The 144179-nt window shown below is 40.5% G+C and overlaps 1 protein-coding gene, 1 non-coding gene and 1 pseudogene across 4 annotated transcripts; 2 read left to right on the top strand and 1 right to left on the bottom strand.

The window, feature by feature from the left end:
* The first annotated feature begins 44881 nt into the window (after positions 1-44881).
* Positions 44882-108807, top strand: Pcmtd1 (protein-L-isoaspartate (D-aspartate) O-methyltransferase domain containing 1). 3 transcript variants are annotated; one of them, XM_052175986.1, is made up of 6 exons: positions 45031-45119; positions 71928-72351; positions 88614-88716; positions 101722-101893; positions 104241-104364; positions 108150-108807. In XM_052175986.1, the coding sequence occupies exons 2-6, from the start codon at positions 72045-72047 to the stop codon at positions 108515-108517; spliced, it is 1074 nt and encodes a 357-aa protein (XP_052031946.1). In that variant the 5' UTR covers positions 45031-45119; positions 71928-72044; the 3' UTR covers positions 108518-108807. The 3 variants fall into 3 exon arrangements, with proteins under 3 accessions (XP_052031948.1, XP_052031946.1, XP_052031947.1); XM_052175988.1 differs by lacking the exon at positions 71928-72351 and having other exon boundaries at positions 44882-45119; XM_052175987.1 differs by lacking the exons at positions 45031-45119; positions 71928-72351 and adding an exon at positions 96217-96401 and having other exon boundaries at positions 88632-88716.
* LOC127680499 (60S ribosomal protein L39-like) lies at positions 77660-77898 on the bottom strand (annotated as a pseudogene).
* LOC127682033 (U6 spliceosomal RNA) lies at positions 101286-101392 on the top strand. Its single transcript, XR_007977335.1, has one exon. It is a non-coding gene; the product is annotated as a U6 spliceosomal RNA (small nuclear RNA).
* Positions 108808-144179: the final 35372 nt, after the last annotated feature.

Raw genomic sequence — 144179 nt, 5'->3', positions numbered from 1 at the left:
TATACTTTTTTCTAATACCATTGATTGATCCTGGTGTTCTAGAAGCCAGCGGTTAATTCGTACACTAATTCAGCAAGCATTGATGGTTTTCATGCAATGTTCTAGAACCTGAATCAGCACCATGAGCTGTGCCTGCTCTTTGTGTAGCTTATGTTCATGTGGGGGAGACAGTCAGCTGACAGATAATTTATCCCTACACACACACAGACACACATACACACATGCACACATACATATACACATGCATGCACACCTAGTGCACACACACACACACACACACACACACACAGAATGCCTAAGCCTAAGTCAATACCTTCTGTTCATTCTCTTTTGCCAGGATCTTTCCTGAGGTGCCTTCTCCAGCACAGAGAGGATTGCCCGGAAGGTCTTTTCAGACAGGGCAGCCAGCAGAGGAGATTAGGCAAAGGGACAGGGTAACCCAGGCACAATGGTCAGGGGAATCACGCAGCTGACTTACGAGCAATCTGACCACTTCCGTGGCTCGGACTAGAAATCAGGCCATTTCTGTTGCTCTGACTGACTGGAGAGCAGGTGCTTCTTTATTTATACAGGTTTCACAGAACAAAGACAGACTAATGATTGTAATGATTATCCAAGTGGTACATAATATATGTTTGACTTTTCATTATATGGCCAGGGTTACAAGTTCAGTCACAATTAGAAAATACAAACAGAACAGATTCTTCTTCTTAGCCCAATAACTCCAATTTAAATAATCTAAAAAATTGTCATTTCCAAAGCAAACACATTTAATACATATGGCAGCCTGCTTTTAAGCTGGCAATGTTTGCTGTTTGAAAGCATTTCAGACAAACAAAAAATATCTGAATTGTTTTTTTTAATTATTACTTTTATTCACTTTATATCCCAGTTGGTGTCCCTACTCCAAGTCCTTTCTTTGCCCAGTCTCTCCCCACTCCCCTTCTCCTCTGAGTTAATGGAGGGCCTCCTGGATATACCCCACACCCTCGCACATCAAGTTTCTTCAGGCCCACTCCTTTCTTCTTCTACTACTGCCAGACAAGTCAGTCCGGTTAGGGGATGGATTCCACAGACAGGCAGCAGCTTTTGGGATAAAAAAGGCTGCTCCTGTTATTCAGGACCCCCAAGAAGACGGGGCTGCATACCTCCCACATAGGTGCAGGGAGGCCTAGGTCCTGCCCGTGTAAGCTCTTTAACTGTTGGTGCAGTCTCTGAGAGCCCCTAGGGATCCAGGTTAGTTGACTCTATTGGTTCCTGATGAGTTCCTACTTTCCAACACTTCCTTAAGAGCCCCCAAGCTCTTAAGTTTTCCTGTGGGTCTCTGCATCTAGCAGCTGCTGGGTGGATCCTCTCAGAGGACACACGTGCTAGGCTCCTGTCTGCAAGAATAACAGAGAATAATTAGTAGTTTCAAGGATCAGTGCTTGTCCATGGGATGGGTCTCAAGTTGGGCCAGTTATTGGTTGGCCATTCCGCAAGTCTCTTCCTTATCCCCCGTCCTTACATTTCTTGTAAGCAGGATAAATTTGGGGTTTAAAGTTTTGTGGGTGTGTGGGTGTCCCTATTTCTCCACTCAGGTTCCTGCCTGGCTGTAGAGGTGGCCTCTTCAGGTTCCATATCCCCACTGCTGTGAGTCTCAGCCAAGGTCGCTCGCTTTGATTCTGGGAAGCCTCCCTTGTCCCAGGTCTGAGGCTCGTCCTTGAGATGCCCCACCTCCACCCCCAGGCAGCAGGAGATTTCCATTCACTTTCAAGGCCAGTCATCCGATTTCTCCCTGGTCTCCCACCAAACCTGATCAAAAAATCTTCCCGTTCCCCTCCCCATTCCTCTCCCACACAGTTCCCTCCCTCCATCTGCCTCCTAGGACTATTTTATTCACACACACACACACACACACACACACACACACACACACACTATTTTTTTTTTTTTGTTTTTTTTTTTGAGACACGGTTTCTCTATGTAGCCCCAGCTGTCCTGGAACTCACGTTGTAGACAAAGACCGGTTTGGCCACGAACTGAGAAATCTGCCTGCCTCTGCCTCTCAAGGGCTGGAATTAAAGGTGTGCACCACCACCGCCTGGCTTCCCCATTCTTTTTTTTTCTTTTAATTATTTATTTTATGTATATTTGAGCACACTGTCACTGTCTTCAGACACACCAGAAGAGTGCATCAGATTCCATTGCAGATGGTTGTAAGCCATCATGTAGTTGCTGGAAATTGAACTCTGGACCTCTGGAAAAGCAGTCAGTGCTCTTAAACATTCAGTCATCTCTCCAGCCCTCATTCCCCCATCTAAGTGAGATTCAAACATCCTCCCTTGACCAAGCTCCCGCTCAGTCAGTCAACAGGTTCTCCAGCGCAGGAGTAAAGACTGAAAAGACAAAAGACGATTAGACAACATTGCAGCATGACCCCAGTCAATTCTGAGACTGAAGGTGGGTTTAATAATTTCCAATGCACTTTTATACCATTTTAATTACATGCAGGTATTAAGATCCATAGTAGTACAAAGAGGAACAAGCAAGACAGTAAACACAAAATAGTCAAGGCAATAAGCAGTCTCTCAGTCTCTTGACAGTGGCAGTTGTTTCCAAGGGTGAGTAAGAATGACCAAAGTACCAGAACTCACCTCCTCAACCAAGCCCAAAACATCACCTGAAGCCTGCTTCTCTCATTCCACCCTAAGATTAAAATTCCTGCCTTAACCTACTTCCCTATTATAGCCAGGCACGCCTTAATTTATCTTCCCTATCTTTGCCTAATGTCAGATTCCTGCCTAAAGCCCATTCCTTGTCCTTGGTCAGTGTCAGGCTCCTGCCAGGCTGCAAGGCACCCCAATAAGGGTTTCTACATTCTCTTTGACTCTCTTGTTTAGCTTCTTTGAGCCTGTGGAGTGGAGTGTGTGTACCCTGTATTTTGTGGCTAATATCCACTTAAAAGTGAGTATGTACCATGAATGTCCTTTGGGGTCTGTGTTATCTCACTTAGGATGATTTTCTCATGTTCCATCAATTTGCCTGCAAAGTTCATGGAGTCTTTGTTTTTTGTTTATTTGTTTGTTTGTTTTGGGTTTTGTTTTTTGAGACAGGGTTTCTCTGTGTAGTCGTGGCTGTCCTGGAACTCACTCTGTAGACCAGGCTGGCCTCGAACTCAGAAATCCACCTGCCTCTGCCTCCCAAGAGCTGGGATTACAGGTGTGCAACACCACACCCGGCTTGAAGTCTTTGTTTTTAATAGCTGAATAGTATTCCACTGTGTACCACATTTCTTTATCCATTCTTCAGTTGAGAGATATCTAGGTTGTTTCCAGTTTCTGGCTATTATGAATAAAGTGGCTATGAACATATTGAGCAAATCTGGTATACCTGTAGTATATTGGGGCATCTTTTGAGTATATATGCCCAGCAGTGGTAATAGCTGGGTGTTGAGGTACAACTATTCTCAGTTTTCTGAGAAACAGACAAATTGATTTGCAAAGTGGTTGTACAAGTTTGCACTCCTACCAACAATTGAGGAGTGTTCACACTACTCCACATCCTCGCCAGCACGTCTTCCTATCACTTGAGTTTTTGATCTTAGCCACTCTGATGGGAGGAAGGTGGAAGAGGAATCTCAGAGTTGTTTTGATGTGCATTACTCTAATGGTTAAGGACTTTGAACATTATTAAGTGCTTCTTGACCATTCAAGATTCCTCTTCTGAGAATTCTGTTTAGCTTTGTACCCCATTTTTAAATTAAGTTATTTGTATTGTTGTTTCTTTATAAATTTTGGATATTAGCTCTCTGTCAGATGTAGGATTGGTGAAAATCCTTTCCCAATATGTAGATTGCTGTTTTATCCTATTGACAGTGTTCTTTGCCTTAGAGAAGATTTCTAGTTATGTGAGGTCCCATTTATTAATTGCTGATCTTAGATCGTGAGCCACTGGTGTTCTGTTCAGGAAGTTGTGTCCTGTCCCAATGAGTTCAAGGCTCTTCCCCACTGTCTGTTCTATTAGATTTAGTATATCTAATATTATATTGAGGTCTTCGATCCACTTGGACTTCAAGTTTTGTGTAGGTTGCTAGATATGGATCTATTTTCATTCTTCTACATGCGGGCATTGAGTTAGACCAGCACCATTTGTTGAAGATGCTTTCTTTTTCCTTTGTATTTTGGCTTTGTTAAAAAAAAAAATCAAATGTTTGTAGGTGTGTGCATTTATTTTTGGGTCTTCAATTCAATTCCATTGATGTGTTCTTATCTTCCTATACCAATACCATGCAGTTTTTTATTACTAATACTCTTTAAAACAGCTTAAGATCAGAGATGATGCTACCTCCTGAAATGCTTTCTTTGTTCAGGATTGTTTTAGCTAACCAGGGCTTTTTGTTTTTCCATATGATCTTGTTCAACCTTGCTGTAGCGGGGTAGCTATGCTCTGAAGGAGTCATATTGCCCTGGCTTTTGTTGACTGTGCTCTTTACAGGGAGGACCTTTAGCCAGCTGAATGTTCCTGGATGTTCCTGTTATATTTGGCATTGGGAAGGGGCCTAACCTTGATGATCCTGATAAGGCAGGCCTCTGATGTTCTGTATGGTTCATGATCAACATGTCTGATAAAAGTAGGCTGATAGGTGGTAGGAGACTGGAGGTCTACTAGGAATAGCAGGTGGCTCAGGGCATTTGAGGGTGCCCACCCTAAACTGTTTATTTTACTTTTTTTAGTGAACAGCAAATACTATTACCTAATATCTATTACTATATGTTTTATCATCTATGCTATAAAGTAGGAAATGTTTATTTTAATCAATCTACTTTATGGACTGAGTTTTCTTCCTTCAGGAATGTACCCTGTATGACCGCCTCTTGAAAGAATAGAGAATACAGCCTAACTCCAGCCTTCTAAGGAGCCCCAAACACTTCACATTCCAGAGCCAGCTCTTTGTGCTCTTTGTTAGAAACTAGGTAAAAGGTCACAGTCTAGAGCCCGTCCTTCAAGAGCTAGGCAGAAAGGCCTTGAATAGGTGATCCTGGCCCCTTAAAGTAACTGGAAATGAGCTAAGCTTATCTTGCTTCTGTAAACTGCTTACACCATTACCCGTACGCAGGAGTTCACACAGCTATAGACATCCAAGAAAATAGGAAACTAATTAGTCCACTGAGTGTGGGCTCCAATAATTTAAACTGATTGGCCTAAAAACTATGGAGTGGTACAAATCGATTGGCTCGCACTTCGAGGGCTCTCCATGCTAAGAACTGATTGGTTTGTGATTCACATGTTTTGTTGTAAACTTATAAAAGCTGTTCTAATTTGGCACTCAGGGTCCACAGTCCTCTACCCCTGCATGGTATACGGCTGTAGAACCCAGAATTCTGGAATAAAGAAATCCTCATGTTACTGCATCAAGACCATTTCTTGCAAGTGATTTGGGTGTTGCCTTCTGAGGCGTGGGGTACTGGGGCACCCTTGGTTTTTTTTGGGGGGGGCGGGGGTCTTACATTTTCTTGGTGCATTGGCCGGGATGTGCAACTTTCCTTCACACGCGAGAACCAACTTGGAGGTAAAAGGGGATTACCCTCTGGAATATGTGCATGCCAGCGGTGTCTTTATTCTAAATGTCCTGAGTGTCTGTCCTGAACTGTTTTCTGAATCTGAGGAGACGCGTGTTTTTGTTGAGCAGCTGTTCTCTCGTTTCATAAGAGCCAGAGAACTATGGTGAGTAGGCGTGCTCTGTAGACCAGAGGCTGCGACCCTATCTGGTTTTCTGATCTGGTTCTGTCCATCTCAGTGGAGGCGAATACTTGTCAGGGTGTCGTGGTTTGTCTTCTGTCTGTCTCATAGTTTGTCAAAGTCTGAGTCTATAAGCCTTTCTGAAAAATTTCGGTTTTGCATGCAAGCTTCTGGGGCTCAGAGAGCCTGTCTTGTGTGGTGTGTTCGACTGGCAGCTGCTAGAGTCAAGACCTCAGGGGTCTGGAGGAAGCTTTAGACCCTGAAGAAAGCTGAATAAGGCTCTCCTCCATCTGTGAACAGCAAGACAGTAACAGCCGGAGCCATTTTGTTTTGCTGAATCTGTTCTATCTGGTCCCTGAAATGTGTGCAGGGACACCTGGTGTCTGAAACTGGGCCCCTCTAGGGGCAAATTGTGTGATTTTCATTGCTCAGTGTTCTTGAATCTAGAGGCCTGACAGTGACAGGGTCAGGCTGTCTATGTGGTGGTGTTTTGTATTGTGTTTTGTGTTCTTAGACTTAGACAGACAATATTATTTGGACTTTAGACTCCCTGAAAAGCAACTCTGTCTGTGGTGCCAAAATCAGGTCATGTGACTCAAGCTCGCCAACTTAGAACAAAAGGAGAGACAAAATACTTGGACTCTGACACCTCCAGGTGGGGAAAATAAGTCTTGACAAGACGCTCAATGTGGCAGGTGCGAGTATTCTGGTACATTAAGTTGGTACAGATGGTTTATTTCTTTTATTTTAAATTGTTTAAATTATTATGATCGATGTGATGTTAAACTTTGTGGTTATATTGTTCCTCTGGGAGAGAGGTCAAAGAGAGAGAGAGAGAGAGAGAGAGAGAGAGAGAGAGAGAGACCTCCAGAAGACTAGATTCTAAAATATTAAATAAAAAATCTGTCTTTGTGATACTAAAATCTTGTTTTGAGATTTACATTACAGAAAATACCACTCCCCTTCATATCTCAACATCCATGTTCAGATTGAAGAAACGGTCTTTCTAGAGAATATAGAAATGGTCAGATTTAAAATGGGGAGAAAATAAAATTAATTTCATTTGATAAAAATCTTTATAATTGTTATTAAGTTCAAGGCATAAGTTCTTATTTGATACAGGGCTTATTTTGATACAAAATCAAGGTTTCATTGGTATAAATACTAAAAATTTGAAAGTACAGGATTTACACCCAGTTCTTTGTTGTTATTATTACTGATCTGAGATGTTTAAGCCTGAAAGTTTAAGGCCAAATAGAAATATTAGGCTCTGAGTTTATTGTTAGGGTGTTTTCTAGGTTTTAATCAGAAATAGCTGAAGATAGTTTAACAGACAACAGTACACATTATTTTACATAGATGATTGGTTTTCAAAAAATGTCAAAAATCCATGGAATATGGTGTTTTAGTCTTAGAAGCTGCGTTAAGCTTTCTATATATTTTCAGTTAATATTGGTCACTCTTAGATTTCTGATGGTATTGAAGACTGTTAGTCTCATAGACAGCCCGAGCTGTTTAATCCTGAGAAAGCTGATGTAGATTTAAATAAATGATTTTCAGGTGACATAAAATTTAAAGCCAGGACATGAATCAATTCTTACAATGTTAATTCTTAAGTGTTAATTCTGACAGGCTTTTAAGATAATACAGATGAAAAGGTTCTGTTTAATTGACAGGGATGATAAGCTAGGTGGTATGTCTATCATATAGTTTATAATTTAAAAAATGGTAATAATTATTGTGATCAATTGATATTTAGAGAGGACCACAGAATGGAGCAGGAGAGGACCTGAGACCACCTATCCTGAAAACATGGTAACTCTCTCACTAAGGGTATATTTCCCAAGAGAACTAATTAATCTCTTTGAGACTGTTTTATTTGTAATACAGGAAGCCAAAAAGATTACCCCTCAGACAAAAGGTAAGAGGCACCTGAAAGACCAACACCAGACTCCATTGGCAGGTCTCGAGGGCATGGCAGCCCACAAACTTGACTAAGGTATGTAAGATTAAGCAGGGACCAGATGAGTCACCTGAAGCTTTTCTAGAGCAGCTCATAGAGGCATTCTGCCAATATACACGCTATGACTCCAGGGGCACGGAATATAAAGCTACTATGACAATGGTTCTTATAGACAGGGCTAGTAGAGATATCAGGAAAAAGCTTCAGAGGCTAAAGGGATTTGGTGCAGGTTGCTGAGAAGGTCTGTAGAGGGATTTAATGTAGGTTGTTGAGAAAGTCTATAGAGAGATTTCGTGCAGTTTGCTGAGACAGGGGGACAGAAGAAGAAAAGAAACAGAGAAAAAGAAAGAAAAATGACAGAGAAGGAAGCTACAGAGAATCCTGGTTATAATAGTTAGAAAAAGCAGAAAAGAGAGACAGAAAAGAACCAATGTGCATAATGTAAGGAGAGAGGCCACTGAGCCAGAGTGTGCCCTAACAAATAGAAGCCGGGAGCAGGAATTGCCAGGTCTTGGGAAAAGTGCCCCCAAATGGCAAACCCAGGTGTTAGCCCTGGGTGAAGACACTGACTAGGGGAGATGGGGTTTCTGACCACCTCCCCCAACCCAGGATAACTGTGGGAGTGAAAGAGAAACCCACTCAGTTCTTGGTGGACAAAGGGGCTCAACACTCGGTCTTCCAAGCAAATGGCACTGTTTCCAAGAAAAAATCTTGGGTCTAAGAAGCCACTGGCACCAAAATGTATTCATGGACTACCTGAAGAACAGTGGACCTAGGGATGGGATGGGTAGCCCATTCCTTTAGGGTCACCCCAGACTGTTCCTACTCTCTGTTAGAGTAAGACATACTCTAAAAAATGGGGAGGGGGCAGATATGCTTCCTGCCCAACGGGCTGCAGCTAACTGGCCCCAAAAGAGAGACTGACCCCTGCTGAAAGTCACTACAGACAGGAGCAGTTTTCTCCATGATGGACAGAGATAAGCAGGTGCTGCTATGGTAGATGACACAAATGTCATCTGGGTAGAGGAATCTTTACCCCCTGTCATGTCAACACAGAAAGTGGAGCTCGTTGCCTTCACCAAGACCTTGGAACTTGGAACCAGCAAGAAAATCAACATCCACACGGATAACAGGTATGCCTTTGCCATAGCCCATGTCCACAGAGATATATGCCAAGAGGACTGCTCACATCAAAGGAAACCAACAGGAAATCTTGGACTTCTTAGATGTCCTAATGAAGCCAGCCACTGTGAGTATTCACTGCCCAGGACATCCAAAGGGAAAAGACTCAATGGGCAACAACCAGGCAGAGCAAATGGTTCCTGGAATGGATATGCAGAAGTCTATACTGGTTATGGGTCTGTAAGAGACACCCATTGGGAAATGGGACAAAATTAAGGAACAGCCTCACTTAAAAAAGGACTGAGATTGCTGGCCACCCTACCAACTATTATCAAGAAAAGTTGCACACAAGAAGGGAGAACTATACTCCCCAGAAAGTAAACCAAAGACTCACTAGGTCAAATGCACAGATGAACTCATTTAGGGGATTAAAAACCTTGTCCTGGAAGTTAAGGGACCAAACGTATATATTTATGACTCAGGATTTAGGCTAGAGAGATAATAGAACACTATAAGATATGCCAGCAAGTAAATGCTTAATGCAGTAAAGAGTAAACAGGGCAAAAGACCTAAAAGATAACAGCCTAGAATATATTAAGAGATTTTATAAAAGCTAAGGCAGGAGAATATGGTTATAAAATACCTTCTAGCATTTATAGATACTTTTCTCTAGATGGGTTGAAGCAGGAAACAGCTGCCAAGGTTAGAAGAAATTTTCCCGAGTTTCAGAGTGCCCAAGGTAATTGGATCAGACAATGGTTCTGTTTTTGTTTCTAAGGTAAGTCAGAAATTGACAGAGATATTGGGGACTAATTGGAAACATTATTGGACATACTGTCCCCGGGGCTCAAGGCAGGTAGAGAGAATAAACAAAACCCTATGAGAGACCTTAACTAAATTGACCTTGGAGACTGGCTCAGGCTGGGTGGTGCCTCTCCCCTTGTTTCTGAAGAGCCCCTACCATTTTAACCTGACTCCCCTAGAGATTCTCTTTGATACCCCAACTCCTTTGGTGTCCACTGGGCCCTCCCAGGAGGTGTCCCACAATATGAGATTTGCCTTAAATGCTCCAGGAATGCCAGAGACTCCTCACTGCTTCCAGATAGGTGACTGGATCTGTATAAGAAGGCTTCAGGAACTGTTGCTGGAACCCTGATGAAAGAAACCCTCACAAAATTGACCACAGAGACTGGTGTTAATGGTTAGATAGCTCTATTACCCTTTGTGCTCTTCAGGCTTTTGTTCTCTAGGCTCAGGGTGCTTGAGTGGGTGAGGCAGCAAGCGTGGAAGCAGCTCCGGGAGGCCTACTCAGGAGAAGGAGACTTGCAACTCCTATATCGCTTCCAATTTGGAGATTCGGTCTACATTAGACGCCACTGCACAGAAAACCTTGAGACTTGGTGGAAAGGCCCTTTTCTTGTACTTTTAACCACGCTTTCTGTTTTGATGAGACCCTTAGTAATTTTGCTCCTGTTACCTATAGCTGGCCCTTGCATAATTAATAGGTTTATTGCTTTTGTTAGAAAACTAGTGAGTGCGGTCTAGATCATAACACTTAGATAACTGTAAGAGAGCCTTCTGAGCCAAGAGGAGGCTAACCTTTAATTCTCCTAGTTCTAAGATTAGAACTCCTAACAAGAAAAGAAGTGGGGAATGAAAGAATAGAGAATACAGCCTAACTCCAGCCTTCTAAGGAGCCCCAAACACTTCACATTCCAGAGCCCGTTCTTTGTGCTCTTTGTTAGAAACTAGGTAAAAGGTCACAGTCTAGAGCCCACCTTTTAAGAGCTAGGCAGAAAGGCCTTGAATAGGTGATCTTGGCCCCTTAAAGTAACTGGAAATGAGCTAAGCTTATCTTGCTTCTGTAAACTGCTTATACCATTACCCCCATCCAGGAGTTCATGCAGCTATAGACATCCAAGAAAATAGGAAACTAATTGGTGCACTGAGCGCGGGCTCCAATAATTTAAACTGATTGGCCTAAAAACTATGGAGTGGTACAAATCGATTGGCTCGCACTTCGCAGGCTCTCCATGCTAAGAAATGATTGGTTTGTGATTCTCGGGCTTTGTTGTAAACTTATAAAAGCTGTTGTAATTCGGCACTCAGGGTCCACAGTCCTCTAGCCCTGTGTGGTGTATGGCTGTGGAACCCAGAATTCTGGAATAAAGAAATCCTCATGTTACTGCATCAAGACCATTTCTTGCAAGTGATTTGGGTGTTGCCTTCTGAGGCGTGGGGTGCTGGGGCATCCTCAGTTCTTTCTTTGGGGGGGGGGTCTTACACTATCTTTAAACTACATTTTTAGAGACCTCTAAGCTTATAATAAAAAGAGTCCCTGAATCAGTAACCTGGTCTCCTGGCCAGTCAGAGTTTCTCAGTTGTCTGTCTCTACCCTGTACCAGTTAAGCTGTTAAGTTTGTTCAGGAGCTGATGCCCCAGGAGGATCCCTAGAGTAATAGCCTCATCTAGCTCTGTACTCTTCTGTGCTCAGGGATCTCCAGGGCATAAGGAAGACTTATAGGTAATGGACAGATAAAGTTAACATTAGGATTTTCCTAAAAAGACTCAGACATAATTTTTCTCAGGAAAAGGTATAAATTGAATCATAAAGCAGAAAGTCCCCAATAACACGGCACACAAAGGGCAACCCCCAAACGTTAGAGATGGGAGGACAGTAGATGCGGCATTCTGCTCAGCTTTGCTGGAACTGTGTCACACAACATTCTGGCTTCATGCCATTCACCATTTCCAGGGGATATGACTGTGGCACTATTTAATTTTGGGTAATCATCCTATATTCAATCTTCCTCTACAATTTGGAAAGGACCTATATTTTAAAAGTCTGTAGTTATAAAATGGCCACAGACTCCAATCTGTGGCTATCCCATTCCTCTGTCTCCATGCATGCATCCAGGTACTGTACTACATGAGAAATAGCCCATGCATCTCTGTTGGAGCCCAGCCCAGCATCTGGCTTTCTCCAATATTTATCCTTTCTATGCCAACTGTGGCGTCACTTTTCTGGGACTGGTTTTTGTGTCTGCTTTAGATTTTGGTGTGGGTTTGCTATTAATAACTCTGGAATCAGCTCTCACTTCTGAAGTGGTTAGACATGATAGTTCTGACCTAGAATAAAATCAACCAAGGTAAGAACAAAGAAAATTGCATCAATTTGGGACTAATTAAGATTGCAGTCTGAATAAACACAGATTCAGGCAATATTGAAAATGTGCCCTAAGGCTCAAGAACATGTTTTATAGCTTTAAACTCCAAGGAGATTGTTAGTGGCTTACCAGTGAGCCAGGAATTACAACCTGTCCTGTCAAAAGCTAATATGTTTTATAAGAAAGGAATTGGCTGTGGCACAGGTCACTAGCTAATTTCAAGGAAAATGTCTATTTTATTGAGTGTCAGCAAACTTTAATCATGTTTCAAAGGACAACTTTTTTTTTTTGGACAGAATATTACCTTGCAGGCCCTCCCCATCCTATAACTCACTATGTAGGCCAAGCAGTTTTAGAACTCACAGATATCTTCCTGCCTCTGCCTTGCATGTGCTGAGATTAAAGGCCTATGCCATCAGACTTCACTTCAAAGGACAACCTATAACAAGGAGTGTTGGCTGCCTGGTTCAAAGGTACTTTGGCCATTGCATCAAATCTGATTAGCAGTGGCCTTCTTGTTCTTTCTACAATTTTTAGATTTGCTTATCCTATTAATTTATGTATATGAGTGTTTTGACTGCTTATATGTATTACATTTTGTGTGGGCCTGATGCTTGCATAAATCAGAAAGAGCGAACTAGAATTACAGATGGTTGTGAGATGCCATGTGGGTGCTGGGAATTGAACCCTGGTCCTCTGGAGTAGCAAGTACTCTTAACTGTTCAATCAACTCCCAGTTCTGACTGTCTATTATTATTTTGTTGTTGTTGTTTTTTGAGACAGGGTTTCTCTGTGTATCCCTGACTGTCCTGGAGCTTACTCTGTATACCAGGCTGGCCTCAAACTCAGAAATCACCTCTGCCTTCCAAGTGCTGGGATTGAAGGCATGCGCCACCGCCGCCATATATATATATATAAACTCATGTATTTAGACCTCTTTCACATAGCTTCAAGGACTGTGCTGAAGATCTCAGCATTTACTCATGGACTCATTTGTCTCAGATTATCATGGAGTCATTAATGTTAGCAGAGGGATGTGGAAATATGTACATTATTACGAAAAAGCCTTACGCCCACAGCAGCCATTGACACTCATGGAGGCTCACACTGGGGCAGGAATTATGTCACTCTGTCCCCACCAGGGCCACACCGGACTGGGAACTTGTAGAAAATGATGTGTGTGTGTGTGTGTGTGTGTGTGTGTGTGTGTGTGTGTGTGTGTGAAAGAGAGAGAGAGAGAGACAGAGAGAAAGGGAGAGAGAGAGACTCATGCTATGCATGTATACATGTGGAGGTCAGAGGCCAGTTTTTGGAAGTTGGTTCTCATCTTCAACCATGTGGGTCTCTGCTGTGGAAGTGTTACCAGCTGTGGAAGGAAGTGCCTTTCCCTGCTAAGTCATCTTGATCAACCCAATTATATGTTTTATCTAGATAATTGCTTATAGTTTCTACTGAGTATCAGACTTCTAATTAGAACCTTAAAAAGAATAAAAGTTTATTGAAAAGTTTGTCTCTCTCTCAAGCTTTATTGAGCTGTTATGCAACCTCTAAAATTTAAACAGCTTGTTCTTCACACTTGATGTAATTGACCTTCAGAGCATTCAATAACCGTACATAGAAGCAAAGCCAATTAGTATGTGGGATTAAAAGAATAGCCAAGAAGCTGGAATAGTAGTTAGGAATATAGACTTTCCTTGTAGATGAGCCATGATTGATACTTCGCTTCTTTGTCAGAGAGATCACAAATGCCTGTAACCCCAGCCTACAAAGATCTGACTCCTCAAGCCTCTGAGGGCACCTACATACATGTTCACCCAAACAGACACAAACCCATGTACAAAACACATGATTAAGAATAAAATAAATCTGGCCTGTGGTCACATCCCCTACCTGTGGAGGGGCTTGGGGCATTGCCCTTATGTGACTGATGGCCACAAAATTATGGAGAGCTGTGGCCTCATGTCAGGAGCTTGGTGTCGAGGAGTGTGGCAAAAAGCCTACTGTCCCTTGCAGGGTTGCCCCTGCCTGGTCACTGGAGTCTCCAACCTAGCTCAACCAGAAACCAGGCTGCCTTTCACGGTCCTACAGGTGTGGTGGTACATGCCTTTGATCCCAGCATTCAGGAGGCAGAGGCAGGAGGATCTTTGTGAGTTTTAGGCCATTTTGGTCTACAAAGTGAGCTGTAGGACAACTAGGGCTGTTAGAGAAACCCTGTCTTGAAAAAACAAGATGGGGCTGGAGAGATAAATGGCTTAGTGGTTAAGAGCAATGACTGCTCTTCTAGAGATCCTGAGTTCAATACCCAGCAACCATCAGGAGTGAGATCCAATATCCAATTCTGATGTGTCTGAAGACAGCTACAATGTACTCACATATAATAAACATAATAAATAAATAAATATTTATTTCTTTAAAAAGGAAAAAGAAAAAACAAGATAGATAGATAGATGATAGATAGATAGATAGATAGATAGATAGATAGAATAAATGGAGAAAGCATTGGCTAGATCATCCCTCAAAAGCAGTATGTTAAACATAAGAATCCTTGAGAAATAGCAGTGCCACATTTTTTGAAACAAGTTTTAATTAAATACTGGCCAGGATGATGGACTTTTGCCAGGACCATACCAGAGTTCCCAGAAAATGATCACATTTTGCAGAGGCTTTTAATGGCAAACCCATGAGGCCATTTCATCTCATCATGACCAATAAGGGGCAAGCATACAGCCTGATGTGCTTTCTGCTTGTATTCCTTACATCTGCATCCAATCGTGTATCTCCTGCCTGCATGTGCCTACGTCCAACCAGGGGCAGGCATACATCTTCATGTTTTCCTGCTCATATTACCTTCTGCCTCCATGTGACCAAGCACATCTGGTGCCCTTGAGTCAAACAAACTTGTTTAGGGGAGTAAAAACTTGTGACTTATTATCTCCCATAGACAATTTCCTCCAGCATTTCAGGAAGTAACTGACCTTGGGCAAGGGGCTTATAGGAGAGGGGCATTTTTGTTTCATGGATCTCTTAGGCACAGTAATTAAAACTTAATAACATTGGCTCTCACAAGCACCTGCTTAAGCTCGTGCCCCTGTTACCTAAGGAACCAGGTCTTTTAGATTAAATGTTCATAACCCCAATATGTTGCCTTTTTTATTCTCAAAGGTAAGCAGAGGCTACACAATGCTCAGTGACGACAGTACCATGTTAGTAAACAGGACTGTGCAATTGAAGTTCTCAAAGATAGTCAGTGATTCTTGAACAATCAACTCCCTAGGTTAGACTTTCTATAACCCTGCGCATTCAATGTTATAAGGTTGTTCTATACATATAATTTATTATATATATATATATATATATACATACATACATACATTTGTTTGTTTTTCTTTTTTTGTTTTTTGTTTCTTTCAAGACAGGGTTTTTCTGTGTATTCCTGGCTGTCCTGTAACTCACTCTGTAGACCAAGCTGGCCTCGAACTCAGAAGTCTGCCTGCCTCTGCCTCCCAAGTGCTGGGATTAAAGGTGTGTGCCACCAACGCCTGGCTGATCATTAATTTTTAAAAGTTAAGGCTATGTTCCACTTACTTTTATACTATTTTGGTATTAAATGCTATTTAAGAATACCTCGTGCAAGAACTGACCAAAGAATTGGTGAGAAGTGAAAATATGGTTGCTGTCTTGCCATTTTACTTTAGAGATAATTTAATATTTTTATTTTAATAGCATATTTTTGACATGTACTAATTTAAATGGTGTTATACTGCCAGCTATACTGGGGTCATTTGAAACCGTTGTTCGGAGTGTTAGATTCTTGCTCTGAAAGCTATTGAATAGTTTAAATGCAAACATGTTTATTTTCCATTAAAAAACAATCAGAGGTTTCAAAGTAGAAGTTAAAAATCTGCAAAAGTATTTTTAAAAACTATTGCATTGTATTGGATGGAAAAATATTTAATAGCTAGAAAAATTAAGAAAAAGCACATAGTTGACATACCTGAGTGTTGGCCAGATAAAAAGAAATGCATACAGTAGTTCTTTTGAGCAGTTGTGACAATTTATAATAAAAAAATGTTTTCTGTAGATACAAATGTCATAACTTTCTGAATATATGAGCATTATATGAATGAAGTTCATAACTCATAGATGCATATCTTACTTAGTTTGTATTTATTTGTTATACCAACTAACCAAAGATAGACTTTATGTGAAAGCTTGGCAATAAACCTATGCCCTAAAATGGTAAAAATAGGTTTGAGGAGATGGCTCAGTGGTTAAGAATCTAGGTCCAATTCCAAGTACCCACATCCTAGCTAACAACTACCTTTTAGACTACCACCCACTTTTGGACTCCAAAGGCACTACATTCATTTTTTAAAAATATTTTTAATTATTTATTTATTATATGTAAGTGCATTGTAGCTGTCTTCAGACACTCCAGTAGAGGGAGTGTCAGATCTTGTTACAGGTGGTTGTGAGCCACCGTGTGGTTGCTGGGATTTGAACTCAAGACGTTTGGAAGAGCATTTGATGCTCTTAACCACTGAGCCATCTCTCCAGCCCGGCACTACATTCATATGCTGCACAGACATACATGCAGGTAAAATACATAAAATCATGCAAACACACGCATACTAGAGAGAGACCAGCCAGTATTTTAGAACTGCTCCCAGGCCAGCTAGGTCCATGGGAATAATCCCATACCCTTCAAAGCCTTCTGCAGATCCTAGAGATGTAGCTCAGTTAGTAGAATGCTGACTTGAAAGCCAGGGATCTGGTTTGGTCCCCAGCACTGAACCTGGAGTGGTAGCCAGTCTTATACTTCTAGCCACTCAAGAGGCAGAAACAGAAGTTTCAGAAATTCATGGTCATTTTCTGTCTCATCCAGTATCTAGTCCACCTGGGCTTCAGAAGATCTCTCAAAACTTCAAGAACAACAACCAAAAAAAGTGTTCTGCAACTCAGGTGAGTCATCTGTGCTCTTGATCAGAGTAGGTATAGAGGTCCAGTGTACATTCTGTTTGTTTGGGTTTTTTTTTTATTATTATTTGTTTTTTTCGAGACAGGGTTTCTCTGTATAGCCCTGGCTGTCCTGGAACTCACTCTGTAGACCAGGCTGGCCTCGAACTCAGAAATCTACCTGCCTCTGCCTCTGAAAGAGGAGAATGAACACAGTGGTGGGGGAAGGGATGGCAAATTATATATATATATATATATATATATAAAACTTCCAAGGAGCCACATGGTCAGCAAGACCTTGAGCCATTCCAGCAGATGGTTTACCTGGCAAAGGAAAACTACAGGGACTAGGGATTCCTCCTCTGTCCCTAAGCGTAGCTCATGAGGAGTCTTGGCCGATATGAACAATTAAAAAAGAAAAAAGTGAGTAAGAAAGAAAAAGTCTTTTTTAAAAGCATGGTCTTAAATACCCAGCAGAAAAGTATAGTCAAAATGTAGAACAACTGGGAGAATGCAGAACAAACACTGAAAGTGTACTAGATTTTTAAAAGAGACAAGTCCCTGAATGCAGACTAGGAATAGGCCAGGTAGGAAAAGCAGACACTGAGGCGATTTTCTTGGAAATGTCTCTTTCCTTATTCTGTGTCTGACTTGCCACTTACCACTGTCCAGTTCTTCACTTTGGACCACACAAGGAAGTGCGAGCCGGTATGAAGAGTCATGGGATGTTTGATCAGACAAGCAACTGGGAAGTATATGGTCATAAAGGACAAAGGGAGTCTGCGACAATCTGCCACATTTCTACTCTCCCAAATCAGGAATTCTAATCCTTCAGCCCCGAGAATTTTTAACAGAGGTGTGGCTAGCCCTCTAACGCCAACTTTAGTTCACACTCTTGGGCCACTTGAAAAAACAGGACTTGAGAATAAATCTTTGTGACGTGGAACTCAGATTACCCCAAGAAATAGATAAACCTGGAGGGCAGACTACACCCACGTGGAGACAGGAATCCTTAATTGGGAGGGCAAAACCTGCGGCAGAAACAACCAGTGTGAGAACCAGCTTATACCGCAACTGGGACTGCAACAACAGACCTTTTCAGGATGAACTTGCCAGACCAGAATTAAGGCAGTGATCAACAGTCCACACCTTATCAGGACTCCTTAATTACACATACCTCATGCCTCCCTGCCAGTAAAGCCTAAGTAGATCAACTTCCTGCCTCTGCTTTTTTTTTTTTTTGGTTTTTTGGATTTGCTTTTTGTTTTTTGTTTTTTTTTTGTTTTTCAAGACAGGGTTTCCCTGTATAGCCCTGGCCTGGCTGTCCTAGAACTCACTCTGTAGACCAGGCTGGCCTCAAACTCAGAAATCCACCTGCCTCTGCCTCCCAGAGTGCTGGGAATACAAGCGGGCGACACCTACCTCTGTAATAGAACCTGACACCCTTTTCTGGTGTGTCTGAAGACAGCTACAGTGTACTCATATAAATAAATAAATCTTAGAAGAAAGAAAGAAAGAAAGAAAAAAAAAGATGGTATTGGTAGGCACTGAAAAGTAATTTAAGTAGGAGAAATTACAGCTTAAATATGGGCATCATAATGTTGAGTAGTAAATGCTTATTAATTAAAATTGTCCTTTAAAATTATTAGCAATGAAATTTTAATAACTTGTAAAATATTAACATTGAGTACAATTAATTTGCTAATAAAGTTAGTATACCAAGTGACCTTACATCAGAATATTTAGTTATTCCTATTTATGGCATGACGTAGTATTTTAAGACTGTAGATCAGAGTAAGGAGTTGGAGAGAGAACAAGAAGGGAGTAAGTATCTAATTTCTGGGGATTAATCTCAGTCACAAAGTAAAATGTGAAGTCTGGCAATCATGGCAGTGTCCACAGCATTGATGCGGGATTCTCTCAGTGAAACTGGCTTGTAGGAAGAGCCCTCAGTATGAAACAGAAAAGCAGGAGTCTTCATTCTATAATCTATCAAAACAAAAAGTCAGAAAGTCAGAAGTCAATGAAACTTCTTTTTTTTACAGGTTGGAAAAAGAGTCCCTGAGAAGCCAGGCGGTGGTGGCTCACGCCTGTAATCCCAGCACTCTGGGAGGCAGAGACAGGAGGATTTCTGAGTTCGAGGCCAGCCTGGTCTACAGAGTGAGTTCCAGGATAGCCAGGGCTATACAGAGAAACCCTGTCTCGAAAAAACCAAATCCAAAAAACCAAAAGAAAAAAAGAAAAAAAGAAAAGAAAAAAGAAAAAGAAAAGAGTCCCAGAGAATCTAAGTGACTTTCATAATGTCATTCAGTTCACAAAGGGAACTGAAGAAGCTGGGACTTGAAAGGAAATTTTCAGACAGGTTCCATTAACCTTTGGTGGTGCCAGGCTGCGTACAAGAAATTAGTCAGTCTGCTTTCTTTCTGTTTAAAGGAGGCCTGCTTGACAAATGTGAGAAACCTACTAAGACCATTTCTGACTTTAATAGCCTCCTCTGCCTCCATTTACCCATCTACCGTCAACCTCTGCCAAGCCGCAAAGCACTTTGCGGGTCAGCTTCAGTACTGACCTGCAGTACAGGACTGTGACTTTGCATGTTCTTTTTGTTTCACATCGGAGATTCAGCCCCATGCATGCGACCTGAGCGTCACTCCCAGCTTTCTTTCTTTTCTTTCTTTCTTTCTTTCTTTCTTTCTTTCTTTCTTTCTTTCTTTCTTTCTTTCTTTCTTTCTTTCTTTCTTTCTTTCTTTCTCTCTTTTTCTTTCTTTCTTTCTCTTTCTTTCTCTCTTTCTTTCTCTCTCTCTTTCTTTCTCTCTTTCTTTTTTTTTTTTTAAGTTTATTATTCTATGGAGCATGGTGCATCACAACTGTAATCCCAATGCTGGGAGGCTCTGGCAAAGAGATCAAGAGTTCAAGGCTCATCTGGCTACACAGTGACTTCAAGACCTACAGCATCCTGGCTTGGTAATACATACATGTATTACAGCACTCAGGAGACTGAGATAGAAAGATTATAACAAAAAACTAACATAAAATAATATATTTTTTAAAGGTGGTGTGGTTCAGTTGTTAGAATGTTTACCAAATAAGCACAAATCTTAGGTGTGAGGCCCAGCATCACATAAACCTAGCCTAATTCTCTACCCAGAAATTCAAGGTCATTCTTAGCTACATACTACATTTGAGCCCAACCCAGGAACATGAGATCTTGCCTCAAAAAAAAAAAAAAAAAAAAAAAAAAAAAAAGAGGGATTGGAGAAATAGCTCAGTATCTAAACCATTTACTGCATGAGTGTGAGGACCATTGTTTGGATCCTCAGCATGCACATAAAAGCAGGGTGGATATGATGCTCTGCCTGCAATCACTGTGCTCTGGGGCACAGGCATGTAATCCTCACGCCTCGCTGGTAGTCATCATTAGGGTTCCTACTGCTGTGAAGAGACACCGTGACCACGACAACTCCTAAAAAAGAAAACATTAAATTGGGGGCTGGGCTTACAGTTTAGAGGTTCAGCCCATTGCCACCATTGTGGCAGGCATGGCAGCATGTAGGCAGACATAGTGCTGGAAACTTAGTTGAGAGTTCTACAACTGGATCTGAAGACAGTAGGAGGGAAGAGTGACCCAGACCTGGGCTGAGCATCTGAAAACTCAAGACCAACCCCCCCCAGTGACACATTCACTCCAACAAGGCCACATGTCCTAATAGTACCCCTCCCTATGAGCCTGTAGCAGCCGTTTTTATTCAAACCACCACACTGGCCTACTTGGTGAGTTCCCAGTTCAACAAGAGACTGCCACAGTAAATAAAATGGAGGACACTTGATAAAGACACTTGTTATCAACCTCTGGCCTCCAGATGCCCAGATGTTCATGTACACATAACCACATCACACAAATACATATACAAGTGAATAATAAATAAATTGATTTATTTGTAAAATATTTGTATTTTGAATAGAAAGGATACTTTCAGGGAAATAGGTACTTTCAAACAAATGAAATAACATTATTGTATTGAAGCTGGGAAGTTGTGGCGCATGCCTTTAATCCCAGCACTTGGGAGGCAGAGTTTGAGGCCAGCCTGGTCTACAGAGTGAGTTCCAGGACAGTCAAGGCTACACAGAGAAACCCTGTCTCAAAAAACCAAACCAAAAAAAAAAAAAAAAAAACCAACAAACAAACAAAACAAAAAAACAAAAGAAAATTATTGCGTTGATAGATAGATGATAGATAGATAGATAGATAGATAGATAGATAGATAGATAGGTAGATATAGTGTTTGTATGCACATATTCATTGACTTAATTAAGAGTTTATATTATCACATACCCCAGCCTGGCTTTGCAATTTGGACCTTCTGCCTCTATCTGTGGGAGTGCTGGGATTATAGTAGAACACACTGAACTCAGCTTTGATGACCTAAGACTCTAGATCCTACATTTATGATTTGGATTAGGATTTTCTGGGTTTGGCATTATACTGAGATTATTTCTTTTCTTATAGTAGCAGGTATCAACGGGCAAAGAATAACAATCGCATGTATTTTACATCAAACTACACGGCTCAGCACGAGCATGTGAAAGGAAAGACTCATTAGGTTTATACACGGGCAATTTATGAAAGAATGAAAACAGGGCTGGCCAGAAGGTTCAGCCAGGAGAGGCTCTTACTTACCACAGAGCTTGATGACCAGTGTTTGATCCCTAGGGTAGAGGGAAAGAAATAACTCTCACAAGTTGACCTCTGACCTCCATACTCACCGTGGCAAGGGTGCAACAATACCTACACACACATAATGAGTGGAAGCCATAGGGAAACATTCCAAATGAGTGAACGCAGTTTTCCCCTCACAACTTCTAGTTCATTGTAACCCTAAAGTGTCTGGGAGGATGCAGATGTCTCAGTGTAAGCATTTCAGGCATTAGTGTAGCCCAGCACTTGGGACCGTCCAATGTAACCTTTTCCTTACAATCTGCAGCAAGCTTGGCGAGAGGTTTTCCAGACCTGCACAAAGCAACATGGCTCCCATTCATCTTTGAACTATCTCAGGCCCCATTCAGCTCCAGCGTCTCCATGGATACAAAGACTAAACAATAGACTTCTTTAGAACATTGGTTATTTCTGCAACTCAAATAGAAAAGTCTGGACTCTCACGGTGTGGTCTGGGGTAGCAGTGAGATGCCCACAGCTTGCCTACCCACAGGTGACAATGTGCTTCGCTGTTCTTTCTTTGCCTGTGGCCTCTCAGGTGAACATCTGGTGCTGTCCTGGGAGTCCCAGGATGAACAGTCTTTTATCAGTATTAGTTTAAAATGGTGTTCAACAATGTAAAAATGTGAAAAGTAGAAAGGGTTTATTCTTCACTTATTTATGTTTGTAATTCTGGGAATCACATTCAGGGACTTCGACATGCTAGTCAAGCACTCTACCACTTCATATATCTCCTTTCCCTTCTAAAAATTACCTTTTTCATTTTTTTATTATATTTTTTGTTAGATATATTCTTTATTTACATTTTAAATGATTTCCCCTTTCCTGGATCCCCTCTCCCCAAAAGTCCCATAAACCCTCTTCCCTGCCCCCTGTTCCCCAATCAACCCCCTCCTGCTTCCCTGTCCTGGTATTCCCCTACACTGCTGCATCAAGACTTTCCAGGTCCAGGGGCCTCTCCTTCCTTCTTCTTGGGCATCATTTGATATGTTAATTGTTTCTTGGGTATTCTGAGCTTCTAGGCTAATATCTGCTTATCTGCTTATCAGTGAGTGCATACCATATGTGTTCTTTTGTGATTGGGTTACCTCACTTAGGATGATATTTTCCAGTTCCACCCATTTGCCTAAGAATTTCAGGAATTCATTGTTTTTAATAGCTGAGTAGTGTTCTATAGTGTAAATATACCACATTTTCTGCATCCATTCCTCCATTGAGGGACATCTGTGTTCTTTCCAGCTTCTGACTATTATAAGTAGGGCTGCTATGAACATAGTGGAGCATGTGTCCTTATTACATGCTGGGGATTCCTCTGGATATATGCCCAGGAGTGGTATAACGGGCATATATCCAGAGGAATATGTCATGCCCAGTTTTCTGAGGTGCCGCCAAACTGATTTCCAGAGTGGTTGTACCAGCTTGCAACCCCACCAACAGTGGAGGAATGTTCCACTTTCTCTACATCCTTGCTAGCACCTGATGTCTCCTGAGTTTTTGATCTTAACCATTCTGACTGGTGAGAGGTAAAATCTCAGGGTTGTTTTGATTTGCATTTTCCTGATGACTAAGGATATTGAACATTTCTTTAGGTGCTTCTCAGCCATTCAATATTACTCAAGTGAAAATTCTTTGTTTAGTTCTGTACCCCATTTTTTAATAGGGTTATTTGGCTCTCTAGAGTCTAACTTCTTGACTTCTTTGTATATCTTGGATATTAGCCCTCTGTCAGATGTAGGGTTGGTGAAGATCTTTTCCCAATTTGTTGGTTGCTGTTTTGTCCTATCGACAGTGTCTTTTGCCTTACAGAAACTTTGTAATTTTACGAAGTTCCATTTATCAATTCTTGGTCTTAGAGATTAATATAGTAAAAATAGCCATCTTGCCAAAAGCAATATACAGATTCAATGTACTCCCCATCAAAATCCCAACTCAATTCTTCATAGAGCTAGAAAGAGTAATTCTCAAATTCATCTGGAATAACAAAAAAACCAGGATAGCTAAAACTATTCTCAACAGTAAAAGAACATCTTGGGGAATCAGAATCCCTGACCTCAAGCAGTGCTACAGAGTAATAGTGGTTTAAAAATGCATGGTATTGGTACAGTGGCAGGCAGGTAGATCAATGGAATAGAATTGAAGACCCAGAAATGAACCCACACACCTATGGTCACTTGATCTTTGACAAAGGAACTAAAACCATCCAGTGGGGAAAAGATAGTCTTTTCAACAAATGGTGCTGGTTCAACTGGCAACTAGCATACAGAAGAATGCAAATCATCCATTCTTATCTCCTTGTACTAAGCTCAACTCCAAGTGGATCAAGGACTTCCACATAAAACCAGACACACTGAAACTAATAGAAAAGAAACTGGGGAAGACCCTTGAGGACATGGGCACAGGGAAAAACTTCTTGAACCTTTTTCATTTTTGATTTTGAGATAAGATCTCCCTAAGCTGCCAGTCCCAGCCTAGAGCTCATTCTACTGGCCCAGGAAGACCTTGAGGTTTTCACCTTTTCCGCTTACCCTTGAAAGTAGCTAAGATCAGAGACTTATGCTAGCAGTACCATCAAAATCAGAAGTTTGTTGCTTTGTGGCTGGTGTTGAACTCTCAGTCATTCCCCTGTCTCACTGGCTCCTGTGTGCTGAGGTTGTAGGAAGGATCTAACACAGGTAGCTGTAAGGAGAAGTTTTGAGATGATATACAAGAAACTTTACGAAGTGGATCATAGTCCCCACAGGTGGTCTTAGCTCCAGAATTACTTATAAATACTTAAACTGTTGCATATTTTATATGGATTAGAAATATTGTTTCATTTCAGCCTAGCCTAGTGGCTCAAGCCTATAATCCAATGTAAAACGAGAAAGTATTAAGCAGGACCATTAAGATGGTAAAGGTGTTTACTGTTAAGCCAGGCTACCTGAGTTTAACCCCTGGACCAATGTGGGTCAAAGAAAAGAACTCACTACCCCAGGTTGTTCTCTGGTCTCCACACATACACTGCAACACACACAGATACTCGAAAATGAAAAAGAGAGGGCTTAGATTCAGATGATAGTGTACTGAACTCTCATGTGTGCAGTCCTGGGTTTCATCCCTAGTCCCACATAACCCAAGCATACAAGAGGTAGAGGTGGGAGGATCAGGTGGGTCATCTGTGACTACACAGACCAGCCTCAGATACAGGAACCCATGGCTCAAAAAAAAAAGTTAAAAAGTAGATAGGTAAATAGGTAGTTAGATAGTACAGCTTAGTTTTAGACACCTATATCTAACTGTTGAAGGGGTAGAAAGACCTGGTGCAACCAGATAGGCACTGGAGAATTCTGGAAAATCAAGCACACAGCTTATCTCTTGGATGGAATGAGGTGTGTAGTTGCTCTTCCAGCAATGATGTAGATTTAGAACCTGGTGATCCTTTACTGTCTGATAAGACAGGCTCTGCCCTTATCTCCCACAATTTATGTTTTTACTTATCCCAAACCCTTTCCCCTAAATTTTGAACATTGCTCTAGATAATAAAACCCATTCTTATATCACTTGGGCTTCAAACAGCTTAAGTGACTTGTGTGTTGTTGTAGCGCCAGGACAATCCTAGTATTATGTTTACCTCAGTCAAGATCTCTAGACTGTAAATATTTGTCACTGTCTGTGAGTCAACAGTACTTGTTTTTGTAAAAGAAGCCAGATGTACTTTGTAAAGAATTTCAATGTAAATATGTCTTAAATTGTCATGTACTTGGGGCTGAGTTGTTATCAAAAATGTTTTATCACCCCCAAAATATAACTTATATAAAATGATCTGGGTCAGACACTCTAGAAGTCCTGGTCTAGGATTGGTTACAATAAAATAGGGCTCTCCAGTTGCATTCTTGTCTTCTTGAAGATCCTTTTCCCTGCCTGCTGTGAATCCTGCAAGGAGCCCTCACTTGTAACTTCATGATGCAGGAGTTACTGCCCACCAAGCCCATCATACCTGACTTTCCCTATAGAAAGTTATTATGCCCAAGCTTTCTCTTGTGATAATCCTAGCAAGTTTTGATATTTTTGAAATATGATTTTGCTCTGTATTGTCTCAGTCGATATAACTGACCATCACACAGATTGCAGCTTACTCACAAATACTATTTAGAAGATATAGAAACTTGAAAATGGAGGCAGATACAATACTTGAAGTAACAAATGAAAGACATCTCACAGACATCTTAGCCAACAACATCAGTCATATCTATGTTAGTTGTTAGCATTCTGTCTAAACTCCACCCAACAATTACCTGGCAATAGCCAGGTAGGCCTGACCCACTATAAAGGGGGCTGCTTGTCCTCTCTCCCTCTCTCTCTCACCTGTCTCTCTCTCCCTCTCCTCTCTCATACCTTTCTCTCACCTCTCTCTCTCTCTCTCTCTCTCTCTCTCTCTCTCTCTCTCTCTCTGTCTCTGTCTCTGTCTCTATCACCTCTTGCTCCCTCATGCTCCCCTTCCCTCCCCATTCCCTCCCCACCTCTCCTCGTGGTCATGCCAGCCTCTCTGCCTTTACAACCCTCTTAACTCCCCTCCCCATGCCCTGAAGAAACTATTCTATACTATACAGTATATGGGGGTGTGGCTGGCCCCTCAGGGGGAAGGGATGCCTTGGCATAGGCCCACTGAGACACCCCCTCCCTCCCCCCATACTTTACCACACCCCCATAGAACATATTCTTATAGCTCTTTATCTTTTTATAAACACATCATTCGAATCACACCTACCCTATAAAGGTCAAAGGACTGAAAATTCAGATGATAGATTGCCTTGTTTTCCTCTCTTTGTTGACTGGTCCCGAGGTAAGTGGTATTCCAGGCTAGTCAAGGACTCATAATGTATTCTAGGCTGGCCTCTACTTCACAGTTTTCTGTCTCAGCTTCTAGAGTGCTAGCTGGTGTTAGGCTTCAAACCCAGAACAAATACCTAGTGTATCCATTTAACTATCCAAGCTAACCAAGCTCTCCCTGCACCCCTCAGGCCTTACAGGGAGTCATATCCTTCCCCCACCCCAAGCTGCTGAACTGCCCTTACTACTCTTACTACTCTTCTCTGACCTTTATTTTCAAAGCTGGGAAAACCTGCTGAGGTGCCTATTTACCATATCAAGCTGACCTAGCTACCAGGTTGTCCCAGCATCCTTGAGTCACTCTCAACCTGTTACAAGGTGATGCTGGCATATCCCACCCTCTACCCTGAGCTCTCAAACCCAGGGGTTTGGCTGCCTTGCTGCCCTCTATAATCCAGACATCTTGGTTACCTCTTTTGTACCTTTGGCCTCTTGGCTGCTGTACTAGATTCCTTTCCTCTCCCTTTCCCCTCCCTTTTCTCCCCACATGGTTCAGGGTCATAAACACTCTTGGCTCTCCCAGCTGTGTCTGCCTCTAGCCACACTCTCCCAGCAATCTACAATAAGCCTTTTCCTCCACCATACCTAGGAGCAGTTGATGGGTTTGTTCAATGAAGAGGGCATAAAAAGAGAGAGAGAGGGGTTTAGAGAGTGTATGGCATGGTGGTGTGGGGGAAGGGGGTGCCTAGGCGGGCCCATGCCCGGGCACCTCTTCCCCCTGAGGGACCATAAGCACACAGACATGGTATAGACTAAAGTTTATTCAGGACAGAGGATGGGAGTTAGAGAGTCAGAGAGAGAGAGAGAGAGAGAGAGAGAGAGAGAGAGTAGAGAGGTGGAGGAGTGGAGGCCGTTCATGACCACATGGAGAGGGGAGGAGGGGAGGAGAGCCCAAGAAGGGTAGAGAGGTGAGAGTGCCAAGAGGCAAGATGAGAGAGAGCTTTGAGAGAGAGAGGAGGAGGGGCAAGAAGTCCCTTTTATAGTGGTCCAGGTCTATGGTGCGGGGCATACCTAGCTATTGCCAGGTAAGTGTGGGGTGGAGCTTAGACAGAATACTAACAGCGGTAATGTTTCCTCTTCCTTTTTCCATTCAGAAGTAACACTTAGCTAGTGCCTGTGTTCTTTACAACTATTTTGCTTAGTGCTGGTTTTTTTATTCTCATTGTCTAAATCCAGTGAAGTCTGACTTAGGATAACTTCTGTCTTAGGTCCTTTTCTGTTGCTATGATAAAATACAGTGACAAAGGTCCATATAGAAGTACCTTGTTTAGCTTCAGACGGTTAGTCATGGACCTTTATGGTGAGCAGCATGGCAGCATGTGTTGGGAGAATATGTTCTGTGTGGGGGAAGGGGTGCCTCAGTGGGCTCATGCCAAGGCAGCCCTTCCCCCTGAGGGACCACACACACAACGATATAATACAGAATAGAGTTTATTCAGGGCCTGGGGAGGGGAGAGGCAGAGAAAGGCAGAGAGAGGGAGAGAGTAGAGAAGTAGAGGCTGGCCCTGACCAAAGGGAGAAAGAGGGGAGGGGAGGAGAGCCCAAGAGGGGGCAAGAAAGAGGGTAGGAGAGTGTGAGAATAAGAGAGGCAAGAGATGTTAGAGAGAGAGGAGGGGCTGAGCAGCCCTTTTTGTAGTAGGCCAGGCCTACCTGGCTGTTGCCAGGTAACTGTGGGGTGGAGTTTAGACAGAATCCTAACAGCATGAATGCAGGCAAAGTGAAGGAGCAGGAGCTGAAAGCTCACATCTTGAGACACGGTCATAAATGGGGGTTCAGGTGGCATTGGGTATGGGGGAGACAGACAGACAGACAGACTGGGAGTAGCACAAGTCTTTACCTTGAACCCCCCCCCACCACCACCCCCAGTGACAAACTTCCAACAAAGCCACATCTCCTATTAGCAATTAGGCATCTCTACTGCCTGGGGGGGGGGGGGGGCAGCAACAACAGGATACTTCATCACTAGCGACCGAGATGGGACACATTCCCCCTGTCACAAGTCACATATCACGTGCTACATCCTCTTATAAGTCCCCTTATACATGCTCCTCTCTCTGCTTGTTCTTCCCTCTACCCTTGACCAGAGACAGCTCCTCTGTGACCTCTGACCTCTGCCAGTACACCTGCCACGTGAGATCTGTTGCATTGTGAGGCTTTCTGATGTCAGTCACTTAGATCATAACACCTAATCCTTTCCAAACAGTTCTATCAACTAGGAACCAAGCATTCAAATATATGAGACTAGGGAGGCCATTCTCATTCAGACAACCTCAGATAGTAGATGTAACTGGGCTAAATTGTGAAAAATCTGCCCTCCCCAGTAAACATGTATATTCGCCTTTGGCTTTCATATATGTGTGGCAAATTGTGCTGCTTGAGATCTGAATGAAGCTGTCCACATAATAAAGAGGCAGGAACACAGCGGGTGGACAGAAGTTGTCACTTCTAGCCTTGTCATCATGGATATCACCATTGTGCCATGTTTTACAACTTTAAAAAAAAAAGATGTATTCATTTTTATTTTAAATATGTAAGCATTTTCCCATGTATGCAGTACCCACAGAGGTCAGAGGAGGACTTTTGGGTCCCTTGAAGCTGGAGTGGTAGGCAGTTTTGGAAATCAAACTCAGGTCCTCTGTAAGAGTAGAATTTGCTCTCAGTCACTAAGCAGTACCTTCGACCCCCTAGTCTTACAACTTCTAGATAGGGTGTGGTATACACATCCATAAACCCAGCACCTGGAGGGCAAGGGCAGTGGAATTTTGAGGCCAGCCTGGTCTACATAGTAAGAAGAATTATGGCTATACCAGCAAGACCTTCTCTTAAACAAAATAAAGAGTACCACATTTATTTTTATAGTACTTAGGGAAATTATGGTTACTAATAGGAGAAGAGAAATTGTAAAATTAATAAAGAACTAATATATCTAGTTCTTGACAGATTCTCTATAAATAGCCCCAATTGGCCTAGAACTCATCTATCTGTCTAGCTCTGCCTCCCATGTCCTAGAATTAAAGGTATGTGCCACCTTACACAACCTGTTTCCTTTGTTTTTGAGATCAGTTTTCATATATGCCAGGCTGACCACAAACTTGCAATGTAGCTGAAGATTATCTTGAACTGATCTGTTTTGCCTACAGTTTACCAGTACAGGGGGTTACAGGCATGTACAATGCCCAGTTTATGCAGAGCTTGCATGAACCCAGGGCTTGGTGTATGCTAGGCAACTGCTCCAGCAACTGTGCAACATCCGACACCCTGCACTGGGACCCTTGTATTTCTGGTTCCTTGACTGAAATACTTATTGTCAGATGTTATCATTACTTAGTCAGCTTTCATAGTCTTTTGTCGGCTGTGTGCATTTGGGAACTTCTCATTCCTACATAGTACTTCCTTCAGTCTGCTTTATTTATCTTCAAAATGCTTAACCCTACTGGATACATTATAAATCAATTTGTCCAGTGATTTATTGTTTCTTTCTCATTGGGTATATAAACACCAACTGAGTTATAAACAAACTGAGGGCAATTTGTTTTGTCTCTGTTTTGTTCCCATCTTTAAAATTGCTTGGAATATGCAAATAGCCAACAAATATTTGTTTGTATGAATGAACAAGCAGATGAACACGTGATTGCAGTACAAAAGACAGACATGTTACAAGGGCATCGTATATAAATACAGATCCAAGTCCTGGAGAAGGCAAGGCTAGGAGCCTTTAATACGAGCAATTGTGAGCCAGAGGCAAGTGAATCTCTGTGAGTTCAAGTCCAGTCAGGGATACCTAGTGAGAACCTGCCTCAGAAACAAACAACTAGCCAGGATTAGTAAAGTCATTAGTCTAAGAGGAGAACCTACTCTCACTACTTTACTAGACTAGCATGATTCCAACTTGGAGTCTAAAATTTATTCTTATATGCACAGTTGAGGGTGGTCAAAGAAACTTCTCTTTGCAATAGATAAAGAACATTAAAGAAAACTACAACTGGTCAAATGCAGAGAAGAACTAGTCACCATAGCAGAGATAGATATATAACACCATTGTACAAATGTACCACATTTTCTGTATCCATTCCTCTCTGGATGGACATCTGGGTTGTTTCCAGCTCCTCTGGCTGTTACAAATAAGGATGCTATCTATGAACATAGTGGAGCATGTGTCCTTATTACATGTTGGATCATCTTCTGGGTACATGCCCAGGAGTGGTATAGCTGGGTTTTCAGGTAGAACTATTTCTAATTTTCTCAGGAACCACCAGACTGATTTCCACAGTGGTTACACTAGCTTGAAGTCCCACCAGCAATGGAGGAATGTTCTTCTTTCTCCAACATCTGCTTGCCAATATCTGCTGTTGCCTGCATTTTTGATCTTAGCCATTCTGATTGGTGTGAGGTAGAATCTCAGGGTTGTTTTGATTTGCATTTCCCTGATAACTAAGGATGTTGAACATTTCCTTAAGAGTTTCTCAGCCATCTGAAATTCTTCAATTGAGAATTCTCTATTTAGCTCTGTACTCCACTTTTTAATAGGGTTATTTGGGTCTCAGGAGTCTACCTCCTTGAGTTCTTTGTATATTTTAGATATTAGTCCTCTATCAGATATATGATTGGTAAGATCTTTTCCCAATATGTGGGTTTCTGTTTTGTCCTATTGATAGTGATCTTTGTTTTACAGAAGTTTTTCAAGTACTTCTAAAATATTTGTTTATGTATATGAGTACACTGTAGCTGTCTTCAGGCACACCAGAAGAGGGGATTGGACCCCATTACAGATGTGAGTCATCATGTGGTTGCTGGGAATTGAACTCAGGACCTCTGGAAGAGCAGTCAGTGCTCTTATCCACTGAGCCATCTCTCCAGTCCTTACAGAAGTTTTTCAATTTTATGAGGTTCCGTTTGTTGATTGCTGCTCTTAAAGCATTGGTGTTCTGTTCAGGAAGTGTTCCCTGTGCCAGTGTGTTCAAGGTTCTTTCCCACTTTCTCTTCTATTAGATTCACTGTATCTGATTTTATATGGAGGTCCTTGATCCACTTGGATTTGAACTTTGTGCAAGGACATAGGAATGGATCAATTTGTATTCTTCTACAGTTTACCTCCAGTTGAACCAGCACCATTTGTTGGAAATAATGTCTTTTTTTCCACTGGATGGTTTTAGCTCCTTTGTCAAAGATCAAGTGACCATAGGTGTGTGGGTGTGTTCTGGGTCTTCAATTCTATTCTATTGATCTACTTGTCTGTTTTTGTACCAATACCATGCAGGTTTTTTTTTTTTTTTTTTTTTTTAATTATTCTTGCTCTATAGTATACTTTGAGGTCCTGGATAGTGATTCCTCCAGAAGTTCTTTTTTTTTTTTTTTTGTTTTGTTTTTTGTTTTTTGTTTTCGAGACAGGGTTTCTCTGTGTAGCCCTGGCTGTCCTGGAACACACTCTGTAGACCAGCCTGCCTCTGCCACCCAAGTGCTGGAATTAAAGGCGTGCGTCACCACTGCCTGGCTTCCTTGTCGTTGAGAATAGTTTTCACTATCCTAGGTTTTTTGTTATTCCAAATGAATTTGAATATTGCTCTTTCTAACTCTCTGAAGAAATGAGTTGGAATTTTGATGGGGATTGCATTGGATCTGTAGACTGCTTTCAGCAAGATGGCTATTTTTACTATATTAATCCTGCCGGTCCAGGAGCATGGGAGATCTTTCCATCTTCTGAGATCTTCTTCATTGTCTTTCTTCAGGGATTTGAAGCTCTTGTCATACAGATCTTTCACTCACCTGGTTAGAGTCACACCAAGATATTATTAGATTATTTGTCACTATTGTAAATGGTGTTTTTCCCCTAATTTCTTTCTTGGCCCTTTTATCCTTTGAGTAGAGGAATGCTACTGATTTGTTTGAGTTAATTTTATATCCAGCCACTTTGCTGAAGTTGTTTATCAACTGTAGGAGCTCTCTGGTAGAATTTTTGGGGTCCCTTATGTATACTATCATATCATCTGCAAACAGTGATATTTTTACTTCCTCCCTTCCAATTTGTATCTCTTTGATCTCTTTTTGCTGTCTAATTGCTCTGGCTAGAACATCAAGCACTAGATTGAATAGGTAGGGAAAGAGTGGGCAGCCTTGTCTTGTCCCTGATTTTAATGGGATTGCTTTGAGTTTCTCTTTATTTAGTTTGATTTTGGTTGTTTTTTTTTTTTTTTTTTTTTTTTGGATTTTGGTGTTTTTGAGCCAGGGCTATACAGAGAAACCCTGTCTCGAAAAAACTAAATCCAAAAAACCAAACCAAACCAAAAAAAAAAAAAACAAAAAAACAAAAAAACAAACCAACAACAACAACAAAAAGAAAAGATATTGGAGAGAGCATATTCTAGCATATTCTTAACAGCTCATCTGAAAGCTCTACAACAAAAAGAAGCAAATACGCCAAAGAGAAGTAGACGACAAACTCGGGGCTGAAATCAACCCAGGAGAAACAAAAATAACTATGCAAAGAATCAACAAAACTCTGGACTGGTCCTTTGAGAAAATCAACAAGAGAGACAAATCCTTGTCTAGACTAACCAGAGGGCACAGGGACAGTATTCAAATTAACAAAATCAGGAATGAAGAGGGAGACATAACAACAGAAACCGAGGAAATTGAAGAAATAATCAGATCCTACTACAAAAGTCTATATTCAACAAAACTGGAAAACCTGGATGAAATGGATGATTTTCTAGACAGATACCTACCAGGTACCAAAGTTAAATCAGGATCATATAAACCATCTAAACAGCCCCATAACCCCCAAGGAAATAGAAGCAATCATTAAAAGTCTGCCAACAAAAAAAGCTCAGGGCCATCTAGATGGTTTTACTGCAGAATTCTATCAGACCTTCAAAGAAGATCTAATACTCCATAAACTTTTCCATAAAATAGAAACTGAAGGAACATTAACCCAATTCTTTCTACGAAGCCACAGTTACACTGATTCCTAAACTACAGAAAGACCCAAAGAAAGAGAACTACAGATCAATTTCCCTTATGAATATTGATGCAAAAATACTCTTCTTGCAAACCAAATCCAAGAACACATCAAAAATGATCATTCACAATGATGAAATAGGCTTCTTCCCTATTCTACCCCTATACAGGGGTTGTTCAATATACGGAAATACATCAATGTAATCCACTATATAAACAAACTCTAAAAAAAAACAACAACACATGATCATTTCATTAGAGGAAAAAGCCTTTGACAAAACACCCATTCATAAGCTCATAATTTTTAAAATACATTCTAGTTTCTTTTTAATTTCTTTCTCTTCCCCCCTCCCCCATCTGTGTACACATGTGTATATGTTTGTGAGTGAGGTGCATACATGTCTGCTGTGGGGACACATAGCGAGTCAGAGAGAGTTTTGGAGTTACTGCTCCCCTTTTATTCTGGATTTGTTTTTTTGTTTGTTTGTTTGTTTGTTTGTTTTTCTGAGACAGGGATTCTCTGTGTAGTCCTGGCTGTCCTGGAACATACTCTGTAGACCAGGCTGGCCTTGAACGCAGAAATCTGCCTGCCTTTGCCTCCCAGAGTGCAGGGATTACAGGCGTGCACCACCACCGCCCGGCTCACCTTTTATTCTGACTAAAACCAGGTCTCAAGCCAGGCGTGGTGACATACGCCTGTAATCCCAGCATTTGGGAGGCAGAGGCAGGCAGATTTCTGAGTTCGAGGCCAGCCTGGTCTACAGAGTGAGTTCCAGGACAGCCAGGGCTACAGAGAAACCCTGTCTCGAAAAAACAAAACAAAACAAAAAACCAAAACAAAAAACCCCTGGTCTCTTCCTGTTTGTGTGCATGAGCATTCAGCAGGCTGGCTGGCCTGAGTGAAGGGGGCTTAAGAAGAGAGAAAGGGGGGTCTAGAGAATGTGGCACAGCAGTGTGGGGGAAGGGGGTGCCCAAGCGGCCCGAGCCCAGGCACCTCTTCCCCATGAGGGACCACAGGCACACAGACAAATAGAGTTTATTCAGGGCAGAGGATGGGAGTCAGAGAAAAGCAGAGAGAGAGAGTAGAGAACAGATAAGTGGAGGAGTGGAGGCCGGCCATGACCACATGGAGAGAGGGGAAGGGGGAGGAGACCCCAAGAGGGGCAGAGAGGTGAGAGTACCAAGAGGCAAGAGCAATGGGGGAATGGGGGGGGGGGGCAAGTAGCCCCTTTTATAGTGGGCCGGGTCTATGGGGCGGAGCATATCTGGCTGTGGCCAGGTTAGGTGTGGGGTGGAGCTTAGAATACTAACAATGAGAGCTTCTGGGCATCCTCCTGCCTCCACCTCCTATCTTATAGTCTGTCTGTCTGTCTCATTGTCTGTGTGTGTCTCAGTTCTCCAAACAGTTCTTTCTGTCCTGAAAAGTTCTCTGGATAGCTCATCTCCCGCAGAACATAGAGTCAGACTTTGATTTTACATATCAATCCAGTCATTCCAATTTAATGAAGTTTTCTTTTAGATTATTTTATGAATCATCTTTCTGTGAACCCAGTCCTTTAATTCTTAAGAGATAGCAAACATACATTCTTTTCTTAACTTTGCAAAAGATTTCAGTGTTCTTTCTGCCTTTGTTAAGCACCGCTATTAAGATATTGGGTGGGACCCTTCCCCAAAATTACCATTTCTATCCCTTCTGGGTCTAACCCAAATGTGTCCTAAACTGACCTTGAATTCAGGAATATGCCTGCCTTTGTGTCTTTAAGACAGGTTGGTTCATCTTGTCATAAAGGCACAAAGTTGTTCCTTTAGATTCATGATGCCCCTCAAAGTTAACATCCTTATATTTTGCATAGTTGAAAAACTGTGTGTGTGTGTGTGTGTGTGTGTGTGTGTGTGTGTGTGTGTGTTGAAGGCATGTATTTAGAGATCTTTCCCTAGCCTCGAGGGCTGTCTTGAAGGTCCCAGCATTTACCCTTTTGCTGAGCCATACCTTCCCCTCCGGGACTCATTCTGTCTCAGATTATTACAGGAGTCATTAATGTTAGCCGAGGGATGTTACACAAACAAGCCTTCCACCCACAGCAGCCATTGACACTCATGGAGGCGCACACTGGGGCCCGTCCGAGGGGCAGGAAACCTCTCACTCTGTTCCCACCAGAGCCACACTGGGATTGGCAGAGAATAAGCTATATCAGAAAGTATCTGGAAAGATATATTTATGGCTTTCTATAATATCAAAATTTATTCAATAACAGTAAATTCCAAAGCTATTTTATTTTGTATCTTATTTTATTTTTATTTGAAGCAGTATCTCACTGTGTAGTTCTGTCTGGCCTATTAGACAAGCTGACTTAGTCAAGATATCTGCCTGCCTCCACTTCTCAAGTGCTGTGATTAATGTATGTACCACCAGCTATTTTCTTTTCTTTTAACTCACCACATAATCCTGTTTTCACTTTGTGTCCATAGCCACTGGCAAGCACAGATGTTTTTATTCCAAGTTCAATTACTAATATTAGCTGTATTTCCAACATTGTATAACACAATGGTAAATGTGTCACAGCATGGCTAAGAAATGATCAAAGAAGCCTTGAGTTTCAAAGGTGTCTTAGAAGGTAGGAGGCAAGGATTGATATAAATGTGGATCTGGTCTACATGTTTGCTTTGAGATAGGGTTGTATGATGTAACTCTGGCTGACCTGAAACTCACTATGTAGCACAGGTTGACATCTATCTCAGAGACTGGCCTGCCTCCTCCTACTGAGTGCTGGGACCGAAGGCATGTACCTCCATACCAGGCCTGTTTTTAAATCCTGTATCACATGTTTGGATTAGTACAGTTATAAAAGACGGATGTTTCCAATTCTTTTGTACAGTTCTGAACCTTTTTTTTTTAATTGGTGCATGTCTAGGTTTGGGGATTCATTTCTCTCATCTCTCATAATAAGAAGTTTCTTAGCCAGGCAGTGGTGGCGCATGCCTTTAATCCCAGCACTTCGGAGGCAGAGGCAGGCAGATTTCTGAGTTCGAGGCCAGCCTGGTCTACAGAGTGAGTTCCAGGACAGCCAGGGCTACACAGAGAAACCCTGTCTCAAAAAACAAAAAGAGCCAACGTTTCAGAGGTATATTTGTTATTCAGGCTTTTATTAGAAATCAAGGGAGGCCAAGAGCAAAAAAAAAGTCCTACCTAAGTGCCTTAGAGTTTCCATTGTTGTAACAAAACACCATGACCAAAAAGCAAGTTGGGGAGAAGAGTTTATTTGGCTTATTCTTCCATAGCTTTGTTCATCATAGAAGGAAGTCAGGACAGGAACTCCAACAGGGCAGGTTCCTGGAGGCAGGAGCTGCTGATACAGAAGCCATGGAGAAGTGCTGCTTACGCCTTGCTCAGCTTCCCTCCCTCCCTCCCTCCTTCCTTCCTTCCTTCCTTCCTTCCTTCCTTCCTTCCTTCCTTCCTTCCTTCCTTCCTTCCCTCCTTCCCTCCTTCCTTCTTTCTTCCTTCCCCCCCACCCCCACAGGGTTTCTCTGTGTAGGCCTGGCTGTACTGGAACTCACTCTGTAGACCAGGCTGGCCTTGAACTCAGAAATCTTCCTGCCTCTGCTTCCCAAGTGCTGGGACTAAAGGCGTGGGCCACCACTTTTTCCATCTTCAGCTTGTTATAGAACCCAGGACCACCAGCCAGGGATGGCACCACCCACAATGGGCTGACACATCCTTCATCAATCTCTAATTAAGAAAATTCCTTTCAATGGAGGCATTTTCTCAGCTGAGGTTTCTTCCTTTCAGATAACTAACTCCAGTTTGTCTGTTAAGTTGATGTAAGACTGGCCAGCACACTAGTGCAACCGTGATACCTTAACAGTCAGTCATGTTGCCCCTCAACAGTACATGATTTTTGAAGAACTTTAGATTTGGGATTTAGAAGAATTATAGATTATAAAACTAAAACCCAAAGCCCCCAAACTCCCAAATGTCTATATATTTATTTACAGTCACATGTGTGTGGGCACATGTGTATGAAGGTTATTGTCATTTAATAAACAGTGCTGAGATGTATTTTGTAAAAATAACTCTTGATTTCAGAGAGGAAACTTGCTAGACCTTGAGGCCAAGTTTATAAAGTGTTTTGTTATCATATAAGACTATGTACTTAACCTGTGGTTTTATTATGCTCTCAACACATTTAAGGTTGAATTTAAGGGAGCAATGTAACCAACCTTTCTATGTCTTGAATTTCCCATATAATCAGCTCTTACAACCTAAGCTAAGTACATACTTTTAAATTATGTACTCTTCCATGCCCTCAACCCAGAATAATGTATATGTATGAGGTGTGGTAACCACTTGATAAAAATCATTCAGCTGGGGGCTGGAGAGATGGCTCAGAGGTTAAGAGCACTGACTGCTCTTCTGAAGGTCCTGAGTTCAATTCCTGCAACCACATGGTGACTCATAACCATCTGTAATGAGATCTGACACTCCTCTTCTGGAGTGTCTGAGGACAGCTACAGTGTACTTTATATTTATCCCAAGTGCTGGGAGCCACCACTGCCTGGCTGAAAGTGATCTTCATAAGAAATATGTTATAAAAGTTGCAAGCAGCCTAGCGATGATGGCACACGCCTTTAATCCCAGCACTCTGGGAGGCAGAGGTAGTCAGATTTCTGAGTTCAAGGCCAGCCTGGTCTACAGTGTTGTGTTCCATAGCTGCCTGCAGCTATTACGAAGTGGGTAGCTGGAACAGAAGCTGAGGGATAAATAGGGAAGGGGCAAAAAGAAGAATGGCCAAGACAATATTCACTGATCAAAGCCGGAAACTTTAATGGCGCCAGACCTTTCAACAGTTTGGGCAAACCCTTCCCCCCCAGACTCCAGGCTGAGTTCCGGTGGAAGTTGTCTAGCTTCTTTTGGAGGTCCTCATCTTGACTGCTCCGGCAGCTGGGTGGGTCACCTGCTTAATTCAGGAATTCCTAGACCTGGAGGAACAATGAACTTAACCTTTACTTCCAGCACTCCACCCTAGGCAGAGCAAGATCCTGACTATCTGGGAGAAGTTAACCTTGACCATAGTCAAGTACACTCTTAGCACTCCACCTAAGGATAAAAATTCCTGCTTTAACCTACTTCCCTATTATATTCTAATGGCAGATTCCTGCCCGAAGCCAGGGATTGTCCTTGACCAAAGTCAAACTCTGACCATGTGCATGACTGCCCCAATATGGCTCTGTACATACAGAGTGAGTTCCAGGACAGCCAGGGCTACACAGAGAAACCCTATCTCGGGAAAAAAAAAAAAACCAAAAAACAAAACAAACAAACAAAGAAACAAAAAAGTTGCAAGCAACATGCAGATGTAGGATGCTTTCAGTTTTGAATGTTGTTCTGTGTCATGGAAATAAACTTCTTCCCTTGTAAAACTCTGCTGAAGGTTTTTCTTTCCTATACCATATTCTCTATGCTTTTCAGTAAATACAGAGCAAAGTCTTTTATCAGAGATAGGTACAGATTCAGATATACATAGCACAATAGCCAGGCAAAAGGAACAGACAAATCAGACACACACACCAGTTATATTACAAACAGAACAATAACTACAGACTACAGACATTCAGAAGACACAGGAAAAGAAATGAAGAGTTTAAGTTTATGCTTTCTCTTGGCCAAATTAATATAATAGAAAGCAGTGTTTTCATTCATTAATATCACATTGTGCCCTTTCCCCAGCCTTGAGTAGGCTAAACAGACCCACAGTGGGTTTGCAACCTAGCTGGAGTCTCTGGCCTCTTGGCATTTGCAATTTCCTACTGGAGTAGGCTGGTGGCTGAGCTTGCTTTGCAGCATAATCCACCTGAATCAAAGGATGGGTCTGTGGGCTTTCTCTACGTGAATGCAGTGATGAAAATTAAACTGAGCCGACCAGAAACTTTGTCCTGGCTTCATCCTTCTCTCCCACCCCGGTCCGTTTTCATTTCCAGCCTCCCTTTCAGGTAGACCCAGTTCATCCATGGCTGCTGGATGGCTACGTGACATCTATGAATTTTGGTGCCTTCTCCGGGGTTTCTTTAATGTGTTAAGAATGCATTAAACAGGGCAGAGATTTCTGATTAGTCATAGAATAGGATCAATTAACTTTGGCCAAACAAAAATATAGTTGTATTTTAAACTGTATATTCAGTCTCTAAATTTCACTGAATGCAAAAAGATGGAAACCAGGGGATGTGGTGGTGCATGAGTTTAATTGCAACACAGAGGAGGCAGAGGAAGGCAGATCTCTATGAATTTCAGGCCAGTCTGGAATACATAGCAAGTTCTAGGACAGCCAGGTCTACATAAAGACCCTGACACATAAAAACCAAAGCACAATTTTACAGCTTAAATTTGTTGTGATTGCTTTTGGTGACAGAAAGTTGTGGGTCTCAGAGAAGTCTGCATATTCATATCTGTGTTATATAGCCACTATCTCTCTCTCTCTTTTATTTATTTGTTTGTTTGTTCGTTTTTGGATTTGGTTTTTTTCGAGACAGAGTTTTTTTGTATAGCCCTGGCTGTCCTGGAACTCACTCTGTAGACCAGGCTGGCCTCAAACTCAGAAATCCACTTGCCTCTGCCTCCCAAGTGCTGGGATTATACAGTGTTAGAGTATGTGAAGTTTCCGTAGGGAGGGCTGTCAAGAAAGAGCTGCCTTGCCCCATGTAATGACACAGGAAGTAACTGCCCTGGATGAACCAAAAGATCAGCCCTCACCAAACTGAGTCTAGCTGTGTTATCATCTTGGCCTTTCGCCTTTGGCATAGTGAAGGGTATGTTTCTTGTTTATAGGGTATAGTTTATGGTACTTTATTATAGTAGCCCTCCTGGACTAAGGCAATTATTACCTTCCCATCAAACTAAACTTAGGCTTTTATAAATCAGTAAGAGAATGATATGTTTTTATCAAACATAGAAAAATAAATCAGCAAAGACAGTTCTTCAGAGGGGCAGTGTCTGATTGTCACTGGTTCTGAGTCAAGTTGAGAGGGAAGAATGGAAATAGTGCAAGGAAATAAAATTGCAGAACAAAGTTTGTTTAGTAAGATTCTAGTTTGGGGCTTTTCTCCAGGCACTGGATGTGAAATGATATATGTGAGCAAATTCTTAAGGTCTCAGACTACATTTGGCTCCATAATCCATTACCAAGGGCTATTGTGTGACAAAGGTGTTGGGATAAACTGGGCAACACAATTTTGTTGGAGGTTTCGAGGCTGGAGAAAATGCATGACAATGTATAGGCACAGATTTTTCACAACCAGTTTAATAAGGGTTCTTAAACTATTCAAACTCCCTTTTAGTCCCACCTACCAGAGGTAGGGGAAAAGAAAGGTTAATTGGAAATGGAGGATGTGGACCTGTTTAGAAGTAGTTTTTTTTGGGGGCAATCCCAGTATTGTCTGGATATCAGCAGTGCAGTCCAATAGCAAACACCAAACACTAATCAGTAGCTGCAGTTTGATCCAGCAGAAACAGCTAGGCTCTGTGGAATCAGTAGAAGCAGCCAGAATACCATGAACATTTCTTCAGTGTGTCAGTGTTTCTCTCTACAAAGTCACAACAAGCAGCTGGGCAGTGGGGGCGCACGCCTGTGATCCCAGCACTCGGGAGGCAGAGGCAGGCGGATTTCTGAGTTTGAGGCCATCCTGGTCTACAGAATGAGTTCCAGGACAGCCAGGTCTATACAGAGAAACCCTGTCTCGAAAAAAAAACCAAATCTAAAAAAAACAACAACAACAAAAAAAAAAAGGAAAAAAAAAGAGAAAAAAAAGAAAAAGAAAGAAAAAGAAAAAGAAAGGTCACAACAAGCAATGATCATCGAAGACCAGTGAAACATTGAAACATTGCAAGGCTAACCAATGCAGGAGCCTTGTTCACTGTCTGGTGGGTTATACTTATACACTTTTCAAATATCACATGTCCTCTCGAGTGTCCTCTTCAGCAAAACACCGCATACCCTTTCACAAGACAGTTTCCAGAAAAGCAGCAGGTCTGCTTCAGCAAAACATCACCTGACACAACTGAATTTCCAAAGAAACCAGATATTTCCAGTTCAACAATGTTAATGCGAGCCTAAGACAAATACCAGTCACCAGGAAGGTGAGAATAGTTTGGACTTTGAATAAGCTTTTGTTGAATGTCTTATGAATTAAAGGACAGAACAGTTCCTCTTCCTTTTTTGGGTGGGGTCCTTTAGGTTGAGTCTCTCACAGCTCTTACTGGCTTTAACTTCACCAGGTAGCCAGGAATGTCCTGGAACTTTTTTAAAGGATTTTTTTTTTTGAGATTATTTATTTTAATGTGTTTGAGTGATTGCCTGAATTTTTGTGTGTACATCAATGCATTCTGTGCTTGTGGAAGTCAGAGAGAGTTTCAGATCCCCGAGGACTGAAAGAATAGATGGTAGTAAGCAGCCATGTTTCTGCTGGATCAAACTGCAGCTACTGATTAGTGTTTGGTGTTTGCTATTGGACTGAACAGCTGATATCCAGACGGCAATACTGGAATCACCCCAAAGAACCACTTCTAAACAGGCCACTTCCTCCCTTTCCTATTAACCTTTCTTTTTCCCTACCTCCGGGGTGTGTGTGTGTGTGTGTGTGTGTGTGTGTGTGTGTCTGTGTGGTGTGTGGTGGGGCTAAATGTTACCTGGGAGAGCAGCCAGTGCTCTCCTCCCTCCTTCTCTCTCTCTTTCTCTCTCTTTCTTTCTCTTTCTTTTTTCTTTCCTTCTTCCTTCTTTCCTTTCTTTCTTTCTTTTTTGTTGTTTTTTTTTGGGGATTTGGTTTTTTTGAGACAGGGTTTCTCTATATAGCCCTGGCTGTCCTGGAACTCACTCTGTAGACCAGGCTGGCCTTGAACTCAGAAATCTGCCTGCCTCTGCCTCCCAGAGTGCTGGGATTACAGGCGTGCGCCACCACCGCCGGCCTTCCTTTCCTTTTTTTTTTTTTTTTAGACAGGTTCTTTCTCTATAATGCTAGCTGTCCTGGAACTTGTTATAGACCAGGCTGTTCTTGGACTCACAGAGATCCACCTGACTCTGTCTCCACTCTGATCCTGTTACTTTCAGCTCTCCAGTGCTGGAATAAAGACCTTCAGCACCACACCAGGCTGAACCTTTATGATATTCTTCCTGCTTGGTTTTGTGAACAGAGTTCCAGGAATACTGTGGTATTTTCTGCTTAGTAATAAAGTTGAAGCCACTAGGTATGAAGAATAAAAGTGTTAGTACTGTTCTCAGGACCAGGTTTACTCCAACAGTGGATAGAGAATGCCAAGAACAAATTGCCTTAGGCTATATAAAGTCTAAAATCTTTACAAAAATCTGGATGATGAAATAACTTAAAAATTGACCAATACAACAAAGACAAGTATCACAGTGTAGCACTATATTAAGATTTGGAAACAGTTTGGTATCCAGCTTTTACAGATTATGAAGTTGTGGGAGGATACATAAGAAATGACAGGTGCAAAGGCAGGACCGGGGTGAGGGGGGTGGGAGGTCAGGGGGTGGGGTGAGGGGGGAAGAGGGGGGCATAACTAGAACTACTGGTAGGCGGCAGGTACCAGGTGTATGCACAGGAAGTTATTACAGGATTCTTTGCAATTTAACTGCTGCAGAAGGACAACCCCTGGTCCTTTTTTATAAACAAAGTACTTATCAACCTTTTTATTAAACATGGCCATTGGTGCACACCTGTAATCTCAGCCCTTGAAGATGGAGAGAGAAGAAAAATCAAAAAAGCTGTATATAGCCCGGCGGTGGTGGTGCACGCCTGTAATCCCAGCACTTGGGAGGCAGAGGCAGGTGGATTTCTGAGTTTGAGGGCAGCCTGTTCTACAGAGTGAGTTCCAGGACAGCCAGGACTACACAGAGAAACCCTGTCTTGAATAAAAACAAAACAAAACAAAAAGAAACAAAACAAAAAAAGCTGTATATAACTCTAACTCAATAGAAAAAAAGGCCTACATAAAAAAAAAAATCCCATAGGGCTGAAATGAAAAACAAGAAAACCAAAATGTTTTCTAGTTTCATTGCTATTTTAAAACAGATGGAGTGGAACACATCTGTGATTTCTCAGAAGGCTGAGGCTTAAAGGATTTCACGTTTGAGGCCAGCCTGGAGGCTCTGTTAGAACTCCCAAACTTTCCTAATTTATATCATCATGTGATTTATTATGTTTATAGTAAGATTTTCTTTTTTTTTAAAGAGTCTCATATAACCCTGGCTGACCTCAAATGAAATATCTATTTGCAGATAACTTTGGACTTCTGATGCCTGCCTGTGTTCACCTGCGAAGCTTCTGGGATTACTACCACGAGCCGTTACACCCACTCGATAAAATATTTTCACCTGCTAAAATTTCTGCTTGGAGTATGAGAAACCATAATCCTGAAAGACTGTTATGTGATGCCATCGTGTCCATGAGTGCTTTGGTTCTAGGCGAGAGATAAAAAGATAGGACTAAGGAATCTGGCCCACGGCCTCAGCTAAGGGACGGTAACAGACTTTCCACAGTTCAGAGCTAAACTCCCACCAAACTATAATGTTGTACTTTAAACATAAAGACAAGTTGTTGAACTGAAAGTCAGACCATCGCAGAAGTTAACTTTGTTACAGTTTTCAAGTGATTCCATGATTGGAAGCTCCGATTTCACTATTCTGTTCTTACTTTACACAATGTTGCTTTAGGCGACAGCAATCTAGGACTCAAGATCTTTCATTTTTTGGATAGGGACTTGATGTTTGTATGTAGTCCAGACAGACCTTAAGCATCCAAGTGCTAGGGTTACAAGACGGTGCCACCACACCTGGCACGTGCATTTGGTTACAAATTACAGCATTTGTGAGGCAATGTCTTTTTATGTGCTGGAAACAAGAAAAATACAGCCCCAAAGTAGGAATAGACGTGTTTATTGCTCCCGCTGCTTCTGACCCAGGCAGCCTCTCAACAAGCACTCCTTCCAGGACCGAGGAGGCGAGGAGGCATCAGCAGCGCCTGCACAGGGGGCGAGGTACGCACCGCAGCCAGACTGCAGGCGTCCTCACATCACCCGCTATAGAGACCCACGGAGAGGCTGGAGTTGGTGACCCGAGGCGGAGCTGGTGACCAACTTAGTCACCAAACCTCGCAGTCCCGAGCTACGCAGCACACAAACAGAACAGCGGCAGAATGGGAGGAGCCGCAGCCCTCGCATCATCCACCGGAGCTGCCAGCCGCTTGGGCAAGCATCGCGTTGTTTGGGTAAGGGGCGGAGAGCGCTCAGCGAGAGGGCGGAGTCTAACAGCCGGGGCGTGGGGGCGGGGGGTGTTCCCAGGCCCTGTTGATTGGCATCTTTCTTCGGAGGGTGCCCCGCGCATGCGCAGCTCCCAGGAGGCGGTGGCGACTAGGGCAGTCCAGCTGCCCGGGTCGCGGGTTGCGGGTCGGGCCCCGCCCTCCCGCGCCGGCGCTGGCGGACGCTGTGCCGGGCCAGTCGGCTGTCTCTGCGGCGCTCCGCCCGCCGCCGGTCTGCCGTCGCTTTGGCCCGAAGGGCTCCCGCCTACGCAGGCTCGTGACGCGGGGGCTGGGACGGGGCTTCGGGGACTGAGCGGGCGCTGCTGCTGTGCGAGCGTCTTCTGCGTCTTTGGTAAGTGCGGTCCGCGTCCGCTGCTTTGGCATTTTCAGACACCAGCCGGGAGAACGGATGGGGAGAAGCAGGGCGAGCTGTTTTGCAGAGTCAAGGTGTTTTACAGCGTATTGCTTTTATGCGTGTCTTAAAATCGTGAAACCACAGCTATGGGTTTACAAATCTGAAGAATTTGGGCACGGGAGGAGGAGGAGGAGGAATGCTTTTAGAAATGGAGCTAAAGTACTGCGTGCTCTGTGAGGGGGGGAAAAAGAGCTGCCAAACAATGAAGACGCTAGACTCCTGCCCTCCCTCTGGGTCCTGGTCCCCAACCCCAATATTTACTCTCTCACTACGCAGAGTAACCCGATTCCAAGTGTATGCAGTCAGCCTTTCAGGATTTTGTCGGTGCATGTGAGGAGTATGTTTATAGACGAAAATTAAAGTCCTATATAGAATATAGATTTTTGGATCAGCAATACACGGAACTCTCCACTCTTTTTAAACATACTTTATTGTTAAATGTTACTATTTAGCATGGGCTTCACACTTTCAGTAGCAAGTCAATTAAAAGCTTATTGTGTATTTGTGATTTGCGACATTGTTCTATAGCTCAAGCTGAGATAGAACCTCCTGTGCAGGGGAAGCTGACCTTGAACTCTTAGCTTCTGCCTCTACCTCCCAAGTGCAGGGATCAAACATGAGCTGCTGTGTCTGGCCTACATGCCAGTATTTTGCAACTTAATATGTTGACTTTCACAATATCTAAGGCCACATGTGATACTTTCCTATGAAACAGGTTGCTAGTCTTTGCATAGACCTCAGAGTTTACATGAGAGGCAATGACTGCCTAAAGGTTACACAAAGTTTACTTTTTCTTTATTCCATGTCATAAAGTTTAAATACCATATGGTTACATATGGTTAGATGGCGGCATTTATTTAATTCGTTAAACTCTAGGAGGTTACTTTTGATGAAGTCTCGTAGAAAGTCAGCATCTAAAATTTTTGTAGTCAAATAAGAAGAAAAGCACCATGGGTTAAATATTTTGCAAGGTGAACCCTAGGGAGAAGTCTGAAAGGGGAAGAAAAGTGGTTCTGCACGCCTTGCCAGTAAACAAGACCGAAAGGAAGCAGGTCCGTCCGCACTGCAACTAACTGTATTTATTAAAGATGTATTATTGTGCTAATCTTGATAGCTTCCAAGGAAAACAGCCAACTAAAGTAATCTTAGGCAACCATCTCATTCTAAACAGGCCTCTCCTTAAAGTCATAGATCTAATTGTGAGCATTTTATTTAGGAACTGAACTTAAAAGACATGAAGAGATCTATGGTGTTTCGTCAACAATATGCTGGTACTGTTTTGTTTTGTTTTGTTTTTTCTTTCTTTTTTCTAAAGAATAACCCGCCTAAGTAGTGTCTTCCTGCTTCTGTGGTTAGCTCTGGCCTGGCCTGCCTGACTGAGAGCTTGCCTTTGGCCTCCTGGAGAGGCTCTGCTCTCCTGGGTGTGCATTTATGGCCCTGCCTTGTCCCCCTGAAGGAAAACTGCCTTGTCCAAAATGTCTAAAGAAATCAAGTGTAGGAAACTTTCTTGGTGTTTTAGATGAGGTTTCTGGTGGTTTCATACTAAAATAGCTGAAACACTGTACATTGGAAAGAATACAAAGTAGCAAAGATTAAGCTTTGCTTATTGCATGGGAGTTAAAAATGTATTACTGGGGTTTGTGTCTTGTAGTATATAATATTTTCATTTTCTGCCAGGTGTGACTAACTGTAGTTTAAGGAAATATGACCAATAGTGAGTTGTAAAAAAAGTGTGATCAAATTATGCATTTGAGGAGAAACCCATGTATAGTTAGGTTTGAGCAGTTCTTGCTTGTTAAGGAAAACACGTTAGGTGTGAAGCCTTCCATTGTCTCTTAGTCTGTATCCGTGGCACACTAAAAATATTTCAGTCTGGAAAAATATTTTCTCCCCCCCTCCCCCCCCAGACAGGGTTTCTCTGTGTAGCCCTGGCTGTCCGGGAGCTCACTTTGTAGACCAGGCTGGCCTTGAACTCAGAAATCCTCCTGCCTCTGCCTCCCACGTGCTGGGATTAAAGGTGTGTGCCACCACTGCCTGGCCCAGAGAAATATTTTCAGCAGACTAATTTTCAATTATGGAAGAGGGCAGGGTTGGGAATGTGCTAAGAGTGTTCAGAAATTAAAAGCTATGGCTGGAGTTGGAACTCCGGCCACGTCTGAGGCTCCCCACGATCCCTGCTAAAACAGTCCTTTGGCAGATGGGAAAGCTTGCTTTTTAGTTTAACCTGACAATTCTTTTAGAGGCATGCTCATGTGAGTAGCTAGAGTGTTTGGGGTCTTGTGTTTCTTTCTTTTTCTTTTTATAAATAAAAAGCACAAGGAATTATATCTTTAGTTGAAAACATCATCATCATCATCATTATTAATCTCTCCCTTTTTTTGGGTTTGTTTGGGTTTGTTTAGCTTCGGTCAGGGTGAAAAACTACAAAGTTTATTACATACCAAAAATGTGAGAGTGCTAAAATCCCATTTGGGGTTTTAAGAAAAGCCATCTTAGATTTCATCAGGAGTTGTTTTTCCAAAATCGGGATTCCAGGAAGAAGCCAAAGTAGAGAGTGTAGGGAGGGGGTGAAAATTGAGAATTGACTGTCAGTAAGCAAAGGGAGAAAGAAAAAAAGGTTTAAAAAGATGGCTTAGAACCAGATGTATGGATGCAGAAGGAGATGAAGTTACAATTCTCTTAGATTTGAGATATTGGAATACTGTCTAATTATTAATTAAGTATCCTTTATTAGTCTGTCTGGGTGGGAGTTGAATTAGAATAATTAATAACTTTGTACAACAATCCCATGTCTGCTCCGTGTGTAGTGCAGTTATAGTTGGAAGTTACACTGCGTTTGAAGAGCTGTGCCCTGTGACGTGCTGTGAAGGACTGCAGTCTTACCTGCTCTGAGCTGTCCCTCTGAGATGGTCTGCTCACCTTGGGTATCCATGGTTTTGGTTCTCATCTTTCCTTTCTAGCTGTGCCTGTGGTTTCGTCTGCTTGTCCCCTGTCTCCTGTGTCCTGATTTTGCATCACTAGCTGATTTGCTTTAACCTTGAGATTTGCTGCTTGTGTTCTTTTCTCCGATAAGTTCTTCTTGGGTGCCATTCTGTTACCTTGAATTTGTTACACTGTGAATTGAGTACCTCTTTTTTATTTCTTTATTTTAATAAACTTAATATTTTCTTTAGTCATGTAGGCTCCAGCTCAAAAGGTCACCCAGATTTTTTCACTATTATTCTCACTAGAATTTTTTCTTGTTCTTCTAGCTGTTGTGTACACAGTAAGATACTTATTTCTCAGTTTTTGTTGCTTTTCGTCTTTTTGTTTGTTTATTTGTTTTGTTTTTTGTCTTTTGGATTTGGCTTTTTCAAGACAGGGTTTCTCTGTACAGCCCCAGCTGTCCTGGAACTCACTCTGTAGACCTCGAACTCAAATCCACCTGCCTCTGCCTCCCAGAGTGCTGGGATTACAGGCGTGCGCCGCCCGCCACCACCCTACTGCTTTTTATCTTGTTACTGATACGAATTGTCCTAAAAATGTCCTGAATATGGTCTTCAAACATTAGTGTGTGTGTGTGTGTGTGTATGCATGCATTCGTGTATGCGAGAGCGAGCACCACCAGCAAATGCTTTGTTCTCGTTGGTTCTTGTGATATATGTAAGCAGGTGCGATTACCCTAGTTGTAAAGAAACCAGGGAGTGCCTAGTGTGTGGAGGGGCTGGAACTGATGCTGCAGGCATCTGCCTACTTCCTCTGCATTCTCTGTATTAAATCAACCCAGTGCTTTTTAAAAACTTACTTTGTGTAATAAGACTTTAGCATTGTGCCCCCAAATGAAAGTAGTGAATTTCAGTTTTACCAGACTTTTTTCCTCTTATGCATTGTTCATTTTTTTGGGATCTTTTTGCTTTTTTCATCTTTATTTTTGAAACTAAGTCCTGTGTGAAAGGCTAGTCTGGATCCCTTTTCTTGGTCAGTGTTCTGGTAGATTCTGCCTGTTCACATACCTTTCGGATGATACTGTTTACTCCCAACCCTGCAGCTATTGTAACTAACTGTAAAGTTCTTGGAAGAAGAAGCCAGTTCTTAAGTTAGGAGTTTAGCGTTGGTGAGCGACTAGGAAACTCCGCTGCCTTAACATGTAAGAAAGAAATATTTCATTTTCATTGCCACATTTTTGTTTCTATTCCTGTTTGTTCTGTATCTCTTTCTTTCCTTGACACATAAATACCACAAGCTTACTAGAGTTCTGGGTGTCTAACAACTCTAGTTTCTTGTTCTAGTTATGTGGATTGACCAAGCCAGCTCGGTTAGTCAACATTTTCTGCAGGGCAGAAGGGAGGATTAAGAAGAAAAAGACAGCCTGGCAGTGGCACACGCCTTTAATCCCAGCACTTGGGAGGCAGAGGCAGGCGGATATTTGAGTTCAAGGCCAGCCTGGTCTACAAAGTGAGTTCCAGGACAGCCATGGCTACACAGAGAAACCCTGCCTGGAAAATCAAAACCAAAACCAAAAAAAAAAAAAAAAAAAAAAGAAAAAAGAAAAGAAAAAAGAAAAAGACAATTAGACCACACTGCAGCAGGACCCCCCACAGTTCTGAGGCTGAAATAGAGGGTGTCCCCCTACCTTTAATCCCAGCACTTGGGAGGAAGAGGCAGGTGGATCTCTGGGTTCAAGGTCAGTCTGTTCTACAGATGGAGTTTCAGGACAGTCAGTGCTACATAGTGAGACTGTATCAAGGGGTGGAAAAAGTAGACCTTTGTTTACACGAGAGACAGGTGAACAGGAGAAAAGCTTGGCACATTCATTTACTCAGTGGACTGTCTGACACAAGTGAAGATTCCGAGGCGAAAAGTCCATTAATGTTTGGGTTTGAAGAATGGGCTGCCTGGATCGCCATATGGAACTGTAGTTAGACAAGGGGTGTGATCTGGCTCAGTGACTGAGGGCAAGGGACATTTGTCTGCACAAAGATTTTCCTTGGTGTGTCTGTGCCTTCCACTGGGGTCCAAATCCGTTCATAACCAGCTCTGGATATAAGATATGGGAGGGTTAAGATAAAATGTCTCGATTATATGGCTCACTTTGGGAGTGGGAACTAATTTCTGTGACCTGCTTTAGGGAAGAGGAGTACTGATTTCTGTAGCCTGTTTTTGGAGGGAAGTGGAGCAGGATACGGAAGGGTAGGCAGTCAGACGGCCTGCCTGTGCCTGAAGCTCTCCTGTAAGTTTTCTGCATTCAAAGTAGCCAGCATACTGAAGCACCAGGCTCTCTGGTACTGTGGTTTTGAACCATAGCGGATGTTTACTGTTTCTTTTTCGGATCTGATGGCTCATGGCTGGTGAGTGAGGAGGGTGGGTTCGTGTGGCTACAATCTATAAGAATTGAGAGTGTGCTCTAAGGGCTTTCCTTCCATACCAGTTTTTCATTCTGATCGTATTTAATAGTTCAGTGTTTAGACATTCTTAACACTTAGAAGCTTGCCACAAGCCCTTGCTGGATGTGGAGAGAGGTGATAGGAATTTAAGAAGTGCCTGGTGTGGTGCCCAGGTGATGCCTGGGTAATTCTCAGCAGAGGTAGTTCTAGCAGGAGATGATTTGAGCCTGCGCACCTGGGCTCTCCCATTTCCCGTTTGGGTTGTACATGGTTTCCAGCACTGGCTCCCTTCTTTGTCACCCACCATCATCTACAAGCAAGATGGCTGGTTTGAAAACGGAGAGGATGCTGTGGCATAACTTTAACTTTCCAAAACGTACAGATAATAGCGTTTTGCTCTTATAGAGTTTGCCTCTGATATCTTGATGAAAAACTGACAAATGCAGCCTGTTGTATATTGAACACAAAACCTGTTAACGGAGCAAACAGTATCATCAAGCAGTATCATCAAGAAAATACCGTGGCCTCCAAGGCCATGTGGTCTTTTATGTGATAATTATAAAGTTACTCTATTTTCAAATGGGAGATTTAAAGTACTGCACTGAGTGAAGTTAAAGAAGTTTCCTCTTCCATGGGCCTTTCCCTGCTCATGGGTTGGTAGAGCCATTGCGCAAACTTTGATATGTAAACAAGAACAATGTATTGGAGCACTGTAAGAGTATGAGAAAGGCTGCCAAACAACGCAGTTGGCAAAGGGCTTGGCACCCAAGCATGAGATGAGTTGAGATCCTCAGAACCTGAGTGAAAACCCAGTGCCGAGTAGATCCCTACTAATTTAGCACTGGGGAGGAGACGGGATGGAGCAGCCGGGGGCCTTGCTGGCCAGACAGTTTTCCTGAATTGGTAAACTCCAGGTTCCATAAGAGACCCTGTCTCCCTAGGGTGGATTGAAGAAGACACTTAAAATTCACCGCTGACTGTTTTATTCATGCATGTGCATACACACTTGCTCATATATTTTTATATATACATGCACATACATGTGTGCATACCACACACACTGAAACACATATGACATCAGAATCCTCTTGAATAGCAAGGAAATGAAGAACAGTGAGTATCAGGACTTTACTTATAAACAGATGATGAAAATGGATTCTTTAGCTCTAGTTCTTATATATGTAGATATATGTGTGTACATATACATATATAACACACATATTTACATATGTATATAACACACTATATGTACATAAAGTTTTATATATATAATGAGTTTGAGAGCAGCCTAGGGTGCATGAGACCCTTCAGTGAAGGAAATCTCCCAAACAAGTGATGCTCTGGCAAAAGGTAACTAGAGAAATTTCTTTGGTTTCTTCCAACTTAGTGTGTTATAAATGTAGAATGTAATTATGTAAATCACAACAGCTTCTCTTAGATTCTGTGTCTGGTCTGTCAGGTGATACGAAGTAATTTAAGGTTTCCCAAACTTGTTTTTCCAGACAGGGTTTCTCTGTGTAGTCTTAGCTCCTAGCCGTCTTAGAATTTGCTCTGGACCAGGCTGTCCTTGAACTCAGAAACTCACCTGCCTTTACCTCCAGTGTTCTTGGATTATAGGCGTGCACCACTACCACCCAACCCAAGTTACATATTTCTTCATACTTAGTTTCATAATAATAGTTTGATTTCTTGAATAAGGATTATAGGATTTATTATTTTTTCTATAGATACGAGTTTGAATGTTTTTCTGGTAGATATAAAGAATTAGCTTTTTTTTTTTTAAAGTTTTTTGAGACAAGGTATCAGGTATTTCTGGCAGGCTTCAAACTCCCTATGTAGTCGAGGATGAGCTTGAACTTGTGATCTTCTTTCTTCTGCTCCTGCTTCTTCTATGTTTGCTTCTCTTGGTGTACTTCTGTGTGTGTGTGTGTGTATGTGTGCTTCTATGTGTGTGTATGTGTGTGCTATGTATGCTTCTGTGTGTGTACTTCTGTATGTGTTCTCTCTCTCTGTGTGTGTGTGTGTACAGCCTTTTACTCTATAGTCTAGGCTTGCAACCCTAACACTCAGACTCACAGTTTTCCTGCTTGTGGTCTAAGTGTTGTGATTACCATACCCAGTTCATCACTGTTTCTTGTTGACTAGATTGTGTGTGTGTATGTATGTATGTATATATGTAGATGCCTTGCAGTTTTTGAGAAAGGGTCTTACGCTGTCTTGACATACTATGAAGCTGAGCATGAGTTTCAACTTCTTGTTTTGCTGCTTCCACTTGAGAGCTGAGATTACAGGCATTGCTTTTATGATGCTGGTACCCCACCAGCTGACAACATCCTTAGCCCCTAGAGTCAATTTAAAAATCTTAATTTTCATAATCAAACATATGGCCACATTTTGGAACACAAAAGTAATCAGTAAGATTTTAGTGTTAAGAAAAGCATGCAGTTGTCTCTAGCTTAACAAACATTGTAAAACCTATCTTAGAAGAGCTACTTTTAAGTACTTCTAAGTTATTTTAATGGGATTGGTTTTTTTTTTTCCTATAAAGAATGATTTGAACTTGTTATTTTGTGAGCCAGAGAAATTAAAAATGGATAGACCTTTTGTTTTTACAATGATTTATAGAGATATCTGTGTATAATAACTGATTCTGAAATCGACTTAGCTCTAAAAAAGAGGGCATGAAATTACCCTGGTTCAGTAACTGAACTGCCTCATTATTAACAATGACAAAGAAGCCTGCTTTTTTCTATTTAGGATGTGTGTTGCTGGCATGTAGTAACCATTGGCTTCATTGTGTGTACATATGTATACATGTGTGCACTCCTGGGCACATGCTACACAGGAGGGATCATTCACACAGAGTGCAGTGGAAATAGTCTCCCTACTCTGCTTCAGGAAAAAAGAGTTTCCGTGTGAGTGATGGTTCCTGGAATTGAGGTCCGAAATCTTTTGGTATTGTTTTCCTGGTGACGCATTGATCTTACTCTAGGGAGTCCAGTGTCAGACTTCCACAATTATTATTACAAAATAATAAGTTGGCTTTAAGACAAAATAATAAACCAGTTTAAGCCATTAAGTTCTTGATAGTTCATTAAGGCAGTGATAGAGAACTCCTGTTACTATGTATTTTGTAAACATCGTTCCTTAGGAAAGTGGATGGTGTAAGATGCTTTAAATTGGGAGAACTGTAAGATTATTTTTGTCATAAAGTAGCAAAAATTGTTATGGGTAGTGATGGAGATTTTTATTAAAGCCAGTGGGTGTAATTGCAGAGAATAGTTGCTTTGAAAGTCAAGGGGTAAGGTGTAGGACAATTTGATTTTAGAGATAGTGGAATCCACCTTTCCTGTGAAATTAATCTAGAAATTTACCAAATACATTGGATTATTTGCCCAATCAGGAAGTCAGGACAGTAGTTATTCTGCTCTAAAATCTCTCAGACCAGTGTTTCTCAACCTTCCTAATGCTGGGACCTTTTAATACAGTTTCTCTTGGCAGGTTACACAATCATAATTATTTTCTTTGCTACTTTGTAACAGTAATTTTGCTATTGTCATAAATTATAATGTAAATATTTTTGTAGATAGAGGTTTGCCAAAGTGGTCAGGACCCACAAGTCGAGAGGTCCCATACTGTATGTTGGAGACAAGAAATAGCAAAACCCAAACCAACCAATGAATAACGACAACACTAAAAACCCCACAGCCACATAAATTGTCTTTCTGGCAGATGGAAGCCACGTGTATTTCCTATAAGGAGTCTTCCTTGTTTGGAAGAAAAAGTTTGTACTGGAAGAAATTGTGCATATTCATTGTTCTTACAGAAAAACCTACCTTGTGAACTGTAGGCATATAATAACACATTTCTATCCTGGCCCAGACAGCTGTTAAAAAGGATAACCAGTTTGCAGCATTGATGTTGGATATCATGTTGTTATTTTAAGTTGCTGTCTTGAAACATGCTGTTTTAGTCAGGGGTGATTTCTACCTGTAATCTCAGCACTGGGAGAACAAAGAAGATTGCTGCAAATTTGAAAGGTTGAGGCCAGCCCGTGCTTTTAGGCAAGCTAGCACTGTAAAACATACCCCATTTGAGAAAAAAACAAAACAAAAACAAAAATAATAAATACCCCAAACTCCATATTTTTGGTTCCTCTAAAACACATGCTTTCTCACTCAGAACAGGTGAAGTGCATGCCCATGTGCACTACAAGACTTTCTGACACTTGGCATACCTCAGGGAGTTCTTTCTTTTCTGTTCTTTTCATACATCCTGAAATGTCACAGGAAACTTAACCTTGTCGGAGTACACTTTACTGTTCCTTAAGATTGGCCTTTGTATAAAGAATTTAACATTGCCAAATTCACCGATCCTTTACTCTTGAGGTTTCTATTTTTGGTCTGCCTGTTGTGAAACTTCAGGAGTTTGTTAATGGACTTACTCATATGCAGTTGTGTTAATGGTTATAGAGATCTATAGAGGAGACACAGGGAACAGAAAGGTCATGTGCTTCAGTTTACATTGTACAGGCTGACTTTCCCTTGATGAAAACTCTAAGGTATCTATCTAGAATCTGACAGTGCACTTTCTGCATTAGAACTTTGTGGCTGAGATGGTGGCTGCCCCTTTGGACTGTTAGTAACTCTGGGCATCTACCTTCCCAGGATTAGAATAGACAGACATCTCTTTGAAGACAGGCATCTCTTTTGAGGCTGGCAACAGGTGTTCAAAACTTTGCCAGGCTCTGAGATAAATCCTTAGTACTTAAACAAGAAGACAAAGGGAGTGTTTGGGGTTTGTGGATGCTTTGTCTGGCCAGGTGTTAGTTGCTTACTCCTTATTGAACATCACAAACACTGCCTGGGACCCAGCAGTTTGGTTTTAGAATTCTGTCTTTCTGGCTCCTGGCAGTGGGGAGAAACCTTAGTAATTAGAACAAAGGCTCTTTGTTTTCCTATTGAATAAGGAATCTCCTAGCATAAGGAATTGGCTAATGGAGTGCTGACTAGGGGCACACACTTACGAGGAGGTAGGAGAATCCGGATCCTATGTCAATCCTTGTCTGTGTAGAGTTGAGCTCTCCTGGATTACATGGAATTTTTTTTTTTTTGGTTTTGGTTTTGATTTTGGTTTTCTTGAGACAGGGTTTCTCTGTATAGCCCTGGCTGTCCTGGAACTCACTCTGTAGACCAGGCTGGCTTCGAACTCAGAAATCCTCCTGCTTCTGCCTCCCAGAGTGCTGGGATTACAGGCGTGTGACACCGCCGCCGCCTGACTTGATTACATGGAACTTAAGGTGTAGAGTGGAAAGGAGCAAGAGAGAGAGATATTAGGACAATCACAAGCACTCCTTTTTTTTTTTTTTTTTTTTTTTTTTTTGGAGAGATTGCTATGTAGCCCAGGCTGGCCTTATTCTCCTGGTGAGCCTCCTGATGACAAGCAGGTGCAACCATATCTTGCTTAACTATGCCATGACTTGAGGGCTGTGGTTGAACACCTTAGTAAGAAGCCAGTCGAGGGCCTGAGCAACATTCCTTGTGGATGTGCTTTGGCTGATTGGATGATTTGTGTGACTAGAATTTGCCAGGAATTTATCTATGCTAGTAGCAGAAACAGTTGCTCATTCACATAATTTGCTAAAGACTTCCTTCTATATACATGATAGGGGTGGAGGGGAAGCTTACGGGTTTCAGTGCATTGTTGAAGTCTGGTATTTGAAAGGCTTGCTAAGCCTGCTGTCCTAACCAGTAAGCAAAGCTCTTTGCCACCTACAGTATCTTCAGTGCCATCTGCTAAACATTAACTACTAGTTGACATTAATGTAGGAAATAGTGCATTTCCACTTTGGCTAATCCAGTGGTTCTCAACCTTCCTAATGCTGTGACCCTTTAATATAATTCCTCATGTTGTAGTGACCCCCAACCATAAAATTATTTTCATTGCTACTTCATAATTATAATTTTGTTACTGTTATGAATTGTAATGGAAATACTTTTGGAGATAGAGGTTTGCCAAAGGGGTTGCAACCCACAGGATAAGAGCCACTAGTGTAATCCTGTGCTCTTGCTCTAGGTGCTCCTTGAAACACGTCTCTATCCTTAGCTTTTGTACTCTTAGCTTTCGGGAATGATTATTCTGGACTCCTTTAGATTTAGAGTAGTTTCTCCTTTGTATTAGGCTCTTCCCATTTACCAGATTCACAGCTTATCTCCTGTTTGTCTCCTGTATACACATAAAAATGTAAACATGGTCTTAGCCTTAGGGCATCACTTTATCTTTTCCCCACAGCAGTAAGATTAAAGGCTTTCCCCATAGCATTGGAAGGTCAGTCTCTTATCCTTGACTGACTTTTTTTTTTGGAAGATTTATTTATTTATGAATATGAGTATACTCTTGTTCTCTTCAGACACATCAGAAGAGGGCATCGGATCCATTACAGAAGGTTTGAGCCACCATGGGGCTGCTGGGAGTTGAACTCAGGACCTTTGGAAGAGCAGTTAGTGCTCTTAACTGCTGAGCCATCTCTCCGGGCCCCCCCTTCCTCCCTCCCCACCCTCGGACTGATTTTTAACAAAAGGTATTTTGTTGTTTTATAAACAGCATCAAAGCCCATTTCATCTCTCTCTCTCTCTCTCTCTCTCTCTCTCTCTCTCTCTCTCTTTAAAGATTTATTTATTTATTTTATGTATATGAGTATACATGTGAACCTTCATGTGGTTGCTGGGAATTGAACTCTGGACTTTTGCTCCCTCTGACCCTGCTCCCTCCGGCCCAAAGATTTATTTATTATTACATGTAAGTACGCTGTAGCTGTCTTCAGACACACCAGAAGAGGGCATCAGATCTCATTACCGGTGGTTGTGAGCCACAATGTGGTTGCTGGGATTTGAACTCAGGACCTTCGGAAGAGCAGTCAGTGTTCTTAACCATCTCTCCATCTCTCCAGTCCCCATTTCATCTCTCAATACCACTTTTTATGGCTTTTATTTTACAATGAATTGAAAAGAAATCCAATATGCTGTTGCAAGTTGATGCAGTTAGGATGGCCTGATGAATAGTTTCACCTGAAGAGATGGGAAGCTAGATAATTGTGCTTACATTTATTATATATGTAAGGATGTTTGCCTGTCTGTGCACCAGGTGTGTACCTGCAGAGGCCAGTACAGGGTGTCAGACATGCTAGAACTAGAGTTACAGATGGTTGTGAGCCGTTCTGTGAGTGCTGAGGATCAAATGTAGGTCCTCTGGAAAAGCAGAAAATGCTTGTAACCCCCGAGACCTCTCTCCAGTCCAGTTATAGTTTTCCCCTTTGCGATTATTTTTCTTGATCTGCTTTTCACAGATGTTAAAGTGTTCTTTTGGTTTTGTACAGAGAAGTAAATGGGTCATAGCTTTGCAGTTGATTTCAAAGGTCAAGAGAGCAGTTTCAAATAATCAATAATGACTATTTTTGATTTAGACACACTTTATTGCTGTTGTCATGACAGTTCAATAACAAACAAGTTCATGTGCCATACATAAAAAGCTCTTGTCACATTGAGGCAGGTTGGCAAAAGTAAGGACTCAGAGTAGAGTGTGCTTTTTTTTTTTCTGAACATATTTTAAATCTGTGCACGATTCCAACTTTTTGTATTGTTTATGCTTAGGATAATTTACCAAACTCCAACATTACTTTTCTGCGAAATTGTTTGTATTTATGTGTATCTCCCTGTGTTCTTTTTGATGATAGTAATAATCTACTTGTGCTCCAAAGCATCTGTAATTCCAACTCCATGGAATCCAGTGTCATCTTCTGGCCTCCTGGTACCTATACTCATCACAGATAAACTGATACATACACGTAAATAAAAATAAATCTTTAATAACATACAGTTTGTATTATCATTGAATAGTGAAACCACCTAGTCTTTGCATTCCTTGATACTTCTTAATAATTTACCTGTATCAGTAAGAAAAAGTTTCCTCTGGGGCAGTTGTCACTAAACTCAAAGCAGCCTTAGTCCATGATACTGGGACAGGAGCTGTCTGGGCTTGTGAGGTGTTGCTTGTTTATCTCGTCAAACACCGTGTTCTTCTTTGGATTACATTCTCTTTTGCACCAGGGCTGGGTGAGCCTTGTCTCCTTTTTTGCAGAAAAGGAGCAGCTAGGAGCAGGAATCGACTCCTCCTTCCAGGGTGCCAATGGGGAAGAAAAATGAGTCAGTGTTCATTCTCTCCTCCCACCCGGCTGCATCTGTCTGCCATCTGTCTCCCTGCCACCCACTTTGGCTTGTTGACACTTCACCCTCTGTAAGAAGTCCTCAAGCCTACCGCAGATACCTGCCTGGTGTCTGCACCCTCCGCAGTTCTCTATAGCTAACGAATCCAATCCCCAGGTCTTAATTGTAGAAGGATGGCAAGATTTTCCAAATCCTTTCAGGTGGGGATATGTGGACAGGAGCTTCGCTTCCTACCCCACAACTGAGAAACCGCTGAAGAGGAAGTCAGCCTTTTGTGACTTGTGAGTGAATGATGACTTTCCTATCAGATACACCTGCTAAGTGCTTAAACTCTTCAGGCTTTTTATTGTCACTCCTTGTGCATTTTCTCTGCTTTTGTTGTTTAACAGAGAGAGGCTTTGGACATTTCCTAAAATGCTTCTTCAATGTTTTCTTCTCCATGGAAGAGAAAAATGGCAGGAGGGGACAGTACAAGTTGTGACCAAAGTAGTAGACATATTGAGGTGTGGGCATCTGTGCAGAGGAGACTCCACTGTGACAGCCAGTGAGAGAGAGACAGAGAAATGAGAGCTCGGCAGGCCTGGGGAAGCGGCTCCCTACTCACAGGTGTGGCCACGTGACACTCTGAGCACCTGCAGTAAGCACTGCCCACAGCCAGGCAGGGGTGGCCCGTGGCTTTTGATGTGTATTTGATACATTTTCCTTTGAGATGATTAGCTCAGAGTTAACAAATGACACTTAAATGTTACAACTTTTTAATACTGTTGGACTTTGGAAGAATATTTAATGGTATGAAAAATATTTATATCTGATTAAGTGAAAATTCTAAAGTTGTTATTGGGGTGATTTGGGGTCCCTCTTGGGATTCGTAGTTTTGCTAATAAGAACTTAAAAATGCTCTTGGGAGCTTGAGGACCATCTTATTAGTGTTGGAGGAAAAAAATAACAGGGGAGATGTGTTGCAAATGCTGTAGCAATGGAGAGGAGGGAGGTGGGGAAAAGGAAGAGGGAACACTGTGGTGTTGGAGTTTGAGTCGGAGAAAGTGGGGATGGTGTGTTCTGTGAGTTGCACAGCTGGGGCGGGGAGAGTGTGGTCCCGAATGTCAGGATGGCATTTTTTGGGGGGTTTAGAAGAAGACATAGAAAGAAAGAGAAGGAGAAATTATGCTTTCTGGATTTAGAACTCAAAACATGGACAAGCTTATGAGTGAAAATGGCGTCAGTGGGGCGTTGGGGACTTGAAGTTCATTTCATTAAGAGGATGTCACCCTCGCCCCATATTTGTATCTCCTTGGCATGTCTTCAGGTGAACCATCTCGTTGGGAGGTGGGGTGGTGGTGGACCCCTGACCTGGTGATTGACAGGTTTAATCACAATTTTTTTCTCTACCCCACCATCCCTGCCCCTGCTGTCTCTCTGTCTCTATGTCTCTGCCCCCCCCCCCCCTTCCAGGGTTTCTCTGTAGTCCTCCATATGTCCTGGAGTGACAAAGTCCTATTCACTTTGTAGACTAGATTGTCCTTATAGCTGTTTCTGCCTTCCAAGTTCTGGGATTAAAGGTCTTTGCTGCCATACATGGCTTATTAGATTAATTCTTAAGGAAGGAGACATTACTATAATGCCCAAAACCTACCATGAGGGAGGGGGGCATTATTAATGGCCTCCAAGACTACTAATCTCTGTTCAGTTCTCTGTCAGTATAAACAGTACATTGCTGGTGCTGTGTTTAAAAAACATCCAGAACCAGAAGAATTGTGCAGCAGATAAAGTGTCTTTCATTGCAAGCTTCAAAACCCTAGATTCCATGAGTTGATGGATGTAACCAGCTCCTGAAAGTTGTCCTCTGTTCTCCCAAGCAACATATTGTGGCATCTCCCCAATTATAATAATAATAAAGCAATTTTTAAAAAACACATAGATGCTTAGAAAATTAATAGAAGGGGCTTTGGACACTGGTGTTATGATAGTGTTCACTTTTCTGCAGGAGCGCCCTTAGAATCAGACCAGTCAGTATTCTGAAGATGCTTACAGTAACTCTCAGGGAAATGTGTAATAATTCACATGACTATAATAATGCAAAAGAACTTTTTTGAAGTTTCGTGTGGTTTCTTTCTGCCCTACACTCTTCTAAATATACACTTAGTCCTTAAGTTATTCCCCACATGCCTTTATTGTGTCTCTTGTAGTTTCTCCATGTGACCGCCTCAGTTTACCAGTTTTGTTTTCATGTAAACCCTTTAGGAGCTAAAGACATAAGCCTGGAGCTCTGGCATCTTCCTGTTCAGACCCTCTGACACACACTAGGTATTTGCTTCATTGTTGGTGGCTGTGCTTCTGGTTTGTCTCTAGTTGTTACTGTGGGATAGCGCGTCCACATGTGGTCAGCAATGAGGTCTCAGTTTTCAGTGGCCCTCCTTGGCCCTCCCTCCCTCTAGTGTGCAGAGAAGACTCCAGCTGCTGAGTTTCCAGTTCTTACTACAAAGACAGCATGATTGCTGGCCTACCAAGCAAGACATTGACATTATTTTCCTTGTCTTTGGTTCTGTTTTTTCTTAAAACATTTTTATTTATAAAATATTTCATTTTTAGTGGGCAAGTAGTAATTATGCATGTCTGTAGTTGTCATGTTTGAGTGTGAAATGTCTACCATAGCATGTGTCTAGATATTTGGTCTGCAGTTGGTGATGCTGTTGTGAGGCCTTGGAACCTTTAGGAGGTGGAGCCTACGCAGAGCATGTGGGTTCTTGGGAGTGGGGTAGATTTTAGACATTGCTTGACCTGCTTGCCTTCCCCCCAGCCCCCCTCAGCTTTTTGTCAGTCCCATGCAGGTAGCTTCTTTGTGCCCTGCAGCCCTGGCCTCCAGCTGCTTAGGTGTCACGACTCTGCCCTGGACTCTTCAAACCATGTGGCTGTTTGGTCATAGCACTAAGAAAAGAAACTTAATATCCGAGTTTTATATGTTATATGACATATGACAATGTCATTTTGGTATTTGTAATATGGTGTGATGAAGCCAGGCTTCATATAGGCTATTGAGGCTACTTAGTAAATCTCACTCCATTTATTAGTAGAGAGTGGGTGTTCATTATTTTATTATTCTCTCCAACCCCCTGTGTGTGTGTGTGTGTGTGTGTGTGTGTGTGTGTGTAGAATCAGAGTAGGCAGAGGAAATTGTCTTCTGGCAAAAATCTTGTTTTTACTGTTGGGTGCTGTGGGCTAGTCAGTGAGTTTCTGGGCAATTCTCCACTGTCTGTCTCCTATAATGCTGTGGGAGTGCTGGGGTTACAGATACGCGTTAGCACTTCTGGCCTTTCCCCATGCATTCTAGAGGTTGAACTGAAGGTATTAAGCTTACACGGCAAGCTCTTTTACCAGCCGAGCCATCTCACTAGCCCGCGTGTACTATATGTATACGATAATGCCTATCACTGTCCGCAGTGCATTCCCTTGCATTCTCTATCAAATCCGTTGTTGAACATTTCCCCTTTTCCCAGGCACCTTCTCCTTAGCTTCTAGTAATAGTCTCTGGGCTGATTTAGATTCCACATAAAGACCTTGCAGCGTTTCTTTTCCTGTGTCTGGCTCACTCACATTGCACAGTGCCTCCAAGTTACATGGAGTAATAACATGTGGTTGAACAGTGTTTCATTGTGTACTATGTGACCTTTCACTATTTTTTTTTTTGAGACAACGTCTCATGTAGCCCAGGCTGCTCTCAGCCTGCTATGTAGTTGAGGATAGCTGTGAACGTTCTGATCATTCTGCCTCTACCTCCTAAATAATGGCATTGCAGCTGTGAACCACCACACTCAGGTGAACAGATTTTGCTTATCAGTTATCTGATGATGAATCCCATGTTGACCCACATCTTACAGATTTTGAATACTATAGCAATGGTTGTGAGAGTGCAGATACTTATTTAGTATACTGACTATAGTTCTTTTGAATATATATATATTTCTTATTGAATATATATATATATATATATATATATATATGTATGTATGTATGTATATATGGAATTACCGGTCATTTGATAATTCTACTTTCAGTTTTATAAAGACCCACTACACATTTTCTGTAACGGCTGCATTAACATTTCTACCAGCAGTACTAGTAGGTCCTGTTTCTCCATGCTCTTATCGACACTTTCTATCTTTTTGTCCTTTTAGAAAACATAGTCATTCAAACAGAGGTGAGGTGATATCTTCTTGTATATGTGTATGAAGTTGTGGGACTCTCACTGTGTGTGTGTGTGTGTGTGTGTGTGTGTGTGTGTGTGGTGTATCTGTGTTTTTGAAGTAGGGTCTTACCATGTAGCCATGTAAGGAGAACCAGAACCATCAAAGACAAGGGAAATGATTTTGGTGGATTACTTGGTAGGTCAGCAGTCACGATGTCTTTGTAGTAAAAACTGGAAACTCAGCAGTTGGTTTGGTTTGGAGAATCTTCTCTGCACACTGGAGCAGGGGAGAGGCCGGGAGAGCCACTGAACTTGCCTCGTGAGCTGACCACTCTGTGAGCTTGCGGCTGCTCCGCATCAGCCTCCCTAGTGATTGGATTACAGGTATATCACTGTAAATGGCCCTTGGGTGGTTTTTCATTTGATTTCCTCCCCTCCCCCTGGGGATAGTCATGGTGAACATTTTTCATGTTGGACATACTTGTGTGTTCTTCCAAGAAGGCTCCTTAGTCTCTCATCAGATTAGTGGTTTCAAATGTTCTCTGTGAGTGTGTCAGTTGTCATTTCATTATTGCTTTCTTTGCTCTGCAGAACTTCTTAGTTTGATGTAGCCTCAGTCATTTTATACGTATGTTGCCTAGGAGTCATGTCTTTGTGTTTCCAGATGAATGTTGACGTGTTGAGCATTTCTCCCTGTTGCCTGCCTGCCCTCCCTTACTTCCCATCCCTTCTCCCATCCTTCCCTTAAGTCGTACTGTGTAGCTTTCAGTGGCAGGGAACATTAGCTGTGTAGACCAGGCTGGATCAAACTTGCAGTAATCCTCCTGCCTCTGTCTGAATGCTGGGATTGTAGCTGTGAACCACTGTGCTCTGCTCCTCCATTTTCTTCTAGTAGTTTTATGGTTTGTCAATCTCCATGTTTAAGTGTTTAATTTTAAAATTTTTACTTATGTGTATGTCCCCATGCTAGTGCATCTCATGTGTGTGCGGGTGACTCTGTGTATGTCCCCATGCTAGTGCATCTCATGTGTGTGCAGGTGACTCTGTGTATGTCCCCATGCTAGTGCATCTCATGTGTGTGTAGGTGACTGTATATGTCCCCATGCAAGTGCATCTCATATGTGTACAGGTGACTCTGTGTGTATGTCCCCATGCAAGTGCATCTCATATGTGTACAGGTGACTCTGTGTGTATGTCCCCATGCGAGTGCATCTCATGTGTGTGCAGGTGGCTCTGTGTATGTCCCCATGCTAGTGCATCTCGTGTGTGTAGGTGACTATGTGTATGTCCGCATGCGAGTGCATCTCATGTGTATGTAAGTGACTTTCACACTAGATCCTCTAGAGCTAGAATAACAGGTGGTTATGTGTGCGGATGTGTGAACAGAACTCAGCTCCATTGCAGGAGCAGCAAGCACTCTTAATTGTGGAACAATCTCTCCAGCCTTTTATAGATAAATTTTTAATCCATTTTGAATGTAGTGTGAAATAAGGTCCTAATCTCAATTTCTGCGTGGATACCCACTTTTCCCAGTAGCATTTACTGAAGAGATTGCACTTTTTCTCCAGTGCACTGTGTGGCCATCACTCGTGTTCCTTGGCATTTGACAGCAGTGAGTGGTGGCGGCGGCAGGTGCATGCTCTCTGGTGTGGCAGCTCTGTGCAGCCCTTGAGTTGTGGGACTCTCACATCTATGTGAATGCACAGTAGCAGCTCTAGCAGTCGCGGCCTGTGGTCCTCTTCTTTTTAAGGCCTTCTGTCCTTTAACTCAGCTCTGCGTGCTGTTCCTCCAGTTCTGTTCTGGCCCCCTCTCAACCATTCCCCTGCCTCTTTTCAGGTGTTAGGTAACCTGCGTGATGCTTCATTGTACCTTTGCTCTGCTGGCTGAGATGCTGCTTTCTCCCTCTCTCTCAAACTTTATTCTTTTCTCAAATATTACATCCAGAATGCAGTTTTCCCGCCCTCCCCTCCCCCCTAGACTCTCCCTCCCACCTCCTATCCCAGATCTATCTCCCCACCCCCATCCCTATCTCCCTCCCTCCACCTCCCCTCAGAAAAGAGCAGGCCTCCCAGGGACATCAATCAAACAGGTATAACAAGCTACATTAAGACCTGGCATAAACCATCACATCAAGGCTGGACAAGGCAAGGAGGTAGGAGAAGGGTTCGAGTCAGCAGGCAGGAGAGTCAGAGACAGCTCCCACCCCCACTGTTAGGATTCCCACTGTTAGGATCCCCACTGTTAGGATCCCCACTGTTAGGATTCCCACAGAACACAGCATCTGCAGGCTCCGTGTCCTCTGTGAGCCCCCACTAGTCCTGGTCACTTGGTTCTGTATGTATGTATGTCACTTGGGGTGTGTATGTTCTTGGGGTGTCCCTGACCTTTCTGGTTCCTCCAGTCCTTCCTCCCTTTCTTCTACAAGACTCTCCTAAGCTCTGCCTAATATTTGGCTGTGGGATTCTGTGTTTGCTTCCATCAGTTGGTAGATGAAGTCATTGTGGTCTCTCTGATGACAATTATGCTAGGCTCTGGTCCTAGACCGCTCTGCAGACAGAACAAACTGTAGGTCAGATTCTGTGCCTGGATTGGTCCTTCTATGTGAGGCCTTGCCTGTAATGATTGCATTCTCTCCCTTCCTCCCCTTCCCCTCCCCCCCCCTCCACCTCTTCCTTCTTTCTTTTTGATTTTTATTTATTTTATGTGAGTAGTACACTGCAGCTGTCTTCAGACACACCAGAAGAGGGAGTCAGATCCCATTACAGTTGGTTGTGAGCCACCATGTGTTTTGCTGGGAATTGAACTGAGGACCTCTGGAAGAGCAGCCAGTGCTCTTTACTGCTGAGCCATCTCTCCTGCTCTGATGCCGCTTTCTTTATAGCAGCTCCCACACTGCCAAGAAAGTAGGTAAAAAAGAGGCCACTGAAGAACAATCTGTTATAAGACCTCATTTTGCAACAGGAGGAAAGGCAGCACAGGAGGGTGGCTCCCAGCCAACTCAAGTCAGCTTGAGTGACTGCTCTGCAGTCAGAGGAAGGGCGTTTGCTACTGCTTACCACAAACTTCACATGAAAACGAGGCTTCATGTTCCTGTCTTCAGCAGCAGTGACATTAACCCCTTTGCTAGGTCATCAGAAGTGCTTTCACTCACTCCTATATAAGAATGGGTTAGGATTCTAGAGTTCTCCAAGGCTGATGTTAGCAGAAAGTCTGTGTAAGCTGCTTGAAACAGTGCTGGCTGAGGCTGCGTATTTAGGAGCTGTAGTTAGTATTTTGTATGGTGTGGGGGCTTGAGTGAGAATGGCCCCTGTAGATTCCTATGTTAGAATGCTTGGTTCTCAGTGAATGGAACCGTTTGGGAATGATTAGGAGGTGTGGCCTTCTTAGAGGAGGTCTGTCACTGAAGAGTAGGTTTTGAGGTTTCAAACGCCTATGCCAAGCTGGGCAGTGGTGGCGCACGCCTTTAATCCCAGCACTTGGGAGGCAGAGGCAAGCGGATTTCTGAGTTCGAGGCCAGCCTGGTCTACAGAGTGAGTTCCAGGACAGCCAGGGCTACACAGAAAAACCCTGTCTTCAAAAAAAAAAAACAACAAAAAACCCCCCAAACAAACCAAAAAACCTATGTCAGGCGCGGTCTGTCTGTGCCTGTGTTGGTGCCTGTGCCTGTGTCTCTGTGCCTCAGTGCTGGTTCCTATGCCTGTCTCTTCACCTCTTCTATCCCCTCCCCCCATATGTTCTCATGCGTGCCTGCTGCTCTGCTCCGTGCCTGGATGTCCATGGATTAAATTTTTGAAACTAAGCAAGTACCCAATTAAAGGCTTTATTTTATAAATTGCTTTGGTTATGGTATCTCTTCATAGCAGTAGAAAGGTAACTAAGACATACAGCTTTCTAAAGACATATACACGATGTGTTCAGATAGTTGCTGTTGGCATAAAGGTAGTAATCCGGCAGATTGATTGTCTTCTTGCTCAAGCAGCCAATAGCTACCAGGCAGAGAGTCAGATTGTTCCCTGCCCCAGAGTTTTTGCATATTTACAGACAAATGAACATCAGGAATACTTTGAATAAGAGCTGAATTTAATATTGGCATGAATAGTAATTGTGCAGTGCTTACCACCTGTTTAATGTCCCAGGGAGAGGTGGTTGTCCTTACCCATCAGCTTCAGACAGGGGTAAATCTATAATGTTATTGGAGTTAAGCTTAGTGTGTGTGGTGTTAAAGTGTAAGAAACCACGGTTGGCCACAGATCCTTAAAAGTCAAGTTAATAGCGAAAAACAGGAAAAGAGGATTTGTTCAGTATAACCACAGAGGGGAGAGGGACATTGAGATCCATTGATCCTGTAGTCTGTCTGTCTTCATGTCTTACATGAGGGTAAGGTTTAAACACCATCATTGAGCAGTGTGGCCCATTTGTGATCAGCTCCCCCATCCCACGTCTCCCTACTCAAGGGCAGGGACCCGACCCACTGGGTATTTCTTCCCTTCTGGGATCCTGAGCCATCCCGGGCAAGAAGAGCTCTGTTGTCAAGCTTTACCTCACCCTTTTTGTCCTCCTCTAACCACTTTCAGTTTTGAGGGAAGATCTCACATAGTCCAGGTTAGCTTTGAGTTTACTGTGTAATCAGAGATGATTGTAGCTTGTATTCTCCATATGTTGGAATTACAGGCGTATACTACCATTCCTGGTTCCTTTTAAAGACAAGATCTCCCTATGTTGCCCGTTTTGACCTTGAATTTAATCAGTAGGCTAATCCTTGTGCTTCATCCCCTTTAGTAACATGGTTTATGGCCTGTACTGGACTCTAATTTGATACATCTTGTAGGTTTTGGTATGTTGATATCTCCCTCCCCTCTTTCTCTCTCTCTCCCCCTCCTTTCCTCCCTGAGACAGAGTTTCTTTGTGTATCCTGGCTGTCTTGGAAATGACTCTGTTTTATAACAGGCCGGCCTCAAACTCAAGAGATCCACCTGCCTTTGCCTCCTGGGCGTTAATGTTGGGATTAATGGAAAGTGCCACCACTGCCTGGTTTCAATTTCAATATTTTGAAGATACTGAAAAAAAAATTCTCCTTGAGTTCTTTGACTGTGGGTTTGGGAACATTTAACGTTTCATTTCAAGTACTTGTGAATATTCCAGAGTTTCTCTAGCCAACAGAGTTTGCTTTACTCCATTATGCTAAAAACATACTTCATGTGACTTTTCTGATCCTCTGGAGTACTGGCGCTGCCAGCATGCACCAACATGCCTGACTGTTTGTTCCCTTTTGGTTATCATCTGCTTGGAGTATTTTTTTCCAGCCTTTGATTCCTTTCCAGTTATGTCTTTAGTGCTGGAGTGAGTATCTCTGTGTAGTCTCAGGATGTTGTGAAGTGATGCGTTTACATGAGGTGAAGGAAGATGAAAGTAAGCATTTGCATGTGACCTTTGACTAATACATCAATATCGTTTTTTCTAATACGAGTGTTTGGGGCAGTATGAGTCATGCCAGATACAGATACAGTGTTACTCGCTGGGCAGAGACGGGGCTTACACCCTGGCTAGGATGGACCACAGCAGGATTGGATTTTATCAGACTGTTTGGGAACGGGGATACAGGTTAAAACCTATGAATTGCTTGTTTCTGGAATTCTCCACTTAATGTTTTAGACCATTGTTGATAGTGGGTAACAACAAATCATGGGAAAAGAAAGTACCCACAACAAATAAAGGAATCTCACTGTACCCACGTTCCCCAGGTTTTCTTGTAGCCTTTTTGTTTAGGTCTGAAAGTCTCCCTCTTACTAGAACATGAAGAAAGGATCTTTGCATGTTTAGTTGCCCACTCACCCACCACCTCTGGTTTTTATAATGCATTATGATCCCTTGAAGTGCTGGGGCCCAGGCAGTTACTGTAGATTTGTATGCAGGTGGACCCATCCTGGGAATATCATTTTGGACATGGCATTATCTTGTCATTGTTAAAATCTCTTGAGTAGTTCAGTGTTGCCTGTAGTAGTGTTTTTTTTTTTTTTTTTTAAATTGGATGAACATTCTGATTTGTTTGGCTTTTCAGTAGAAGATCCATAAATTTGGGGAGACCGTGGAGAAGGCTCAGTGCCCAAAAAGGGAGGAAATCACTAGTCTACAGTGAACGAGCGTTAAGGTGCCAGAAAGTGCCAGCTGTAGATGATGTCTCACAGTCTTATTCTTGTGATTGAGTTCTCCAGCCAGCAGTCCCTTTACCGTGGATGCCTTTAAAGAAGCTGCCTTCAGCTTCACTTTGTCCGGGACCCATTTGTGTACAGCACTTTATCCTTTAATGCGTGCTTTCTCTCTTAAAGGGGAACATACTGATGGCCTTCCTTCCCAATTGGCTTATTACAACGTTTAATACTAAAACACTGAAAAGTATCTGCCAGTAAATAGTGATAGTTGTTTATTTATTAATACTCACCTTGCCTTTCTAACCAAGAGTGTGGAGATGTTCAGCAGCCTACAGAGAACAGCACTGGCTTCTCCAAGGGTTTGGATTCCGAGGAGGTTCACTATCATCTGTTATTCCAGGTCCAGGCTTGCAAACATAGACACACACAGACACACACAAACACACAGACACACATACAAATAAAAATAATTTTTTTTTGTTGAAAAAATGTTGTAGGCTTTGTAGTAAATACAACTAACTTCTGTTTGTTTTGTTGGTTAAGATAATTTTGAATGTGATGGATTTCATGAAGGGTCAGTTTCCTCTTAAGTGTTGGAACTAATACTAAGGAACTAATGTTTCCATCTAATAAATTGTGACTTGTAAATTACAGTCGAGCCATTTGTTAAATGCCTATTTGTAGTGCGCACTACTCTTGTAAAATTGTTTGGTAAGTGTCACATTAGATACCAACAGAGACTGCTTCTCTGTGTAATGTAGTCATTTAAATTCCCATTTTGAGAACTGATTCATTCTTTGAGTACAAGCTGAAAATGTTGACAGATGTACTTAGAGGCTATGTCACTTAGAAAGTAAAACAAACCTAGAGAGTGGCTTGAGAGACTTCTCAGTAGTAAGGACACGATGCTACTGGACCCATGTTTGGTTCCCAGCACCACCATGACTGCTTGTGCCTTCAGCAGCAGGGGATCTGATGCCCTCTTCTAGTCTCCATAGGGAGTTAGCTGCATGCACATGCACACGCACACGTGTGCACACACACACACACATACACACACACACACACATACACACAGAGGCAAACAACACACACACAAACACACACTTTTAATAGATATATCTATCTGTCTTATGGTTTCTATTGATGTTAAGAGATACCATGACAACTCATATAAAGGAAAACATTTATTTGGGACTGGCTTGTAGTTTGGTCCATTATCGGCACAGCAGGAAGCATGGTTGGTAGCACACGGGCAGACGAGGTGTTGGAGAGGGAGTTCAGACTTCTGCATTGGGATCAGCAGGCAGAGAAGAGAGAGTGAATCACTGGACCTGGCTTGAGCATCTGAAACCTCAAAGCCCATCCCTAGTAACACAATTACTCCAGCAAGGACACACCTACTCCAACCAGGACACACCTCCCAATAGTGTTATTCCCTATGAGGGAGCCCCTGGAGGCCATTTTTAACTCACCCCTGCATTGTTAAAGAAAATCTGATGTGAACCATGTAGAGATTTTTAATACATCATACTAAGTATATTATGAAAGTTGTATAATGTCATGGGTAGATTCAGTTCAAAGAAACTCCTGGGTTAGTTTTTGAATGCCTGGGAAGGAAGAGTTTGAAAAATGATAAACTTACATCCCCAAAGTGATACCAGTCAACTTTGGTAATGTGACCACTGCTTATGTGTTCTCAGAGTCACTAAGGAATCTTCTCACCTTATTACAGGGTCACCTTACCTGGTGTCCCTATTGTTCTCTCTTATGATGTTGAAGTGCATTTATCTGTCATTCATTCAGACTTATTTATACAGAGGTGATGGTCCATACCCTACCTCTATCTCCCCTAACCCCCCCCCCACACACACATTTTATATCACTCTTCCATAGAGACTATGCTTTGTAGTGTATTAATGCAGTGAAGAGATGTCAATCTTCCACAGTCTCATTCTAGAAACCTTTATTTATATTCCAAGCATCTAGACATGCCAGATGCAGATGAGCATTTCAGGAGTTTTGTTAGTTTTTAGAGTGTGTGTGTGTGTGTGTTGTTGTTGTTGTTGTTGTTGCAGTGCTAAAGTATCAAACTTGTTAATGAAGCTTGTGGTCTCATTATTTATTATAATAAAATTTACCAAACGAAGTGGTCATTGTATTTGTGCAGGTACACGTATTAAGCCACAAATAGGCCTTTTACATTTGAGAGCACAGGTTTTCCTTGAGCTCACGAACCTCCTGCCTTTGCTTTTGAAGTGCCGGGATTACAGGACTGCCGTGTAGTCATGCCTTTCTTATTTTGCTTTTGCATTTATATAACTGTTTAGGCAATATAAATATTAAGTATGTAAAATGTATACTATGAAAAATTGTTAGCATCTATAATCAGGAATTTTAAGTCATTAAACGAGGATTATTTACTTTAAATGTGGCTAAGTAATTCAGAGCATGTTTTTTGAATCAGAAAGACCTGGTACTAAGTTAAAGCAGTCTCCCTCTCCCAACCAGCACAGTCTGATGTGGCAGCTACCAGAGGTAGCTGCTAAGCATATGAAATTTGATGAAGTTGACTAACTGAATTTTAAGTTGCATGTATTTATGGTCAGTTAATATTTGGATATGTGACTCATGGTCACCATATAGGACCAGTAGTAATTAACTTAAATTCTTAGTCCCAGTAATTTCCATTGTTGTTTCAAGAACTAAGTAAATAGTATATTTAAGTCATTTAACACGGTGGCTGGAACAGAATGTATTCTGGGAAATAGTAGTTAAATATTATAATACACACCAATTTAAACTTGTTTATTTTTACTCTTTTTCAGGTTTAATTTATTTTTGGAAATCAAGTTCAATATTAAAAAGAAAAAAAGCACACATTATTGGAAGCCATTTCTACTAATTCGTTACATTTTAACTTATGATTTGATTTGAATACTGTCATGGGAGGAGCTGTGAGTGCTGGGGAAGATAATGATGACTTAATTGATAACCTTAAAGAAGCTCAGTACATCCGAACTGAAAGAGTAGAGCAAGCCTTCAGAGCCATTGACCGCGGAGATTACTATCTGGAAGGCTACAGAGACAATGCTTACAAAGACTTAGCCTGGAAGCACGGGAACATACACTTGTCAGCACCTTGCATTTATTCTGAAGTTATGGAAGCTTTGAAACTTCAACCAGGATTATCTTTTCTTAACCTGGGAAGTGGAACCGGATATTTAAGTACAATGGTGGGCTTAATTTTAGGTAATTTTATTTTTGTAAATTTCTCTTTATAAAGTGAGCTGAGTTTGCATGGCTCTTCTTGACCTACCGCATATTTGTAACTGTGTCTAGTATGTCTGAGTGTGCCTTTTTAAAGCAGCATAGTGTTTGCTTAGGAGTGGGAACACATGGTTGTGGTAATCTCCTCTTTCCTAGCGGTGACCCTGATGGTTGGTCAGTTCTTGCACTGTTCTGTCTAGTTACTGTATATACAGCAGTATCTCAGTACTTAAAACCAAACAACTGGGTCTGGATCTGTAGTTCAGTTAAGATACTTACCTGGGTTTGACCCAATACTTTGCATACCATCACAGTGGTAGGAGACTTAGAAATCAAAGTCATCTTCAGTAACATAGTAACTACAAAGTGAGTTTGAGGCCAGCCTGGTATACATAACTCTCCTCCCTCTATCCCCCCCATACATATATACTACCTCCCCCCTCCTATCCCCCATACACATACACTACCTCCCCCCATCCCCCCAATACACATACACCACCTCCCCATCCCCCCATACACATATACTACCTTCCCCCCTATCCCCCAATACACATATACCACCTCCCCCCACCTTCCCCATACACATACATTACCACCCCCTATACCCCCCAATATACATATACTACCTCCTCCCCCCATCCCCCCAAAACACATACACTACCCCCCCAATAGCAACTGGCATGTAAGAAGCTTAGAAATGTGTAAAGTGTTCTGTCTACAGATACATGGTTTTTGATTGTTTTTTATCAGTGTCCCATTTCAAGTGGAAAGGGAATTGTACTAGTCTTGAAGACAGGTGGGGCAAATCAAGGAACTGGGGAAAAGTATATAGCAGCATATTTTGAGTCTGTTGTACTGGCCATTGCTTCTGGTGTGGAACAGAGCAGACACCAAAGACACCAAGATTTGGGGGTACTCAATGAGTGCTAGTATTGCGTATGACACATAATCATATCTCCTTATGTCCAAACGAAAGCAATAACCAGGCCATAATAACACTTTATGATATAATTATACCTTGTATAACCACAAAAGCATAAACAATATCCAGGTTATAGTAACCCCTAACATGATATAAGTAACGCTCATAACATCCTTTTTACAAGATGGCAGCTCGGCTCTGTGGGATCTTGCCCTGAGGTTACCAGTCCCTTAACTCCATTTAATATCTTTAATCTGGTTATCTCTTTGAACACACGGTTTAGCTCTATTCTACTTCCTTATGCCCCTTTAATCCTTGAACCATACATTTGGATTTTTTCCTTTGTCAGGTTTCTCCATTTGCTCAAAACCCCTCTTAAGAGTGAACTGCAGGATAGAATCTATGCTAGGCTGTTTTGAGATTTCCTTTGTCAGTGCAATCAATATAAAACTTTCTGCCTTGACTTCAGGCAGACTCTTTGGTCAAGGGCAAAAAAGCAGCCATATTCTTCACCTCACTATCATAAGAATGATCTCCAGGCAACATACTAAATCTATTCTTCTGTGAAACCTTGTACCAGACCCCCACAAATCACCCTCAGTACCACTGTCTTCCATATTTTTACTAGGATGGCCCATTAAGCCCCACTTAAAGCATTCCGTGCTTTCTTAATCCAATGTCCCAAATTCACATTCCTCCAAACAAAACCATGGTCAGGTTTATTACAGCAATACTGTACTAACTGTACTAGGTACTAACTCTGTCTTAGGGTTTCCACTGCTATAAAGAGACACCCTGGGCAAGGCAACTTTTATAAAGGCAAACATTTAATTCGGGCTGGCTTACAGTCATCATGGTGGGAAGCATGGCTGTGAGCAGGCAGGCTTGGTGCTGGAGGAGCCAAGAGTTCTACATATTGATCAGCAGGCGGCAGAGGGGGACTGCATAACTGGTCTTTGGCAATTTTGTGGGTTTTTTTCCTTCTACTTTATATCCCCCCCCCTTCACCCTCTATCCCTAGATAGGAGAGAAAAATGGATAGAGGAGATAGATAGAGGAAAGAAATTCCTGAATGAAGTCATGGGTAAAAAGGGGACCACATTATCATTAGGCTACTCCCTACTGATTAGGGGTGGGTGTCAAGGGTTTCTGGGGCAACTTTGAGCTTTGCCATCAGGATATTTTGTTTCTCTTTGGTGCACAACTACTTAACAGACCATGACCAACAATAACCAAAACAACCCACCTCGCCTTTTAGGTTCCTAGCATTTATAGACCCTCTGAAAAGTCCCCAGAATTCCAAACGTTACACAATCTCAAGAATCTTTAGAACTACAGCTAGAAAAATCATGCCCCTGTAGGGCAGGAGGCAAATTATAGTTGGCTGCTGTGGACAGTCTGAAGCAGCTCCGGGTCCCGTATCTGGGACCAGAACGAAGCATGTTCGTTGTTTATAATACTTCTGTGTTTTTTAAAAGAAAACAAGATTCCAAAATTGTCACTATAGGCCTGTGTTCCACACAGAGCTGCGCTTGAGGGACGCCCTTTCTCCAACAAAGCCACCCCACTCCAAAGTCGTACCCCTGCTAAGTACCACTTCCTTTGGGCCAAACATCCAAACACGTGCAGGCCATACCTATTCAAACCACCAGAGTTAGTACTCTTTTTATTAGAGCTCTACAGTTATTTTTAAATATAACAAGCAAGACAGAAAGAGCATGTGTGAAGCACTGGCCATAGCTAAGTTTTAATCTTTTTTTTGTTTGTTTGTTTTGTTTTGTTTTGTTTTGTTTTTTTTTTTTTGAGTCAGGGTTTCTCTGTGTAGCCCTGGCTGTCCTGGAACTCACTCTGAGTTGGCCTGGAACCCAGAAATCCTCCTGCCTCTGCCTCCCAAGTGCTGGGATTAAAGGCATGCGCCACCACTGCCTGGCTATTTTTTTTAAAAAGATTTATTTATTTTATATATGTGAGTACACTGTAGCTGTCTTCAGACACACCAGAAAAGGGCATCAGAACCCATTACAGATGGTTGTGAGCCACCATGTGGTTGCTGGGAATTGAACTCAGAACCTCTGGAAGAGCCGTCAGTGCTCTTACCCGCGGAGCCATCTCTCCAGCCCAGTTCAGTTCTGTTAAGCTGCTCTAGAAGCCTTATTCCCACACTGTTCCATCTTATGTTGACATGTGTTCCATGTGTTAAATCAGAGGGAGGGCAAGTAAAAGTCCCTTGGGCCTGGAGGTCTGCTCACACAAAGCCGGTAATTCTCCGCGCTTGTGAGCCAGGTGTGGTTCTTCCCTACTCAGTGACCACGTTTACAGAAGCCCTTTCCTCAGCATGAGCTTGCTATAGTCTTGTTACAGGGATCCAGACCGAAGCTGGCCGAGTAGGGCATCTCTGGTCTGGTAATGTGCAGTTCAGGGATAAGATGCCCCTGGGGGCATTCTTGTTCAGAGAGGGGCAGTTAGTTTTCTTTGGAAAGTTAAGGTATACTTGAAGCAGTTATACATACATTTAATTTAGCTCCACACTTGGAGAGTTAGGTTATTTCAAATCCTAATATGTTGCATTAGAAGATCACCATTGAGCCAAGCGGTGGTGGCACACACATGTAATCCCAGCACTCTGGGAGGCAGAGGCAGGCAGATTTCAGAGTTGGAGGCCAGCCTGGTCTACCAGACAGTCAGGGCTACACAGAGAAACCTTGTCTTGAAAAAACCAAATCCAAAAAAAAAAAAAAAAGAAGAAGAAGAAGTCACCTTTGGTTTTAAAGTCAAAATAAATTGTGTTCTGCTCACTTAACTGTTTCCCAGAGCTTAGGATTTTTTTCAAGGGACTCTCAGCAATGTCTTTGCTCCTGTATAATTAAGTTGAAGAGAAGAAAAAAAAAAGCCTCCCAAACCTTTTACCTTTTAAAAATGAACTAAATACCAAACCATTACCATTATTGTCACTCTCATAGCTGCTGATTCAGTTGAGGGTGGTTCCTCATTAATCTTGTTTCAGCCAGGCAGTGATGGTGCATGCCTTTAATCCCAGCACTTGGGAGGCAGAGGCAGGGGGATTTCTGAGTTTGAGGCCAGTCTGGGCTACAGAGAACCCTATCTCGATATATATATGTGTGTGTGTGTGTGTGTGTATGTATATATATATATATATATATATATATACACACACATACATACATACATGTGTGTATATGTATATGTATGTATATATGTGTGTGTATATATGTATATATGTGTATGTATATATGTATGTGTATATATATGTATGTATGTATGTATGTTTGTTTGCGGCTTGCGGATTTATTCCTATTTTCCCAATAGAAGCTGAAATATAGAAACTATAATTCTAGTAAGAGCAGTCATACATATATATATATATATCTCCAACTTGAGTAGTTTTCCCAGTCTCTTGACTAATTCATTATCAGAAGTGACCGAAGAGAGTCCCAGAGTCGTCCCAGTGCTGAGAATGCTGCCAAGGTCGTGTTTTCCACAGCATGCACTCCTAAAGGGGAAGCAGAGGGGCTGGCTAGCGACAGTGTGCGCCACCAGCGTGTTCGGTCTCCAGGACACTTGTTGCAGGATGTTAAACGACCCTTATTTAGAATGCTTATATTGCCTTTGTCCTCAGAAAGTATTGACACATTTCCCCTCTGCGTGTCTCTCTCTCTCTCTCTCTCTCTCTGTGTGTGTGTGTGTGTGTGTGTGTATGCTTTCTCTTACTTCTTCTTGTTCTAGTCACAATGGTTTATATACTGGAAATCTTACTATTTTCCCCTTTATTTTTATTCTGTATGTATGAATATTTTGCTTGTATTGATGCCAGTAAACCTTGTGTGTGCCTGGTGTTTCTGAGGCCAGAAGAAGGCAGTGGATCACCTCTGAGCTGGAATTACAAAAGGTTGTGAGTCTCGATGTGGGTACCTCTCCAGCTTCAAGTTTACCCGTTTTTAAGTCCCTGAGTTTTAATGGTAGCACAGTGCAAACTGCCACAGTCTGATCTTTAAACACCTCTCTTAGGCCATATTCGTAGTACCCACTCTTGGATGCCACCATAGCCTTGGTGGCCAGTCGCTCCTCTAGATTGTCTTTCTGGACCTTTAATAGCAATGAGATCCCAGAATGATATTTTGTATCAGGTTTCTGTCACCCAGCTATGGCTTCACAACTTATATGTGGAGTCCATTACTTGAGAGATAAATGTCATCCCATTTTTTTGGAAGGTTCTAAGTTTTATTACTGGACAAACACCCTAATTTAAGACGTGAGCAAGTCTCCAGGTTAAAAATGTTGAAATCCAGTAGTTAATACTGATTGACCACAATTGGGTATAAACCCTCAGTCTTGCCGTTGCGTGAATCCTCACAGACCCAGCTTCGTTCTCCTCCAGTGGCTTCTCTTAAAGTTGTATCTGATTTTGTTATCTGTTTTCATCCATCCACTGAGGAATAGGACGATTTTGCTTTTGTTTCTTGGCCAGGAATTGCTTGCTTCTGAAAGTCTTGTGAGAAGTCATGGTGACATGGTGAGAAGCCGACTTAGGCGTAGTGCACACTATGATGGAGGGAAGGAGAAGAGACACTTCTTTTTTTCCAGTCAATTCACAATTGATGTGTGTTTGAGCTACTTCTTGGCTATTTGGGAATATTGCCGAGACTCCTACAGAAAGTCTTGCGTGGACAATTTCTTTCTTCCGAGTAGATCTTAGAACTGGAATTGTTGTACGGAAGCTAAATTACATTTTCCTTCTGAAAGAAATTACCATACTTAAAATGTAGCCTCAGTGTTTTACATTCCTGCCAATATTGTATGAAGTTGTGGTTTGTCTGCATCCTCACTGGCAACTCTGTATCTCTTCTTAGTGGCCTGTGTATTTCCATCTCTGCTGGTTGAGGATCAAACGTAGGGTCTCGTGTACACCAAGCATAATACATTTACTCTGGGCTACACCTCCCTTCTAAGAATCTGAGCCTGTTTATCGTTTAGTAGTCACCTAAGTGGATGTGACTGTCATTGCACTGGAGTGCAGTTTGTCACTTACATAATTAATGAACTGAGCATCTGTTCAGCACCAGTTGCTTATTTGTATAGCTTTGGTGCACTGTCTGGGCAGTGGTCTTTTTTTTAGCCTATTCATTGTATGCTACTATTACTTGTGTTCATTTATGGTTTTATAAACATTTCTTAGCATAGAATTTCATAATGTTTCTTCAGGTTCTGTAAAGACTTCTTCAAAGTAGTCTTGCCCCTTGCTCTTTGTTCCTGGTGAGATCAAATACATTCTGCAGATGTCATATTTCATGCTAAGGAAAAATTCTGTTTTCTACATTAAACATTGGTTTTAGTGTTGATCTTTTATCTTGTGTTTTAAGAAAAGATTTTTGTCTTTTTAGTAATTGTGGAGAGTATTCTTGAAAAGTTACTTGGTTATGATAGTGAATAAATCTCTCTCGAGAATGTTTTCTCTTATTCTTTTCACACTTGGGCTGTCAAAGTGTCCTGTTGTGTACACTGTTCTGTTTAGTCCTATATAGTCATCTGTGCATCCTGTTTTCTATTCCAACATCCTGTATTGCATTATTAGCATGGTTCTTTTTTTTTAATTTTGAAAATTAGTTTACAGAGTAACAGGCTTCTTTCTGGCATGTTCCTACCTGCGTCCTTCCCATTGATTGGTTTCAGCACAGGCTCCTGCCTTTTCTTTCCCCAGCGTGCCCTTCGCTGTCTGTGTTGTCATTCCTACTCTAGTAGCTCCTATTCTTTTCCCTGTGTCATGGGAAAAGTACATGTCATGTCCTTTCCTGCTTTTGGAGCCTTTATTCTCCCATCTAGATGCTCAGAGTGTAGTGATTAGGATCTAAGAGTCACCTATGTGAGAAAGCAGTGTTACTTTCTGATCCTGAACTACCTGGCTATCTTTGGTATTAATATCTTTCCAACCTGGATCATCTGTATAGCAAATGGTCCTCTTTTTTGTCAGATTTAGTTGTACGCCTCCTGAGTGCAGTGCTTTTATGACCCCCACCCACCACGAGTGCACCCCTTTTGTATCCTCCATGAATGTAGGCCTTTCGTGACACACTGGCCCCATGCGTGTAGAGCTTCTGTCGCCCCTGTGAGTGCAGCACTTTTGTGACTCTTCCATGAGTGTGATGCTTTTGTGAGCCCATTTGAACAGTGCTTTTGGTAACATTTGCAGAGCTGATGCAGAGGAGCAGAGATGTTGAGTCACTTGTGTATGTTCCTAGGAGAGGTGTAAGAACTCTCTCCTCTTGAAACTGCATTGCACGGAGGCCTGTGAGTGGAGCTTGAATTATAAATATGACACCGGTCCCTGGCGCTATCACAGACAAGTCATGCTCTGAGCTCATTTTAGCTTGTAAAGTTAAGTAGGTTCTACCAGGAAAAGCTTTAAGTTTGTAAGATTATAACCTCTCCCTCTCCCTCTGTTTCTTTGTATCTTTGTTTCTTTCTCCCTGTCTCTGTTTGGGTGCACGCGCGCACGCGCGCGCGCGCGCGCGCGCACACACACACACACACACACACACACACACACATACACTGGACTGTTCAGATCATTACTTGAAGAATGCAGTACTTTCAGAAAATTACTGTCTTTTTTATCTGTTTCCCTATATGTGAGAGAATTCATCAGCCAGTCTTGTAATGTAAAGCTCACAGTTGTACAATGGTTTCTTTCCTTGTTGTGTTGAATGTTGAGCTGAATGCATCGAGTATAGGCAGGAGTTAATTGAAATTCATAGCCATGCTTGTTTGCGGGGAGGGTTTTGTTTGTCCTGGAACTGGTCTTCACATTCTGTTTTGAGTCTGCCTTCTGACAGGGTTGGGCTATTCCAGTCTAGGAAGATTGTGTGTGCGTGTGTGTGCATGTGTGTGTGCGTGTGTGTGCGTGTGTGTGTGCGCGTGTGTGTGTGCATGTGTGTGTGCATGTGTGTGAGCATGTGTATGTGTGCATGTGTGTGTGCATGTGTGTGTGCATGCATGCATAATAGAGTGTTTCATGCAGTCTATTGCGATCATTCACCCCCTCACTACCCTCTCTTCTGCTCTTGGTGAGCCCTCTTTTTCATTAGTTCTTCCCCTCTCTGTCTATCTTTGTTTCAGACAAAGTTAAGTGTGGTCACATCCTATTTCTTCAGGATACACAGGAAATTACCCTGTCCTTCACTCAATCCTTCCCTCATTTCTTTTCCACACAATACAAAAATTTCATTATATTCTCTTTGTCCCATGTTCCCTTTCTTGGTGAAAGTGCAGTTTTCTTCTAAACTGTGCAAGGTAAAGACTTGACTATCAGCCTCTTTAGTCTTCTGCTGTGGAGAAGGCAACAGACTCATTTCCAGGGTTCAAACCCTCAGCATATCAAAAGGCATGCTTTGAAATAGCTTTCCTTTCTCTTTTTGCATTAATCCAGTGACCATCCCACTTCCACAGTAATGTAAACCCTGAGGGCACCTTGATTTTTAAAAATATAATATTTATCTGATGGATGTCTAATAAGGATGAAAGTCAGCATGAAGCAAGAAGATTGTCCTACAGATAGAAAGTAAATATGTATTCTAGTCTGAAGATTTTTCTATTAAATTAGTTTTGAATGTAGTATATTTATTTGTAAGATTTACTTATTCCCTGGCAGTAGTTTTGATATAAATTTGCAGTTTCTTTCTCTTTATCATACTTCTATGACGTATTTACATTAGACCCTAGACCAGCTGCTGAAACTGCCTAAAAGAGAATTATAGCACGTTTCCTATTAGCTCTTTTTCATTCTGCTCAATAAATTCACATTTCAGTACGAGTTAGTCATTTTGGGACCTGGATGCCTGCAGTAAAAGTGAGGTGGGCATTGTAGTAATCCCAGTACAGAACAAGAGGTTCAAGGCCAGCCTGAGCTACAAAATAAGACCCTGACTCAGAAGTGGGAAAAAGCCAATGAAAATGAATTCTGGGGAACTTAATTTTGTTGGATCAAGATCTGTAGCAGTGTAAATTTGTGTGAAGTTGAAATTGGAGAATCATGACTTTAAGAAAACCCTTAATTACATAGCAAGTTTAAGAGTTTAAAGCCAGCCTGAACTACAATGATACCCTGTCTCAAAAAGCCAATAACAAAAACTCATGATACACTATCTCAAGAACCCAAATACGTAGCTTAAATGAAGTAAAAAGGAACTAGTAGTTATCAACATAGACTTAGAAGGGTCTGGTGCCTTGCAAGATGTTACTGGCAAAATCTAGGACGTTTTCATGAGACTTTACCAAACCTAGAAAAGAGAGAAGTTTCTCATTTTCAGAATTGCTAAACTATTACATGGTAAGACTTAGGAAAAGTTGGACAGTAGTTGCTGCTAATCAGTGTTAGACAGATAGACTGTAAGGATCTCTGGGAAGCATACCTATCCATGTTTGGTTTTAATGGGGGGGGGGAGGAGAATATAGCCCATGTAGTTTAGGTTGACCGTGAGCTTACCTGTGTAGCCCAAAGTGATCTTGAACTATTGATCCTTTGTTTTCACTTCCGAGGTGCTGTGATTAAATACATTTGCCACTAAACCTTGCTCTTTGTTTTGATACATTATACCATCTATAATTCATTTTTTACCTGTCACAGTCTACAAGTTTACTTACCCTTCCTAAAGTCCTATCTTACATAATTAGAGTTAGTAGTAATGAATATAATTTGTTAAAAAGTATTTTAACATGTACAATTTAATGTCATTGACTTTATCTTGGTATCATAAAAACCGAACAAGCAGTTCATGTACTCCCCCTTGTGGTAAATATTAGGATTAGCGAAATGCTTTTATATTAGTATTTGTTAACTCTTGCTATTACTTTACAAATTAGAACAGGGATTTGAATGGTTCAAAACACTTAGAATCACTCAGACTGAACTGGGCATGGTGGTACATGCCTATAATGCTGTCTTGAGGCAAAAGACTGCTGAGAAGTGAAGTAAAGGTCAGGCAGAGTTACAGAGACGAGTGTGTGTGTGTGTGTGTGTGTTAGAAAGTCTAAAAAACAAGATTGGACTTTGTATAATAACTTGGAGGGTATATTTATGCTTCAGAGCCCTAGTTGTGTGTTACTACTTTAGCCTGACTAGGCCACACCCCAGAGGGATTGCCTTTGACCTATCTGCAGTAGGGCCCAGGCATGATGGCTTCAAGCAGGTCCAGTTTGTCCTGCTTTTAGGTTTCCAGGTTACTGGTGTGCCACCGTGGCTGAGAGCTACTTCTATAGGTTTTAGCGTTCTTGTGTCCCTGACCTGGTCTCTAAGTGGGGATGGGGCACATCGTAACTTCTGATGTTCTGGAACTCTTATACTTTACAGCAAATGAAGTGCTTTTAAGTAAGCAGTTGTCGATCCTCAGGATTCCTTTTAGAGTAAGAACTTCAGGGAGTTATCAACTAATCCTAGGTTGCTCCAAGGGTAAGAGTGAGCACACAGTTCTGCCTTGACGTGCTTAAGTAAAATTGTACGTCTGATCATTTCCTCCCTTCAGTTTTTCCAGCTAAATGTTAGGAAGTCCTCTTGTCTGGGTTGTGTTGTGTGAGTTAACTTTATAGGAAATGTCAACAGCAGAATGTGCTTCATCTGTGTAGTGTAATGCACTTGGGTTTCCTTGATAGCTGTCTGTCTGATAGGTGTCCATGTACCACATCACAGTGCCCCAACTGTGGGGTATCACATGAAGGTGACACTGCTGTAAGTACAAAGTACTTACTGTGTTTTGCCTAGTAATGATTGACCTTTACAAGTGCACTTTAATTATCGAGTAAGTGGTAACTGATGAATATGTGAACTGGTTAGAGCTAGGTACAACTGTTAAAAGAAGATAGGTTTTGGTGTTTTGTTTTGTTTTGTTTTGTTTTTGGATTTGGTTTTTTTGAGACAGGGTTTCTCTGTATAGCCCTGGCAGTCCTGGAACTCACTCTGTAGATCAGGCTGGCCTGGAACTCAGAAATCTGCCTGCCTTTGCCTCCCAGAGTGCTGGGATTACAGACGTGCACCACCACCGCCTGGCTTTTGGTTTTATGATATTAGAATTTTGTTAATTTTGTTATTTATCATAACTGAGCTTTAGTCGGTCTTAAAGATAATTTCTAAAATAGAATACCAACATATTTCTTAGTAACTCAGTAACTCTTATTTGTTTTATTTATTTATTTATTTATTTATTTATTTATTTATTTATTTATTTAATGTATGTGAGTACACTGTCTCTGTCTTGAGACACACCAGAAGAGGGCATCAGATCTCCATTACAGATGGTTGTGAGCCACCATGTGGTTGCTGGGAATTGAACTCAGGACCTCTGGAAGAGCAGTCAGTGCTCTTAACCGCTGAGCCATCTCTCCAGCCCCCTCTTATTTACACTGACTCTATTCCTATTTTCTCTTTAAAAAGTTAATTATTAAATGTTATATCACCTGTTAGAATTTTTTCTTTATAACTATATATTATAGAAATGAAGCCTTTATTATTTCATGAAAGTCTGCCATGGCTTATGTGAATAATTAACATTGGGTTGTATTGAATACAAAGTCACATTTACATTTCCTCTGGAGTAGTTTCTTTTTTTTCCATTGGCAACTTGTACTGTTGTTTTTGATATATACTATAATACTTTTTAAAAAATCTAAATGTTCCTAGTTTTCTCTTTTCTTTTCTTCCTTTTTATCCTCTCTGGGTCCTCTACAGGAGCAGCACATGCTTTTAGCTGCTGACTGCCTCTCCTGTCCATGAATGTTGCCTTTTATTAATATATTTTATCTTTTAAATTTACTTCATTGTTAATGACTTCTTGATTATTAAGTGATAAAGATATACTTCTATATTGCTTTAAAATCAAACAATGCCATTTCTTTTTTCCTGTGATGGGTTCTCATGTAACCCATGTTGGCATTGACTGTGTGGCTGAAGGTGACATTGTTAAACCCATTTTTGTGTGGAGGTGCGGTGGGGCGGGGCACATGCATGCCAGGCCATGCGTGTTGTCGTTAGAGGACATCCTCATTTCCGTTGTCATCCTTGCACGGTGCTTGAGACAGGATTTCTCTGTTGTTCATTGCTGCATTGACAGACTGCTTGGCCTGTGAGCTTCTGGGGTTCTTGTTCTGCCTTCAGTCTGCAGTAGGAACATTAGGATTACAGACAATCCAAGGAGCCTGGATTTGCCTGGGTTCTGAGGATTCAGAATTGGTTTCCCACAGTTCAATGGGACTCCCTTACTATTCACCATCTTCGCAGCCCTGGTTCGTTAGGTTTTGAGTGGTGGGTTATGGACAAAACACATTTTTACAGTGTATAATACCAAGATGTATTTCCTACTCTAGACCTTCCAGTTTCCATTTTCAGAAGCAGCTGGTGTGCCTTTAGTTTCCTGTGTTTTATTTTGCTGTGGTGTTCTTTCTGAGGTTTAACTATCATCAGCACTGTCCTGTATCAGTGACAACTTAATGTGAGAGCACGTTCTGTTCATGTAGTAACCTTGCTACTTCATTTCTACTCTTTATTTTTTAACCATTATTGTTTTTAAGTGTGTGTGTGCATGTGCCTGTCTGTGTGTGTGTGTGTGTACACGCGTGCCTGTCTGTCTGTCTCTGTGTGTATGTGTGTGTCTGTCTGTCTGTCTCTGTCTCTCTCTCTGTGTGTGTGTGTGTGTGTGTGTGTCTGTGTCTGTGTCTGTGTCTGCCTCTGAGTATGTATATAAGGATTCAGGTGCCTGTGGGGCCAGAGGTGTCAGATTCCCCTGGAGCTTGAGTTGCAGACATCCCTGAGCTGCTCAGCATGGGTGCTGGGAACTGAACCTGCATCCTCTGCAGGAGCAGCACACGCTCTTTCTTAGATGCTGACTGCCTCTGCTGTCCATGAATTCTGCCTTTTGTTAATATATTTTCATCTTTTAAATATACTTCAATGTTAATGACTTCTTGATTATTAAGTGACAAAGATAGGTTTCTTTTTTGCTTTAAAAGTAAACAATCCATTTTAAAACAGATATTTGAATAGAGTGTTTTTTTGTGTGTGTGTGTATTTATATTGCGTGTGAAACTAGTCCTTAAGATATTACTGAGGAATCACATCTTTTGTGTCAGATTTGCTGTGGGGTTGAGGCTTCCAGCTTGACTTGTTGCTTCAGTCTTCAGAGTGCTGGGGTTACCGCTGGACCACCACGCTCTGCTCCTCGAATTATTAACTCTCTTGTATTAAGATGACATGAAAAACAAGTGAGATGAGAAAACATTAAGAGATTTCATTAAGATGGGTCTGGAGAGATGGCTCAGTAGTTAAAACAATTGCTGCTCTTCCTTTGAACCTTGGTCAATTCCCAGCACCTACATGTTATCTCACTGCTGTCTATAACTCTAACATTTAGGGATTGGACACCTTCACACAGATATCTAAAGCAACTGCATATAAAATAAAAATAATATAAATACAAAATTTTCCTTAAGAATGCTGAGAGTGGGAGAAACAGTCTTTCTCAGGGAAGAGGACACGGATTGGTTATCCAATACCAAATTGATCAGCACAAAACATACATATGAGTAACATTATCTAAACTGAAAAGGTTGGATTTATGTATTTAGGAATATATGTAATAGATATGCATATGTATATATGTATGCATATATGTATATATGTATGCATGTAACAAAAATTAATGGAAAAAGCCATGAGTTTGAAAGACCGGAGCATGGAAGAGTTTGGAGGGATGGGAAGGGAAGGTGAAAAATAATGTAATAATAACCTCAAAAATAAATAAAGACATTTTCTGAAATTTCGACCTTATGTCTAAAAGTTGATAGCCTGCTTTCAGACATTTATAGAAGCATCTTTAAGGAACAGACTGTCTTTGTCCTTTTGACCTACTCCTGTGTAAAATAGGAATGGGAACTTCATTTTCAGATTCGTAGCCTTTGCATTTGTCTTACGGGAAACAGAGAATACCAACAATATTTTTGTACTTGTCTTATTTTTTCTATAAAATGTTGGAAAAGTATTACTAAAATCTTAGTGGATAATGGAAGTATAAATTTCTCTTAGATTTTTATCTCAATGGAGCATAGAAGGTAGAAGCAAAATTAATTGGTGCAACAGTGGTTTTCTTACTGTGTATTACTAAGTGGTAGCAGTTTGATATTAACTTTTTAATTTTAACTTAATGTGTGCCACCATGCCTGGCCTTAATTTTAACTTTTAAAGGTACTAGAGCTGGGCGGTGGTGGCCACGCCTGTAATCTCAGCACTCTGAGAGGCAGAGGCAGGCGGATTTCTGAGTTCGAGGCCAGCCTGGTCTACAGAGTGAGTTTCAGGAGAGCCAGGGCTACACAGAGAAACCCTGTCTCAAAAAAAAAATCCACCCCCCACCGCCCCCCCCCCCCCCAAAAAAAATGGTACTAGAAACAAGTAACTAGATGTGTCCTCGTGTCTGTAAAAAGACCAGGAGGAAAAAGTTAAGCCTACTTTTAAACAGTTTCATCTACTGGTAGCTGCAGATTTAAAGGTGCTGCATTCTGGCAGGGAGAGGAAGACCAGCCCACGTTTTTCTCTTCACCAGCTTCGCTTATAGGTGACTGTCTACAATACAGCTTTAACTTGAACAAGCTTTAAAGCAAATGCTTTCATTATTATTTTGTTATACTTTATCTTATTATTTTATTAAAAGGTTGAACAAGCCCTTTATTGTCTAGAATATATGTTGGGCATATTTCTCATCCCCTCCTCTATCTGACTCCCCTCCAAGCACTTTTAGGCTGAACTTTCCCCCTCATATATTAACTCCTTTGGAAACTGAAGTTTTCCATCTAATATTTTTTGTAATGAATCTTGAATTTTACTGTTTATAGTATTAGGAATATTAAGGAATGCTAAACATAGATTTCAGATTTCAAATGAAAGCTTACCAGGGTATAAGTAAGGAAACAGAAAGTATTTAGGATTGCCTTAGTTTGCTCTGACGTATGTTTGTAAAAAACATATTATTGGGGCTGGAGAGATGGCTCAGTGGGTAAGAGCACTGACTGTTATTCCGAAGGTCCTGAGTTCAAATTCCAGCAACTACATGGTGGCTCACAACCATCTGTAATGAGATCTGATGCCCTTTTCTGGTGCATCCAAAGACAGCTACAGTGTACTTACGTATAATAATAAATAAATCTTTAAAAAAAAACTACCATATTTCAGGTTAACCAGCTTGTGACTATTTCTTGTAATCCTGTGACTGGAAAGGTGGTGATAGGACCAACCCTTGAAGTCATTCTGCATTGCATAATGCAAATATCAAATATTTTTTGTACTATTTGAACATCTAAATTTGCTCATTTGTAGTTGATTTTTTTCTTAAAGTATTTTGTGGTTAATAAAGACAGACACTAGAGGACTCCTAGTTACAGATTCTGTTAGTAAACTTGGCATGGTAGAACACATCTTTAATCCCAGCACTCCAGAGGCAGAAACAGGAGACTCTCTTTGTTCTGTGATAGTTGGGGCTATATAGAGAGACTCTCCAAAACAAGAGTGAGAAGACAACACAACCTTCTTAGGAAGCCTCTTAGATTACAGTAAAAGAATGTAGAGCAGAAAACCTTTTGGGCTCCATTTTAGACGACGAAGAGAGCTTGATTGTCAACTGCAGTCATGCACTGAGAGTAAGCTTGTTCCCCAGCCCTTTTCCTGAGAGGTCTTTCCAGCCATTATTATGTATAAAAATAAGTGTGGTGTGAAAAGCATGAAGCTTGCTGGAACTCTTAATTACATGTCTGAGAACAACCAGATTTTGAATAAAGTGAAGCTGATGGTTAAAGATACATCAGTATGGCGATGCATTATTCCCTCTTGCTATTCAGAAGCTGAGGCAGGAAAACCACAGGTTAGAGACTAGCTTGGCCTACATGGAGGCATGAAGGCCAGTCTGAAGTAAGCAGAGGGCTGGAGGTGCAGGGTGCTGACTAGGGCACAGTCTGGTTCCAACTTCAGAAGAACAGTGTGACATCACTGCACCTTAAACCTGGGGATATGTGACCATTTTGACCATAGTGTCCTGACAAAACATCTCTGTGGATATGTGTAAGTTTCAGCTTTGTAATCTGTTAGTACTGTGCTCACTCCTTCCTCTTACAGAAAATAGGTGATGTAAACAGGTTTCCATTCAACTGTGAAATCCAGGTAGTAGCTGTTTGCATAGTTCTTGCCCCTTTTAATGCTATTGATAATACATAATTACACAGAAATTAGAGTTCTGGGAATATCATTAATATTTTTGTAAAAATGCTTATATAATTACAGGTCCTTTTGGAATAAATCATGGGATTGAACTTCATTCAGACGTGGTGGAGTATGCCAAGGAAAAACTGGAGAGCTTCATCAAAAATAGTGACAGCTTTGATAAGTACGTATTTATCCCTGTACTTTTGCTGTGAAGCAATTAATGAATATTTGTAGTATGCCTATTCTTAAACAATATCAGATTATTAATCCTGGTTAAATGAATACAGTAGAAATCTTTGCTCTACAGTAAAACAATAAAGAAGTTACCATGTAATTTTTTTATTAAATTATAGATAAATATGTGATTACTGATCTTTCATTTATTAAATGTTGCGTAGTTAACTTTTGGATGGAAAACAAGATGTTTGTGCTCACGGTACTATTCTATACCTGGCTTTGGCCTTTTGTTTGGTAGTTTTTTATTGTCTGTTTGCCCATAACATACCAGCATACAAAGGTCCCTCCTCACTCACTCCATAATACATTTAGTAGAAATTACTTTATAAATACATCTGTATGTGTCATGTGGGATCGTGTCTGGGAAACTGTTTGATGGAATTGTTTACTTCTACCCTGGCTTCTCTTTGCACGATGCATTGCATAGATGCTGATCCTTGATCGCAGTGAACGTGAAGATTTGGGGATAGTCGCGTTGAAATTCTGCCTTGACAGTTTTGTGGAACCAGGACTCGATGGTTGAATGTGAAATGGCCCCTATGACTTGGAGTAGCCTACTCTATGTAGGGCTTTACTGTGTCCTATTTCTGCGTAGCATGTTGTGGTTTCTAATAGAGAAAGCCTTTACAGGGACAGGAAGCATAGGCGCATACAACACTGTCACTATACAACAAGGCTTCAGTGTACAAACTGACCCAGACTTCAGACTTGGCCTTTAGCAGGGGTCTCTCACTCATCCCGAGCCCTGGCTGTCAATGCCAGTGGGAGAATCTGTAGGGGGATCTGGGCCACTGCCCAAGGTTTCATCTCAAGAGCACAAACCTGGGGGAGAGCTCCAGAATCCAAGGGCACTTTGAGCATCTTCCTTCCTGCCCCTTTGTTCTCTCCCTCCTCCAAATGCCCTTGCATTTTTGAAATCTTCTCTGTTACGGCTTCGTATCTATCCTAGTATGAAAAAGCGCTTGGACTGGTTGAAGCAAACAGAACAGCCCCACAGCAGCGCCTCCGCTCCTGCCGTCCAGCAGAGGCTTTGGCTACAGAGGTGTGATTGTAGCTGGGTCATTAAGCGCTTCAGGCAGGGCTGAGGGAGTTGAGATGCGCGGGTTATTTTTTTTCTATAATACACAAAATAGATTTAAGTGGGGCCAAGTAAATATCAATTTGTTGAACAACTTTCATCTTTAGTAGACTTATTTTATTTGTATGAGTGTTTTGCCTACATGTCTGTGAGTACAATCTCATACATGTCTGGCACATACAGAGTTCAGGAGAGGGTATCTGAGACCTTGCACTGGAGTTACAGACAATTTGTGAGGTGCCATGTAGGCGCTGGCAGTCCACCCATGGTCCTTTGCGTGAGCAAGCACACCAGATTTCTGATGAACCATCTTTCCAGCCTCTGAATAACTTTTCTTCAGGAGTAATTAACACCTAATTCATACTCTCAGTTACTTTCAATTGCCTACTGCATTTATTCCAAAGTAGAACCTCATTTAACAGAAATCAAAGTTATTAGCTAAAGTTATTTAATAAGAAATTGATATTACACTTTAGCATCTGTTTGTGTCTTCATTTTTCTCCTGCCTGATGACTAATGTGGTTGCTGAGTTTTGGGATAACAGACAAGATTAATTTTTATTTAGTTATTGGGTTTTTTTAATTGTTTGATTTCCTGTAAACTATGTCTTAATATTGAAACTTAACTGCCCATAAGAAGTTTTTGAATATATTTTAACTTAAAAAGTATAAAAATAATATAAGCAAAGGCTTAAAAATCTCTAATAAGGTGTATTACATATTAGTTGTTAGTACATCTCATCTGTCGATACATGAAGGTTCAATTTCTGGTCATTATTCAATAAACTTAAAGGAAGACTTAAGTCACTAAGGCAAATCTGTGCAGGTTTGTTGCTGTGACATGATCTGGGTAATAGCGAAGAATGCTATGATTTCATTTTGTATAATACAACAAATAATCTTGAAGGCTATTTAGATATCTCTTTTGTTATTTATTTAATGGTGTATGTATGTGTGTGTGTGTGTGTGTGCGTGCGCGTGTCCATGTGCATGTGCCTGTGCTTGTGCCTGCGCTCACGTGAGTATGGGCATGAGGTGTATGTGTGGAGGCCAGGGATTAACGTCCAGGGATCTCTTTTCTCCCTCATTCTTCATCTGTCTGTATGTTTTAAACAGGGATTCTCACCCTTGTTGAAGCTCATCAACTCAGCCAAGTGTGTGCTACCCTGCCAGGCTTTGTACGTGATTCTGGGGGATACAAACGTAGGTTCTCTTGAGCGTGGGGAGCATCCCCCGGTATATATACCTCCTCAGCCCTTTTCTATGTCTCAAAAAAAAAAAGTTTTCACACAATTGAAAAATGATCAAAGTTTTTCTGTATTTGAAATTTTGTTACTGTTATACAGGTTTGTAAAATAATTTCTAAAATGGGCCATAGCATTCGGCAAAAATGATCTAAGTGCTTCCTGTGCCATTGAATGTTTTTGCTCTTCTACTTAACATCATAAACCAGATGTTTATCATAGTTGCTGAAGTTTGGTAGCTTATTTTTGAAACATTTTTATGTTAATCCTTTCTAAAGAAGACAGTTGGAGCAATTTTATTTTACTTCTTAGGTGGGTGGTATTGTAGTCAGGGTTCTATTATTGTGATAAACACCATGGCCAAAAACAGTCTGGGAAGGAAAGGATATATTTTTTCTTACAGCTTAATGTCAGTCACTGAAGGTAGTCAGGGGAGGACCTCAAACGCAGGAACCTGGACACAGGACCTGAAGGGGAGGCCACAGAGGTGGCTCCTTACTAACTTCTTCCCTGCACCTTGCTCAGCCTTCTTATTGCAGCCCACGACCACCAGCCTAGCTAGGGATAGCATTGCCACAGTAGTAGTCTGGCCCCTCCCAAATCAATCATTAATCAATAAGATACCCTGCAGGCTTGTCTACAGGCCACTATGATGGGGCCATTTTTTTTCTCGTATTTCCTCTTTTCCGGAAGACCTAGCTTGTGTCAAGTTAACAAACTAATATAACAGGTATGAAATACTACTTATTGTTCAGTATCTTTTATTGAACTCAATCATATTCTTGTATACAAAGAATAGCTAGTACTAGGAGATTGTTTCATTTTACATAAGATAGCAACTGATAGAAAGTTATGTATTCAAAGTTATGTATTCAAACAATCAGTTGTCCATTTGGCTACTTTTTTATTCTTTTTTTACATAATTTGGTTTTGGTAATCAGAGGATATATATTTTTCTTTCTATCATAACTGTATCTTGATTCTTTAAATTTTTTAATGTTAAGATATTGTTACTTTCTTTCAATTAAAGAATTAGAACATTTGCAAAATGTAAAATGTTTCTCTTGTAAACGGTTTCATATTTAATTGTTATGGATATATGTGTGTGTGTGTCAAAATAGAGATCAAGGAAAATGGGTCATTAAATTTTGTGTTGGTATCTCATCATCTCTAGAATTTAGCAGGGAGAGAACAGTGCTTAAAATCTAGTGCTGTTCTTCGTCCGGTGAGCCTTCTCATCAACTCCTCCTCTCCCGCTCCTCGTACCAGCCCCACCCGCTCCATCAACTCCTTTCTTCAATAGTATTGCTGAGTTGTATGTGTTTTAAGGTACGCTTCGAAGGTTTTCTTACTTGTATGTGCTAGGATCAGGATGAATTCTCATAAAAGAGAGGGCAAGAAATCTATTAACTAACCAGTATTAGAATATCTAATGTACAATGTAGAAATATCTCTCTCTGTGTGTGTGTGTGTATCAGTGTGTGGTGTGTTTATGTGTTTGACGTACAAAGTTGGGTCTTAGCTCTTAAATCATATTTGTTCTTTGAGTAAAAGTGTGCTTAATGTGTGGCTTTTGAATTATGTTGGCACTGCATGAACAGGCACATGGCACAGAACAGCTCCTCAGTTTACTGTATTTGGCCCCAGGAAACTGGAGAGAAGGGATTGCTTATTACTTAGTGTCCACTGAATTTCCGTTTGAACTAGTCTGCTTTCAAAGTTTTTCATAAATACAAATGACTAGATAAATTTTCAGGATTCCTACACTCAATGGTCTCTGATGGTTGCCAGTGATTTTGCTTCTGCAGGAGAAGATGGCTCCAATCTTTTAAAGGAATGATCTAGCCATGTTCTCGTAGCCTTACCCATCTGTTGGCAGTTTATTGACCTCTAATAATCTCCACACATGACACAATGTTATATTTTATTTATTTTATTAAGCGTTTTTATTGCATTTACTTCCAGGAGTTGATTCTTACCTTCCATTACATGGGTCCTGGGGTTATCAGATTTGGTAGCAATCAACTTTACCCACTAAGCCAAAGTTCATTTGACAGCCCTCAAAGACCATTTTTTTTTTAAAGTTCACTCTGTTCTAGATTGGTATTGGGGCCTTATTTTGGAGTTTTTTGAAAAGGTTAGGTGCTTAGTTGAGGGGCTCTATAACTAGGACAGTAATGTTCCACACAAAGAAATCCAGTTCAGCAGGACTCAGTAGCCAGGCCTGCTTCAACATCTAGTCTGACACTGACGGTTTATTTTAGGCATATTTAAGCACTGGACAATTTTGGGAAAAATAGATTCCTGATGATAATTAACTCTATTCCATGTGTACAACAAACTTACCTTGAAACTCTTCACAAAGTACATGTGACCTTTTCCATAAATATGGGCTCTATTGACTAAGAAACAATGTTCAAGATAAGGGTCTAGGAAGAATGACTGAGATAAGTGTGAAACTTTTGTGGAGTCAGTTGAGGCCTGGTTCTACAAATAGACAGCACAGATCATCAGGCTATTAACTAACTACATCTTTGTCCAGTTTTCTGGTCTGTAAACAGATACACATCTCTTCTTTGAAGAGGTGACCCTACATGTTTAACATTTCTTCCTGGGTTCCCTAGTGCTTATCTGTGAGCACAGAAAAGTACCTCATGCCTTCTACATTTAGTCACCAAGAGGAGGAGGAAGCTGCAGGAGTCAGATTACCCTCAAATCAGTAGTTATGCAGTAAATAAAATATGTTTGTCCAGGTGTGAATACTTGGATGAGTGTTGTTGTTAGAAAAGCTTAAATCAGCCGGGCGGTGGTGGCGCACGCCTGTAATCCCAGCACTCTGGGAGGCAGAGGCAGGTGGATTTCTGAGTTCGAGGCCAGCCTGGTCTACAGAGTGAGTTCCAGGACAGCCAGGGCTACACAGAGAAACCCTGTCTCAAAAAACCAAAAAAAAAAAAAAAAAAAAAAAAAAAGAAAGAAAAAAAAAAAAGAAAAGCTTAAATCGTAAACTTTGACCCAATGGAAGAGCTTGTCACTAGTAAAACATTTATTTATAGCTATGTAATATGCATTTATTTAATACATATGTACATATTTATTTGGCTTTTTGGAATCATACTGCATGAAGTTCCTGTAATGTCATTAGAGTGTGTATCTTCGCTCCAGATGACTAGAGAGAAGATTAGAAATGATTTTTAAATCTGTATCTTTATTCTATATAGAATGGACTATTATTACTCTGTAATTGGGCACATAAATGAGTCATAAATAATGGAAAAGGTAGTAAGTATGTGGTCAGATGAGAAAAATCTTTTGTCCTAGAACAGTGGTTCTGAGCTTGTGGGACACAGCCTCTTTGGGGTTTGAACAACCCTTTCGTAGGTGGACTATAAGGTATTATTGTTGCCATTCATAACAGTAGCAAAACAATTATGAAGAAGCAAAGGTTTATGGTTGGGGGTCACCATAACATGATAACCGTATTAAAAGGTAATAGCATTAGGAAGATTGAGAGCCACTGCCTTAGACTCTGGCCAGTTAAAATTGATTGATTGATTTTTTTAAAAATCGGTTTGTCCTAGAATTGAGCTGTTCCAATAAACTATAGCCTATCCACTTAGCTTTAGTTATGAAATGTAAAGTAGCACCTTTATGTGAATCATGTATTTCCTTCAGATAGGAATCAGGCAACACCACTAATGTTTTTAAATACACTGGCACAGTCAACTAAGACAGGACTGCTTAGCTTTATCAAGTGAAAGACAATGCATTCTTTATCTTTGGTCGTTTTCAAAAGATGTCACTGATGTATGGCAATAATTAGTATCCTGGTTTTATATACAATTTATTAAAGATTTACTTTTTACAGTGATTTGTACTTGAAAATTAGTACTTCTGTATTCAGTTTTATCACTGGAGTAGTTTATTATGTCATTCATTTTAAAGAGAATTGTATTGAAATAATTTTGCTGTTGTAATTAGTTCATTTTCCTCAGTATTTCTCAATACCCTTCAGATGTTTGTGTATACTAATAGTGTCCAGAGATAATTTTATACAAATTATTGCAAGTTGTAAGCATTTTTTTCTTTACTCCCAGCAGTACTGAGAATTAAAACCCAAGGCTTTATACATCCTTGATCATACTAACACTAAACTACATTGTCAGCCTCTTTAAAACATGGGTTTGAGCTGATCGTGATAAGACATACCTGGAATCCCAGCACTTGGAAGACAAGAGGCAGTTGAGTCAGTGTTTCAAGCTAGCCCAGGCTTCAGAGTCAACCATCTCAGAAATGGTCATTTCTTACTTAATTTTCCATGTCCCCCTCCCCTTTTTGTGACAGAGACTTGTTAAGTTGCTTAAATCACCTTCCAATTTCTGATCCTGGGCCTTAGGTTCTGTGGTGCTGGGGTTGTAGGGGTGAACCACAGATAGTTAAATTTTGCTAGATAAATTTTAATGTAACAAATAATCACATTGTTTGGGACAGAGAACCTTTGAAAATAGTAAAAGAACTATCAATTATATATATATATTAACATCTGTGTAGGAGTAATGTAATGGATTTACATGACTTAGCTGTCAGGTTTTCTATAAAACACTATATGACTGTTTCAATAATGTGGGTTTCTAAAGTGCCACAGTAATATGGGTTTGTTTATTCAGTGCAAACAAAGGCACTTTATTTACTTTCAACACTTTGCTTCAAATAATTCCTGAATTGCTGTAAATGAGTCTGATGCAGTTGGAAGGGAAAACACTTGAAAAGGTAAAGTCTTTGTTTTCTAATTTTAATTCAACAGTTTAGTTATTGATTATAAGGTATTTGAATGCTATATTTCAAGATCAAGAGTTGCTTGTTAGCCTAGCAGAGATGTTTAAAGTGTTGTCTTATTTTTAACAAAGTAGTCATTTAAAACTCAAACTGTATTTTAATGAACTGTTTTAAGAAAAAGATTTTGTGATTTCATTTGTCAGTTAGTTTTGGATAAGATGTGAGAAGGTAGGACTCTTTCCCAGGTCCTTCTGCCATTTCAATGTCATTGTTCTCTGGCACCTAATAAATTAGGTGTGCAGTCGCCGGCCCCAAGCTCACAGTGTATTGAAGGGGAATGTTGTTTTCAGCTCCTAGACCTAGACTACCCGTCTAAGAGGGAAGCCACAGGGCAAGGCTAGGTCACCCTGGTCTCCTAGCTGCTTTTCAAAAGAATTATATGGGCAAGTTGGCAAGGTCCCCGCTGTGACTGAAATCATCTGTCCCTCTGAAGATGAAGATCCAGCATGCACCTGTGAAGAAGGCCACTGCTAAGGTGAGTGATTGGGATCATCGTCTTACTTTTATGACAAGTGTTTATGTTCTCAGCCAAGATGTCTGTATGGTCTGCACTCTTCCATAAATTATTTTCAGTGCACAGCTTAGAGCAAGGGAAGTGTGTTCCTGTGTGGGAGTCTCGCAGCAGTCATTGTATTTTCAGGTTTACTCGTAATAAGCCTCAGGTGAATGAATTTGTGGGCATTTTAAAAACTTTAAGATTTCCCCTCCTTTATACAGACAACTTTACTGTTTGGTAGTGTGACTCAGGAAAGTGAGTTTATTTAGGAGATTCTGTTTGGGGATTTTTATAAAAGTAAAAAATACCTGCCTATTTTTAACAAGCATCTAATTTTAATATAAAACCAGGGAAAGAATACCTCAACCATTCTTAAATATACCTACATATATTTGTCTATCATTTGGTAGATTTATTACATTTCTCAGGTTTCATGTGATGTGTGCTTTGTCTGAAAAGATGGAATTTGGATTTCCCTTTCCTCTATATTCTAACCTGAACTACATATATAATTTATCAGTACCCAGAGTGCTGTTTTATACACAGAAGGTCTAGACAGTTTATTGTTTCAGTCTTCTAGATCACATAAATTGTTGCTAAGGATTAAAGTATACTTTGCCTCTGTACATTTTAAGAAATTTAGTTGTGGCACAGCTTTTGGAATAGTCAACAACTAAGAATTGTTTGGTTTTACTCTTCTTAGAAGAATCAATAGGAGTTATACCTGGTTAATAACATAACACTGCTAACAGCCACCATCTATGTCTTGATTCAGTTTTTTTGTCATGCATATTAATAAGCATATCTATAAATGTGCCAACATTTAACAGGAGTATATTTTAATTCATAAGATTATGAATTAAATGAATTAAATTATGATCATAATTCATAAGATTTTAATAAAAAGGCCAGCAGTGGAATCTCTGTCATTGTCCAGCTGATTGGTGTGGGTTTATTCCATGAATGCTGTTGTAAAGGATTTGTGACATTACTCAGGGGGTTCAGAATCTCCACTGTATGCTACGCAGAAGCAACTGGAGGCTAACTTTTGTACAAAAAGTTAATCTCTGTCTATATGTAAAGCTTTAAAATGTTACCAGTATACAACTTTAGTTTTTTCTTAACTGTTTTCTTTATGAAAATTTATTACAGGTAGCAAATATTAAGTATAATTAAGTATAATAAATAATGATTGAATAGATACTTTGTGGAGACATTTCTTTTCTGGCTTACTTTTTTATTTATTTAACACCGTTAGACATTGGTGGTCACTTGTATTTACAAATTGTTTTCTATATGTTTTTATTGCCAACATTTTCTCGCAGTTTTAGATATGCCTCAATTTTTATCAATAGGAATAGTACAGTACTTTTGGGATTTAAATTTATTTTTCTTAATATGTTTTTATTTATTTTGTTGTGAGTGGGGCATGGACTTGGGCAAGAACAACTTTTGGGCATCAGTTTTAATCCTCCACCATGTTGTCCCAAGGTCTGAACCCAGGTCATCAGGCCTGTCAGCAGGTCCCTCTGAGCCATCTTACCATATTTTCTAATTCTAGTACCCTCCCAAATTATAGTGTTCTCTATAAGGAAGTTAGTGTGTTAAAATTATAGTAAGTGAATTAGAAGTCTATTTCATTTGTATTAGGGGAAATTGGAGATTAGAAGGGGAAAAGTTCAGGTTGTTACTAGAATAATGAACATGCTTTTAGATATTCAGCTATATAACATTAAAGGCAGTAGTTAGTTTGATTTCTTTCACATGTTGAAACAATTTATGTAGAATTTTGCAGTTATCAGTCAGCATCAAGATCTGTGAACCACTGTATCACTCAAGTGCAATGTGCCTTTACCAACCGGCATCATGATCTGAACTACAGCATCACTGTAGAGTGCAGTGGGCGCGTATATTCACTGTCACTTTATTTCTAGGCAAATTTCTCTTTAGTTCTTAAATTTTGTGATCATTATATTTACTTTATGATTTGAGTTCTTATTCAAAGTTGGTAGTTAGAAAAGGTAATAATATAGACCATATGTTTTTCTTAGATGTTTTCCTTAATTGAATAAATGCATTTGGTGGTACTAGTTGTAATAGGTGCTAGTGATGCAGTTAAATTTAGACATACCCAGAGATGACAAAAACCAACAAAACCAACCAACCAAACAAGAGCCAACCAAAAAGGAAAATATTCCAAAGAGAAAACAGTATTTTAAGGAGAATGTTCTTGTACCACCTGTCTGTGTGAGACAAGCAGATGGCCAGCTGTGTAATATTTTGTCCTTTCTAACTGTCGTTGTCTATTGGTATGCATTGTAAAAGTATTATTTAAATAGCTTACTTTTTTATACAAAGTTTTTGAAAATGTGTGTGAATTTTATACACATATAAATTCGCATTGCGATAGCCACATTTGAAGGGCTCAGTGTCTGTGGGTAATGGCTGTCATCTTAGATACTATGGCTCTAGACCTTTCAGATCAAAGCTTTTAATTTCCTGGAAGCCTCTGATTTCCAGGTCTGTCTGTTTCCTTTCACCTACATTCTTAAGGAGTCATATTCTGAATGCTAAAGCACTTATGGCAATTATAAATTATACTGCCATGAGAAAATTATACTTGTGCATTCGCTTGTGCTTGCAGTGAGTACCTATAGCTGACGTTAGACCACATGTGCCTGACCAGACTAACAGGAACTGCTTGGGAGGAACTTGTTGAGAGGCATACACTTTTTTTTTTTTTTAAACCAGGCACAAAAATCTTGAATAACTTCTGTGGTTTAATTATAAGTTACTCAATTCTTTTCTTTTTGTTTTTGTTTTTGGTTTTTCGAGACAGGGTTTCTCTGCATAGCCCTGGCTGTCCTGGAGCTCACTCTGAAGACCAGGCTAGCTTCGAACTCAGAATTCTGCCTGCCTCTGCCTCCTAAGTACTGGGATTAAAGGCATGTGCCACAACTGCCTGGCCAGGTTACTCAATTCCAATGGTGTTTTCTTAGATATTAGTTTTACAAGCTGTCTTTTTTTAAACAGATTTGTAAGAGAACTTTAACAATTCAAAGTCTTTTGAATTTTTAAAAGATTCTGTAGATGTGAATTAAAGGATGAAGATTTTCAGATAGAACTTTCTTCGAATAATTTTAAAAAGAACACAACATAAATTTGATAAAAAGTAAACCAGGTGATTCGCAGTATGATTACTTAAAGTCAAAAATTTACATTTTGGGGCTGGAGCACTGAGGCACTGGGTAAGGGAATTTAATTTGTTGCTCTTTCAGAGTGCCCAGGTTTGATTCCTGACGCTCACGCGATGGCCCAGAACCATCTGTAACTCAGTTCTAAGTGGCCGCCATTGGTACCAGGCACACATGTGATTCATCTCATACATACAGGCGAAACTTATACACATACACTACTAAGATATATAAATCTAGAATGAAATTACATTTTGACCCTATTTTAAACAAGTAGAGGTTGGGTTATGTCGTCTTATCTCTGAGAAAAATTAAATACCGCTAATGTGGGTAAGCTAATACTTTCAAAGGTTAAGATTTCATTGTGAAGTTGATATCTTAAGTGTAACTTGAAAGTGTAGTGGACATTCATTAATTAAGGGTGGCCAGTGAAGGGCATTTAGGATGAAGGAACAGCACACACAGACACAGGAATAGCTCTTCATGGTTCTCACATGAAATCAGAGAGAAGTAATTCAGTCTAGCTTCAGAGAAGTGTACACATCTTGTAGTAGTACTTGGAAGTTGGTGTGTGTTGTCATAACAGAACTCAAGCTATCTGGGGGGACCTTCTGCTGCATTAGGACACGACAGACAACATCTCATGATGAGCTCATATATAACATTTTTGAGGTGATCTTGCTTTGTAACAACTGTTTTGTTCTGTGAGTCCTAACTCACCCCTTTGACATGTGAGTTAATCCTTTTGAGGTGCTTTTCTCATAATTTTGTTACCTCCTACCAGTTCTTCCTTCTTAAAGATGTCAGTACCTCTCAGCATTGCTGTACTTGGTGAGCACATTGCAGCACAGTTTCTCTGAAAGAGACAACAATCAGTACATCCAGAACATAGTGTCCCCTTATTCTCAGCATGAGACCAAAATGTTAGAAGGGAATTCGGAAAAGTATAAGCAGTGAGATGGAGTTGACAGTGAAAAAGTTTTTCAACGTTGTGGAATTGAGTACTTTTGTTTTTTCTTAACTCGACCTCCTAGCTCTTTCAACCCTTGCTGCTTTCCTTTAGCCCCATCTACAAAGACAGTAGGGCATGAAAGACAAGGCACAAAACCAGTAGACTCCTTAAATGGATGTCCATTGATGTATCTAAGCTTTAGTGAATTTTAATGAGAACTGATATGTAGTAAGCTCACTATTATCAAAGGATACATTTTCTAAAGCAAAACTGATTCTGAATGAAATCAGTTGGTCATTTTTTAGTGTATTCCAAACTGTTACTGTAAATTATTTAATTTGTAATAGTGGCTTAATCCAGTTTGATTTTATTGCTATCAAAAGGTTAAGAATTAGTTTTAAAAGATTGGATATGGTTGGGAATGGTGGTTCACACTATAATTCAAGCCTTTAAGAGGCTGAAGCAGGAGGACTTTGAGGAGTTTGAGCCCAGCTTGAGTTTAAGGTCTAAGGGGTAAAAAGAATTGCCTTTGCATTGAGGTTTCAATTTTAGTTTGTATAGTAGTCTATTTTTCACTTTATTGATAGAATTTAAGAAATAACGTTGAAGTCTATATAGTTTGTTGATGTATAATATTACCAGGAATCAGCATTATGATTTGGTTTGATGAACCTTGAAACCACATCTCCTTTTGCGTCTCTTAAGAAAATCATTGGGGTGCTCACTTGGGCAGCACATATACTAAAATTGGAACCATACAGAGAAGATTAGCATGGCCCCTGTGCAAGGATGACACAAAAATTTGTGAAGCGTTCCCTATTATTTAAAAAAAAAAAGAAAGACCAAAAGCTGAATTTAAAAAAGCATCTCAAGATTGTAGTTTGATGACTTTCATTATATTTACCTCTATCCTTTTAGTAAAGTTCCGTATGGCCCAAAATAGGTTAATGCTTTGTATGCTGTATCATAGATAACAAAACAATATACTTGATCAGTGTTAAGTTTCACTTATTTTTAAATAAGATTTCCTAATTATATTTTATCCTTAAAATTAATTTTGGTAGACTTGCCTTTTCAAGGACAGGGTTATGGGGATTTCTCAAAGAACTAATGTTTTGTTTAAACAAATTAAAATTTTTGTTTTCCCCCACAGATTTGAATTCTGTGAACCCGCATTTGTGGTGGGTAATTGCCTTCAGATAGCTTCTGACAGTCATCAGTATGATCGGATTTACTGTGGCGCTGGAGTCCAGAAGGACCACGAAAACTACATGAAGATCTTACTCAAAGTTGGAGGCATATTGGTCATGCCCATAGAGGATCAGGTACCTTACTGTTCTGCATTTGTCACAGAACAGTTGTTAACATTGGGAACTGGGACTCTGTGATAGGGAAAGGTAGATTATAAGTTTAAAAGAAGAAACAAGTCTTTATAGATCTGTTTATGTATGTGCACAGAAAGAAGCTTGAAAGAGGTCCTTAAATATTTTAAGCAAAACAGGTGTAGAGAGGAAGTATGGTGGGAGACTAGAATAGTCTCATGTGAGTAGTTAGCCTCACCCAGTCAGTCAAGTTCCTCATTTGGAAAGTATGCAGTAGAATGCATACCCTCTACCTGTAACATGTTATGTCTGGTGTGTGACCAGCTTCAAGCGCTTAGCTTCATAAATAAAACAAGTGAGTTAAAAAACAAAACAAAATAAAAACTAACTTTATTGAGGGGCTGGAAAGATGGCTCAGTAGGTAAGAATGCTAACAATTATTAGAAACGTTTCTAGAAGGACCAGGGTTGTGTTTGAGTTGTAGAAGGCTTGCCTCTCAGGTAAGGCTATGAATTCTTTCTGGCAACACATATGTACACAGCAAAAATGGGCACGCCTGGCTCAGTGTGTAGGTGTGGAGATGAGAGCAAGTGTACACTGTATTTAACACACATCTACGCAGTTACATGTATTTTACTTGATTTACCTGGGCATTTCTGAAGTTTATACCTAAAATTACTGACTTGGTAGTTTCCTTTAATGATGTGTTTGAAGATATGTTTTTCTTGAGTCAGCATCTTGTTATATAACTCAAGTTAGCCTGCAGTGCAGGGAATTGGTGTCTTAAATTAATTGCTGAATTATTAAACTTCTTTTTGTGATTATTTAAAGCATTAAACTACATTTATCATGTATGTGTGGGTGTATGTGGACATGCCACAGACACATTTGGAATTCAAAGGACAGCTTGTAAGAGGTGTTTTCTCCTTCTGCATGTGAGTCTCAGGGATGAAACCCAGGTGATGTGTTTGGCGGCAAGCATCCTCATCAGGGAACCATCTCTCTGGTTCTATTTGTGCTGTGAAATTAAGGGTAGAATTAGAATCTCTTATCCCTGTTATAGAAGAGCATAAAGTGAGTTCACTAGTATAGTCCTCTTAACAGTACTCTGACCAAATGACTCAACCTATTTCTTTCAAACATTTATTTAGGCAGGCAGTATTGTGTCCATATCTGTAGTGGTACTTGTAGAAGCTTATGTAAGCTGGGTGTAACATAGAGACTTAGTCTGGCCATATTCCTTCCTTTTGTATTAAAACATTGATCTTGGAACTAGAGACACATGGCTCCCTTGTTAAGAATGCTTTTTGTGCACTCATAGGTAACAAGCTGGTTGTCTGGTAGACATCTGTAACTCTAGCTTCTATGTTTGGTTTCCACATGTGTGCACACTCACTCAAAGAGGTCCTTACCAGACCACATGTGTATACATTCTTTTTGAAAGTTCATTTTCAGTGTGTGTGTGTGTGAGAGTGTGTGTGTGTGTGTATACACATACATATACATACACATAAATTTATTCATTGTGAATTTCATACATACAAACGATATATTTTGATCTTATTCTGTCTTCAACTACCCCCACTCCAACATAGATTCTCTTCCCAATGTCTCCCTCCCAACCTCATGTCTTTTCTTTTTAGACTCTTTGTCTTTTTCTTTTTAGACTCAGGAGTCTTAATTATTGTTGCTCTTATACATGTGTGTATAGCACCATTCACTGGAGAATGGTCAGCCTAACAAGGACTCCATCCCTAAAGGAAACTGATTTTCATTTTTCTAGCAGCCATCAATAGATACCTCAGCTGTGAGTGGGACCTTGTGAGGCCTTCGTGCAAATGCTGAAATTTTGATCATCAACTGCTATGAGCCCATGGGTGCTATGGTCTTGTCGTGTCGAGAAAACACTGTTGTGTAGCAGTACTGTGTGATCTTTGACTCTTCAAGTTTTTCTGTCCTCTGTTTTTGGGATGTTCCCCGAGCATTGGGAAGGTGTGATGTAGATGTCCTATTTATGGCCGAGTATTCCACAGATGCTTACTCTCTGGTGTTTGACAAATTGAGTCTCCAATAAGGATTGAGAGCATTACTCAAGATAAACAGTATATTACTATGTCTATTGAGTCAGATAATAGTAGTAGGTTCTCCCCTGGGTTCTGTAAGCTCAGACTTAAAGTAGCAGACCTGCATTTCCTGTGGAGTAGGTGGTAGATTTCTTATGCTATAATACATAATTAAGTAGAAATATCTTGGTTGCATTTAAATGTTAGTTTCTGGTTGGCAATTATTCTTGTTAAAGTTTGACATTAAAGTCATTGACTTGCTTCTTTCTTGTTTCCACTCCAAATAGTTGACACAGATTATGCGGACTGGACAAAACACTTGGGAAAGTAAAAATATCCTTGCGGTTTCCTTTGCACCACTAGTACAGCCTAGTAAGAATGATAACGGCACACCAGACTCTGTGGGACTCCGTAAGTAGATCTTTGAGCTCAGAATGAGTTGTCACTGATGGCATCTAGTAGATCATGCATATGATTATAATAAATTGAACATGGCAGTAATGCAATAAATGAATAGGTTGATTATTCTTAGTTTAGAAAAAAAAAAGTCAAGCCTTTATGTTGTATGGGGCACTGTATTTTCCTTCCAGGAAACTTAGAAGAAACGGATCATACCAACTGTGAACTTACTAGTTTGTAATGTGGTAGGAAGTAACTGGTATTATAGAGCATACTTAGATCCAGCACGGCTCAGACACAAATCAGTACAGAAAACAACATTTTATTGTAATCAAGCTCCTACTGATCAATCAGGGATGTAGAAGAACAGACTTGTGAGCTGAACTGTGACCCCCACCGCAGACCCTCAGCCAGAATGTTACAGAGCTTTTAAGCCTCAAAACCACAAACATCTGTGTCAAGTTACAGTTGCATTTTTCTACCAATCAGAATTCAGGGAAAGGAAACTTTCCTAGGGACATTTCCCTATGTGGTACACTTACCCTGTTCTCATTGGTTGGTTTATTCAACAGTGGCACGGCAACTTACCCAGCACTCATGCCTCAACCTGCCTTCCAGGATGTCAGATACCCACATACCCACATACATGGGTCTCTCTACCAAACAGGATATCAGTTACCTTGGGAGGTTTGGCAACTTAGGCTTTATTTGATACCTATTCAAAATGGAAGTTTCTCTCAAAATGACTTCAGTTTGGTTCCCCCTCATCATAGAAGAGCATCCAGTCTAAGGGTAGTTGGAAGGAAGACCTGTCTGCTGCTCCATTATCTGAATAACGACGAGAATGCTGTCAGGGAACCTGTTGGGCCAAGTGGTTGTGGCAGTGTCATTTGTTTCCTGCTTTTCTTTTTTTTTCTTTTCTTTTCTTTTTCTTTTTCTTTTTCTTTTTCTTTTTCTTTTTTTTTCTTTTCTTTCCTTTCTTTTTTCCTTTTTCCTTTCCTTTTTCCCTTTCCTTTTTTCCTTCCCTTCCCTCCCCTCCCCTCCCCTCCCCTCCCCTTTCTTCCCTTCCCTTCCCCTTTCTTCCCTTCCCCTAATGACCTGCATTCGATCCCAGGTACCCACAGTAGAAGGAGAAAATCAACTCCTGAAAGCTAGCTATCCTCTGGCTTCCGAGCATGTGCTGTGGTATGTGTACATACACATGCAAACACCCATCATCATCATACATACAGCGAAAGAAAAAAAAGGAAGGAGGAACACAGTGAATTAGGATCATTTGCAATGTATAGGGCCAAACTAAAAGAATCCATAGTCCTCTTGAAATGCATTTTCAATAGAAATAATTGAAGTCGTGATGGATGAGCGGGAGAGTTGATGAAATGGGATTGGCATCAAGATAGTTGGTAATCTCAGAGCCAGGATACATTTTTTATATTAACTCATTCTGCATATATAAACAACGGTCTTCGAAAGCAAATTGAGACATCTGGGAGTTCATTCTCCCCATCTTTGTATAATAATTCCACAATGAAAAGATTTTGAAAATTGTTATTTGCTAAAATTCCATGGAAGAATAAAGAATAAGTTTTCTTTCTGTTAAAATAAGTCACAGTATCTATTTGTTTGTAAAACATTAGAATAGACTATAACACTGATTCCAAATCTCGTAAGAATAATACCCTTATAAATCCTGTGCTAAATGGATGTGTTTACAATAAAACTGCTCATATTTAGTAGCTTATTAAAATAAAGATATAGTTTTTCTTGTTATTTATCACAATTTTTATTTGACTTAAAGTCATATTTCTTTCATTGGTTTTATGTGGCATGTGGTTTATGGGCTTGTAAAACTGTAGAAATATGATTTAAAATTTCAAAAAAGAAGGGTAGGTATATTTAAGTTCAGGGCAGACTATAATAATAAATTATAAAATTTTATCACATTGGTTTCTGTGGAATCAATCTTTTAAAAATATTTATATTTGAAGTTTGGGTTTGTTTGTTTGTTTTTCAAAACACCAGAATGTTTTTGAATAGTTCAATCTAAAGAAGTGACTTTTCTCGATCTTTTCCTTTTTTGTTTGTTGTTAAAATTGTTTAATTTTTTTGAGATGGTTGACACTCTGTAGCTTTGTCGGTAAAGCCATAGACTTTTTAAAACTGCTTATTTTTTGTGTATGATCACATGCACATGTGTGGGGATGCTTGTACCTATGCATGTGCACCCATGTAGAGACTAGAGGAAGTCCCAGCAACCCCCCATCTCTGGTACTGCTGATACTGTTCCTGAAATAACCTTGGTTAGGGACATAATCTCGGATTCAACAATACAAGTCAACATGTAAATTTTCTTTTTATCCTGTTCCCACCCCCTGCATTTGTTGCATTTGTATTTGATATCAGCGGCTACCCAGAAGTTCATGCTAGACAAGGGATGTTTTAATTTGTTGTTGTTTCTGTGTTGTCTTAGCTTCTGTTCTAACCCTTCCTGTCAGTGTGGCCTTATCCCATGTGATCACCTAAGGGTTTGACCTGCTATCGCAGGCATCACCATCCTCACAGTGTTCAGGTCTTAGCACATGCAGGCTGTTCTTCTCTTAGGGCGTTTCTGTTCTCTGCTGAGCTCTCTGATCATTTTCCTGGCTGCCAGGTGATTCAGCGCCTTTGACCTCTGCCCCGCAGTCTCCCCAGGAGGGTTCCCACCAGCTAGTGGAGAGTCACCTTATCTGTAGCCAAGAACTTCCTGTGGCGTAGCTACTGTTCTGTTCTTTTCATAGTCCTTGGTTTTTCTCTTTCTATTTTTCCTCTTCATCCCTTCTCTACCTTTTTAAAAACCTATGTCTTCCATATATGTGAGCTCCCTGGATCAGGGACTGTCCAGTCACACATCTAAATGAGTCCTTATGTGCCAGGCCTGTTGTTTAACAAATGATTTGTTAGGTAATTTGGGGAAACAATTTGGATCAAAGGCACAGTTGGTGCTTTATGCATTTGAGTTTAGGATCCTCCCTCCATTTTGTAATGTATTTGATGTAAGTGAACATCAGTGTCTTAAAACAACGCCTCTTGTACTGGGGACCTGTGTTTGTTCACAACTCATAGTTGATGATACTTTGCTGTGAACAAATGTGTGCTTGGTTACTCCCCCCCCCCCTTGTCTCACGCTCTAGCCACACACACATGCCCATACGTGAGCAGCCCACGCTCTAGCCACACACACATGCCCATACGTGAGCAGCCCCAGCAACTTCAGAATTCAGGCAGCTATTGAAATGTTTTATTGAATTTTTCTGTTAAGTATTTGTTTCCATATAATTTATTCATTTTCTTAAGAAGAGGGATTATATTAATTTTTAATTTGTATGACTATTTTGCCTGTGTATACATATACAGCATGTGCATACCTGGTCCCTCAGAGGCCAGAAGTAGGCATTAGATCATTTGGAACTGGAGTTCCAAATGGTTGTGATCAACATTGCAACCCCTACCCCCCCCAATCTCCAAATAACTTAAGCAAAAAAACAGTATTAAATGATAAGCAGAGTAAAATCTCTCATGAACTTAGCATTTTGTCTTTATTCTGTTTCTAAATAGTTATGTATTCTAGAGACCATACATACATATAGATGGCAACACGGATCTTTACTTCCTTTTGCTATACTGCACGCCCTGCTCAGTGTGCATTAAGTCATTCTGTATTGAGCATTCTCAAAGCAGTTTTTTATAGTTGGATGTTTTCTAAAGTTTGTGCAGAAATGTACAGTGTATAATGGTTTCATTTTTGTGTTTGTTTGTAGCCCCGTGTGCTGTCAGGAATCTCCAAGACTTGGCTCGTATTTACATTCGGCGTACCCTTAGAAACTTCATAAATGATGAAATGCAGGCCAAGGGGATTCCACAGAGGGCTCCACCCAAGAGGAAAAGAAAGAGAGTTAAACAGAGAATTAATACTTACGTATTTGTAGGTAATCAGCTTATCCCTCAGCCTCTAGACAGTGAAGAGGATGAGAAAATGGAAGAAGACAGCAAAGAAGAAGAGGAGAAGGATCCCAGCGAAGCCATGAAGCGCGAGGAGCCACCTCAGAACCTGCTGAGGGAGAAGATAATGAAGCTGCCACTGCCGGAGTCTTTAAAGGCTTACTTGACATATTTTCGAGACAAATAACTTAAAACGAGGAAGAATGCCTACTGATAAACTCCCTTACTCTTGTAAATGTAGTGTTAATTAGGAGCTAGAGAATTACTTCATTAGAATGAATTATTGTAGAAAAAAAGCATAAGTTATTTCTCTTAATGACAGAAATGATGTATTCAGTGATTTAAAAGAGTCTCTTTCCTAAAATCTATTTTTCTTAAATCTTGAAGAATTACTGTTTTGATTTCAAAGTGGGATGGATCAATACTAAGAACTTTGTATGCAGTACTCTTTCTGGTTCTTTGTGGATTTGTAGTATTGGTGATAAGAGGTTGATACATTATTGCACATATATAGGCTTATTTAAATTGCAGTTTGCATTTCCGTTATTCAAGCTTGCTTACTAATAAGGAAAGCAAATGCTTGTAGACCTACTTACCTTACTTTTTTTCTAGACATATTCCGGGCAACATATGAGTGCAATACTAATTCATGATACTGAATAATTTAGCTTTAAGAACCACGGACATCATGAAGTTTTACAGACCTGAAACTTAAGCCTTTGAATCTATTGCCAAAAGGCATGGGGAAAATTTCTGCTTCTCTCATAGAGATTTTAAGAGCACAGCTACTGAATGTTAAAGTCGGAAGTGGCTCCTTGACAACGAGTTTGAATGGGCCCTTTGTGTTCTCAGTATTTAAAGATAATGGGGTTATGTTAACTGTAGAATTTTAAGCGGTAGTATATTTAGGATTGCTTTTCTATAAACTATATAAAGTATTAGATTTGAAATGGCATTCATTGTCCTATTTGCCTCTAAACGCAGACAATGAGTAAGTCATGTTAAGTGACCACCACTTCTTAGGGACGTCCAGCAGCGGAGGAATGATATGGTCAGTTGAGGCATTTTAGGAGTGGAACTTTTCATTAAGTGGATATTTATCTTTGACAAGGTAGGCCACACTGGCCTCATCTGCTCTGAATCTTTCTAAAATAGTCATGGAAGTTGGATGTAGATGCCTTTGTGTTGAAATTTGCTTCAGACTCAGAGTGGTATCTCTGGGACCCATATGACACTCATTGGCCTTCATTCTGTATTTTGTTTCTTTGGTAAAATGATAGTGATTTTCACTTTTTTGCTTAATACTCCATTCTTAAGTAGGGTGTCAGTGATACAACAGGCAGTGCATGCTGTTACTAGTTCTGTCCTCCTAGTGGGGCCTGCACGGTTATTCCGTGTTAAGAAGCTGTGATATGTGACCTACTTACTGCTTACCATCACAAAGAGGGGAGATTTCAAGTGTCACACTTATTCCCACCACATCACTGTCAGAGCAGCCGCTCAGATTCGCATAAGGAAATACAATCATGATTTAAATAGTTTATAACTCAGGTCTAATAATTCTGTGTAGGTGATCAGTTAAAACAGTTTAAAGATGAAATTGACCCAAATAATTGATAATGTTTTAATAATGTGAATGACAGTGTTATGGAAAGAGTTCATTTGATTCTTGTGGAATGGGCCTGTCTAATTTTTCTTAACACAGTTAGTAAACTTTTACTAAGAAATGCTCTACCCTGTTTCTGTCCAAGAAAGGAAAAAAATAACCTCCCTCTCCCTGAGGTGGTACTGGGGATTAAACCCAGAACCAGGGCCTCATGCATGCCAGGCAAGCACTCTACAAATGAGATATGTCCCTAGGCTAACATACTCTTTTGTTTAAAAACTTGTTTAAGAAGTTTAATCTTGAATTCCTGATATCCACATAGTCTTATCTGGGAAGAGTTTTCATTTATTTTCCATTCTGTCACCCATTTCTCTTTATTTTTTTTCCTAAGAGCTTGATGTACAGATATCTGAAAATACATATTGCTTGGTGATCTTATTATTTAGGATTGTTTTTACTGATAAATATAGATTATTTTCATGCTGTCTTCTGTTGACTTTGACAAATTGTACAGTAGATTGTCTTGATCATTGCATTTGTTGTCTTTGAAATGTATATTTTGTTCATTTAAACTCATTTACTTTTCAGGTGTGACTTTATGGTTGACTTTTAAAGGTAGGGATAGATGAAAATTTAAGGAAAACTATCTTATCTATTAATTCAGTTGCATTAGATTAAGAATATTTGGGTTTGGGCTTGTATTTGAGTGTGGAAAGTTATGCTTTATGAGTAAAGAAGTAGCGAATACAGATGAAATAAAAATAAATGGAAGAAAATGAAGAACAAAAAGAAAAAATCCTAAGAAATGAGACAATAAACAAAAATGTAAGTGAAAGAAAGCCATATGTGTTGGCTGCCGCCTGTGATCAGCACCCGAGAGGCCGAGGCAGGAGATTGCTACAAACCTGAGGCATCTGTGGTTTCAGAGTGACTTGAAGCCCATCTGGGCCACAGAGTAAGAGCAGGTTTTGTTCTTCAGAGAACAGAAGAAAGTATAATAATTATAAGGACTAGACTCGTGGATTTCATATAGACAAAAATACATTTAAGTTTATCTTTTGAAGACAACAAAGAGGGCTTGAGTGGAGGTGTGTGGTATTTAAGTCTTGCAGCAGACTGGAGACAGGGCCTGAAGGAACATCCACCATCACTGAAATCCCTAGGATCTGGGAGTGACACCATAGCTGCCAAGGGTCTAATTTAAATATGTCCTACTCACTGGTCAACATATTGGACTCTGGTGTTAATATAATATTAAAATAGCATACATGGTGAAAATACAGAATGTGTGTTGATTGTTTGAGATGAAAGTAAAAGAAAACTTGCTAAATCATTGGGCAACTTGGGAGGAAAACCATTTTAAATAAACAGATCACATCATTACACAGCATTATTCAGTGGCCTGCCTCTTTTATTTTTCCCTTATTTTTGAGATCAATAATCAGAGTACATATAGATATTTAGCAACATTTTGAGCAGCAGAAGTCCTGCCTCTCTTCAACGGTGAGGTTGGTCCCAGCATTTATGAGAACAGATTGGATTTCTTCAGTGTGGCTGCATAAGAGACAAGAACAAGCAGTGACCTAGTGACCTAGTGACCCACACCTCTCTGCCTTTAACGTATTGACAGGAGCTTTGCACGGAGAGGAAGGACTTCAGGTAAGGAGCATGAGGCAGGCCCGGGTAAAGTACGGTCCTGGAAGTGGGCTCAAAGAAATCAAAGATGATTGCTTCTTTAGTTTTGGCCTTGTCCTCAACAGTAATTGCTCCCATTTGGGGATAGGGTGCTATTGATGCCTTTCTTTTAAACTCTTCCAAGGAGACTTATGGGGCCAAGAAAGGCGGCAAGGCTTTTTTTTTTTTTTGCAAAAATATACTTAAACTTTGACTTTTTACATTGCTATTTATATCTCTAATTCAGTACTCTTTTTGCTGTAGCTAAGCCTTGTCAATGCTATATTGAGTTGAGTTGAGTAGATACCCTTCTTGAGTTTATATTAGTGGAAATGCTGAGTTCTCCCATAAAAATGTGCCTGTAGGCTTGCCATATATAGCTTTTATTGTGTGGAGATATGATCCTTTTATTCTGAATTTCTTCAGGACTTTTAACATAAAGGGATGCTAAATTTCCTCCAAAGCCATTTTTTTTTTTGCATTTATAAAGATGATCATGTTATTCTGTCTTTGAGCCCATTTATGTAATTTCTAATATACATATATTCACCATCCCTATATCTGCAATAAAGCCAACTTGGTTGTGGTGAATTATTTTTTTGAGGTGTTCTTTAATTTGTTTTATAAATATTAAGAATTTTTGGGTCAATAAGGGAAATTGGCCTCTTTTGTTGTGCCTATGTTGTGCCTATGAACATTTAAAAGGCTTACAAATATTCCCTCTTCTATTTTATGGGGTAATTTGAAAAGTATTTGGTGTATTAATTTTTCTTTGAGGGCCTGGTGAAATTCATCAGTGGATCCACCAGGGCCTGAACTTTTTTAGTTGTGATGCTTTAAATTGCTACTTCTACTTGAATTTGACTGCCTGCTATAGATCTGAGTTATTTATATTTATCCCATCTTTAATTTTTGGTAGGTCACATGCGTCTCAGGAGCGCATCCATTTCTTGTAGATTTTTCCGTTTAGTGAAATATGGGTTTTAGGTTAGACCTAATGATTTTCTGAATGTCATTGACAGCATTTGGTAGCATTTCATATAACATCTGTCCTATTTTCATTTCATAGCATTTGTCTTAATTACTTTTCAATTACTGTGGCAAAATACCATGACCAAGGCAACTTTGAGAAGAGTTTATTGAAGCTTCACATTTTCATAAAGTGAGTCATTGACCTTCATGGTAGGAGCATGGCAGCAGGTACACATGATGACATTTGAGGAGTAGCTGAGAGCTTACATGTGATCCACAACCATGAGGCAGCGAGCTAACTGGGAAGAATGTGGACTATTGAAACCTCAGCTCCGACCCACAACAGCAACTTTTTTTTTTTTTGGATATTTTATTTTCTTTATTTTAACGTTTTCCCCTGTCCATGTCTCCCATTCGGAATCCCCCTATCCCATGCCCCATCCCCCTGCCCATATGAGGGTGCTCCCTCGCCCGTCCTCCCATCCTGGCATTCCCTTACAATGGTGCATTGAATGTCCTCAGGCCCCAGGGCCTCTCCTCCCACTGATGTCCATCAAGGTCATCCTCTGCTACATATGTGGCCAGCACCATGGGTTACCGCATGTGTGTTTGGTTGGTGGTCCAGCCCCCGGGAGCTCTAGGGGTTTGATCTGTGGATACTATTGCTCTCTGCATGGGGCTGCAAACCCCCTCAGCTCCTTCAGTCCCTTCTCCAACACTTTCATCAATGACTCCCAAGCTCAGTCTAATGGTTGCCTGCAAACATCAGCCTATGTGTTTGTCGGGCTTTTGTAGAGCCTCTCAGGAGAAAGCCATATCAGGCTGCCATCAGCAAGCAGAATCCACAATAACATCCGGGTATGGTGGCTGTATATGGGATGGATCCTCGGGTTGGGCAGTCCCTGGATGGCCTTTCCTTCAGTCTCTGCTCCACGGTTTGTCACCGTATTTCCTCCTATGAATATTTTATTCACCCTTCTAAAAAGCACTGACGTATTCACAATTTGGTCTTCCTTCTTCTTAGGCTTCATATGGTGTGTTAATTGAATCTTGGGTATTCCGAACTATTGGACTAATACCCACATATCAGTGAGTACATACCATATTTATTCCTATGTGACTGAATTACCTCACTCAGGATGATATTCTCAAGTTCCATCCATTTGTCTGAGAATTTCATGAAATTGTGTTTTTTCCTAGACAAATTATCAAATTTTTATTTTTTTATTGGTTATTTGCTTTATTATACATTTCAAATGGTATCTCCTTTTCTCCTTACCCCTCTGAAAACCCCCTATTCCATACTCCTCCCCCCTGCTTACTAACTCCCCGCCCACCAATTTCCTGACTTGCATTCCCCTATTCTGGGAAAGTAAGCCTTGACAGGACAAATGGCCTCTCAGTGATGTCTGAAAATGGTCATCTTCTGCTACATATGTAGCTATAGCCATAGGTCCCTCCATATGTACTCTTTGGTTGGTGTTTAGTCCCTGGGAGCACTGGGGGTACTGGTTGATACATATTATTGTTCTCCTGCAGGGCTGCGAACCTCCTCAGCCCCTTGGATCCTTTCTCTAGCTGCTCCATTGGAGACCCTATGCTCAGCCTATTGGTTGGCTGGGAGTCACGGGTATTTTTATCCACTTTCGAATTAGGATCAAAGCTACACCTTCCTTCTTCTTGAGCTTCATGTTGTCCATGAATTATATCTTAGGTATTCCGAGCTTCTGGGCTAATATCCACTTATCAGTGAGTGCATACTATGTGTGTTCTTTTGTGACTGGGTTACCTCACTCAGGATGACACTTTCTAGTTCCATCCATTTGCCTAAGAATTTCATGAATTCATTGTTTTTAATAGCTGAGTAGTACTCCATTGTGTAAATGTACCACATTTTCTGTATCCATTCCTCTGTTGAAGGACATCTGGATTCTTTCCAGCTCCTGGCTATTATAAATAAGGCTGCTGTGAACATAGTGGAGCATGTGTCCTTATTACATGTTGGAGCATCTTCTGGGTATATGCCCAGAAGTTGTGTAGCTGGGTCCTCAGATAGTGCTATGCCTAATGTTCATTTCCCTAATTTCTTTCTCAGTCGGTTTATCCTTTGAGTTTAGGAGACTACTGATTTGAGTTAATTTTATGTCCGGCCACTTTGCTGAAGTTGTTTATCAGCTGTAGCAGTTCTCTGGTAGAGTTTTTTGGACCACTTAAGTACACTATCATATTATCTGCACACAGTGATATTTTGACTTCTTCCTTTCCACTTTGTATCCCTTTTACCTCCCTTTATTCTCTAATTGCTTTTACTAGAACTTGAAGTACTATATTGAATAGATAGGGAGAGAGGGCAGCCTTGTCTAGTTCCTGATTTTAGTAGGATTGCTCCAAGTTTCTCTTCATTTAGTTTGATGTTGGCTACTGGTTTGCTGTATATTGCTTTTATTATGTTTGGTATGGGTCTTGAATTCCTGGACTTTTAACATGAAGGGATGTTGAATTTTATCAATGCTCAATGCTTTTTCCTTTCTTTTTTCTTTTCCTTTCTTTCTTTCTTTCTTTCTTTCTTTCTTTCTTTCTTTCTTTCTTTCTTTCTTTCTTTCTTTCTTTCTTTTTTTTTTTTTTTTTTTTTTTTTTTTTTGAGACAAGGTTTCTCTGTATAGCCCTGGCTATCCTGGAACTCACTCTGTATACCAGGCTGGCCTTGAACTCAGAAATCCACCTGCCTCTGCCTCCCAAGTGCTGGGATCAAAGGCGTGCACCACCAAGGCCCAGTTCAAAAGCTTTTTCAACATCTATTGAAATGATTTTGTGATTCTTTGAGTTTGTGTATGTAGTGGATTACATTGATGGATTTCTTTATATTGAACCATGCCTGCATCCCTTGGATGAAAACTGCTTGATCCTGGTGAATGATCGTTTTGATGTTCTTGGATTCAGTTTGCAGGAATTTTATTGAGTATTTTGATATTCATAAAGGAAATTGGTCTGAAGTTTTCTTTGTTGGGTCTTTGTGAGGTTTTGGTATCTTCATAACTGAGGCTTCACAGAACTAATTGGGTAGTGTTTCTTCTGTTTCTATTTTGTGGAATAATTTGAAGAGTATTGGTATTAGGTCTTCTTTGAAGGTCTGTTAGAATTCTGCAGTAAACCCATCTGTTCCTGGGATTATTTTGTTGGGAGACTTTTAATGACTGCTTCTATTTCTTTAGGGGTTATGGGACTGTTTAGATGGCTTATCTCATACTGATTTAACTTTGGTACCTAGTATCTGTCTAGAAAATTGTCCATTTCATCCAGATTTTCCAGTTGTGTTGAGTATAGGCTTTTGTAGTAGGATCTGATGATTTTTTTTTATTTCCTCAATTTGTATTGTTATATCTCCCTTTTCCTTTCTGATTTTTTAAAAGGAAAACAGATACTGTCTCTGTGCCCTCTGGTTAGTCTGGCCAAGACTAACCATCTATCTTGTTGATTTTCTCAAAGAACAAGATCCTGGTTTTGTTGATTCTTTGTATAATTAGTTTTGTTTCTACTTGGTTGATTTCAGCTCTGAGTCATTATTTTCTGCTGTCTATTCCTCTTGGATGTATTTGCTTATTTTTGTTCAAGAGCTTTCAGGTGTGCTGTCAAGCTGCTAGTGTATGCTCTCTCCAGTTTCTTTTTGGAGGCACTCAGAGCTATGAGTTTTCCTTTTACCACTGCTTTCATTGTGTCCCATAAGTTTGGGTATGTTGTACCTTCATTTTCATTAAATTCTAAAAAGTCTTTAATTTCTTTCGTCATTTCTTCATTGTCCAAGTTTCATTGAGTAGAGTGTTGTTCACATTCCACATGTATGTGGGCTTTCTCATATTTTTGTTATATTGTAGACCAGCCTTGGGAGCTGGAGAGATGGCTCAGTGATTAAGAGCACTGACTATTCTTCCGGGGTCCTGAGTTCAATTCCCAGCAACCACATGGTGGCTCACAACCATCTCTAATGGGATCTGGTGTCCTCTTCTTGTGTGTCTGAACACAGCTACAGCATACTCATATAACTAAAACAAATAAATCTTTGAATATGAACCTTAATTCATGGTGATCTGGTAGGATGCAAAGTGACCAATGATATGGTCAGTTTTGGAGAAGGTACCATGAGGTTCTGAGAAGAAGGTATATTCTTTTGATTTAGGATGAAATGTTCTATAGATGTCTGTTAAATCTTTTGGTCCAACAAGTTCTATTAGTTTTACTGTGTCTCTATTTAGTTTGTGTTTCCATGATCTGTCCATTTATGCGAATGGAGTGTTGATGTCTCCCACTGTTATTGTTTGAGGTGCAATCTGTGCTTTGAGCTTTAGTAAAGTTTCTTTTATAAATATGGGTGCCCTTGCATTTGAAGCATAGATGTTCAGAATTGAGAGGAGTTCTTAGTAGATTTTTCCTTTGATGTGTCTGAAGTGTCCTTCCTTGTTTTTTTTGATGACCTTTGGTTGAAAGTCGATTTTATCTGATATTAGAATGGCTGCTCTAGCTTGTTTTTGGAGATCATTTGTTTTGAAAATTGTTTTCCTGCCCTTTACTCTGAGGTACTGTTTGTCTTTGAAATGGAGGTACATTTCCTGTATGCACAAAATGCTGGGTCCTTTTTACATATATAGAATGTTAATCTATGTCTTTTTATTGAGGAATTCAGTCCATTGATGTTAAGAGATATTAAGGAATAGTGATTGTTACTTCCTGTTATTTTTTTATGTTTGTGTGGCAATCTTTTGTCTTTTTTGAAAGAAGTTTACTTTCTTACTTTTTTCTAGGGTGTAATTTCCCTCCTTTTGTTGGCATGTTTTGTTTATTATCCTTTGTCGGGCTCAATTTGTGGAAAGATATTGTGTAAATTTGTTTTGTTATGAAATAATCTTTGTTTCTTCATCTATGGTAATTGAGAGTTGTGCTAGGTATAGTAGTTGGGCTGACGTTGTTCTGTTTGAGATCTGCCCAGGATCTTCTAGCTTCCATAGTTTCTGATGAGAAGCCTGATAAAATTCTGATAGGTCTGCCTTTATTTGCTACTTGACTTTTTTCCCTTACTGCTTTTAATATTCTGTCTTTGTTTTGTGCATTTGGTGTTTTGACTATTATGTGACGGGAGGAATTTCTTTTCTGGTCCAGTCTACTTGGAGTTCTGTAGGCTTCTTGTATTTTTTTGTGCATCTTTTGCTTTAGATTAGGAAATTTTTCTTCTACAATTTTTTTGATGATATTTACTGGTCCTTTAAGTTGGGAATTTTTACTCTCTTCCATACTTATTATCCTTAGATTTGGTTTTCTCCTTTGTGTCCTGTATTTCCTGGATGTTTTGGGTTAGGAGCTTTTTGCATTTTGCATTTTCTTTGATTTGGTCAATGCTTTCTATGATCTCTTCTGTACCTGAGATTCTCTCTTCTATCTCTTGTATTTTGTTGGTGATGCTCGCATGTATGACTTTTGATTTCTTTATAGGTTTTCTATTTCCAGGGTCCCTTTGTGATTTCTTTATTGTTTCTAGTTCCTTTTTAAGATCCTGGATGGGTTTATTTATTTCCTTCACCTGTTTGATTGTGTTTTCCTGTAATTCTTTAAGGGATTTTTATGTTTCCTCTTTAAGGGCTTCTATCAGTTTACCTGTGTTTTCTTGGAAGTTATTTATGTCCTTCTTAAAGTCCTCTATCATCATCTTGAGATGTGATTTTAAATCAGAGTCTTGCTTTTCTAGTGTGTTGGGGTAACCAGGGCTTACTGGGTTCTGATGATGTCAAGTAGTCTTGGTTTCTGTTGCTTAGGTTCTTGCCTTTTCCTTTCACCGTCTGGTTTTCTCTGGTGTTAGCTTGTCTTGCTGTCTCTGACTGTGGCTTGTCCCTTCTGCAAGCCTCCGTGTCAATATTCCTGGGAGACCAGTTCTCTCATGGAGGTATTTAGATAAGGAGAGCTGTGGCACAAGGTCACGCCTGCGATACAGACAGAAACCAGAAGAATCCTGTCCCCAGCTGTTCCTTGGTTCCTGTGTCCTGATGTCTCCAGGAGAGTCCCTCTTGGGCAAGGAATTTGAAGAGAAGTGGTGGTTTTACTTGTGCTCTCAGGTGTGTCGGCACTCCTGGGAGGATGGTTCTCTTCTGGTGGTATTTGTATGTAGAGCTGTGGCATAGGATCAGCTCCAGGTGCAGAGGAAAGTGGAAGGCACCTTTCCCAGGCTGCTCCTTGATTCCTGTGTCCTTAGGATTCTGGGTGGGTTCCTCTGAGCAGTGGTGGTGGTTTTACCTGCACTCTCAAGCTTGTCTGAACTCCAGGTGATATTTGGGTATGCAGCCCTGTGACATAGCATCAGCTCTGGGTGTAGGGGGAAACCAGAAGGCCCAGTGACAACTCTTACAACAAGGCCACAACTAAATCTTCCCTAATAGTTCTACCAACTAGGGACCAAGTATTCAAATATGGGATCTATTTTCATTCAAGCAACCACAATACTTCACACTCCACAACACTCCAGTTTTTACATTATTTTTTAACCCACTTTCATGTTTCTTGGGCCCTGGGAGGGGAATGGTATAAATGACCCATTTATCTTTGAGAAGTCAACAGTCTTGTATTCTGAGCACTTTCTACTGTAAATGAAAGATTCTTTGACCAAGGCTGAGACTATTACATATCAATTTAGAAGGAAGTTTTACATGTCCTCTTAGACAGTAGTTTGTCACCTGGGTCTATGATATCTCCAGCTTTGGGATTTTGATTAGATTTACAGTGGCAGAAATGAATTCTCTCCTGAGAATGTTGGATATAAATACAACTGATTTGCACAGCAACTATGTTATAACTGCTCCCACGGCGATTAAGTATTCTCTTTTAACCTATGTCTTAATTAGCATTTGTTGTCATTCATTTTATTGATGATAGCCATTCTGGCATGAGTGAGATAGAATTTTAAAGTAGTTTTGGTCTACATTTCCCTGATTGATGTCTGGGGATCTTGAACACTTTAAATGAATTTAGATATGTTTTCTTCTTTTGAGAACTCTGTTAGGTTCCATAGCCCATTTAAATTATTTTCTTGCTATTTTTGAATTCTTTATACATTATGGATATTAATGATCTGTCACATGGAGTTTTCCTTTTCTTCTTTGGGTTGTTTCTTCACTCTGTTACCATGTTCGTATCTTGTACCTGAGGTTCCATCTATTATTTGGTTCCTGAGTGTTGAATGTCTTACTTTTTCCTCTGGCCTTTTCAGAGTTTCAGTTCTTATGCTGATGTTCTTGATTCATTAGAGTTGAGTTTTGTACAGGGTGAAAGGTGAGGATCTACTATCATTCCTCTATATGCAGATACCCAGTTGTCTTGGCCCCATCTTTTGGAGACACTGAAGATTTCAAGCCTCAGCAACTTTGCACAATGTTTGCATTTGAAAATCTATTTCACAAAGAATTGGAATTATACACCCAAATAGTGAAAATGTGCTGTACACATTGAAAAGCGGCCCGTGGACTCAATTCTGCTGCCTGGTTTCTTTAATACCATTCCTTCTCAATTTAAAGGGTACTCAGAAGAGATAGGAAGTTGAACTTCCCATTTACATCCCAGGACGTGGCCATCAGTGCTCCACCACCTCTGACCTGACACAGTGACAGAAAAGAATGGGACTGCACATGTACTCCACATCTAGCCTTAGTGGGAGAGAACTTGGAATGAAAAACATGACTCAGAGATCATTTCCTGCATCCATTGAGTGACAAGAGTGGCAAAGCAAATGCTTATAGACCTGGGGGAGAGAGATGAAGCATGGGGATCAGATCTTCCAGGAGAGATTTCAGCTATCTGGAGGATAGCTGAAACATACTCTGGACACCTGAGTCATACTTGAGTCCTAGCACTAGTTCTGCCCTCTAAAGAACTGCTCTTAGTTTGTTTTTATCAACATGCTACAAGGGATTTAGGGTTCTGTGGTTCTCCAGGGTGTGTGAACTTCTCTTAGGCAGATGAAATGGAAGGGCACTAGGCTGCATTCCATCCTTACTGCCAAAGGGGCATAAGATAGAGGCTGCAGCCTGAGGGAGAAATGGTACAGGCTGAGGCTGAGGAAAGGGTTCCCACACTTCTGGGTGTCCATTCATTGCTGGGAACCTCATGGAGTCAGGAAAAAGTGGAGGGGGAGGGGGAACTCCTGGTTAAATTAGGGGTGAGTGTCCTTGTCTTGAGGGCAGAGTGGCCTTCTGTTGGAGACTTAAGTGATGCAGCTCTGATGAGAGGGAGAGTCCTGGTTTGTCCAAACAGTATATTTATTCATTGTTCATGGAAAATGGGTGCCTACAATTTACTCAGGGTGGATCAGAGATTAAATTCCTTTTGTAGGAAATAATGTCCCAGAAGGAAAGCTTTTTGGCTAAACCCTCAGGGCCCATCTAGATACCTTATTAGCATTGAAAACTGTGCTATATGATTAGCTCTCAGAATCCTCATGTGGGGTGTCATGACCACATGCTCCAGGATAGGAACTGGGGAGTGCAGGAACTGGGTTGGGAGTAGACGCCTTCCATTTTCAGATATGAGAACCAAGGTTTCTGACTCTGCTCAGCCTTCCTAGTTTTTGCCTGGTAACACAGTTCCACTTGCCCCACATGGTCCCTTTTGTGAGTTAGTCTTATTGATAAGATACTTTCAAAATGAACTGAGAAGGAAGCTCAAGGGCATTCTGTTGTAGAAAAGCAACAGAATTGCTTACATGATTTTGTTTCCTGTATTTAATTGGCCTTGAAATTTCCTGGCCTGAGGATCAAATGGGCGCTATTCATTTTTCCTCCTGTCTTCCAATTACAACTAAGACAATATGCATCCACCAGAACCTAGCCACTGGACTATAGAAGGTCGAGAAATGCAACAAGAATTTCAAAATAAATATTATGAATATGTTCCAGGACCTAAATGAAGAAATGAAATCCATTAATAAAATATGTGAAACTGAATAGAAAATGAATAGAACAGTTCAAGGCACGAAAGTAAAAAATAGATTTACAAAAAACAAAAAACACAACTTAGGGAAAGCTGGAAATGAAAAATTTAGGAACCTAAACAGGAACTACAGAGGCAAACTTCAGCAATGTAATACAAGTGTTGGAAGAGAGACTCACAGATGTTGAAAACAAGAAAGAAGGAATGGATACGTTTGCCAAAGAAAAAATAATCTAAAAAAAGGGGGAGGGGGGCTGGAGAGATGGCTCAGAGGTTAAGAGCACTGACTGCTCTTCTGAAGGTCCTGAGTTCAAATCCCAGCAACCATATGGTGGTTCCATGAGGACTGACACCCTATTCTGGGGTGTCTAAACACAGCTACAGTGTATTTACATATAACTATAGGCACTAGTAGAAAAATTCAACAGTGATGGTTTGTATATGCTTAGCCCAGGGAGTGGCACTACTAGAGGGTGTGACCTTATTGGAGTAGGTGTGTCACTGTGGGCATGGGCTTTGTCCTAGCTTCCTGGAAGTAAGTACAGATGAAGATGTAGAAGTCTCAGCTCTGCCTGCACCATGCCTGCCTGGATGCTGCTATGCTTTCTGCCTTGAGGATAACGGACTGAACCTGGAACCTGTAAGCCAGCTCCAATTAAATGCTGTCCTTATAAGAATTGTCTTCATCATGGTGTTCACTGCAGTAAAACCCTAACTAAGACATACATGAGGTTAATAACACCCAAGAAAAAATAATAACTAGATAATTTTACATAAAAAAGTAGAAGGAAGAAAAAACCCCACACCATCATAACAAAATAACAGGAATCACCAGACACTACTTTTTGGTACCACTCAACATCAGTGGTCTCAGTTCCCCAATAAATCACAGACTAACAGACTGGATATGAAAACAGTATCCATCCTTCTACATCCAAGAAACAAATCTTCAAATCATGAATAGATACTACCCGAGGGCTGGAGAGATGGCTCAGTGCGTAAGAGCACTGACTTTTTCTTCCAGAGGTCCTGAGTTCAATTCCCAGCAACCATATGGTAGCTCATAACCATCCCATACCCTCTTCCAGTGTGTCTAAAGAGAGATTGTACTCACATAAAATATATATATATTTAAAAAGAAAAAGACATTACCTCAGAGAAAAAGGATTCCAAACAAATGAAACGTAGGAAGAAGCTGGTGTAGCCGCTTTATAATCTTGACAAAATAGATTTTAAAATCTGAAGACAAAAACACTGACACTGTATACTGATCAAAGTATTGACTACCGAAAGATACTGCAATTCGTAACACTTGTGCACCAAACACAAGAATATTACAGTTCATACAATAAACACTACAACAACTGAAATTACATATTAATCTTCAGACAGTATTAGCTGGTGATGTCAATAGTTCACTCTCAACAATAGATAAGTCATACAGGAAAAAAAAAAACAAGTGCTGGACATAAATGAAACCATAACTGAAATAAATCTAACAGTTATAGAATGTATCACTTGAACACAGAAAAAAAAATCTCTTTTGCTGCAGGTCATGAAAGTATCTCAAAAACTGACCATATACTTGGACACAAAGAAATTTTTACAGATACAAGAAAATTAAAATACAATCCTCTATCCAATCTGACCACTACTATTTAAGGCTGGGAATCAACAATAGCAACATCAGGAAGCTTTCAAACTCAAGGAAACTGAACAACTTACTGCTGAATCAAAAGTGGGCCAAGACAGAAGTTGGGATAGAAATAATAAAGCTTTTTAGAATTGAATGAAAATGAAAACATAGCATGTCTAATACTTATGGGATACTATAAAGGCAAGTTCATTGCACTAAGTGCCTACATAAAGAAATTGATGAGATATCATTCTAGTAACAAAACAGCATACCTGAATGCTCTAGAACAAAAATAAATAACACTAAAAGGAGTAGACATCAACAAATAAACAAATCTAGAGCTGAAATCCATAAAATGGGAACAAAAAGCATTTTTTTCCGTGAAACAAAGATTGATTCTTTGAAAAAAAATCAGTAAGAATGGCAATCCTTAACTACGTTGCCTAAGAGGTAGAGAGAAAGATCCAAATGAACAAAACTAGAAATAAAAAGGGGCATATTCCAGATAAACATAGGAACATAATTACAAAATTATACTTCACCAAATTGTAAAAATCTAAAAGAAATGGATGATTTTCTCAATAGGTACCACTTACCAAAATTAAATCAAGATCAGATAAGCAATGTAAACACACTTAAAACCCTCAGAAAAATAAAAGCAGTCATTAAAGTCTACCAACCTATAAAAGCCTGGGGACAGAAGGCTTTAGTGTAGAATTATACCAGACTTTCAAAGAGGAGTTAGCATCTCAAGTTACTTCACAAAATATAAACAAATAGAATATTTTAGCCACTTCTTATGAGGACACATACAGAGAGGACACTAAATCACCATAAGACACACCAAAGACAAAATTACAGACTGAAATCCCTTACAAACATAGTTGCAAAAAAAAAAAACAAAAAACAAAACAAACAAACAAACAAACAAAAAACAATAAAACATCCATCATGATCCAGCAGGCTTCGTCCCAGAGATGTAGGGATGTTTCAAAATATTTAAATTGATAGACGTGATCTACCATAGAAACTGAATGAAATACCAAACCGCAGGATCATCTCATAAGAGGCCTAAAAGGCCTTTGACAAAATCCAACATCCCTATATGATAAAAGTCTTAGAGAGAGATGAGGGATACAAGGAATACCCCTCAATGTATTAAAAGGTCATTTATGGCAAACTCATAGCCAACATTCACCAAAATGGAAAGAAATTAAAATGTTTTTCTAAAATCAAGAAGATGATATGGTTGTCTGTGGATTGTTGTCAATATGTAGGTGAAGGCAGGTGAAATATGAGACTAGAGTCTGTGATTGGGCAATGAAAAAGAGAGGGGAGACAGATGAGAGAAAGATGGAGGAAGAGGATTCAATCCACGTGGATTGAAATAGTCACAGGTAGCTATGAATATCAAAGAAGAGCAATAGAGTAATGTAGGGCAATTTGTCCAGTCTAGGTGGGCACCTTCCATCAATATCAATTGAGTTTTGAGTTCTTTGAGTGGTGTTTCATGATTTGAGAATTTACTGTTATAAGTCGGACTGATAAATTATAAGACTCTGGAATTTTCTTTATACAGGGCTCAGGCTTTAGAGCAAGTCTAGCTCTAGAGCAAGACTAGCTGCAGGAGATGGATGACTGGGAAAACATCGGTTAAGCTGCTTGTAGTTAACCTTGGGAAGTTGGGCGTAGGAATAGCCATGGGTGCAGAGAGTCAGCCCTGGCCAGAGAGTAACTGCTGATAGCGTGATTTGATTTGAATTATTACACGCAAGAGTTGTCCACTCTCTCCATATTCAATATAGGACTTGAAGTCTTAGCTAGAGCAATAAGACAACTGAAGCAGATCAAGGGTATACAAGTTGGAAAGGCAGAAGTTAAGAGTCTTTATTAGTAGATGATATGATAGTATAAATAAACAACCCCCCACAATCCACCAGGAAACTACGGCTGATAAACACTTTAAGCAAAGCAGCAGGATATAAAATTAATACACAAAACCCAGTAGCCATCCTATTAATAAATGGCAAAAGAGATAGAGGAAGAAATCAGGGAAGACTTTCACAATAGCCTCAAAAAAGTGAAATACTTGTATGCTAAATGCTTTAGAACACTGAAGAAAGAAATTGAAAAAGATATTAGAAAATGAAAAGATCCCCCATGATCATGTGTTGGTAGGACTAATATAACAAAAATGGCCATGCCATCAAAAGCAATCTATGGATTCAATGTGATGTCCATCAAAATTCTAACAATTCTTCACAGAAATTGAAAGAATTTTCAGCATTGTGTGGAATCACAGGCACACACACATACAAAAAGAAAACAAGCAAACCTAAAACAGGATAGCTAAAATGATCATGAATAATAAATACTTCTAGAGGTATCGCCATCTCCAAATGATCTCAAAATGTACAAAAAGAAATATAACAGAAACAGCATGGCTGGGCGGTGGTAGCGCATGCCTGTAATCCCAGCACTTTGGGAGGTAGAGGCAGGCAGATTTCTGAGTTGGAGGCCAGCCGGGTCTACAGAGTGAGTTCCAGGACAGCCAGGGCTACACAGAGAAACCCTGTCTCGAAAAAAACAAATCCAAAAAACAAAACAAAACAAAACAAAAAAGAAAACAACAACAACAACAACAAAAAACCCAAAACAAAAAACCAAAAAAAGCAAAAAAGAAACAACAACAACAAAAAAGAAACAGCATGGTTTAGGCATAAAAACAGATATGTTGATTAATGAAATCAAATTAAAGCTCCAGACATGAATCCATACATGTTTGATTTTTGGTACAGAAGCCAGGAACACACTGGAGAAAAAAAACAGCATCTACAAATGGTGCTGCAACTCCAAATGGATCAAAGACCCCCAGCCTAATGACAGGTATCACTGAATGATAGAGGAGAATTTGGGGAGTAGTTTTGAACTCATTGTCAGAGGAAAACATTAGCACAATTAATAAATGGGACCTATGAAAACTAAGAAGCTTCTGCACAGCAACAGCCTTTGGCTAAAGTGGCAGCCTATAGAGTGGGAAGACTTTACCACATCAGATAGAGGGCTAATATCTATAATCTATAAGGGACTGAAAAAAATCAGACATCAAGTAAACAACACAATTTTAAAATAGGATATAGATGTAAACAATTCTCAATGTAAACAAAATGAAACAGAACGGAGAAGCACTTAAGGAAATGTTCAGCATTGTTAATCACCAGAGAAATGTAAACAAAAACTACTTTGGGATATCATATTACACCAGTCGGAATGGCTAAGACCAATAAAACAAATGTCAGCAAATGCTAACAAGGATTGGAGTAAGGGAGGCACTCATCTATTGCAAGTAGGAGTGCAAACACCCACTAATGAAATCAGTGTGACAGTTCCTCAGGATAATTTCCCTCAAGATACATTTGTATCACTCCTGGGCATAAACCTAAACATTCAGCCGTGATCATTGTTGCTTTATTCATAACAGAGAGAAATCGGAAATAGACTAGATGTATGCCAATAAAAGAATAAAAGATAAAATAATAGGTTAAAAAATGTGATACATTCACCCAATGGAATTATTACTAAAAATTGAAATAAAAATTCTCAGGTAAATGGAACTTGAAAAAAATCATCCTGAGATAACCAAGATGTATTCACTCTATATATTTACTTATATATAATATAAGCTTCTAAGTCTTCAATAAGTAGGCTATGATCTATATAACCACAGAGATTACGTATAGACTAAGGTTTTAGTGGGCAGGGACGGATTGATTTAGGAAGGTGTGACCTCCTCCTGCCCACTGTTCTCAAGAATAGCAGCCAGCAACCTGATCTGCCTGCCTCCTGAAGAACAAGAAGAACTGGTTTCCAGCCTTCAGGGGAGGGGCTTGGCCTGCCTTTGTTGCTTGGGAAAGAGAGCATTAAAGATGGAGACTTGAACCAGAAGCCATGTGTTTTTGTGTCTCTCCATGTGATTTCTCTTGCAACCCGTTCCTTAGCCATCTCTCCTTCCAGAGAACCTGCTGTTAGAATGTGTGAGCTGGACTCTACAGGAAGGGAAATAGACTAGTCATTGGTGGGCAGTGAATGGCTGGTATACAACAAGAGGACTGAATGAATAAGGAGAGGGAAGAGGGAGTAAGGGAAGCACTATGGCAAGTGACAGCTAAAACTAAGGACCACTTGAAAGTTTGTGTGGAAACCAAATATAGTAGAAGCTTCTTAAAATACACATGTATATGAAAGGAATATAAATGGAATCAGCAGCAAATGGGGAAGACAGCTACACATCTCACATTGCCAAATGAATCCTCTAGTTCTGGGAATATGTTACATTTAATTGAGTTATTGGCCAAAGGATTCTTCTGGACTCCAAGCAATGTAGGCTATTGTCATATCTCTTGGTTCTCCACAAAATGGTAAGGCTGTATTGCTGAAATTAAGATCTAGACAACTCATTGAACATGATGGAGTTGAGCTGGTGCCTACCTAGAGGTTGCATGTCTGTTGACTAGTATTTATGGTTCTGGAAGGTGCTCTGCTACCAGAGAAAGTTAAATACTAACTCTGCTACAAAACTTTTAATCTACAATAGCTAGCTGCCTGCAAGATACACTGGTAGTGCAAACCTTGTTGAACTAACCTTGTTGAATCTTATTATATTCAAGGCCTACTCCAAGGGACAGATACCATACCCAATACTGTTTGAGTAGCCAAGGACTAAGACTAGATAGGCATGGGACCTAAGGGAAATCTAAATACTACTATTTTGCTAAAGTAATGAAGCAATGATATGTCTTATGATGCCATTCTGCTATACTGGATCAGTGTTTTGCTCAGCCAGCATCAGAGGAGCTGCCTCCTCTAGTAGATTGGAGCAAATACAGAGACCTGCATCTCTACAAGATGCACAAAGTGAAGGAACTGGAGCATTCAGTCCTCACTAGGATGTTTCCATCAATTTCCTCTCCTTGGGGTCAGGGAACCCTGTGGAAGAGGAGGCAGAAAGATTCTGCCAGTGGGGATATGGAACACAAAGGAAACGAGGGCTTCTAAACACAGCAGACTGATGTACTTATGAACTCACAAAATCTGTGGCAGCATGCATAGTCCCTACATGAGGCTAAGCCAGATGGGATCCCAGAGTTGAGAAGGGAACTGGACAAAAGATCCTATCTCTTACCTAGAATCTATCACCAATTAATAGCCATTCACAAAGGACATTTTAGTTTTCTTCAATGGAATCCCACTGAATATACAAATAACTCTTAAGAACACACTTCTTATTTAGCAGTAGATAGCCAATATAAAGTAAACTCAACGACAATTTTGGAAGTTTCTTGTCCCATAATACTTTCTATGGACATTCTCTCTCTCTCTCTCTCTCTCTCTCTCTATCTATCTATCTATCTATTTATCTAATCTATCACCTATCTCATTTTTTTCTTTTTCTTACAGGTCTTTTGCATATATATTATGACTTTCTTACAGGTCTTTTGCATATATATTATGACTTTCTTGTGTTTTTATGCACTTCTTCTTGTATGGATGTGTTTCTCTGTGTCTATATGTTTTTCTTGTGAATTTTATTTGACTCTGTTTCTCTCAGGAGTTTGTCTGATACATCCTCTTCTAGGTTGTTGCTTTTTATCTCATTTTATTATTGTTGCCTAGATACCTGTTTGTATTCTAAGAAGAGAAAGAAAGGGTATGGATTTCAAAGGGTGAGGAATTGAAGTTCTAGGGGGAGTTGGGGGAAGGAAAACCATAATTAAACTATATTGTTTTGAGGAAGCCAGAGACCTCCAGAGTGCCATGCCACACAGGCAGATTGTAAATACCTAGAGGATCAATAGCCACCAGACCATGCAGTGCAGACAGAGGTGGTCACCCAGAGGCCTGTAGTCACTACAATGTGCAAAATGGAGGGAGCAGATGGAAGAGAAAGAGAAGTGGAAAGTTTGAGCATTATGAAGAGAGATACAACTGGAGATCCAAGGATGGAGAAGAATAGATTGTTTAGAGTAGACAGCTTCATCACCTGGGGCCACGGTAAAATTTCAACCCTTGATGCAGCTGAGGGCCACGCGCAGTTCCATGACTGTACATGGGCAGGGCAGGATGGGAGTAGGGGGAGTGAGCCTGCCCTGAGAATATGAGTGTGAAAAAGGTGCCCCTGCCTCCTGCAGATGGCAGTATTGGGTGGCCTAGATGGAGCAGTGCTGGAGAGCTTGTCCCACCAGAGTGGGTTTGACATAACCACTGGGGAAAACTGATTTTTCATTCTTTTCCAGTGGTTAACAACTGCAAACAGCTTTTTAGTTAAGGTGGGGACAGTGCATTCACTTCCTCTTCTCCTTGCTGGGATTTGGTCTGGCTTGAACATGTGCAGGCCTTCTGCTCACTGCCCCTCTCTCTGTGAGTTTGTATGTGCATCTCCTATTGTGTCTGGATGACACTATTTTCTTGGAGTCATCCATCAACTCTGGCTGTTAAAATCTTTGTGGTTCCTCTTCCATAAAGATCCCTGAGACTTAAGAGGAGAAGCTTGATAAAGTCTTCTCATTTAGGGATGTATGCTCCAAAGTATCTCATATTTGAACATTATCAAGTTGTGGGTCTCTATGTTAATTCTTATCTATTGTGAGAAGAAGTTTCACTGGTGTGTGTTGAGTGAGGTGGTGATCTATGGGTGCAGCAGTATTATTAGAAATTTATTAGAAATTGTTTTATTGGCACTTTCCTTTAGTAGAATAATAGTAATAGGCTTTTCTGTATACCTGTGATCTATATGGTATCAGGTTCCTGACCACATTAGCAGTGTTAAGTATGAGTTTTATCTGATGTAATGAGCCTTAAATCGAATCAGAAAGTGATTGGTTACCCCTGTAACATTTGTGCCAGTATTTACCAGTGTACTTGCAGGCCCTTAACCTGGAATTTGAGGTGGAAGACATACCTTTAATCCAGATCATTTGTGTTGGAAAAGCCCAACAGTAATTTGGTCCATACTTTCTGCTGGAAGTCTACATAAGGACATGAAAGACAGAAGTTTACTTTTTTGCCTGCTTGCTTGCTCTTTGCTAGCAAGTCCATTCTTCAATTGGTATTAGAGCCTATACCTTCAGGATTGCAGCATATACTGAAGACCAAGTGAGACATCCAGCCTCACTGATTGAGGAACTCCTGGATTCTTAGACCTTCTGTTCACAGCCAGACATTATTGGGTTAGCTGGACCATAGTCTATATATGTGTATGTGTATATGTATTTTTGTGCATATGTATATGTGTATATGTGTAATGTATATGTATGTGATATATATGAATACATATATGTATAGGATATACATGTATAGGATGGATATGTATATGTATATGCATTTGTGGGTGTATGCATATGTATATGTATTTGTGTGTATGTATATGTCTAATGTATATGTATATGATGATAAATGCCTTTGATTATCCTGATTCACAAGTTGTGGGCAACGACAAATTTGTTGGCTCTATATATGAAATTGTTGACAATTTGGAGGAAAATGAGAAAAAGAATGATGCTGGCTATTTGCTCTTAGCATCTCTAGATAAATTGGCAGTGGATAGGAATGAACTTAATGATAAAATTGACTGGCTTCAGATGCAAATAAGTAGTCTAAAGGTTTCTCAGAGTGCCCTGGAAGATAATCTTTTTTATTTATTTTTTTATTCTTGTCTCATACAATACATTCAGACTAGCCTTCTTTCCCTTCACTCCTCCAAGTCTACCTCCCCCTAGATCCACTGCTTCTCTATTTGCCTTCAGAAAAGAACGGCTTCCCAGTGATATCAACCAAACACACCATAACAATATGCAATGATTAGACTTGGCACAAACCTTCATATCAAGGTTGGATGAGGCAACTGAGTAAGAGGAAAAGGGTCCCAAAAGTAGACAAAAGAGTCAGAGGCACCCCTTTTCCCACTGTTAGGAGTCCCACAAACACCTGAAGCTAAACACCCACAACCCATATGCAGAGGACTTAGTACATACAGATCAACGAAAGCACCGTGAATGCAGCATCAGTCTCTGTGAGCACCTATGAGCCCTGCTTAGTTGATTCTGTGGGCTAAGTTCTCATGGTATGCCTAATCCTTCTGGTTCCTACAATCCTTTCTCCCCAGCCCCTGTTTTTCAAGGTTCTCCAAGCTCCACCTAATGTTTGGGTGTAGGTCTCTGTATCTGCTCCCATCAGCTGCTAGAGGGAGCATCGTAACTTGATGTTAAGTGGGCTAGGCAATGATTATGAGTATAGCAGAATACCATCAGGAATCATTTCATTAATTTTTCCCAGGCAGTTATGTTTGGTTCTACCCTGGGTCTCTGAGCCATACAACTTTTAATTCCTGGCCATTGCCAGATATGGTTTTCTTAGGCCTCAAGTTAGATCAGTTATTGGTTGGCTTGGAAGAGAATCTTCTTTCCTGCAGGAACAGAGCTCAAATTTCAAAAGATCAAACTGAAGTTCTTATCATAAAGTTGGCTGAATTCGGGCAAAAATTCAACTCCTAAACATGTAAGGTGCTCAGCTAAAGTAAGGGCATTAATTAGCAAAGAATGGGATTCAGTAACTTGGGATGTCGATGAGTGAGAAGATCCTATTAAAGCTGAGAACTTTGAACCTTAAGATTCTCAAGGGTTTATCTCACTTGAGGAAGTAGTTTCTCCAAACTCAGCCCCAGCCCCAGCCCTTTTTGCCCTTTTCATCATTGACTGAGGAAATTAACCATTCATTGTCTGCTAAATGAGCAGTTACTTCTCTGAAGAAAGTGACAGGCATCATAATACTAATGTCCCTAAGGCCCACTAATAATTTCCTCTAGACCTATAATCAGACTTAAGGTAAAGCAGGCTCCTAGAGGGTAGATAGAAAGTATAGCCCTTGAGGAAGAGTACTACACTACTAAAGAGCTTAATGAGTTTGCTAAGTCATTCTAAGAAAAGTTGGAAATACTTGTTGGAAAAAAGTTAAGAGTATGGGATAATGGTGAACAGAACATAAAATTAGAACAGTTTATTAATGGGGTTCAACAAACATGGATTTAATATATAAAATCACACAATTAAGAAAAAGGTATCAAAAGTTTGTTTGAATGGTTGGCTGAAGTATTTGTCAAAAGATGGCCTATTGACAAAGTATTGGAGATTCCTGATATCCCTTTGACTTAAAAGGATTATCCATTTTTTTTTATTAAAGACATTTTACTTTACTTTATTTTTTTCTTTTTCTTTTTTTGTAACACATTCTTGCTGTTTATTTATTTATTTAGCTTTTTTATTTGTTCGATATATTTTTTGTTTACATTTCAAATGATTTCCCCTTTTCTGGCTCCCCACTCCCCCAAAGTCCCATAAGCCCTCTTCCCTCCCCTTAGTCCCCCATCGACCCTTTCCCACTACCCTGTTCTGGTATTCCCCTATACTGCTGCACTGAGTCCTTCCAGAACGAGGGGCCACTCCTCAATTCCTCTTGGACATCATTTAATATATGGATTATGTCTTGGGTATTCCACATTTCTAGGCTAATATCCACTTATCAGTGAGTGCATACCATGATTGATCTTTTGGGATTGGGTTGCCTCACTTAGTATGATGTTCTCCAGCTGCATCCATTTGACTAAGAATTTCATAAATTCATTGTTTCTGATGGCTGAATAGTACTCCATTGTGTAAATATACCACATTTTTGTATCCATTCCTCCATTGAGGGACACCTGGGTTCTTTCCAGCTTCTGGCTATTATGAACAGGGCTTCTATGACCGTAGTGGAACATGTGTCCTAATTGCATGCCAGGGAATTCTCTGGGTATATGCCCAGGAGTGGTATAGCAGGGTCCTCTGGAAGTGTCATGCCCAGTTTTCTGAGGAACCGACAGACTGATTTCCAAAGTGGTTGTACCATCTTGCAACCCCACCAGCAGTGGAAGAGTGTTCCTCTTTCTCCACATCCTCACCAACACCTGTTGTCTCCTGAGTTTTTAACCTTAGCCATTCTCACTGGTGTAAGGTGAAATCTCCAGGTTGTTTTGATTTGCATTTCCCTAATGACTAATGATGTTGAACATTTCTTAAGGAGCTTCTCGGCCATCTGAAGTTCTTCATGTGGAAATTCTTTGTTTAGCTCCATACCCCACTTTTTAATAGGGTTATTTGGTTCTCTGGGGTCTACCTTCTTGAGTTCTTTGTATATATTAGATATTAGCCCTCTGTTTGATTTAGGGTTGGTGAAGATCCTTTCCCAATCTGTTGGTTGATGTTTTGTCCTTTTGACAGTGTCCTTTGCCTTACAGAAACTTTGTAATTTTATGAGGTCCCATTTGTCAATTCTTGATCTTAGAGCACAAGCTATTGGTGTTCTGTTCAGGAACTTTTCCCCAGTGCCCATGTCCTCAAGGGTCTTCCCCAGTTTCTTTTGTATTAGTTTCAGGGTGTCTGGTTTTATGTGGAGGTCCTTGATCCACTTGGAGTTGAGCAAGAACAAGGAGATAAGAATCTACAAGCATAGAAGATTTTTCCATTTTCTGAGGTCTTCTTTGATTTCCTTCTTCAGAGATCTGAAGTTCTTGTCGTATATGTCTTTCACTTGTTTTGTTAGAGTCACCCCAAGATACTTTATGCTGTTTGTAGCTATTGCGAAGGGTGTCATTTCCCTAACTTCTTTCTCAGTCTGCTTATCCTTTGAGTATAGAAAGGCTACTGATTTGTTTGAGTTGATTTTGAAACAAGCCACTTTGCTGTAGTTGTTTATCAGCTGTAGGAGTTCTCTGGTAGAGTTTTTTGGGTCACTTAAGTAGACTATCATATCATCTGTGAATAGTGATAGTTTGACTTCTTCCTTTCCAATTTTGTCCCTGTGATCTCCTTATGTTGTCTAATTGCTCTAGCTAGGACTTCAAGAACTATATTGAAAAGATATGGAGAGAGAGGAGAACCTTGTCTAGTCCCTGATTTTAGTGGGATTGCTTCAAGTTTCTCTCCATTTAGTTTGATGTTGGCTACTGGTTTGCTGTATATTGCTTTAACTATGTTAGGTACGGGCCTTGAATTCCTGTTCTTTCCAAGACGTTTAGCATGAAAGGATGCTGAATTTTGTCAAATGCTTTTTCAGCATCTAATGAAATGATCATGTGGTTTTTTTCTTTGAGTTTGTTTATGTAGTGGATAGCATTGATGGATTTCCATATATTGAACCAACCCTACATCCCTGGGATGAAGCCTACTTGATCATGGTAGATGATCGTTTTGATGTGTTCTTGGATTCGGTTGGCAAGAATTTTATTGAGTATTTTTGCATCGATATTCGTAAGGGATATTGGCTTGAAATTCTCTTTCTTTGTTGGATCTTTGTGTGGTTTTGGTATAAGCATAATTGTGGCTTTATAGAACGAGTTGGGTAGTGTTCCTTCTGCTTCTATTTGGTGGAATAGTTTGAAGAGTATTGGTGTTCAGTCTTCTTTGAAGGTCTGATAGAATTCCGCACTAAAACCATCTGGTCCTGTGCTTTTTTTGGTTGGAAAGCTTTCTATGACCCCTTTTATTTCTTTACGGGTTGTGGGTCTGTTTAGATGATCTATTTGATCCTGAGTTAATTTTGATATTTGGTATCTGTCTAGGAAATTGTCCATTTCCTCCAGATTCTCCAGTTGTGTTGAGTACAGGCTTTTGTAGTAGGATCTGATGATTTTTTTGAATTTCCTCAGTTTCTGTTGTTATATCTCCCTTTTCATTTCTAATTTTGTTAATTTGGATACTGTCTCTGTGTCCTTTGGTTAGTCTGGCTAAGGGTTTATCTATCTTGTTGATTTTTTTTCAAATAACCAGCTCTTGGTTTTGTTGATTCTTTGTATGGTTCTCTTAGTTTCTACTTGATTGATTTCAGACCTGAGTTTGATGATTTCCTGTCTTCTTCTCCTCCTGTGTGAATTAGCTTCTTTTTGTTCCAGGGCTTTCAGGTGTGTCATTAAGCTGCTGGTATATGCTCTCTCCATTTTTTTTTTTTTTTTTTTTTTTTTTTGGAGGCACTCAGGGCTATGAGTTTTCCTCTTAGCACTGCTTTCATTGTGTTCCAAAGATTTGGGTATGTTGTGCCTTCATTTTTATTAAATTCTAAAAAGTCTCTGATTTCTTTCTTTATTTCTTCTTTGGCCAAGGTGTCATTGAGTAGAGTATTGTTCAGCCTCCATGTGTATGTGGGCTTTCTGTTTTTTTGTTGTTGTTGTTGTTGCTATTGAAAACCACTCTTACACCACAGTGATCTGATAGGAGGCATGGGATTAGTTCGATCTTCTTGTATTTGTTGAGGTCTGTCTTGTGACCGATTATATGGTTGATTTTGGAGAAGGTACCATGAGGTGCTGAGAAAAAGGTATATTCTTTTGCTTTAGGGTGAAATGTTCTATAAATATCAGTCAAATCCAATTGGTCAATTAGTTTTGGTCAAATCCAAAGCTTCAATTAGTTTTACTGTGTCCCTGTTTAGTTTCTGTTTTCCTGATCAGTCCATTGAGGAAAGTGCAGTGTCGAAGTCACCCACGATTATTGTGTTAGGTGCAATGTGTGCTTTGAGCTTTAGTAAAGTTTCTTTTATGAATGAGGGTACCTTCCATTAGGAGCATAGATGTTCAGGATTGAGAGGTCTTCTTGGTGTATTTTTCCTTTGAACAGCAAGAAGTATCCTTCCATGTCTCTTTTGATGACATTAGGTTGAAAGTCAATTTTATCAGCTATTAGAATGGCAACTCTGGCTTGTTTCCTGAGACCATTTGCCTGTAGAATTGTCTTCTAGTCTTTTACTCTAAGGTAGTTTTTGTCTTTGACATTTAGGTGTGTTTCCTGTATGCAGCAAAATGTAGGGTCCTGTTTCTTTATCCAGTCTGTTAGTCTATGTCTTTTTATTGGGGAATTGAGTCCATTGATGTTAAGAGATATTAAAGAATAGTGATTATTACTTCCTGTCATTTTTGATGTTCTTTTTATATTTGAGTGGTTATCTTCTTTTGGGTTTGATGAAGGAAGGTAACTATCTTGCTTTTTCCATGGTGTAGTTTCCCTCCTTGTATTGGAGTTTTCCTCCTATTATTCTTTGCAGAGCTGGGTTTGTGGAAAGATATTGTGTAAATTTGGTTTTGTCATGGAATATCTTGGTTTCTCCATCTATGGTGATGGAGAGTTTTGCTGGGTATAGTAGTCTTGGCTGACATTTGTGTTCTCTTAGAGTCTGCATGAGATCTGCCCAGGATCTTCTAGTTTTCATGGTCTCTGGTGAGAAGTCTGGTGTGATTCTGATAGGTCTTCCTTTATATGTTACTTGGCCTTTTTCTCTTACTGCCTTTAATAGTCTTTCTTTGTTTAGTGCATTTGGGGTTTTAATTATTATGTGGCGAGAGGTATTTTTGCTCAGATCCAGTCTGTTTGGAGTTCTGTAGGCTTCTTGTATATTCATAGGTATCTCTCTCTTTAAGTTGGGAAAGTTTCCTTCCATAATTTTGTTAAAGATATTTGCTGGCCCTTTCAGTTGCAAATCTTCACTCTCATCTATACCTATAATCCTTAGGTTTGGTCTTCTCATTGTATCCTGGATTTCCCGGATGTTCTGGGATACAAGCTTTTTGCATTTTGCATTTTCTTTGATTGTTGAGTCAATGGTTTCTATGGTATCTTCGGCATCTGAAATTCTTTCTTCCATCTCTTGTATTCTGTTGTTTATATTTGCATCTATGGCCCCTGATTTCTTCTCAAGGTTTTCTATCTCCAAAGTTGTCTCCCTTTGTGATTTCTTAGTTGTTTCTACTTCTGTTTTTAGATCCAGGATGGTTTTGCTCAGTTCCATCATTTGTTTGTTTGTGTTTTCCTGTAATTCTTTAAGAGATTTTTGTGTTTCCTCTTTCATGACTTCTGCCTCTTGACTCAAGTTCTCCTGCATTTCTTTAAGTTTTTTTTGTGTTTCTTCTTTATTGGCTTCTATCTCGTGAGCCTTATTATCCTGCATTTCTTTACGTGATTTTTCTGTTTCCATTATACGGGTTTCTAGCTTATTCATGTTCTCCTGTATTTCTTTAAGAGATTCATTTATGTCCTTTTTGTGTTCTTCTAGCAGCATCATGATCAGTGATTTTAAATCCAAATCTTGTTTCTCTGGTGTGTTGGCATTACCAGGACTTGCTGATGTTGGAGAGTTTGGTTCAGATGCTGCCATATTGCCTAGATTTCTGTTAGTAGCATTCCTGCGTTTGCCCTTTGCCATCTTGTTCTCTGGAGTTGGTCTTGTCCCTGGCTGGTGTTTGGGCCTCCTGAGGGGCTCTGGGGCTATTACTGCAACACTCTGTGGCTGGGTTTCCCCTGTAGCTGATTGCTGATGTGCTGTCTTCCTCTTGGGTGCCCTTGCAGCTCTAGTGTGCTTTGCCCCAGATTGTGTCTGTGAGCCAGATAGAGCCCGTTTGCACCTTCAGGGAGTGCTGATGGTGTATGCTGCCAGGACCTTTTCCGCCTGCTGATCACTCTGCTGGGCAGCCGATCTCCCAACCGGGTTGGTGCACACAAGGCTAGCCTGGCTGCTCAGGCCCTGGGTCCAGGTAAAAGCCTGGGAGGCCAAGGTCCGAGCAAAGTTTCCCTTGGGCTATGACTGTTAATTGGGTCTGTCAGGTGGCCAGGATGGCGGGCGTGTATGCTCACACTCCCTGAAAGTGCAGGGAGAGTCTGCTGGGCTAACAACCTCCTGGGCGGGTTGACACACAGATGGCCCACCAAACCGCCCAGTTCTTGGGGTCAGTCCAGGGCCTGTTGGGGCCTAGACCCCTGCTTTGTTAGCCTCAGGATATGCCTGTTATGGGCTTTGCCTGCTAGAGCTCTCTGGCGTCCTGTAGGCAAAATGGCGGCACGCGCCGGGAGGGCAAAAAACCTCCTGGCTGGGTTGGCACCCCGATGGCCCCCCGAACAGCTCAGGACCTGGGTGCAGGCCAACGCCCGTCGGGCTTAGACCCCCGCGATGTTGGCCTCGGGTTATGTTTGTGTACCTCAGTCTGTCCGATCCCTGGAGTCCGGAACCAAGATGGAGGCTAGTCTCTCCTGACTGGCGGGAGGCAGAGTTCTGATGTGGCTTCTGTGCAGTGAAAGGCACCGTAAATCCGCAGCTGCTTGCAGCCCGGCTGGCCAGAGAAGGTCAGTGGTCATAGGCGCAGGGCCTAACTGGACCCTGTGTCGCCTTGGTTCCACTGCTGATGGCCCTTCGGCTGGACCAGCCACTGCTGCATTGCCGCCACCGCTGCCACTGCTGCTTCTTCTACCCAGCTCTTTCTATGAAGCCACAATTAAACTGATACCAAAACCACATAAAGATCCAACAAAGAAAGAGAACTTCAGGCCAATTTCCCGTAGGAATATTGATGCAAATATACTAAATAAATTCTTGCCAACCAAATCCAAGAACATATCAAAACAATCATCCACCATGATTAGGCTTCATCCCAGGGATGCAGGGTTGGTTCAATATATGGAAATCCATCAATGCTATTCACTACATAAACAAACTCAAAAAAAAAAAAAACCCCACATGATCAATTCATTAGATGCTGAAAAAGCATTTGACAAAATTCAGAATTCTTTCATGCTAAACATCTTAGAAAGAACAGGAATTCAAGGCCCATACCTAAACATAGTTAAAGCAATATACAGTAAACCAGTAGCCAACATCAAACAAAATGGAGAGAAACTTGAAGCAATCCCACTAAAATCAGGGACTAGACAAGGCTCTCCTCTCTCTCCATATCTTTTCAATATAGTACTTGAAGTCCTAGCTAGAGCAATTAGACAACATAAGGAGATCAAAGGGATACAAATTGTAAAGGAAGAAGTCAAACTATCACTATTCACAGACGATATGATAGTCTACTGAAGTGCCCCAAAAACCTCCACCAGAGAACTCCTACAGCTGATAAACAACTTCAGCAAAGTGGCTGGCTATAAAATCAACTCAAGCAAATCAGTTGCCTTCCTATACTCAAAGGATAAGCAGGCTGAGAAAGAAGTTAGGGAAATGACACCCTTCACAATAACCACAAACAATATAAAGTATCTTGGTGTGACTCTAACCAAACAAATAAAAGATCTGTATGACAAGAACTTCAGGTCTCTGAAGAAGGAAATCAAAGAAGACCTCAGAAAGTGGAAAAATCTTCCATGCTCGTGGATTGGCAGGATTAATATAGTTAAAATGGCCATCTTGCCAAAAGCGATCTACAGATTCAATGCAATCTCCATCAAAATCCCAACTCAGTTCTTCATAGAGTTAGAAAGATCAATTCTCAAATTCATCTGTTATAACAAAATACCCAGGATAGCTAAAACTATTCTCAACAGTAAAAGAACTTATAGGTGAATCAGTATCCCAGACCTCAAGCAATACTACTGAGCAATAGTGTTAAGAATTACATGATATTGGTACAGTCACAGGCAAGTGGACCAATGGAATAGGATTGAAGCCCCAGAAATGAACCCACTCACCTATGGTCACTTGATTTTCCACAAAGGAGCAGAAAATACCCAGTGGAAAAAAGATAGACTTTTCTACAAATGGTGCTGGTTCAATTGGAGGTCAGCATGCAGAAGAATGCAAATTGATCCATTCTTATCTCCTCGTATTTGCTCAACTCCAAGTGGATCAAGGACCTCCACATAAAACCAGACACCCTGAAACTAATACAAAAGAAACTGGGGAAGACCCTTGAGGACATGGGCACTGGGGAAAAGTTCCTGAACAGAACACCAATAGCTTGTGCTCTAAGATCAAGAATTGACAAATGGGACCTCATAAAATTACAAAGTTTCTATAAGGCAAAGGACACTGTCAAAAGGACAAAAAGGCAACCAACTAAATGTGAAAAGATCTTCACCAGCCCTACATTGATAGATTGTATATCTAGTATATACAAAGAACTTAAGAAGTTAGACCCCAGAGAACCAAATAACCCTATTAAAAATTTGGGGTATAGAGCTAAACAAAGAATTTTCACCTGTAGAAATTTGGATGGCTGAGAAGCACCTTAAGAAATGTTCAGCATAATTAGTCATTAGGTAAATGCAAATCAAAACAGCCCTGAGATTTCGCCTCACACCAGTCAGAATGGCTAAGGTTAAAAACTCAGGAGACAACAGGTGTTGGCGAGGATGTGTAGAAAGAGGAACACTCCTCCACTGCTGGTGGAATTGTAAGATATTACAAGTACTCTGGAAATCAGTCTGGCGGTTCTTCAGAAAACTGGACATGACACTTCCAGAGGACCCTGCTATACCAACTCCTGGGTTTATACCCATAGGATTCCCCGGCTTACAATAAGGACACATGCTCTACTATGTTCATAGCAGCCCTATTTATAATAGCCAGAAGCTGGAAAGAACCCAGATGTTCCTCAGTGGAGGAATGGATACAGAAAATGTGGTATATTTACACAATGGACTACTACTCAGCAATTAAAACCAATGAATTCATGAAATTTTTATGCAAATGGTTAGAACTGGAAAATATCATCCTAAGTGAGTTAACCCAATCACAAAAGAATACACATGGAATGCAATCACTGATAAGTGAATATTAATTAGTCCAGAAGCTCTGAATACTCAAGACACAATTATCTTATCAAATGATTCCCATGAAGAAGGAAGGAGAGGGCCCTGGTCCTGGAAAGGGTTGATCCAGCATTGTATGGTAGTACCAGGACAGAGAAATGGGAGGGGGGTGATTGGGGAATGAGTATAGAGAAGAGGGCTTATGGGACATATGGGAAGGGGTGAACCACGAAAGGGGTAAGCATTTGGAATGTAAACAAAGAATATGGAAAATAAGAAGTAAAATAAAATAAAATAAAATATCAGCCCCTTCATGGAGGCCACATAGTTCTCCTTTAAACAGCAGGATTACATACTTGACGTTCTGACCTATATTTGACAGCATGGAAATACAAAAGACTTCCATCCACCATCCCTTCTTTCTAGAGTTTAAACACTTGCTTAGAGTAATAATCAGATTTTTAAAAACGGTTGTATTTTTAAAAACAACTACAACTAAGGCTGGGGAGATGGCTCAGTGGTTAAGAGCACTGACTGCTCTTCAAGAGGTCCTGAGTTCAATTCCCAGCAACCACACAGTGGTTCACAACCATCTATAATGGGATCTGATGCCCTCTTCTGGTGTATCTGAAGAAAGTTACAGTGTATTCATATACATAAAAAATACAAAAAAAAATCTACAACTAATCTCATGAGAACACTCTTAAAAGAATTCTTATAAAACACAAATACCTTAAAATAATTTTGTGGCACATCAGAGAGCTTAAAAAATATCAAAATAAAAACTAATGTTCAAGAAATTATCATCTCTCTTTTAAGTAGAAACCACTGAGGCAAGATGTTTTCCATTATTAACTCTGCTTCTCAAAATTAGCAGAGCTAATTCTACCAGATGGAGCACATCCTCTGATCCTTGGTTGTAGCTGCCAGATTGAGAGTTTATGACTAAATGCAAAGGAAGTTAAAACTAAACTCCTACCTTCTGTAATGGGGAAAACAAATATTTGCCTTTAGAGAGTTAATGTCTATCTTTATGTTCAAGTCATGACAAAGTTCATAGCAGTTTAAAGACTGATTCCACAGATAGCAAATCCATTTGTTTTAGGCAAATGGTTAGAACTGGAAAATATCATCCTAAGTGAGGTAACCCAATCACAAAAGAATACACATGGAATGCAATCACTGATAAGTGAATATTAATTAGCCCAGATTGGGGAATGGGTGTAAACTAAACACATCCATCTCCACTGTATACAAGACTCTCCTATAGAACTAGTAAACAAAGTACTGAGTTACCAACTCACACACCCTAAGTTGTGGAACAAAAAGCATTTAACAGGTTTCACAGATACAGTATCAGAGCTCTTAGATAGAGCACTTCCATTTTTATACTCTGCAAAGTGTGAACAAAGCTTCAATTAACTAACTGCCTTACAGGAACATGTTAATTTGTGACAGTGGGCCAGGCGCTTAACTTCAGGAAGAGAGGCTTTGCGACTTTGACTTAAACCAGACCTTCACTAATATTCTCTCTGAAAACACTTTGATATCACACCAATTGGACTTACTTGGCTTTTAAGTTTGTCACTGTTGTGCCAAAACCCATATTCAGTTGGAATATATGCTAGTAAGGGCATCTGAAGCCTGAATTGGTTCCATTTGTTTCTGTGTTGAGAATACACTGGATACCAACTATACACACACACACACACACACACACACACACACACACACACACACACACTCACACACACATACACACACACACACACACACACACACACACACGCTCACACACACACACACTCACACATGGAATATGGTCAAAAGGGCTAAGGGGAGTAACTGCCTCCTTAACTGGAGTTTAATAAACTTTTTAGGGATCCATGGACACATTAAAACAGAATAAGGCCAAGTGTTGGTCTCCGCAGCTTCAAGAAGATGACTGAGCCATGTTGAAAAGGGAAGCAGTTTGCTTAGGAATGCAAACCTCCCGTGAATGATTCCTGAGTTAGCGCTGAGGAGCACAGCATATGTTTCTTCCCTCTTCTGATTAGTTTCAAGGTGATGGGGAATTTGCTTAACAATGAAAATTCATTGGAAACTAGATCAGCCAGGTGAATGTGGTAGAATGCGCCTGTAATCCCAGAGTTTAGGAGATTGATCCAGGAAGTGTTGTGAGTTTGAGGCCAGCCAAAACTACATAGCAAGATCCTGGTATAAACAACAGAATTCCAAGGATCACAGATTTTTAGGTATTCAAGATCAGAAGAGAAAATGACCATTTTAGAACTAGGTTTGCTTTTTTCAGTCAAGGTATCCAATTTTATGCTTTCATTAGAATTACTGAATACTGTCAGTATCACATGACAAATGAAACCCACCAATAAATTATCACGGAATTACCACAAATGCCAAGCATCTACATGACAGCAATTAATAGCATTTTACATTCTTTTCTCAAGTAGCAAAGGATACCTCTTTATTTGAACACACATCAGCTTTTGTTAGTTGACAACCTAACTTATAGACATGTTTTAAATACTTTTAAAAAGCTATATAGTTTAAAGAACATTTATCTAATGGGGGGAAGAGATGGAGGTATGAACTATGGCTTCAGTTTCCATGTGGCTAAAAATAAGGGTCTGAAATTGTAACGATATCTAGGCTTACCACACAGCTCACCAGGTATTTCCAGTCCTGGTATAGAACCACACTAAGTTTTATCCTTATAGCACTAACAGCAGGCATCTGGTAAAAATCTATAAGCAGGAATAATAGACAGGGAACAAATATAGATGAACTGCTTTTTCTGTGACACTAACTGGCTAGTTCAAGTTTTGAAACCATGACCTGGTCCATTAATACTAGTTCATTCAACTGAGATAATTATTCAAGCTCCTATAGGATGCTCCAACTGCTCTAGGCTGGGAGAAGAAGGATGTTGAGAAGGGAACTAAGGGCCTCTCTCTCTCTCTCTCTCTCTCTCTCTCTCTCTCTATATATATATATATATATATATATATATATATATATATTCCATGAAGAAACTATGCAGTGAAGATATAACCTGCCTGCTAATAACTATATTTAAGGTTTGAAGAATCATTAATCACAGTTATAAAATAATAACATGCCAATTTTTACAGTATCTAGTTAACTATAAATGGAGGGCTTCCTGGTATGAACCAATTTGTTATAACGGAAGCCCACCGACTATTAGATTATCAGTAAGCTAGAAGAAATTACAAATATTTATAGGTGGTAACCTACCAAAAAATAAGATTAGCTAGAATTAAATGAAATTACTCATAATTGTTTCAGTTCCATCTTTCTACTGGGAGAACCCCTAATAGGGAAACTATTTTCATTTACATATGAAGTGTCTGCCATCAGGTAGATA

This window comes from Apodemus sylvaticus, chromosome 3 (genome assembly GCF_947179515.1).
Source record: "Apodemus sylvaticus chromosome 3, mApoSyl1.1, whole genome shotgun sequence".
Lineage (NCBI taxonomy): Eukaryota > Metazoa > Chordata > Mammalia > Rodentia > Muridae > Apodemus > Apodemus sylvaticus.
The sequence above is the reverse complement of the archived record's forward strand: the minus strand, read 5'-3'. Positions and strand labels throughout refer to the sequence as shown.

Coding starts and splice junctions, on each gene's coding strand:
- Pcmtd1 (XM_052175986.1), top strand. CDS start 72,045: ATGGGAGGAGCTGTGAGTGCTGGGGAAGATAATGATGACTTAATTGAT. Junction 101,894..104,240: donor TCATGCCCATAGAGGATCAG/GTACCTTACTGT, acceptor CACTCCAAATAG/TTGACACAGATTATGCGGAC. Junction 104,365..108,149: donor ACCAGACTCTGTGGGACTCC/GTAAGTAGATCT, acceptor GTTTGTTTGTAG/CCCCGTGTGCTGTCAGGAAT.